This window comes from Sturnira hondurensis, unplaced genomic scaffold (genome assembly GCF_014824575.4).
Source record: "Sturnira hondurensis isolate 20B ecotype Veracruz unplaced genomic scaffold, ASM1482457v3 Scaffold0019186, whole genome shotgun sequence".
Taxonomy (NCBI): domain Eukaryota; kingdom Metazoa; phylum Chordata; class Mammalia; order Chiroptera; family Phyllostomidae; genus Sturnira; species Sturnira hondurensis.
In genome coordinates this window covers 176,657-320,835 of record NW_028091817.1, presented here as the reverse complement: position 1 = coordinate 320,835, position 144,179 = coordinate 176,657, and the positions used below count along the sequence as shown (strand labels likewise).

The following is a 144,179-nucleotide window of genomic DNA, read 5'->3' as shown; positions in this document are numbered from 1 at the left end:
TATGATTTTTTGCATACAAAAAAATAAAATAAAAGGCATCCAAATTGAAAAGGAAGAAGTAAAATTGTCATTGTTTGCAGTTGACATGATGGAGTACATAAAAAAAACCCTATAGACTCTACCAAAAACCTACTCAACCTAACAAGTGAATTTGGCAAAACAGAGAGATACAAAGTCAATATTCAGAAATTAAAGGTATTTTGTACACCAAGAGTAAAATATCAGAAATAGAGATTAGAAAAAAACCCATTTGCTACAGCAACAAGAAAAATAAAGTACCCAGGAATAAACCTGACCAAGGAAGTAAAAGACCTGTACTCAGAAAACTACAGAACATTAAATAAAGAAATGAGAGAAGACAAAAATAATGAAATCATATACCACATTCATGGACTCTATGAATTAACATAATCAAAATGTCCCAATACCCAAAGTAATTTTTAGATTCAATGCAATCCTTATTAAAATACCAATGACATATTTCACAGACATAGAACAATCATTTCACAAATTTATATGGAACGATAAATGACCCTGAATAGCCTCAGCAATTTTGAGAAAGAAAAACAGAGTAGAAGGGATCACAATACCTGATATCAAACTGTATTACAAAGCCACTGTAATCAAAAAAGCCAGGTACTGACATAAGAAAAGACACATAGATCAATAGAACAGAATAGAGATCCCAGAAATAAACCCATGTTTCTATGGTCAATTAATATTTGACAAAAAGAGCAGAAACATAAAATGGAGTAAAAATAGCCTCTTCAACAAATGGTGTTGGGAGACCTGGACAGCTACATGCAAGAAAATTAAACTTGGTCATCAACTTACACCATACACAAAATAAATTCAAGGTGGATAAAAATCTTAAATATAAGTTGTGACACCATAAAAACCCTAGAGGAGAACATAGGTAGGAAAAATTCGGATATTCCATGCAACAATATTTTCATCGATATCTCCCCTATAGCAAGGTTATATAAAGGAAAGAATAAAAAATGGACTATATCAAAGTAAAAACCTTCTGCACAGATGAAGAAAACATCAGCAAAATGAAAAAGGAACAAACAATATGGGAAAATATATTTCCAAGTGATATATTGGACAAGTGTTTGATCTCCAAAATACACAATGAACTCACATGACTCGACACTAGGAAGACAAACTATCCAATTAAAAAATGGGCAAAGGACTTGAACAGACACTTCTCCAAGGAGGGCATACAGAAGGCATATAGACATTTTAAAGAATGTTCAACATCACCAGCCATTAGAGAGATGCAAATTAAAACCAAAATGATGATACACTTCACACTGGTCAGAATGGCCATCATTAACAATTCAACAAACACAAGTGCTGTGGAGAAAAGGGAACCTTTGTGCATTGTTGGTGGGAATGCAGACTGGTACAGCCACTGTGGTAAACTATGGAATTTCCTCAAAAAATCTAAAAATGGAACTGTCTTTTGACCCTGCAATTCCACTGCTGGGATTACATTCTAAAAGTCCTGAAATACCAATTCAAACCTATGCACCCCAATGTTCATACCAGTAAATGAATGGCTTAAAAAACTGTGGTACATTTACAAAATGGAATACTACCCAGCAGGAAGAAAGAAGGAACTCCTACCCTTCACAACATCATGGATGGAACTGGTGCATATTATGTTATGTGAAATAAGCCAAGTGGTGAAAGATAAATACCTTATGATCTCACCTATAAGCGGAACCTAATGAACAAAATAAAGAAATGAGTAAAATAGAACCAGAGACATGGAAATAAAGAACAAATTGACCGTGACCAGAGGGAAGGGGGAGGGGCATAATGGAGGAAATAAGGGAAAGGTTCAAGTTAAGGAACATGTATGAAGGATCCATGGACAAAGATAACAGGGGAGAGGTTTGAAAGTGGAAGGTGGGGAGTGGGTAGGACAAGGGAGAGTAATGGTGGGGGGAATGGAGGCAACTGTAATTGAACAACAATAAAAAAAGATTATTTTACAAAAAAGTTTAAGAAAAAAATGTTAAATATACAGAAAAATTTTTGAAAAAAAGTTCAGTATTTCTAGGCAATTCCTCAGGTCATTGTGTCCCAAACCCAGGGTTATGAATTCTTTTTAATTTTCTATAATAACACTTTTTCTTTACTATCCAGTATAATGCTTATAAATTCAACAGCAGGCTGTATTCAAATCTCAAACATGATAAGTAAAATTTTCAGAAGTTCTTCATCAGGGAATTGACTAAAACAGTAATGTNGGGGGGAATGGGGGCAACTGTAATTGAACAACAATAAAAAAAGATTATTTTACAAAAAAAATGTTAAGAAAAAAATGTTAAATATACAGAAAAAATTTTGAAAAAAAGTTTAGTATTTCTAGGCAATTCCTCAGGTCATTGTGTCCCAAACCCAGGGTTATGAATTCTTTTTAATTTTCTATAATAACACTTTTTCTTTACTATCCAGTATAATGCTTATAAATTCAACAGCAGGCTGTATTCAAATCTCAAACATGATAAGTAAAATTTTCAGAAGTTCTTCATCAGGGAATTGACTAAAACAGTAATGTGTGGGTTATTGCTATATAGAAATATTTCTATAAGATTTATATAGCCCCAGCCAGGTGGCTCAGTTAGTTGGAGTGTCTTCCCATACATCAAAATGTTGAGGGTTCAATTCCTAATCAGGGCACATACCTATGTTGCAGATATAGTCCTTGGTTGGGGTGCATATAGGTGACAACCAATTGATTTTCATCTATTACATTGATCTGTGTGTGTGTGTCTCAAATTAATAAACATATCCTTGGGTAAGAATTTTTCAAAATGATTTATATAAAGGAGAAGATACATAGCATAAGATAAAAATTAGAGAAACCAGCTTGCTGGAAAGAAAAAAAGAATCAAGAACAAAAATTATCACCCACCCAGGTGGCACTATATTTTCAGGTTTATTAGTGCTCCCCACAACCAGATAGCGTGTCTGTAATACCTATAGTTTGGGGAAAGATTGGCAAAAAAAAATTGCTGATTTTTTTTTTTTACCTATTTGCCTTATGTAAAATAAGTCAAACTTGAGGCTACGTCTCTTGATCTCCCCTCTTATGCAGTGGCTGGGGTGTGGTCACAGAGTCTATAAGTGTCTAACAAATATTAATTGATTGATATTTGCAGCTTTAGTGTTATTGGACAAAAAGTGAGAATATGTCAAGATTAATTATTGCAACTTGGTGATTGGATAAACATGGGAAAGAAGACAAGATGAATGGGACAATTAACATTCCTTATGTCCTGATATTTTCCCAGTAAGGTGTTATGAGTATTTATAAGATGAAGATAGATCCACGGGCCCTTACATGGAGTTTGGGCATATCAAGTGAGGAAATGCACATGAAACCTCCTTGAAAATTATCAGTGGAGTAAATGCTATCTTTGTCTAGGTTTTCCTGAGCAGAACCTGACTCAGGAACTCAAGGTACACAGGGTAGACTGAGGTGGTTTGCTCAGGAGAGAGGGAGGGAAGTTCTATATCTTCATCTCTTTGTCTGCATTTTGGAAATAAGTATCAGAATTTATTCACTTGCTCAACAACTGTTTTTGAGCACACGCTACTAGGTACAGTTCTGGAGAGATATAACACAAACAAAAGAAACCAAGGCGCTTCCTCTTGGAGCTGACACTCTTGTGCAGTCCATTACTTTCAGTTCCCCTTAACCCCTTACACTGATTAAAGTACCTTGTTCCAAGGTAATCATCCTGGAGTAAGCAGTGGGTGGCCTGGACTGGCATCTTCTGAGAGGCCCAGGGTTCTTGGTTGACCTATGTCCTCCTCATGGATCCCCAGGGAGCTAGAGGTGGGGTGGGTATTATTTCCATGTTATGAACATGGGAATGGTGGTCCCAGAAGCACTTCACAGTCACTCTTGGAATCCACGGCAGTACAGATTAAAAGTAATGTCTACCGCTTTCTAGACTGCTTCCTTCAGTCTGTCAGCAATCAGCATTTGAAGTGAAGATGAATTTACATTTACTGTGAAGATGAGCTCATCTAATGCAGACACCAGCCCACAGTGTCCGAGTCATGCATGAAATGAGACATTCACATGAACTACCAAGTCTGGTGGAGAAAAAAGGGACAGGATGGCTTTTTTCTCCTCAGGGGAGCAAAAGCTGTGGCCTCTGCCACGACCAGCCTTTATTGGGTTTCTTGGCACATTACTTGATGGTCCTCATTTACTATGCATAGGTTGCTTAGGTGGTTACCTTTTACAGAAAACAAAGGAGCCAATGCTGCTAATCACATCACAGAAGAGGGATATTTGCAAATGAAAAGGCAAAAAGTGGTTGAAATGGCTACACTTGTCCTTGGAAGGTTTAGCATGGATTTTAGGAAGTTACTTTGCAGTAAATGTTTGCCGCAAATCTGGGTGAGGCCTAGGTACACTGCAGGCCTAATCCCTCCACCCCTTGCCATAGGGGACCGGTTTGTCTTGGCCTGGCAAATGTGACTCAGCTCTGTATGGAAAACCTGCAGATGGGAAGTAGTGGGCAGGAGCCGGATCTTCAAACTGAGTTCTATGTGATAGATAATAAATCTTTCTATGATGTAAGACCCCAGGAAAACAATAAAAGCCTATGTAGGCAAGGGTTGGGGTGCTCCCCTCTTGAGGGAGTGGCTGAGGCACCATAGACACTCCCCCCTTGAGAGAGTAGTCCTGCCTGTTCCCTTTTTCCACACAGGATTGTTGTCGCCTGTGCATTGATTCTCGTTGTCAGCCACAACAGGTGGACTCTGCTGGACAGAGTCTGCAGCACCCCTGGGAGAACCTATCCATGGGTGTGGGTCCTGTGCAACTCTGAGTGGGAGCTGGGCCCACACCATGCAGAATGGTCTCCTACACTCATCAAAATTCTTCTGTGACATTTCAGATTCCTAATGATGAATGTCTGGGGCCACAAGATTCAGGTTAGATGTGGATATTTGTGCTGCTTGCTATTGAAGACCTTGGAGCATAAAAAAGCTCCAGTCAGAAATTAAGTAATCACTAATTGAAATAAAAAACAATTTACAGGGAAACACCAGTAGAGTGGGTGAAGCCTAGAATCAAATAAATGATTTGGAGCATAAGAAAGTAAAAACCAAACAAACAAACAATAACAAAAAAACCCCAGAACGACAAGAAAAAAAGAATTAAAAAAATGAGGGTAGTGTAAGTGGCCTGTGGGATAAGTTCAAGCAATCCAACATTTATATCATAGGGTTTCCAGAAGGAGAAGAGAAAGAGCAAGAAATTGGAAATCTATCTAAAAAAATAATGAAAGAAAAATTCCCTAATTTGGTGAAGGAAATGATACAGGGTGCAGCCAGGGGGGGCCCAGAAAAGATTTGGAATGGTGTCCAGAACGCAAAGTGTACAGGAATATTGGAGGAAATATTAAGATGTCCTCACCCCCCCCCCCAGGTGTCAGTTGGGGGAAGGGATGAATGGAGCAGGGCCATTGAGAGCCCTCTGGAATGGTATTTAACATATCTATAACCTTTAACTGGTTTCATAGATATGTTAAATAGCTGTGGCCAAGTTTTGGGCGAGAGAGAAGTGAATGGCTGCAAACCAGGCTAGGATTGGGAGCTGCTTCTCTCAGAGAGGCCTGCTTGAGAGCCATGTGGCTTTAGCAGAGTGGGGGAACCAGGCTAGAATGGAGGATTGGGAGCTGCTGCTCGGAGAGAGTGCCTGCGAGAGAGCCATGTGGCTTTAGCAGAGTGAGGACCCCCTCTTGGGCAGATGAGGGGGAGAGCCACGCTATTTAGAAAGATGTAGACCCCTGTAGCCATTAGGAGGGAGAGCCATGCAGTTTCAGCAGAGTGCAGACCCCCTCTTGGCCAGGTGGAAGAGAAAACCACGCAACTTTGCCAGAATGGAGATCCCTGCGGCCAGGTGAAGAAGAAAGACGCGGCTTTGGTAGAAGAGGCCCACACGGCTTTGGCGTGCTCCCTTTGGCTGAGTAGCCTGGAAAGCAGGAGAGACTTTGACTAGAACTTGGTACAAAGAACTCTTGCCAGTGGAAGGTGCCGCATGACTTTGGATTACTTGGAGATCCTGCCTGGACAGGCAGACGACGCAGCTCACGTGCCAGCGACCTGAAAACGGACGTGTGCTCTTTTCCTGATTTACGGTACCCGGAGTTGGGACAGTGGGAGAAGGGAGCGCTGTGTGTGTGTGGCTGTGTGTGTGTGTGTAGGTGTATACCCTTAAAGACTTTAATATTTTAAGGAAGGCATTAGGCCTGAATAGCATTAAATAAACATTTTGTTTCCTTTTCACAAATCTCTGGCATTGAGAGATGTGTTTCCAATTGGCGGCGGACAGAAGGACCTTAAGATTTTAGTGTATCGTCCTTGGGAGGGGTCCCTGTTTTCTGCAGCAGTTTTTGGCATCCCTCGGTGGGCCAAGTATTGCCCCCCCCTCGGACCCTTTGTTCGGTAACAGAAATAGACTTGCAGTCCAGGAAGTACAGACAGACCAAACAAGACTGATGCAAAGAGACCTACTCCAAGACACATTATAATTAAAATGCCAAAGGTAAAAGATAAAGAGAGAATCTTAAAATCAGCAAGAGAAAATAAGTTAGTTACTTATAGGGGAATTCCCATAAAAGTATCAGGTGATTTCTCAAAAGAAACTTTGCAGTCTAGAAGGAATTGGAAAGATATATTCAAGTTAATGAAAAGCAGGGACTTACAGCCAAGATTGCTGTACCTAGCAAAGTGATCATTTAGAAGTGAAAGGCATATAAAGAGCTTCCCAGACAAGAAAAAACTAAAGAAGTTCATCATTACCAAACCATTGTTATATGAAATGTCAATGGGACTTACTTAAGAAAAAAAAGAAGATCAAAACTGTGAACAATAAAATGGCAAAAATACATCTATCAACAATTGAATTTAAAAAACAACTAAGCAAGCAAGAACAGAGACAGAATCATGGATAAAGAGAGTGTTTTCATGGTTGTCAGATAGGAGGGAGCTTTAGGGGAATGGGTGAGGGAATTAAGAAGTACAAAAATAGGTAGTTACAGAATAGCCATGGGCATGTAAAGTACAGTGTAGGAAATGGTGTAGCTAAAGAACTTATATGCATGGACCATGGACATGAACAATGGTGTGAGGATTGTCTGAGGGAGTGGGAGGTGCTGGGTGGAGGGTGGAAAAATCAGGACAACTATAATAGCTAATCAATAAAAATACAATTTAAGAAAATAATTACATCTCAATAAGACTTCAAAAAATCTTTACATTAAGAGTAGAAGTTGATAGTTTTTATAGCAAAGACAATAGGTAGAGAAATATACATGAGCCAAGAATACGAACAATTTTAGCCCATTTTGGTCTTAATAAAAGGTTTGTTTGCTTCTAATTTCCAAGTCTTGGTAAAACAAAATAATTGACTGTTGCTTTGCCTAGTTTAGCGCTTTTATAAATGATACATTTTGTTATCTCAAGTCTTTTCACTGCTGTGGAGTCCCTAAATCCATGATTCTAGGGATGTTAAGAAATGTTTTTTGGATGATCGGAACTGTTAAGATCAGTAAGAGAAGAAAGCCCCAGTGCATTCCTCCATGGAAATAAACCCTTGAAGTTAATGCAGAGAGAAAACTATACAGTTGTTCCCAGATGCTAAACCACGGGGAAGGAGACTTCACCACTTAATCTGGTGCCTTGGTTTCCCCAGGTGTGAAACATGATGGAGAGATAAGTCATATGAGATGGTTTTGTTACATACTGTCCTAGTGTCAGTCTAGTCCTGACTCATGACCTCTCCCAGCCTGTGAGTTTATTGTTCTCTTGGTTATTATATGGAAACCTAGGATGGAAAGTTCTTGAGGGTAAGACATTCGAGTTTCAGTTAATTATTTGCTTACATTCAACTGACCAACTTGTTAAAATAGAAGTCTTCTAGTGATATTGCTGGAATCTAACACTAAGGCCTCCTGAATCATTACTAAGACAGCACACTCAATGTCCCCATGAGGAGAGGGAGAAGTGGGCTGTATACTTTTTAAAAATTTTTTAAGAATATATTTTATTAATTATGCCATTACAGTTGTCCTATTTCTCCCCTTCATTCCGCTCCACCCTGCACATCCTCCCCCACCATTCCCCCCTTTAGTTTGTGTCCATGTGTCTCAAGTTCTTTAGATTCTATATTTCCCCTACTATTCTTGCCCTCCCCCTATCTATTTTTTACCTACTGTCTATGCTACTTATTCTCTGTACCTTCTACCCCTTTATCCTCCTCCCACTCCCCTGTTGCTAACCCTCCATGTGATCTTCATTTCTATAGTTTCGCTCCTGATCTAGCTGTCCTCTTGGTTTGCTTTTGTTTTAGGTGTGGTTGTTAATAACCATGTTTGCTGTTTTTTCACAGTTCATATTTTTTATCTTCTTTTTCTTAGATAAGTCCCTTTAACATTTTATATAATAAGAGCTTAGTGATGATGAACTCCTTGAATTTGACCTAATCTGAGAAGCACTTTATCTGTCCTTCCATTGTTAATGAAAGCTTTGCTGGATAGAGCAATCTTGGATATAGGTCCTTGTCTTTCATGATGTGGAATACTTCTTTCCAGCCCCTTCTTGCCTATAAGGTCTCTTTTGAGAAATCAGCTGACAGTCTGATGGGAACTCCTTTGTAGGTGACTGTACCCTTATCTCTTGCTGCTTCTAGGATTCTCTCTTTCATTTTAATCTTGGGCAATGTAATTATGATATGCCTTGGTGTGTTCCTTCTTGGGTCCAACTTCTTTGGGACTCTCTGTGCTTCCTGGATTTCCTGGAAGTCTATTCCCTTTGCCAGATTGGGGAAGTTCTTTTTTATTATTTGTTCAAATAGCTTTTGTACTTGTTGCTGTTCTTCTTCCCCTTCTGGTACCCCTATAATTTGGATGTTGGAATGTTTAAAGATGTCCTGGAGGTTCCTAAGCCTCTCCTCATTTTTTTAATTCTTGTTTTGTCCTTCTTTACTGTTTGGCCATTTTTTTCTTCCTTTTGGTCCACTCCATTGATTTGAGTCCCAATTTCCTTTCCATCACTATTGGTTTCCTGTGCATTTCCCTTCACTTTAATTAGTGTAGCCTTCATATGTTCCTCTAATTTGTGACTAAAATCAACCAGTTCTGTGAGCATCCTGATCACCAGTTTCTGAATTGTGCATCTGATAGGTTGGCTATTTCTTGGTCACTTAGAGTTAGTGGCTCTGGGGCTTTGAGTTCTTCTTGAGCCATAATGTTTTGGTCTGGCTGTGCCTGTTACGTGTGAGGAGCAGAGCCTTAGGTGTTCACCAGGGCTGGGCCACTCAGTTGCTGGGTTGTGACGCTATATGTGGGGGCGGGGTCAAAGAGAGGCAATGACAGTCCCCTCTGCTGCTTTCTGCCACCAGGGCCCACGAGGTCCGTCTTTCTGCTCGCTCCTTCACCTGGTCTACCTGCGCATGAATGTGCAACCACAGTCAGTCCACCGCCTTGCGCCCTGACTGGGTCTGCCCATTGCAATCCCACACCTGGTATCTGCCAACCGCTGCCTGCATTCCTGGGTTGGTCTGGCCAAGTTCTCCTGCGCAACCCCACTCCGCCAGCCGCTGGCTCTGCCCCTCTTACTGGTTTGGCTGAACGAGTTCATTGTTGTCAGACTTCTGTATAGTTCAATTTTCTATGTTTTAGTTGCACTTTGGTTACTAAAACTTTGTTGTCTATAAACTTGGTTGTGTGAGGAGGCACAGTGTTTCCACCTACACCTCTATCTTGGCTGGAAGTCTGTACACTTTTAGACTGTAGCTGCCCATCTTCAGTTCACTGGTAGTTTCTAACAATGGGCCTCATCAAAAATGTAACCATCAGTCAGTCTACTTCTTAGAGGTTCATCTGTGAAGATTTATTTTATTAGGTAATTCATCATATACTAGGAGGGACTGTACATTCACCATAATGATTAGTTCTGAATAGACCATCAGGGCTGTTTTGACAGGACCAGGAAATTTTTAAAGCATAAGAATATGGAAGACTATGGTGTGAGCCCAGGATAAAACCTGTTCTAGAAGGAACTATGGCAAACTCTCAGGTGGACAACTTTAGATATATCTGATGCTGGGGCACAGGGCTCTTTTGTGAAAGAATGTCCCACCTCATGGCCCTGTCACAGTTGATTGAAGTCACTGAAGGAGCATGTTGTATCTTTGGGCATTTGAGAAATGAATTGTCAAAAATGTATCTTCAGAGAAAATCAGATCAATGAGGAAATCAACAGTTGAGACTGTCAAGTGCAGAGTGGAAGCTCTGCTTAAGGAGTGGGGAGTGGAGGGAGAATAAGGGACAGTCTACTCTCAGAAGTCTGCTGAACAAGTTGGACAAATATCATGAATGCACCAACTGCAAGTGACAGAAACATTTTATTCATTGAAGACTTGAGGAACTCCAGGTAGAGTGGTGAGTGGTTAAGCCTGAGACATTAGGGAGAAAGAAGATGTGAAAGATAAGGGGGAGGACAGGGTGCCTTCTGCTCTCCAGATAAGAGAATGACACAAGAGCACCTGGGACTTGTTGTCCCTGGCCTTGGTGTGGCACCAGGCAGGCACTCAGGGCATATGCTGAAACAGATGTGCTAATAATCACAGTGACTGAGAACCAAAAAGAGGTAACCAGAAAGAGCTCACAATAAAGGTAAGAGTCATCCACAAGTGATACCTATGATTAACTATAGCCAGCAGCACTCCAGTTTGGATGGAGGAAATAAGAAGGGCATAGCTATTATTATTATTATTATTATTATTATTATTCACACTTCCAACCCAACAGTATGTTGTCCCATTACATTGTCCCATTTATTCCTGACAACAACCACAGAACTGTGTATTAATATTGCTGTTGTATGCACTGAAAACTGAAACTGGGCAAGGTTAAATAACTTTCCAGGGTCACATGTAGCTTAAAAACTAGTAAATAATAGAATCAGGTCTCAAACTCAGGTGTTTGATTCCATATGCTCCTCCTTTTCCCGCCATGCTCTTGTACAGAGGAGAGATCATTAGATAGCAGTCAGGAAGCCAAGGAGAGCCAGTTAATGGCTTTGCCAGTACTGCTTGGTTAATTTAATAAAACAGCCTCTCTATGTGTTTTTTCAACTTCTGAAATATTTCAGAATCCCTGTTCCCCACCAGCAGAAGTGGAAAGGTTATCAAGCTAAACCAAATATATTTTAATGAAGTCCAATTAATCAAATTTTCCTTTATGGTTAATGTTTTTTGTCTATCTCGAGTACCTCTGGAAGCTTTATTGTTTTGCCTTTTATATTTCTGCCTATAATCTACCTTCAATCAGTTTTTTTGCATTTCTTTGCAATTTACTGTATGTGCAGGTATCACCTGTCCCTAACTGTGTTGTTCCATGAAGACTGGAACTTGAGGAATGAGTGCAAAATCATACTCTGGCTACAGCTATCACAGCTATCACTGCAAAATCACAGCTATCACTGTGATTAATAGACTATCCTTCATCTTTGACCCAGAAGACTCATATCTCCTACCAGCCTCCATGAAACACACAGACTAATTTGTTAACTTGGAAATAAGGTAAAATCTCAAACCCTTCACAGTTCTTGACACTCATGTTCAAGAAAACTGTTTATTATTATAAATCACTGAGTTTGGAGTTAGTTGTTACACAGCATGATAGTGTAATAGTGGACTAACAAAGGCATCATTTAATTAGCATAATTTGACAGATTTCATCAAAGGCTATGACTGTTTTAAGGATCTTGATATCTACTGTCAATTTGCTTTCCATAAAGGTTGTTCCAAAATCCATTTTCACCAGCCAGTGATACTTGAGTTTATTTTTCCACAGAAATGCTAAGGTCATCTGTCCTTTTCCCCCTGCATGCCTCCCCTCAAGTAAGGCAGTGGGACCCAGGAAAGAAGGCAAAGTCATGAGTTAGTCTGTGAAGGCAGAAGACTATTATCTTGTGAACAGTGGGTGGGTCTGTTGCCAGGAATAGCATCACGGCAATTCTCTGCAAGGCTCTGAGTAAACCTGCTAAAACCAGCCCCAGATTTACAGAATCTCATCAATTTTTCTCTGGCACCTTCCTGAGTAATCTGCAACACAAGCTTGGTGGAAAGTGCTAGATAAAATGGTAGGCTTGCCAGAGCTTCACCCAGAAGCCAACATTTAATAACCTACTTCAGACAAGACCATTTTGTGACTGTGCCCCTCGTGACAAGGAGGGAGCCAGCTCTCTGTCCCTCTCTGTGTGGGCCTTTAATTCCCAGAAGGTATGTTTACTCTCTCCTCACTTGCCCCTACTCTTAGAGATTACAAGTTCAAATCCACACCACCCCCCCTAAAAAAGGACCACCAAAAGCTTGGTCCATCGAGGCTTTCAAGGACCAGGATGAAAACCAGAGATTTTTTGGAGTCAGGGGGTTTTCAGGCAGAGGATAACTGAGGCATTTAAACATGGAAATTCCACAGAAGCCACCTCTCCCACCACCCCAGGTCAAAGCAGTTTGCATTAAAATTATAGTATAACCTTGTTTATGCAAGGTTTACAAAACTCAGGGCAGGAATCAATACATTTATTCTGGAAAAGTCCAGACAATAAATGTTTTAGGCTTGTAACTGAAAGAAGCGGTAGACAACATACAAACCAACAGGTGTGGCTATGTGCTAATAAAACTTTATTTACAAAAACTGGTGACTGGCAGGCTGTAGATTATTAACCTTATCTCAGGAGGAAATAGTTAAAAAATGAGGGCTTAACCCTGCCCTCAGCTGCTGAGGTGTACATATATGGGTTTTTTTCATGTCTTCATTAAAAAAAAAACCACTTATATAGCCCCACTATGTTCCAAACATTTGGGACAACTTTTAAATATTGATGCACTTAATTATCACAATGACCCTATAAGGCAAGTATAATTATTCTTCCTGGTTTGGTACAGAGAGGTTAGGTAACTTGCCCAAGGCCACAGCACAGAAAGTTAGAGTGTAAAGGTTTGAATGTAGGTAGCTTATTCTCTTACCCATCACCCTGTGCTGTGCAGAGGCAAGCTGGCCTTCACTGAAAAAACATCCACTGTACAGCCTGCTCTATTTTAGACTGGGAGAAATGGGAATGAGCATAGAGGTGATTAAGACTTAGTCCCCCCTTCAAGAAGCTCCAGTCCTGTTGGGAAGAGAGTAGTGCAAATTAACAATGCATATAACCACAGCAAAGCATGGGATAAAGGATGATTCCATTTACATGAAGGTCAAGAGCTGGCAAAAGTCATCTATGGGGATAGAGGTCAGAAAAGTGATGACCTTGGAGAGTACTGACTGGGAGAGGCACAAGGAACCTGCTGTAGTGCTGGATGAGGCTGATGTCTTCATCAAGGCATCTGGTATAACTAGGTAAAAAAATCATCAAGTAGACTCAAAAAAGTATAAAATTTTAAATGAAAAAGAGCATGGTGGTGTTGGGAGGAAGCTGTTCAGACTGCAGCTTCCTGAGCCTCATCAGAGAGGCTATCACAATAGGTCCTCTGGGAGCTGGAGAGTCCCTTGGCCCCAATCCTGTCTCCCCAGAGTTTTATGGGAGGAAATGGGGTCCTGGATGAGAAACCACTGTATTTTGGGGCAACACTGATGGTCCCACTTGGCAGGCAGCTCCAGATAAGTACTGGCAGCTTCTAGGCTAGAGTCAAGGATTTTCCCACAAACTTCTTTGGCTGGGCTGGGGTCCTTGACCAGAAACCTGGTCACAGATGTAGTATCTACAATGTAGTCACCCAGGTGACCCCACAAAGAGGGGTGGGGAAAGCCTCTATCTGGTCATCAGTCAAGACTTGAGCCTACAGGCCAACTTCTTTAAGGTAAGAGTCGTCTTAGGAGTCCTGACACTCTACATAGAGCTAGAGACATGGTATCAGCCCAAATCTTAAGACTGAAGAATAAAATAGACTCTGGCCACTCTCTCCTTGAAAGGAAGAAAGGCTCTGCCCTCAACCTTCCCAGCTCAGAGATGCAAAGTTGGTCATGTCTCCCTGATTGGAAAGGCTGTCTCATCATGGTGGGGACCTCAGACCTCAGGCCCTCAGCCAGAAGGGCCCAAGGGAGGCAACATGGAGGCTCAGATTTCTTTATTCCATACCCCTCACCCTCAGTATAACCCAAGCATAGATGAGATTAGTGCTGCCCTCAGGCCTCTCACATCATCTGCTTGCCCACCACTCATCTCCCATCCATCCTTGTACCCAATTACTTACCCAGCATGTCCACTCAACTCCCCATTCACCTACCAAGCCATTTATCCACAAACCCACCTGCACAATACTTTGAACTTGTCATACATCTCTCCTTCAAGGAGATAAGGGTCTTTGGCAATAATTCTCAGCTTGAGGTTGACTGTATGTGCTGGGGATTTTTGGAGAGGGCAAAATTATAAGGGTTGCAATAGTCAGAAAGCCTTAACAGACACAGAAAGATAGGAGGCCTAAATACTTAGGTGTCTGCTGTCTGACATCTCAGGTTCACATGTGACACTTGGCTTTGTGAACGTAGATAATTTCAAGTAACCTCTTAGTTTATTGCTCTTCTGACCTACAAAAGCCAGTGAAGTAAATTATCAAAATGGTGACAAACCTTCACTCCTCCTTGTATCAGTGCCCTTTGTAATGTGACTGTAGCCCCTCCCATCAAGGGATAGAAGTCTATTTTCCTACCTCCTGAATCTGGGCTGGCCTTGTGACTTGCTTTGGCTAATAGAACGTGGCAAAATGATGTGCCAGCTATGAGCTAGAGTTTAACAAGCCTTGGCACCCTTTGTCTTTCTCCCTTTTCTTCTCTACCTGTCTCCCACTCTCAACCCTGCTCCCATCACATAAACAAGCCCAGGCTAGTCCTGTTGGAGGATGACATTCTACATGGATCAAAAATTCCCATTGCTCCAGTGAGTAGCCAGCCAACTATCAGAAGTGAGCTCCTTAGTTGAACTGCAGCTGACCCCAGACCCATAAGGGTGCCCAGATGAGACTAGAAGTCCTGTCCAGCTCAAATTATTCACTCACAGAATTACAAGCATATAAGTGGTGGCTGTATTAGACCACAAGTTTTGGCATGGGTTTATATAGAAATACTGTAGCAGTAGGTAAGTGATAGACCAATATTATACAACAGCACTGTGGAAGGAATTAAATGAGGTGGTCTGTGTAAAAGTGTTTAATTCAGTGCCTGACATGAAACAACATTCCATGAATGTTAACTAACTATTATTCCTGGTGTAAGGCATTGTGTCTACGTGGAGATCAAAACTATGATCTCTGCCAACTTATTTGTGCTAGAAGTTGACTCTTCCTGAGCATCCAACCGGCTGCTTTTGGACCATATGTAGCCCCACCTACAAAAGCCTGGGCTCTGCCTAAAATCTCTAGCAAAACCTTTTTAAAGTCATACAATTAGCAGGCACCCTTGAACTAGCTGAGAAAGGATGTGTGAAGTTTGGTCAATGGGTGGTAATGTCAGACTCATCTGCTATGTAAAGATGAGGCATCCGCCACAAGACAGCAGACAGGTTTCAACAGTGTCTTCATGTTGAAAGAGAAACATGGTGTGGCTAGCCTTTGAGAGGCTGCTTCCATCCTGCTCTGGAAAATGCCAGGCTTGCATGCTACAGGACATGAGGCGTGAGCAGATAGTCTCTAGAGATCAGACTTACTCCTGCTGCAGAAGATCTCTGAACATGACGGATTGGGAAGAATTGGTGGTGCTGCTTGACAGATTGAAATTCTAATGTCAAAAGTCAATCACAAAGTATTCAGCTCCAATACAATGAGTTTTATGTACAAGGATGGTTTTTGGTGCCTTGTTTTATAGTGACCCAACGTGGAAAACTATCAGAATATCCATCAATGGAGGGTGGTCGAAGAAATCGTGATACTAACACACCTATGGAATGTTTTTCAGCTCTGTTTAAAAGGAAATTAAACCTATGCTTTTTGACCTGGAGGGATCTCTTTGATTTATTAAGAGAGAAAATTAGCTGCACAATAATTAATGCACAAGAAATTATCTCATTTATATAAAACAATAAAATCCCATCTAAGTGTATAAATATTAGCATTCGTCTGTGGCTAAGGAGACAATATGGAAGTATACAGACTTGGAGGATTGGAGTGGGAGCAGTATTAGCTTTTCTTGTCCATGTTATTTGCCAATAACTTCAAACTTAAAGAAAAGTTGCAAAAACAAAAACAGTACAAAGAACACCTATATATGTTTTACCTAGACTTACCCACTGTTACCCCTTGAGTTGTAATATTTGTACATGTTCCCCCACCCTCACTCATTCACTCATTCCTTCTCTCTCTCTCACTGGCTCATAATCTCTCTCTCTTTACACACATACACACAGTTTTTTTCTGATACTTTTGAGGATAGGTTAAATACATCATGGCAAGTTACCCTTAAATCTTCAGCATGCATTTTCTAAGACCAGAGTTGTTTTGTAACATAGCCACAGTATAGTCATCCATTTCAGAAATTTAACATTGATACAAAGTATGTTCTCTGATCACAAAAGACTTAAACTAGAAATCAATAACAGAAAGGTATATATGGACATTCCTCCAAGATAGAGAAATTAAATGACTCACTTCTAAATAACCCATGGGTTAAAGAGAATGTCACAATAAAAATTAGAAAATATTTTGAACTTAACTGTGTTAAAAATAAAATACTTTACATAGCATCCTTGTTGTACAGTCTGCAGTGTTGCCCTGGGAGCCAGAAGGGACATGTGTGGACCTGAGCCTAACCTGGCTGTGGTCACAGGCCAAGTTAGAGTGGCCTAGCCAAGCCCCACTCATGTGCAGACACATGAGAGATACTTACTGCTACTGACCACTAACATTTTTGTATTTGTTTCTTCAATAGGAAAGAGCAATCAATGAAGTAGTTAATGTTTATAAAAACACTTTATTTATGTTATAGATTGTACACATAACAAACCTTTTTCACAGATGAAGAAACTGAGTTTAAGTAACTTTTCCCTCTCTGATTCTCTGCCCCAACATACAGTATCATAACCCAGCAACTTGGGTTGCCCTGCCCTGGTGAACACCTAAGGCTCTGCCCCTCATATGTAACAGGCACGAACAGACCAAAACATTATGGCTCAAGAACAGCTCAAAGCCGCAGAGCCAATACTTTTAAGCGGCCAAGAGATAGCCAAGAGATGCACAGTTCAAAACACTGGTGACCAGGATGCTCACAGAACTGGTTGATTTTAGTCACAAATTAGAGGACCATATGAAGGCTACACTTAGTGAAATGAAAAAAAAATGCCTAGGGAACCAATAGTGATGGAAAGAAAACTGGGACTCAAATCAAGGGAGTGGACCAGAAGGAAGAAATAAATGACCAAACAGAAGAGAATGAAGAAACAAGAATTCAAAAAAATGAGGAAAGGCTTAGGAACCTCCAGGACACCTTTAAATGTTTCAACATCTGAATTATAGGGGTACCAGAAGGGGAAGAGGAACAGCAACACGTGGAAAAGTTATTTGAACAAATAATAAAAAAGAACTTCCCCAATCTGGCAAAGGAAATAGACTTCCAGGAAGTCCAGGAAGCTCAGAGAGTCCCAAAGGTGGACCCAAGGAGCAACACACCAAGGCACATCATAATTACATTGCCCAAGATTAAAATGAAGGAGAGAATTCTAGAACCAGCAAGAGATAAGGGGACAGTCACCTACATAGGAGTGCCTATCAGACTGTCAGTTGATTTCTCAGAAGAGACCTTACAGGCAAGAAGGGGCTAGAAAGAAATATTCCAAGTCATGAAAGACAAGGACCTACATCCAAGATTGCTCTGTCCAGCAAAGCTTTCATTTAGAATGGAAGGGCAGATAGAACTTTTCTCAGATTAGGTCAAATTCAAGGAGTTCATCATCACCATGCCCTTATTATATGAAATGTTAAAGGGACTTATCTAAGAAAAAGGAGTTAAAAAATATGAACAGTGAAAGGACAGCAGTTTTTAACAACCACACCTAAAACAAAAGCAAACTAAGCAAACAACTAGAAGAGGAACAGAACCACAGAAATGGAGAACACATGGAGGGTTAGCAACAGGGGAGAGGGAGAAAAAGGGAGGGGGGAGAAGGTACAGAGAATAAGTAGCATAGATGGTGGGGAGAAAATAGACAGGGGGAGGGCAAGAGTAGTGTGGGAAATGTAGAAGCTAAAGAACTTATGACACATGGACATGAACTAAAGTGGGGGAATGTAGAGGGGAAAGGGTGTGCAGGGTGGAGGAGAATGAAGGGGGGAAATGGGACAGCTATAATGGCATAATCAATAAAATATATACATATTTTTAAAAGTAACTTTTCCAAGCTCACACAGTTGACCATGGATATATTGCTTCTGGACTTCTGCTGGGTGAGACAGTAATTGGTGGTGGTGGTGGTGGTGGTGGTGGTGGTGGTGGTTTGAGCCAGTTTGAGTTAGGGCTTACTTGCTTGCCTTAAGCATGCTGTGCAATCTACCTATGTAATCTTCTCCATCTCAGCCTCATCTTCCCCAACCCCAGAATCTCTGGCAAGGGGAGAAAACCTTGCTTTTCCCCCAAATCATTTTACACCCAGGATTCTCCAAGGTGCCCCAAGTGTTTAGATACAAAGGCACAAAAGCCTGTGAATCTAGTTTTCTGTCTACAGAAGTACAGGAAGTAAAGAACAACCACCAATATGATATAAGAATAAAAGTGGTTGTGAGACTAAAATGAAATTAAATACTTTCTACTTAATTAGTACTACTTAAAGAGGCTTTACTTAAAAAGTAGAAAGTAGGATCTCCCACTTCATTTGGAGCAGGTCTGTTACCAAATGCTCAGACAGGCCTTCAGGCTTAGAGGAGAAATGCATTTTGCAAAGTGAGATGAGGAACCTCATACCTAGGAGTTCTTCAAGGACCAAGATTAAGCAGAGGTCTGGAATTGTGGGGTGGGGAGGAATGTGAGAGAAAGGGCACAGATTTCCATCCTTGATTAGTCCCTCCAGGCTGTGGTCTCAACCTCAGCCATCCAGAAGAATCACCTAAGCTGGGAAGCTTTTAAAATCCCTATGCCTGGGCTACCCCCTAGACCAACTACTGTTGACTGTCGAACATCTGAAGGGCATTAGGAGCACCCAACCCTCACTCTCCCACCCCATGCAGTTGAATATTTGCATGCAGATTTTGACCCCTCAAACATTTAACTATGTTAATAACCTACTGACTGGAAGCCTTACTGATAACATAAATGTTCAATTCATACATATTGTATATTATATACTGTATACAATAAACTAGAGAAAAAAGTTAAGAAAATCATATATAAAAAATTTACAGTGTTTATTGAAAAAAGTTTGTGTATAAGTGGACCCACACAGTTTAAACACACGGAGTTCAAGTATTCAACTGTACATCAAATTCTCTGAGGATAGGATTGATACTGCAGTTTTTGCAGCCAAGGCTGAGATTTACAGAATTCCAGCCCCATTTTAACTAGGGTTTCTTCCACTCCTTTAGCCACCATTAGTGAGTGCCCACCAGCTTCCAGGCAAAATGCTAAGTACTTCACGTGCTATAACAAGTGCTATATTTTTAACAAATTAGAGAAAATGAAGCACAACCAGCAAGTGGCATATGCAGGATTCAAATCTAAATGGCCCAGAGGCTAAGTTTTTTATATATTTCTGCCACACACCTCTGACTCACATGGCCAGAGAACTAGGAGAGAAAACAACTTTTCCAAGAGGTTCAAAAAGGAGCTTGGGCTGGATAGAGAGAAAGAACAATCCACTGTCGTTGTCTGGAGCCAGCCTGGAGAAGTGGGGTTTCTGGGGTGGCCACTAGACTGAGAATAATGCAGGCGTTCTGGGGATCAAGGAGCCCAAGGGTCCACAACCCATTGTGGGTTCTTGGCTTCATGCAGGAAAGAATTCAAAGTCAAACCAGCATAGAGTTTAAAGTGAAAGTGAGTTTATTAGTGAAGCAGTGATGTAGAAAAGGCCTGCTTTTAGTGGAATTTGCTTCCTTTATTGAGGTTCATTTCATCAGTGGTGGGGGATAGGGTATTTGATAAGGGGGAGGAATATTCAGGATCTTCCAGGAAAGGGACAGAGGCTTCTCAGAGAAGTTCTGTAAGCCATTTTATGTCCTTTCTGATCATGGTGTCTGAGGGTGGGTTGTTTAACATGCTAACGTGTTACAATGAGGGTATAATGAGGCTAGGAGATACCATTAAGTGAAATTAGTCACCGTGTTGGATTAAACTGGTGCCTGCCAGTTTTAACCCATAACTCCAGTCAGTGGTGGGAGTTGCCTTACAATCTTCTTGACAGTTCCTGTCGTTTTTATTGATTGCTGCTGTTTCCTCACATACCCTATCTCAGGACCAGGCCTTCATGGACTAATAATGGAGGTGGCTGAAAGATCGAGTTAGACTAAGCAGGTAGAGCAAAAGGCCCTCTGAGGCAGAATTAGATGCCCAATTTTCCCTCACAGCCCTTTCTCCCAGGACTCAGAAACAAGTATTGCAGTTGGTTGAGGACCTGAGAGCCTGAAAAAAGTGCTGCAAAATCTGCTTTTGGATTATTTTGTTTTTGCCTTGGTTTCTCCCTTCCCTTACCCTCTGTCCCCACACCACATCCCTCTTTAATAGTCATGAAAAATACTGTTGATGGACCTTCCCCAAAAATTCCCCAGATGGAACCAGGCATTTTAGACTCAGATGAGAATCACTACTTGAAATAACTCATATAAATGTGGAGAAACATCAAGATTCCCCTATTCCCCTGAGATTAATAGACAAAGGATACAATTTTTAAAAGAAGAAATACTATTAGAAAACAAAAAATGGAAAATGTTCAACCACACTAATAGTTTTCTAAATGACAAATTATTGCCTATTTAAAATTTTGAAAAAAATACTTTAAGTGATAATACCTGTCCTAGTAGTTTTGAGGTGAGATTGGTACCTTAATGCATTAATGATTAGATTGGCAACAAAAATGTTTGAAGACTTTGAATTAAGAACTTCATTTCTGGAAATTAATCCACAAGTAAAAAAAAAAAAAACAAATCTGTAACAAAAAGCCTTAAGAACAGATGTGTTATTGACCACAACGAAAGGTGACTAGCAAAAAGGATTTCTTTAAAAACAAAACAGCCCTGGCTACTGTGGCTCAGTGGATTGAGTACCAGCCTGTGAACTAAAGGGTTGCTGGTTTGATTCCCAATCAGGGCACATGCCTGGGTTGCAGGCCAGGTCCCTGGTGAAGGGCACGCGAGTGGCAACCACACATTGGTGTTTCTTTCCCTCTCTTTCTCCCTCCCTTCCCCTTTCTCTAAATAAATAAATAAAATATTAAAAAAATAAAAACAAAACAAAAAACAAAGACTGCAATATGGATGTGCAGCCATAAGATCCTGCAAGAAGAAAGAGAAGGAGGTTTTTTTAGTGGGTTGCAGGGAGTTAAGGGGAGGGGCTGTTACAACCATAGACCTCTGTTGTAACTACAGAGTTCTTCCTGCAGGGCTTTCCCAACCAACAAAGGGTGTGAGAGCTCCTCCCATGGGACCACATGATCCATGTGCTCTTGGTCTTGGTTAAGGTCTCTATAATAAATTTTCACAAGGTTTACTGTAATGTTATTTATAAAAGCATAAATCTTAATGAGGAACAATAAAATAATAATTGAGAAAATAGTCACTAGCCCTGGCTAGTGTAGCTCATTGGATTGAGAGGGGGCCTGTGAACCAACGGGTCACCAGTTCAATTCCTAGTAAAAGCACATGCCCCGGTTGTGGGCCAGGTTCCCAATAGGGGGCATGTGAGAGGCAACCACACACCAGTGTTTCTCTCCCTCTCTTTCTCCTTCCCTTCGTCTCTGGTTAAAAAAAAAAAATCTTTTTTAAAAAAAGAAAAGAAAGTAGTCACTAAAAATTGGTCATGAGACCCATTTAGCAACTTGAAAAAAGTGATTGTGATATAACATGAAATGATAAAAGTAGAACACAAAACTCTGTATTTGCTATGATTACATAATAGTTAAAAAATAAACTTATCCCCCAAATGAAACCAAATTTAGATTGCTAAATTATGTTTTTCCTTTGTTTTAAAAATGTTTTATATTGTGTTGTATTACTTTACATACAAAACATTTGATTTATTTTAAAGAAGCACAACCACCTAGATGCAAGATGGAAGATGAATTGAAAATAAGACAATGAGAAGGCCAGCACAGTAACTAAGGCAAAATCTACCCAAAGAAGGTGACAGAAAAGTGTGAAGAGGGTGGGTCAGAGTTACACATTTAGAAAGTTGAATGGAGAAATTGGCCCTGATTGGCCAGGAAAAAGAAGGGTAGAGTAAAGCAAGGCTCAAGATTTGAATTTGGGCAATGCATTGACTATTGAGTGGTGCTTCTCCTGAGTTAGAAACACAGCAAGAAGGGAAGATTAGGAGCAAAAAGGGCCTGGGATTTCTTTTTTTTCTTTTTTTTTTTAAAAGAACACCTTTATTGTGGTATAATTTCCATACCATAAAAGTCACCCATTTTAGGTGCATGACAATGATTTTTAGCATATTTACAGAGCTGTGCAACTATCACCACAATCCCACTTTAGAACATTTCTAATTAGAAGCCTTGTATCCATTTACAGTCACTCTCCATTCTTATCTGCACACTGGATAATCCCTAACCTGTTTCCTGTCTTTGTAGACTTGCTTTTTCTGTATACTTCCTATAAAAGGAATCACACAGCATGTTCTTTTGCACCTGGATTCTTCCATTGGACATAATGTTTTGATGGATGATGTTTTGTCTGTGTTGCAGCATTTATCAGTGCTTCACTCCTTTTTATTGGGTAGTATCCCATTGTATTTATATAGTATGTTTGTTTATCCATTCATCAGTTGCTAGACACTTGGATTGTTTCAATCTAGGCAGTCTTGTGAATAATGCTGCGCTTACCATTGATGGAAAAGTCTTTCTGTGAACATGTTTTCACTTATCCTGAGAGGATTGCTGAGTCACATGGCCTTTTATATTTAACATTTTGAAAAACTGCCAACCTGTTTTCATTTTACTTTCTCACCATGTATGAGGGCTTTAATTACTGCACAGTGCCTCAACACTTACTATGTCTTCTTTTTTAAATTATATTTTATTGACTGTGCTATTATAGTTGTCCCATTTCCCCCCTTCCGTCAGCCTCAATACAGCATCCCCCAAATCCCTCACACAATCCCCACACTGTTGTTCATGTCCATGGGTAAGGTGTAGGTTCTTTGGCCACTGCATTTCCTATACTACACTTTGTATCCTCATGGCTATTCTGTAACTACTGATTTGTACTTCTTAATCCTCTCACCTCTTCACCCATTCCCCCACAGCCCCTTCCCATCAGATGACTATGAAAATACTCTCTGCATCCATGATTCTGATTCTGTCTCTGTTCTTGCTTGCTTAGTTTGTTTTTTAGATTCAACTATTGATAGATATGTATTTTTGCCATTTTATTGCTCAAAAGCATTTTATAGTTTTGATCTTCTTTTTCTTAAATAAGTCCCTTTAATGTTTTATATAATAATGGTTTGGTAATGATGAACCCCTTTAGTTTTTTTCTTGTCCAGGAAGTTCTTTATCTGCCCTTCAATTCTAAACGATTGCTTTGCTTGGTACAGCAGTCTTGGCTGTAGGACCTTGCTTTTCATGACTTTGAATATATCTTCCCAATCCCTTCTAGCCTGTAATGTTTCTATTGAGAAATCAGCTGATAATCTTATGAGAACTCCCCTATAGGTAAATAACTGCATTTCTCCTGCTGATTTCTCTTGCTGATCTCTTTCTTTATCTTTTACCTTTGGCATTTTAATTATGATGTGTCTTGGAGTGGGTCTCTTTGCATCAGTCTTGTTTGGGACTCTCTGTGCTCCTCGGACTTGCAGGTCTATTTCCTTCACCAAATTAGGGAAGTTTTCTTTCACCATTTTTTCAGATAGATTTCCAATATCTTCCTTTTTCTTTTCTCCTTCTGGCAGCCCTATAACGTGAATATAGAAACACTTGAATTTGTTCCAGAGACTGTTTATACTATCCTAATTTTTTGGATTTTTTTTTCTTCTTGTTGTTCTGATTGCTTTCTTTTTTACTTCCTTATATTCTAAATTATTGATGTGATTCTCAGCTTCATATACTCTACTGGTGTTTCCCTGTAAATTGTTCTTTATTTCAATTAGTGTATCTTTCATTTCTGACTAGATCATTTTTATGCTGTTGAGGACCTCACTACGTTCCTTGAGCATCCTTAGAAACACTGTTTTGAACTCTGTATCTGATATCTTGCTTATGTACATTTTATTTAGTTCTTTTTCTGGAGTTTTGATCTTTTCTTTCATTTGGCCCCTGTTTCTTTGTTTCCTCATTTTGGCAGCCTCCCTTGTTTGTTTCTATGTATTAGATAGAGCTGCAATGACTCCCTGTCTTGGGAGCATGGCTTGGACTGTCCTGTAGGATCCAGTGGCACAGCCTTCCCTATTACCCAAGTAGGATACTTGAGGTACACCCCTCAAGTTGACTGAGTACACCCTTCTCTTGTAGTTGAAACTTGGTTGCTATTGGCAGGTCAATGGAAGGGGTTTACCCAAGATAGTCAACTGCAAGGACTAGCTGAGACCACTGACCACCAAACTCTGCCCTCTGTAGAGGATCAGCTCTGCCCTCTGTGGAGGGTCAGGTGATGGTGCTCTGACACGGTCTGTAGCTGTCCACTGGGCATTCAGGCTCTGGGGGTTGCTGGGTAGTACAGCCAAGTTCAGCCCCCACCTATGTGTTGCCTGGAGCCACCCTGCCTGAGCTATAAAGCAACCTGAGATGGCTGCTACTTGTGCTGGGCTTGAAGATTCCTATGCAAAGCCAGGATATGAATCTAAGCTGGCTGCTGCTCATGTAGGGCCACTTAGCAAGAGGTACAGGGTTTGGGGACTCACTGAGGTTGATTGTTGCTTGTTTGGAAGTTTTGAAGCATGAGCCAAGATCAGCCATTTATGTTGAAAAGCATTTTTGATGGGCCCATATGTTGGGTGGGATGGAGTCTTTGGGATCTCCAAGGCAGGTTGGTGGAGTCACAGATGTGACATCAGCCTGCTCACTCTGTGGCTTTGTGGGGACAGGATTCAGAAAAGGGGCCATGGCCACTGCCTGCCTTTCCTTCTGGGAGAAAGCTGTCCCCCAGCTCTCATCTTGATGCCAGACACTTCACTTTCTCCCTGTATAACACTGGTGCCTTGCAAGCTGCTACCCTCAGTGCTGGAGCTAAGAGGGAGTGAGTCTGAGTAAGTCTGTGTGTAAGTTCTTTAAGAGGAGTAGCTTGGGGCTCCATAAGTCAGTTTCTTCTACTGACTCAATCATCACTGGTTTTTACAGCCAGAAGTTTTGGGGATTTATCTTTCTGGCACTGGAACCATGGGCTGAGGGCCCGATGTGGGTCTTGTACTCCTTGCTCCCAAAGTATTCCTCCCAAATTTTTACCTAGCCCATATAGATGTGGGACCAGCCCAGTCTGCTTCTGCTCCCCTCCTACCAGTCTGGATGGATGTGGTTTCTTTAATTCCATAGTTGTCAGACTTGTATTCCTCTCCATTTCTGGCAGATGTGATAGTTTTTCTATATTTTAGTTGTAATTTTGATGTGGTTGTGTGAGGTGGTGAGCCGTGTTTACCTATGTATGCCACCATCTTGACTGGAAGTTTTTAATTATTATGTCTTTTTTATTTTAGATTTCCTAGTGAGTATAATTTGCATTTCCCTAATGACTAATTATGCTGAGCATCTTTTCAGGTGCTTGGCCATTTGTGTATCTTCTTAAGAGAACTGTCTTTTTAAATCATTTGCCCATTTTTAAGTTGGGTTGTTTGTTGTTTAAATTGCTTTTTTTTAGTAGACTTTTTTTAAAAGCAGTTTCACCTTCATAGCAAAATTGAGCAGAAGGTACAGAGATTTCCCACAGATCTACCTTGCCCTCCCATATACACAGCCTCCTGCATTATCAACATTCTACACCTGATCAGAGCCTTTGTTAGAGTGCAACCTACATGGACACATCATTATCAACCAAAGTCAATAGTTTACATGAGTGTTCATTCATGGTGTTGTGCATTCCATGGATCTGAATATATAATGACATATATCAACCACAAGAGTATATTATACAGAGTTGTTTCACTGCCCTAAAAATCCTCTGTGCTCTGCCTATTAGTTCTTCCCTCCTCACCCCCAGAGACCACTGATCCTTTTACTCTTTCCACTGTTTTGCCTTTTCCATTTGTAGTACAGTATCTAGACTTTCCAGACTGGCTTATTTCATTTAGTAATATGCATTTAAGTTTCCACCACATCTCTTATGTTCAAGAGCTCATTTGTTAGCACTAAAATATATTCTGTTGTTGGATGTACCACAGTTTATTTATCTATTCATCTACCGAAGGGCATCTTGGTTGCTTCCAAATTTGGGCATTATGAATAAAGATTCACATGCAGGTTTTGAGTGGACATAAATTTTCAGCTCAAAGGAGTGTGATTGCTGGACCCTATGGTAAGAATATGTTTAGTTTTATAAGCAGCTGTGAAATGGTCTTCTAAAGTAGATGTGCCATTTTGCATTTTCAGCCAGCAATGAATGAGAGCTCTTACTGTTCCACATTCTCATCAGCATTTGGTGGTGTCAGGGTTTAGGATTTGAACCTTTCCAATAGGTGTCTAGTGGTATTTAATTGTTGTTTTAATTTTCACTTCCCTAATAACATATGATGTGGATCAACTTTTCATATGCTAGTTCTCTCTATATATACCTTCTATGGTTAATTGTCTGTTCAGTCTTTTGCTCATTTTTTATTTTTTAACATTTTATTGATTATGCTATCACAGTTGTCCCATTTCCCTCCTTTTATTCCCCTTTTCCCTACAAACCCCTGACACTGACATTCCCCCACCTTAGTTCATGTCCATGGGTCAGACATGTTAAGTTCTTTGGCTCCTACATTTCCCATACTATTCTTAACCTTTCCCTATTTTCTACCTACCATTTATACTACTTCTTCCCTGTACCTTTTTCCCCAATTCCCCCTTCCCTTCCCTGCTGATAACCCTCCATGTGATCTCCACTTCTGTGATTCTGTTCCTGTTCTAGCTGTTTGCTTAGTTCATTTTGGTTTTTTGTTTTATTTGGTTCTTCTTGATAGTTGTGTTGTCATTTTACTGTTCATTGTTTTTTTTAATTATTTTATTGTTGTTCAATTACAGTTGTCTGTGTTTACCACCCACCACTCCCCCCAACCCCAGCCAAACCCATCTCCCTCCCTTGCTTCCACAACCCCCTTTGGTTTTGTCCATGTGTCCTTTATAGTTGTTCCGGAAAACCCTTCCTCCCTTCCCCCCATTATCCCCTCCCACTTCCTCTCTGCTCACTGTCAGACTGTTCTTAATTTAAATCTCTCCCATTATACTTGCTTGCTTTTTTCTTTTATTGATTAGTTTCCAGTTAAAGGTGAGATCATATGGTATTTGTCCCCACTGTTCCTGTTATTTATCTTCTTTTTCCTAGATAAGTCCCTTTAACATTTCAAATAAGGGCTTGGTGATGATGAACTCCATTAACTTGACCTTATCTGGGAAACACCTTATCTGCCCTTCCAAATGATAGCTTTGCTGGATAGAGCAATCTTGGAGTAGGTCCTTGCCTTTCATGACTTTGAATGTTTCTTTCCAGTTCCTTCTTTCCTATAAGGTTTATTTTGAGAAATCAGCTGATAGCCTTAAGGGAACTCCTTTGTAGGTAACTGTCTCTTTTTCTCCTGCTGCTTCTAAGATTCTCTTCTTATCTTTAATATTAAGTAATGTAATTATGATGTGTCTTGGTGTGTGCTTCCATGGCTCCAACTTCTTTGGGACTCTCTGAGCTTCCTGGACTTTGTGGAGATCTATTTCTTTTGCCAGATTGGGGAAATTCTCCTTCATTGTTTTCAAGTAAGTTTTCAATTTCTTGCTGTTGTTCTTCTCTTTCTGGCACCCCTATGCTTCAGATATTGGAACATTTGAACTTGTTCCAGAGGTTCCTAAGCCTCTCATTTTTTTTTTTTTGGATTCTTGTTTCTTCATTCTGTTCTGATTGAATGTTTATTTCTTCCTTCTGGTCCACAGTTCATTTGAGTCCCACTTCCCTCCCAGTCACTGTTGGCTCCCTGTACACTTTCCTTCATTTCACATCGCATAGCCTTCACTTTTCCCTCTATTTTGCAACCATACTCAAGCAATTCTGTGAGCATCCTAATTACCAGTGTTTCAAACTGTGCATTTGATAGGCTGGCTATCTCTTCATTGCTTAGTTGTATTTTTTTTTCCAGGAGCTTTGATCTGTTCTTTCATTTGGGTCAGGTTTTTTTGTTTTGTTTTGGTGCGCCTGTTACATAGTAAGTGGCAGAGGCTTTGGTATTTTCCAGGGTGGGGCAACCCAGTCACTGTGTTGTGGAGAAGTATGTGAGGGAGGGGTATGAGAGGGAACAACCTATTCTGCTTGTTCAGTTCTCTACTTTCAGTCACTTCCTCCACTATCCACAAGCAAATTGGGCCCTTCTGGTGCTGATTCCCAGGTGGGTGGGTTTGTGTACATTCTAGGACCCTGTGGGTCTAAGAAATTCTCCTGTGAGGCTGGTTGTTTTTCCTGCCACCTCAATCCCCACAGGTTTTTTCAGTCAGAGGTTTTGAGGCTCTATTTACCAGCACAGGAACCCTAGGTTACATGGTCTGTCTTGCTCCCTAGTTGTTCCTCCTCATTTATCCACATGCAAACATGNCTGGTGCTGATTCCCAGGTGGGTGGGTTTGTGTACATTCTAGGACCCTGTGGGTCTCTCTAAGAAACTCTCCTGTGAGGCTGGTTGTTTTTCCTGCCACCTCAATCCCCACAGGTTTTTTCAGTCAGAGGTTTTGAGGCTCTATTTACCAGCACAGGAACCCTAGGTTACATGGTCTGTCTTGCTCCCTAGTTGTTCCTCCTCATTTATCCACATGCAAACATGGGACCGCCCACTCTGCCAGCCACTGCCTTGCCTCCAGTCTTCTCTGTCCAGCTGCCTGTCTCCCATCTCCTACCAATCTGGATATACGTTTCTTCTTTAAGGGCTTGGTTGTCAGACTTCCATACAGTTTGACTTTATCTTTTTTTTTAAATTTGTTGTTTTGGTAGTATGAGGAGGCAGTGTATCTATCTATGCCTCTTTTGCGCATTTCCAAATTAGGTTGTTCATTTTCTTATTGTTGAGTTTTAAGATTTCTTTGAATATTTTGGACAACAGTCCTTTATCAAATGTGTGCTTTGCAAAGACTTTGTCAGTGTTATGCTTGTCTTTTCAATCTCCTGACAGTGTCAGTTTTGCACTTTACATTTATGATCCATTTTAATTTTTGTGAAGGGTATAAGTTCTAAGTCTAAATTCTTTTTTTTTAATGTGGATATTAGCCGTTCCATCAATTTGTTGAAAAGACGTGTTCTGTCCACTATACTGCTTTTGCTCCTTGTCAGATATTGGTTGGCTATATTAATGTGGCTTCTATCTATTCCATTAATCTATTTGTCTCTTTTTTCACCAATATCATAGTGCCTTAATTATTGTAGCTTTATAATATAAGGTCAATCTTCCAACTTTGTTCTCCTTCAATATTGTGTTGGCTATTCTGGGTCTTTTGGCTCTTCATATAAAATTTAGAATCACTTTGTTGATGTCCAAAAACAAAATAAGTTGTGATTTTGAAATTCCATTGAATCTATAAATTAAGTTAGGAGGACTTAAATGACATCTTGACAATATTTTTTTCTACTTATGAACAGAATCATTTCCCATTTATTTTGTTCTTTGATTTCCTCCATCATAGTTTTGTAATTTTCCTCATAAAGATCTTGTACATGTTTTGTTAGAAGTGACACCTATACCTAAGTGTTTCATTTGGGGGTGGTGTTAATATAAGTGGTATTGCATTTTTAATTTCAAATTCCAGTAGTTCATTGCTCGCAGATAGAAAGGGAACTGACTGGCCTTGTATCCTGTAGTCTTGCTATTCACTTATCAGTTTTTTCAGGGGTGGTTCTTTCAGATTTTCTACAAAATAATGCCAACTGTAAAAAAGACAGTTTTATTACCTGTCCCAATATGTATACCTTTTATTTCATTTTCTTATTGCATTAGTTAGAACTTCTAATACAGTGTTAAAAGAATGGTGCAAAAGAGCATTCTTGTCTTATTCTTGATCTTAGCTGGAAATTTCTAGTTTCTCACCATTAAGCAAAATGTTGAGCTATAGGCTGTTTGTAGATATTCTTTACTAAGTTCAGGAAGTTCCCCTCTATTTGTTCTTTGCTGAATTATCATAAATGAGTGCTGGATTTTGTCAAATGCTTTTTTCTGCATCATGTGGTGTGATCATGTGATTTCTTTTGCCTGTTGATGTGATGAATTACATTAATTGACTTTCTGATGTTGAACCTATCAATCTAGCATAGCTGAGATAAATCCCACTTGGTCCTGATGTGTAACTTTTTAAAAATTGTTGGATGTTTGACTAATATTTTGGTGAGGATTTTTGCATCTATATTTATGAGAAATATTGTTCTATAGCAGCTGTTTTCAACTGATATGCCACAAGAATTTTTGAAACATGCAATATCTGACTAGTCAGAGATACTGACATTTTTCCCTTTGTCGAATTTTAAAAAATGACAATAGCCAATACAACAATAGTCATTCACAGTGTGAATGAATTAAAATTATACCTTTTTTTGGTCAGATTGGCAAAAAATAAATTTTCTGGAGTGCTGGAGCATTTTAGTAATTAGTTTATGTGTGCCATGAGATGAAAAATTGAAAATTAATGGTCTATACTTTTTTTTCCCTTGTAATGTCTTTGGCTGGTTTCAGGATAATGCTGGGCTCATAAAAGATCATTACCTTGATCATGGTAGCTTCATAGTAGTAATTTTTAAAATGACAAGTGTAGTTTTCCAACTCTGCTCTGAAATTTCTTCTTGAACTACATAAATTGTTTATTAAAAAGAAAGAATTGTAGATATAGTACAATGAATTGAATTATAAATTTTTAAAAAATTGTGTGGTTAAAGGTTCTAGAGCCAGACTCAGGTTCTGTCAGTTACTAGCTGTGAAGTTTTGGACAAGTTATTGTAAATTTCTCTGTGCCTCAGTTTTTTTTTTCACTGAGAAACATGAGAATTATAACAGTACCCCCCTCAGTGAACTATTGTGAGATTTTAATATATTTCTGAGTTATTCAAGGCTCTTAGAATGGTGCATGCACATGAGAAACACTCAGCAAACAACAGACATTATTATTGCTATTGACTGCACTTTGACAACATTGTATCTCCTTTAATATAGCAATTTCACTTCTTGGGATGTGTTCTAAAGAAAGAGTCATAGATATTCATCCAGATTTAGCTTCAAGAATGTTTAATACATTATTCTTTACAATAGTAAAACTGAAAACAAGGGGGATTTTTAAAATTATGATACACTCCTGTGATAAAATACAATCATACCATACATGATTTTTTTCAATGTTTGATAATTTAGAATGCTGTTTGTGACCACTTAAAAAATAAAGAAAATTATATCTAATAGAACAGGATATGAAGTATGATCACAGTTAATTTTAAAAATTAGTATGTGGAAAAAGTTGGCAATTGCAAAGGCTTATGTGCATAAAACAAAAGGACTTGGACGCTTTATACAAAAATATCTAAAGTGACTGGTTCTTTTGGGTTAGAGAAGACTCTGGTAGCTGATAACAGAAACCACAAGTTGAGGTAAAGCAAAAAAATGTCATTAGACATGTTGCCTAGAAAAGGCAAATCTACACACAGAAAACAGATTAGTGTACCTAGGGCTGGGGTAGGTGTGGGACTGGCTGCAAATGAGCAGCAGTGATCTTTTCAGCCCAATGTCTTAACACTGAACTTGGTGATGGTTATACAACTCTGTACTAATCTACTAAAAAATATCACTGAATTGTACATTTAAAATTAGTGATTTTTACAGTATGTAAATCATATTTCAATAAAACTTTAAAAGGGGGGAGGGGCCATTTACTATAGGATGGGTATAAGGGGAGATCTTTTCAGATTCTGAGGAACCACATCCACCTCAGGGAGAGGCCTCCCTCTCACCTCATCTGTCTCACTCTTCTGTCCCATTTCCATTTGAGACTGGCCCAGAAACACAAAAAGCAAAAGACCGTGCCACCCCAGGACTCCTGCACTAGGGCCACCAATAGCACTCTTACTAAAATCCCCAGCATGGGTGAGGCGTCCACTATCTATGGCCCACCCAGAGGTCTCAAAAAGGAGCTGGTCTCAGCTGGGCTGCTGCCATCTGGGTGTTAGAGCTTTAGATGGCATTTCTGTAATAGTCTTTTGTGTGGTTGACTGTACTTTGGAGGCCCCCCTCATGAACATATCCTGGTATTTGTCCCTCTTGAAGCCCTCCCATGTGGACTAGAAGCTTGGGCATGTATGTGACTGGTTCCAGCCAATGGGTGAGTAGTAAGTATATTATAAGCAAAGGCTTGGTAAGTACTTGCAATTGTTTTCCTGGAATATCAGAAGAATGCTTCTTTTTGGAACCCAGACTCCATGTCATGAGGCAGTCTAAGTAACCCCATGCAGAGGCCCACCTGGGAGAGGACTGACCAAGACCCCTGGTCAGCACTACCCTCTTAACTCCCAGGTACTAGCTACTTCCCCAGTGACCCAGGAGGCACCATGTGGAGAGAACCACTGGAAAACCTATACAACCCAAGAGGAAATATACAACTATAGTGTTAAAACACTAGATTTTGTGGTGGTTTCTTGTGTAACATTAGGTAGCTAACAAATCCTTTATTCTTTTTGTCATCAGATAGCTCTAGTAAATACTGACATGCAAAAGCTACAAAGCACCAAATAACTGGAGCCGGACTGAAGTACCTCCACTTTCCTATAACGCTGCTGCTATGTCCTGAAGCAGCAGTGGGAATGCAGGAACCCTAGCCAGCATTTTACTGAAGGGTGACAGATGTGAAAGACCTACTACTTAACCTACTTACCAGGCTGTCTCTTGAGCTTAGTGCTCAGTGTATCACCACACTAAAAAAAAGAGCAGGCATTGCTAATCCACCTTTAAAAGGGGCTTCCTCAAGGAAGCCTGGACAGCTTTCTTCTTCACAGCAGCAGGCCAAAAGAACATTGTTTGGATGCTAAAACTAGTGTTGGAATATCTGAGGAGTAACAGAACATTACACCAACTCTGTGAATCTCCCCACAAAATACTTATTTGCAAAAACTAAGAAATCAAAGTTAAATTTGCTAGAAATGGGACTAGTAGACAGTATGTGGTTCCTAAATGACGAGCTGAGGAGAACTCAGCATCTTTTTGTTTTATTTCTGCCACAGTACCTAACAGAATGCTAAACAGAAGGAAACAACAGGCACCCCCAAGTTCAGGGACATTCTGAATCAACTAGCCAGTACTTATAAAAAATGTCCATGTTAAGAAAGACCAGGGCGGTCTCTGATCATAAGAGATTAAGGAAGCATGACTACTGAACACAATGCTTGATCTTGATTTTCTTATGCTATAAAGGGCAATGTTAGAACAATTAGTGAAATGTGAATTAGGTCTGTAGATCAGATAACAGCATGGGGTCAATGTTAACTTATGTGATTTTGATAATAGTACTGTGGTGAGGTAAGAACATTTCTTACTTTAAGAAATGCACACCATAATACCAAGGGTAAAGGGACATAGTATCTGCAACTTACTTTTTAATTGTTCAGAAAAAAGTGTGTGTATATGTATGCATAATGTGTGTAAAGAGAGCAAGAAAAAGGCAAATGTGTAAAATATTAATATTTAGGGAACAGGGATAAAGGGTATCTGGGAATTCTCTGTCCTCTTGCAAATTTTCCATCAAGCCTGAAATTATGTCAGTTAAAAACAAAACATTTTAAAGGTAATATTTGCTAAGCCATTCCTTTTGTGAAACTGTCACAACCACCCAACCTACTCTAGAAACTTCTCTCCTCCAAGCTGAACAGGGTTTTTTACTGCTTTTTGGCTCACACACCCCTTTGAACATCTGTTGATGCTTCAGGCCCCTCCCCTGAAAAAAATTATACTCTTATGCTCACTTCTTTGCACACAACCACCCCAAGTTATGAACCCTTACCTGGGAGACCAGCAAAGAACTATCTACACACCAAAGGGGGGAGGTCCAAGCAGCACATATAGGAAGTGACTGGCTCAGCTCAGAATCACAGGTCCCCATTCTGGGTCCATGGACCCTTTGGCCAGACCCTTTGGCCTCGGAGAGCTCATCCTCCATTTCATACCACACTGCAGACTGGGCAGGGCCATTGCAGAGACAGCTCCAGCATAGACAGGATCAATCTCTGCGGTCTGTGTGCTATTTTACTCAACCTCTCAAGCCTATTTTCTCTTGCATAAAAGACGACATTATAGCATAACCTCATGGAATCCTTGAGAGAAGAGCTCAGTGTGAGCAGCCATTATTTTCATATTTTTAGCACCTAGAATGTATCTGGTCAATGTCTTACAAACTTTTATGTTTCCACCCTAGCTTTGGCTCTGGAAATGCCAAGTGTTTTTCTGCTTCTATATGGACACAAGACCACCACCCAAGGCTTAAGACCCAGACACTTCAGTTCCCAATAATTCTTGCTTTTCCAAGAACCTCTGAGATCAGGGTCTTTGCTTTTCATCCCACTTAAAGCTTAATGCCCTTTGTTGGACGTGACTTTTAATTTAGCCTAAAGACTATACTCAGGCCATACTCAGTTTAACTAGAATACTTGACATTTTGACTAAATGTGAACATATTGGTAATGTGTTTGCTTTTCAACTGCTACTCAATTTGACCTTGAAGTTTTCTCTCAAAATGACTTGAATTATAAGGTGTCATTTAAAGTGAAGACAGGGAGAGGCTATGAGTGCTGGACAGAGGGCATCATGTACTACAAGTTTAGGGATTTCACACAGAAATTGGTGGGAGCATGGGCTTCCTGCGCCTATAGCCCACAGGGATTAATGCCTATGGTTTCCACACGAGCACCACCTATCATATTTGCCACACCAACTAATCTGACTTCCAGTAATAGTACACGTCATGCTGGGAAAAACAAAGTTCCTGAGGTGAAGTTTTTCCAGAAATCCATGGTGTGCTCATCCACCTGAAATAAGGCCCTGCCTGAGCCACCACGGGAGGGACCATCGACTGCCTCACTGCCCTCTTTGTGGCTTTACAACCCAGAAACAAATAGGCTGCAAAGGACTGGTTTGCTTTTTGGCATAAACCCTTTGAATTTTTATTTTTCATTGTTTTTGTAAAAATTTATTTTTACTTGAATAACCTGCTTAACATTTTGTAAGAAAAAAAGAAAGATATTAAGATACCATTTCCATTTGTTTATGAAATGCGCATGGCCTATCAGAACTAATTCAACAGTTAAGACAATTGTTTAAAGAAATGCTGCTGCTCTTACTGAGCTCTTGATTTCCCTGGAGGTTCTAGGTGAAGACTGCATGCAGGCTCATTAACAGCAGTCTCTGCTGAGGTCCTTGGGGAATGAAGGTGGTATTTCTGAGCATAGATTTGATGTGACTGAGGTAGGAAGACAAACGCTAAGATCAGGTACATGAATAAAGGGGGTTTGAGTTAGTCACCGTATTTTGCCGTGTATACTGTGCACTTTTTTTGCCAAAATTTTTAGAGAAAAATAAGGATGCACATTTTACATGAGTATAATGATTATATACCATTAGTATAATAATCACATATATAATGCACACAAGATATGTGAGTGCACATTATATACAGCAAAATATGATACACTTTGGACATTTTTCCATCTTGCAGTAATATGTTAATAGAAATTATGCAGCATGCCTCTATTCATTGGGAAGTTTGTTTCAAGGGGTTATTTTCCTCATCTCAATCTTTAGGGAATTTGTATGTGTAATCGTTATGTAGTTATTCCATCATGGGAACAGCACACCTGTTCAGTGTTGCATTTTAGACTTATATCTGTTTTATTGATGCAGCTGTAATACAAAGTCTCCTTAACCTTGTAAAAATGTCATGGCTTTTAAATTATGATTTATTTTGATTATGGAATAAATACATGAATAAAAAATAAAGTGAAGACAGGTCTGTCCAGTACCACTGCTGTGGAGAGGAGTGTGCAGCTCTGTGATGCACACCTGTGTAACCTAGGAGCTCCTCTGTGGAGAGGCTCAAACTGCCCATCTTCCTAGTGTCAACACTACTTAAAGCTTTTGGGTAAAAAAAAAAAAAAAAGCATTCTTTTGACATTAAAACACATATACCCAAAGAGTAAACAAGTGAGTGTTAGTTTACAACTGATCCCACCCTCTCTGTTGGGTCCTTGCAGGGTGAGGCTGGGTTAGCTCTGTGGAAGGAGAGAAAGGTGGTAAAGAGTCCAGAAGATTCATTCTCTGGAGGCAGGCCATCACAGCTTTAGTGAACTTGGCAAATGAGTGACTCTTTGTCCAGTCCTGGGCCAAGTGCTAGGGAGCCCCGAACCTCGTTAAGAGAGACAAGTGACAGAAAAACTTCTAGACTATATTCACATGAGGGCACAACACATTCCCCTTGAACAGAAAGATTCAAGCTGGCTCTAACTACAGTCCGTAGAACAGAGGTTCTTAACCTGTGGTCCACATCTCTGATGCAAAGTTTTAAATGTGCCAGTGTTTAGATTTCTTTGGAATTTGAAAGGGATACATGTCCCAAAAAGTTAAGAGCCGCCACTCTTAATTAAAGAAAGTTTGAAAGCAAAATGATTAGATTGAAGATCTAGTTGTTACAAGGAAAGATTTTTATTTGAGAATAGCCAATACCTTCGGAAATGCTCCTTCTGGATCCCAAAAAAGCTTATTGAGAGTCTGTCTCCAACACTTCCCCCCCCACACACACACCAAAGAGCCTAGTCCTGAAGACAATATAGGTCTGTTCAAGGCCAATTCCCCTTCCACCACTGTACAGTTCCACCCAGGTGCAATCTAAATGTAGGCCACTCAGCCACTCAACACCAAGCCAACTTCACAGGCACAGGGAAACTGAGACCCTGAACTCCCAGACCAAGCCCCTGGTGGGAGATGCTAACAGAACAGGTGAAGCAATGTGTAGACACAACATTTAGTTTATTTTGACTGTGACCAAAGTCAGAGAGAGACAACAGAACCTCACTCACTTAGAAACCCTGCAGGTTTACTGACAACATATCAAAGCTGGGAAAAGGGTTGGCATCCCTTTTGTAACCATCCTATAATCCCTCATCATCCCACGACAGGACAGTGCCTCTCAGGCACTGCATGAATCTTTACAGCAATCACATTTGCTCATCCTTTAAATTAGGATGGGCAGATTCTCTCTCACTATCAGTTTGATACTCATTCTTATAAACTGTCCAGTGGAAGGACAGCAGCATCTTTCAGCGTTAGTTAACTGTGGAGTCCAGAGTCCCAAGATGTGGTTTGACAGTCTCTCTAGAAAGGACTGACTGGACCTCGATTTTGCTGATAGGGTACTCACTACTCATTCCATCGCCCACCTCTTTTCTCAGCTTAGCTGAGAATTTGAATGAATGTCTAATCGTAGAGATTAGAACTCACAGTGAAATGAATAAGGTCTATGTGAAGACCCATCTCTAACAGCATATGTGTTTCTTTGTGAAGAGCTACATTCCAGTCACATCAGCGTCGGAGCCTCAGGAAGAATGCATGTTTACACTCTGTACTCTCCAAGGGGTAATACTTATCATAAAAATCTAAAACATATTCCTCAGTCTTGAATCCAAACTTCTGGTACAGCAGCATAGCAGGGTTGCTTGCTGAGACGTGAAGGGTTACATCCTTGCCCATGCAGGTCTGCCAAAAGAGTGGGAAAATACAAGATGAATAGGAGAAAGCGTGAGGAAAAACGAGTAGGCAGAGAAACTCTTTTAAGTGTAGGTAGTTAGTTTAGGAAACTGGAGAAGTCAAGGACTCAGACTTTGCAACACCTAGCAACAGCTAGGTGTCATTGGGGAAACTGAATGACATTTTACCTCAATCAAAACATTCACTGAAGCATTCATCAACACTAAGGAAACTGATGGAATGCTGAATGTTCTTTTTTCTCTCTGAAGCAAAGGGCCAAGGGAGGTATTTCATTGTCAACTGTATTATTAGTACTTCAATTACATGTAAATGTATCAAACATATCTATACCAAACACTATGTCAATCTTGAAGAAATAGTGAACAAGGTAAGCTCTGCTTTTAAAAACTAGATGTTAAATCATGTGACCAGACATAAAATATTAAGACTTTCATTTAATTATAAAAACTGAAAAATTTACACGGACCTTCAGAATCCCAAAGTCTACCTCCCATCCCTCCCAAACTGACAGAACTCACTATTCAAACAGAGATTTCTATATTTAAGATAGGCCCAATCCTAGGAAAAAAGAATAATAATTATTCTACCAATATAAGGCAAGTCCTTGGATTCTTTAATTAGCTACACAGGCTAAAGTATCCCTAAAGTATTATAAATAAACAACTTGTTTTTAATAAAGGCATCAAAATATTGATGTTGACAGGTCCTTGAGAGTTTATACTTCATGGTTCCCCCAAGGCCTCTACTTAAGAACGCTGTCAAAAGGAGACAGCTACCTTCTATTCTTTGCTGAATTCACATTTTGTATCCAAAGGCATTTTAGGACAAGAAAGAACTACCAGTATACCAAGGACAAGAGCATATCCTATGGTAAGGCTGGTGGTATTCCTTCTAGTGCAAATATGCACAGTGTGATCATGGTCATCACCAAGTACTACTGACTGTGTCTGGGCCTGGGCTGGCTGGGGGCCAGGCACCCATATACCAAGATGAAGACTGTCCTCTCACTCAGGAAATGCTCTCTAAGGACTGACTGGACCAGGCCTTGTGTCAAGCACACACATCAAACTGTGTCATCTGTGCCCTGCCCTCAAGCCCTTGCCAGAAGGGAAAGGCAGAAATCCTGCAGGCATTCTGCTAGGTTGAAGGATGAACACAGAATAGAGGTCAATTCTCTGTGACTGGAGTAGGCAGAGAAAAAGCAGGCATAGGAGAAATAAGGACAAAGATCTCAGTTCAAGACAACACAAGGTAGCACATGTAAATTGTTGAGAGAGGTGAGAAGAAAGAAATTTCTAGAAGACAGTTCCCAAGGTTCTGGCCAACACTTGGAATTATTGAGCAAGTTTCATTAAAAACTGGAAAAACATTTTATCAACTCCACCCTCCATTTATTTATTTATTTATTTTTAAGATTTTATTTATTTATCCTTAGAGGGGAAGGGAAGGAGAGAAGGAGAGAAACATCAATGTATGGTTGCCTCTCATGAGTCCCCTGCTGGGAACTGGCCTATAACCCAGGCATGTGCCCTGACTGGGAATTGAACCACAATCGTGTGGTTCGCAGGCCCGCGCTCAATCCACTGAGCTACACCAGCTAGGGCCTCCATCCTCCATTTAATACTGTACTGTATACTTGACAGTTGCGAAGAGAATAAATCTGAAAAATTCTCATAATAAGAAAACAAAATTTTATATGTTTGGTCATGGATGTTAATGAGACTTAATGTAACAATGATCATTTTGCAGTATGTAGAAAAATTAAATCATTATGTTGTACCCTCGAAGCTAACACTTGAAGCTAATTAATATAATGTTGTTATGTCAATTATACCTCAATAATAATTTAAAAAATCCCAAACCCAAAACGAATGTAGACCAGTAACAAAATCATCCATACCAGATGGTTTCTAAACAACAGCTGCCAAAAATATGCTGGGTGAAATAAAATCCTTTCATGTTTTTATGATGTTAGTATATAAATTTATGGTATATTTTCTTCAAAGGTGATAAAGATATTAAAGGATGAATTATAATTTGATATTAGAATTAAGTCTTACAAGGTTCATACCAGGTTATACAGTGATAGTAAAATGAAAAGCAATCAAGAATTACAAAATATGTACTACTAGTGATTGATGCAGCTTAGCTACATGTTTTAAAATATTTGAAAACTAAAAATCATAGTTCTACTTCCTGTCTGAGTCGTGGTGGCACCGATTCTAAGAGCAGCAGTGTTACCAGTATGCACAGTACAACTGCTTCAAGCTTTCACTTTTGCTATTTTCTCATTTATTTACTACACATCTTCACAAACTGGCTTCTTCAAAACCTGGATCTAAACAGCAATTTTATTTTAGAGGGTTGAAGATTTTTGTCCATGTGTTTTGTTTTTTTTCTTATAAAGTTATTTTCACGAAAAGAAACACACAGACTATATATACAGTGCACACCAACAGAAGTAAAAAAAGTACATTATACATTTTCTACTGCAAATTCACAGTACAAAAGATACTGCCTTTTAAATATATACTATAAAAAACAAGAAAAAACAATATAATAAGAGAAAATGGATAACATTACGCAACACACCAGAACCCACTGGAGCTTCTGAAAACCAAAGGGGAACCCATCTTGTGGAGAAGGATGGTAACTGGCACTGTCACATGGTCTCCTATTCCACTGGGCCCTGCAGGAGGGCCCTGCTCAGATCCACTCTTCCTCCAATTCTTTCCAAAGAGCCCAAAAGCAAGTGTGTAGAAGATGAGCACATACAACATACCTGAATGAGATGATAAATCATGAAAGTTGCAATCCCTGCTCTTCTCCATTCAGGATGGACAAACAGAAATGAAATGTAAGCTTCATTGTACTTCACATCAGGAACCATGAAGCCAAAAGCAATGATGACTTTTTTATACAGGACGACAACACTGAAGTCTGGGTACTGCAAGCACTCAGACAGGTCAATGCCTAAAGAAAAGAAAACAATTGGAAATTCAAAAGCATGGGCCTTTTGGAATTAGTGAACACCAAGCTGTTCAGTCTGTACTTACAGCTGCACCTGCATGCTAAAAACAAAACAAAATAAAATGAGACAAGGATATTAACATAGACAGCACACATTCAGATCATAAAATTAAAAGTGAATTTTAGAATATACCAAAATTAACATCATCCTTTCTTAAGTACATATGTTAAATCAGGATAGGATGGACAGTAGCAGCAAACAGGTTGAGAACTGGACACACCTGATTTTTAATTTAGCCTCCTTGGCCACATGTACCCATGGGCACATCTCTAAATGGCTTGGCCTCAGTTTTACCTTGTTTAAGATGAGAGTGTACCTAGACCTCACAGAGTGGGAGTAAAGATCCTCTGAGAGTGTCCATTTCACTGTATTCTTTATCTCAGACATATTCAATTTATAAGCTCTTTTGTACAAATGCTACATTTTACAATTAAAAAATTAAATAAAAAATGAGTCCTTGCATAGGGTATGGAAGTCACCTAGTATGAAGGCAGGAAGTAGCGAATGCTCCCAGAATGTTCCTTTTTGCTCTGCCACCACACGCACTCTGACATGATTATCAGACAAAGATGACAAAGCTCTTATCCTGGTGAAATCTTATGTAACCTTCCAGATAACAGAAATCTTATCTGGAAGACATTATATTTCAAAGCACAGTAGTAAAGCAGATCCACAAAAAATGTGTTTATATTTAACAATGAAAATGTGTTAACTGATGGCTTTGGTGTTTAGATACAGAATATTATAAGGCTGATAAAATGACAAATCATATTATGTTAAAGTCTGTGATTGGCATATTTGGCTTTTTAAAAACACCTTTTGGCTGTACTAACACTCTCTATGAAACAGCTCAATACACAGAGCACACAGACTTATTATGCAAAATCAAGTCTCCAAATGCCTCAGCTGCCAGTCTGTGTATGGCTGGCAGACGTTACCTGGTATCTAAACATATACGTAAACAAACAGGATGAATCTTTTATTCTGGAAGCAGAGGAAAATAGGGAAGAGAAAAAAAACACTGTTTATTACTTTAAATGCAGGCTTATTCTTGATCTTAGGGGAAAAAAGAGGAATTTATATTTTAATATTTTTCTACTAGTAGAGATAAACTATATAAAATAATGAGTAAAGGTTTTAGGGTTACATAACATACAATAATTTTAAAAATTACTAAAGTTAACTATACAGAAAACTGATCTACCCAGTTTGAAAACGGGAGAACATACCAGGCCAGAAAAACTCCTGACACATGGAGTTTATCGTTGGGATGTGATTTGGCCGGACATAGCAGTAATCGAGAGGTGCCTCGGGCTCTGCAGTCCAGTGAGGGTCACTTCTGTGCAGATGAGAACGAATCTGTGACAGGAGTTGCAGTTTGGGTGGCTTTGTTTCATAATCACGCCTCCAGTACCACGGAAAATAAACAAATTCAAGTCAAAAAATACCCAATATTACTCCTAACCATTTAATTCATGCAAATTCTTTGATATGCTTGAAATTTTGAAGTCACTTGAATTACTTTATAAGGCAATTAGCTTGACTACAGTAAAGCACTTTTTGGTACAAATTTAAAGTTCATTCTTTAAACATTTGTTGACCAAACCCCTCTGTACCCCCCAGTAACTCTACTGGTGCTGGTGAGCCTTGTGAACAGAGCAAGGAAATAGAATTAGCATCTAATTTAACCCTCTGAGTGCTCTCACCAAGACAGAGTCTAGGGCGGAGAAGGTTCAACCCTGCCAAGGTAGGTGGGAACCATCAGAGACCAGGGGAACCAAAGCAGGCTCACACACTGCCCTTCCATGTGCCTGCCCTGGGAAGCAGTGCTATGCAAGGAGGGTCAGGTGACTGCAGACCTGCAGAGCAAGTACAGTCAACAAAGACTATGTGCTCTGTTAATCACAGCCAAGATAGCACTGGGGACCTCTCTTGTCAGCTCTGCTTCGCAGCAGAAACTGTCCCAACATCCAATCCAGCTATAGGTCCAATCTGAGACATCTCTCCCACTTTTTTTATTTCACAGACTATTAAATACATACAACTTTAAATTTAAAATAAAACAATGAGTATGGTCATCTTAATGAAATCCAACAGTTAACTTATCCTTGCTTTTTCTGTTTCTATCAAAGAATCATCCTTTCTGCAAAAAAAGCATAGTAGAAACAAGTCGGGGCTAAGGCTAGATACAAAGCACAGACTCAGTCAGTCCTTGCTGACTCCTGCTCACAGGTTTTGGTATTTCTTCACTCCAGGAGAGGGGGCGGGGGGCAGAAAGCACAAACATTACTTGTCATGACACAATCAACATCATGGCTCTTCTCTATGTACCTGATGTACGGTTTCAAGATCCGAGAAGTGTAAGGGCTCACAATGCTCTGGTCCACAGCCAAATCTTCCGATCCCACCAAACGATACAAAAACTTGGTGGTTTGATGCCGAAATCCTTTCCTGGATGGCAAGGCAGTCTATGAGAAAGAAACACTGGTTATATATAAATAGAATTATTCAAAAGATTGATTTAATTTCCACATATAATCAGTACTTACAATGTTTTAATGTATTAGAAGGGTCTTTTTTACATCATATTTTAAAAGCTCATGTCAACAAAAAAATTCATAGTCACCTTTGTATAAAATTAAACATGAAAAACTCATCCTGGTTGTAATAGTTTAAAATCAAAATAACTTAAAAGATTTTAAAGTTGAAAGTGTTTAAAGTCATTCAAGTGAGTGAAATGCAGTATTAAGCATGGGAGTTACAGCTTCTATAAGTTCCATTTTATCTATATTACACTTTCAGTCCATTCAACAAACATTAACCAGCACAAGTGTTGTGAAGGTAATGCACAGTTATCCAAACAACCACGGGGGCCAATTATTGCAGTACCTATATACTGATTGATTAAAATATGTCTCTATTCCAATGAGTAAATTTGACAAAAATAGGTATCATCCCTAAAACAAATTACAATAGTGGAGAGGCCCTACCAGAGTCAAAGAGGATGTGGACTCTGCTCCTTAGGCAGGTACCCTAACTGAACCGGTGGGTTTCACCCTGGGCGCCTGATTGAAGATGTCCGTTCTCATTGAGTGAGGCTCTAAGGGCCCTCAGTCATGCAGTAACAAAACACATGCAATTGCGGTTTTATAGCAAAGAGTTGAAATTAAAGATTGAAAGACACACTTATCAAATGGTTTGCCAAGGGTTGGATAAAGTTTAGAAACTTGAGTTGTTTTTGTAGAATCAGTTTGCTCTTAGCCTAGCAAATAACTCTGTTGGAAGAAGAGCAAGAATTCTTTCTTTTATAATTTGCTCTCATCACTTTCCCAAACTGAACACCAAACTTTCAAAACCAAACTTTTAAATTCTTCTAAGACTTTAAAATAAGTTTCAAAGTGAAATTGCAAGCTGTCTTATATAGTTTCAAAATATGACCCCAACACTCCGTCCTATACTTTTGGATATTTGTGGCTCCTCATATCAAAAGGCAGAGTCAATTTCTCCTCCCCTTGAATAAGGGTGGCCTGTAACTGACCAATCAGAAAGTGACGGAAGTATCATTCTGGGACTTTTGAACCCAGACCTTAAGACGACTGGCAGCTTCTATTTTTTTCCCTCTTTGAGTCCAGCTGCCATTGTGTTCAGGCTGGAACCGTGAATAACTAGAGGACGTAGAAACAGGCTCTGGGGAGAGAAGCACCTTGCTCATTACAGTCTTGACCCAGCTCTCAGCTGAATTCAGCCACAGAAGAATCACCCAATTGAGCCCAGTCAACCCACAGCAACAAGAAGAAATATTAAATAGTCATTGTTTAAAGCTACTAAGTTTGAGGATGGTTTGTAACGCAGCAACAGGTAACTGAAATGCCAGCCACTGGACCACCAGCCCACAAAACACTATCCAGTTAGTATCTCAAGATGAGTTCATGAAACTCTATAAATTTTATATAGTACCCCAACTTCTTTCCATCACCCCTGCTTTCTCCCAAGTCTAAACCACACTCAAGTTCTGTCTAGATCACTACCACTGCCTATCAGTCTCCCTGCTACCTATGGTCACTCTTACTCCGTATCATCTGTTCTTCACACCAGATTCTTCCTTTAAAAACTAATTAAATTCACCCCTCTTGATGGAAACTCCTACCTGCCTTCCCACTGTATGTTCATAATACAATTCAAACTCCTTGCCATGACCTATGGGATCTGGCTCCATTACTTCTGTGGCCTCATCTCCCATCATCCCCTTTCTTGGTCATCACCATGTTCTAGCCCCAGGCACCAAACTAACTCCTGCCTTAGGTCCTGTGCCGGGGTCTTCTGTCCTAAATCTTCCTCAGCCTGGTTCTTCCTTGTATATCAGAACTTGGTTCAAGTGTTACCTCCACAGAAAGGCTGTCCTTAACTACCCTGTCTGAAGTGGTGCTATTGCTTTCTGCTCCTCCACTCCACTGCAGCTTTGTAGGAAGTCATCCTGTTCATTAAGGGAGTGAGTACTGTCACCTCCCTGCTCACTGATGACAGCTCCATAGGGGTGGGAAACCTTGTCTGCCTTAATTCACTGCAGTTACTGCCCCAAAGAATAGTGCCTGGCAGTGTTCAGCTTAACGTCAGTTGAATGACAAAATGGTGTGCGGGGGGAGTCCCAAAGTCAAGTAAATTTGGAAAACGTTAAAAGAGCTTCTTCACATTTCTGATTCTAAACAAAATAGGGAGATAGGTGGACTGCTAGGTCCCTTCCCCAAACCCAATCTAGGAGAGGTCAAAAGAGAGAAAGGGAAGACAACACAAAGGATGTGGGGAACCCCAAAGGACAACAAAAGTGTCTGGGTACAGGTAAGGTGGCAGTGGGCAGTCTAGAGCACAGAAAGGCATTTCATGAAGATGGGGACAGGGATATTTCCTGACTGGACCACTTCCTCAGCTCTGGACAGATCTCTGGCAAACTACTTTGCCAGGAAGCACCAACTAGAGGGGTGATATCAGAGCAGTGCTGGTACCTTCCTGGGGTGGAGGGCAGACACCCTTGGGACAGCCCTTGAGTATTCTCTAATCCAGTGACAGCAGAGGGAGGTATAAAGGAGCACAGGGGCCAAATGTCCTGGGAATTTCTCTGAGGTGAGGTTGCATGATTGTAGAAAAAGGTGAGGATGCTAAATGATTGAGCCCAGAGCCTCCCAGTTCACAAAAGTTGCCTAGAGGGTGACAAGCTGAAACCAGACTGTTCTCCTCTCTCCTGGTGTACACTGCCAGCAAAGGTAGCTGGTAAGACTAAGGGAATAGACATTCACAGGGGAAAAAAATCAAGACATGTAAATAGGAGTACAAAACAAAACAAAAGATAAAGTAAACAAAATGCACTGGGAAAACCAGAAATGACCAGATAAGCAAGAAATTTTTTAAAGCACAATGAAGAGTCATCAGGAAAATGCAGATCAAAACTAAAAGATACCACTTTTTTTTTCTTAATTAAACTTTGTTTTAATGGGTTTCAAAATTCTGTGACAGATTTTTGGTCAGGTTGATTTCATTAAAAAGTACTGATTTAAAAAACTAGTAACTTAAAAACTCCCACAAACACAAAAAACACATGGTCTACAAAACATTCACCTCTCCTTCTGAAGGTTAATGCATTATTAAAGTCTTTCACTATTAAACTTAAATGGCCTGTTGAGACAAACACTTCTAAGACCTTTCTTCCATCACGATTAAGACTGGGGTGACAGGTATTGGACATAGTATTCATTTAGCCTTCTGAGCTTTCTGGGCAGGCTTGGTGATTTTCCCAGCTCCAGCTGCCTTCTTGTCCACTGCTTTGATGACACCAACAGCAACTCTCTGGCTCACGTCACAAACAGCAAAGCATCCCAAAGGAAGATAGTCAGAGAAGCTCTTAACACACATGGACTTGCCAGGAACCATATCAACAATGGCAGCACCACCAGATTTCAAAAGCTTTGGGCCATCTTCCAGCTTTTCCCCAGAGTAATGATCAATCTTCTCCTTCAGCTCAGCAAATCTGCAAGCAATGTGAGCCGTGCAACAATCCAGAACAGGTGCATATCCAGCACTGATGTGTCCTGGATGGTTGAGGATAACCACCTGAGCTGCGAAGTCAGCAGCTTCTATTGGTGGGTCATTTTTGCTGTCACCAGCCACATCACCATGATGAACATCTTTGACAGACATGTCCTTGACATTGAAGCCCACATTGTCCCCAGGAAGAGCTTCACTCAAAGCTTCATGGTGCATTTCAACAGACTTTACTTCAGTTGTAACGTTGACTGGAGCAAAGGTGACCACCATGCCAGGTTTGAGAACAGCATTTCTCCACTCAGCCCACAGGGACAGTACCAATGCCACCAATTTTGTAGACATCCTGGAGAGGCAGACACAGGGGCTTGTCAATTGGACAAGTTGGTGGCAGGATGCAACCAGAGCTTCAAGCAGTGTGATTCCACGGGCACTGCCATCTTTCCGGGTGACTTTCTATCCCTTGAACCAAAGCATGCCAGCACTTGGCTCCAGCATACTGTCACCACACCAACAAGAAATAGGCACAAATGCTACTGTGTCAGGGTTGTAGCCAATTTTCTTAATGTAGGTGCTGACTTCTTTAACAATTTCCTCATATCTCTTCTGGCTGTAGCGTGGCTCAGTGGAATCCATTTAGTTAACACCAACAATCACCTGTTTCACACCCACTGTATCAGCCAGAAGGACATGCTCATGGGTCTGCCCATTCTTGGAGATACACACTTAAATTCACCAACACCAGCAGCAACAATCAGGACAGCACAGTCAGCCTGGGAAGTGCCTGTAATCATGGGTTTGATAAAGCCTTTGTGTCCTGGGGCATAAATGATGGTCACATAATACTTGCAGATCTTGAATTTCCACAGGGAGATACCAATCGTGATACCACACTCGGGTTCAACTTTCAGTTTATCCAAGACCCAGGCACACCTGAAGGAGCCCTTCTCTATCTCAGTAGCCTCCTTTACAAATTTTTCAACGGTCCTTTTGTTGATCCCATCACATCCATAGATGAGATGGCCTGTAGTGGTAGACTTGCAGGAATCTGTGTCCAATGACCACAATGTTGATGTGAGTCTTTTCCTTTCCCATTTTGGCTTTGATTAGTGGTGGTTTTCACAACACCTATGTTCTGGTGGCGAACCCACTGAGAAAACGGTACCACTTGATACCCACTAAGATAACTATAATCAAAAGACAGATAATAACAAGCATTGGTAAGGATGTGTGGAGAAATCAGAATCTTCATACAACACTGGAGGGAATGTAAAATAGTATAGCCATTTTGGAAACTAGTCTTTAGTTTTTCAAAAAGTTAAACATCATGCTACCATTTGACTAGGCAATTTCACTCCTGGGTATATACCCAAAAGTGAAAACATATGTCCACACAAAAACCTGTACACAAATATTCACAGCATTATTCATAATAGCCAAAAGGTGCAAACAACCCAAATGTCTATCATCTGTTAGATGAATAAATAGAATGTGGTAGAGCCACACAATGATATATTAATTATTTAGTCATAAAAAACAGCACTAATATATACAACATGGATGAATATTGAAAACATTATGCAAAGTAAAAGAAAGCAGTCAGAAAAGACTGCTTTATGTGATTCCATTTATATGAAATCACATAAATATGAAATATAAATCCATTTATATGAAATCACACTTTATATTATTTGATTCCATTTATATGAAATTTCCAGAATAGGCAAATCTAGAGAGACAGAAAATACATTAATAGGGGCTGGGTATGGAGGTTAGGGCAACAACAGCTAAAGTTTAGGTTTCTTTTTAGGATGACAAAAATGTTCTAAAATTGACCGTGGTGATATTTATACAAGTCTGTGAATATATTATAAACCAATGAATTGTACACTTTAAATGGGTAAACTGGTATGTGAATTTTATCTCAATAAAACTTATTTTTTTTTTAAATTTTTATTTATTTATTTTTAGAGAGAGGGGAAGGGAGGGAGAAGAAGAGGGAGAGAAACATCAATGTGTGGTTGCTTCTCATGCACCCCCTACTGGGGATCTGGCCCACAACCCAGGCATGTGCCCTGGCTGGGAATCAAACCAGTGACCCTTCGGTTTGCAGGCTGATGTTCAATCCACTGAGCTACACCAGGCAGGGCTCAATAAAGCTCTTTTTAAAAAGCATAATAAATAGGCTCGAAAGTTATGAAGGAAGCTGGAAATAGTAATAGTAATCATGAAGCATCTATTATCCCCCATCAGATATTAAATACAACATCACTGAAATAAAGTACTCAGTGAATGAATGATGTTAGGGACAGGTGGAGGATTGCTTCAAAAAAGGCCAAGTAAGGGAGATTCAAGGTAATAGCAAAGTAGGTGAAAACTATACTCACCTCCTCCCAGGACCAAGCTGTAATCACGACTAAATTATAGAACAATCATCCTGAATAACCAATTGAAGACTAGATGAAGAGACATCTTATAACCAGAGATTTACAGAAGAAGCCACATGGAGACTGGTAGTAAGGGTGGAGACACAAAAAGCACTGGCCCTGCTCCCACAGCTGGCAGCTGAGGTTCCAAAGGGATATGTCAGCTGGTGGGGCAGGCGGTATTGCCCCTGAGAAGATGTGGTGTAAACACCAAGCAGGGTTCCCTAGCCCAAAGCACCAGAGCCAGGAAAAGGCACCTACATAATATCTGGTTGTGAAAAGCAGCGAGGTTTCTATACACCAGGGAGAGGTGGGAGTCCACTTAAAACACATGTATCTTTTTAAAAAACTAATGCACAAAATTTTACTCTAGTAACTCACCCTGGGCTCCAGCAGAGGAAGGGCAGGGCAGACTAGAGATGTGTGAAGAGAATCTAAGATTTGTGGCTCTGGGAAGAGAGCTGAGGGACAGCTGCCAGGATCCCTGTGCTAAGTCATTCCCCTATGCCTAAGATGCCAGTTACTGGGTGGGGCCCTCCTCAACCAGGCATCAGACTGGGGGAAAAAAATGTCCCCACCCTCTGGATTTCCTCACCCTCCACCCTGCTGAACAGTACAGCCAGAGGCTCTTTCACTGACTGAGCCTAAAAGGCAGCTGGCCGGCAGAGGTGAATCTAGGGATGCCTTGGGACTTTTGCCGATCTGCCCCCAGGCCTGGTGCTGTTAAAAGTGAGCCTTGATAAGCAGCTTGGTCCTTCTTGTCTGCATCTAGGACCAGCAGAAGCAGCCAGAAACTGGATCTCTTGTAACTCCAAACAGGTTACCAAGGGCCAGTCACAGGCAGCACTTTACATTAGTCTGCACCATAGTCCATTCCAAGAAGCCCAGAATCAATACACACAGTGGCCTGTATCAGAAAACATGAGAGCAGGATCGAATAAACTTTACAAGTGATACAGCTAAAGGTAAATCTTGGCAGGAACTAAACTTTACCGAGGCGAATTCTGTTCTATGTGGTCAGCACCTATAGAACTGCTGGCATGTCATGGCTGGGGTTGAGCCTCACAGCGAGCCCAAGGGTCAATCCCATGTACAAATGGGCCAATAGCAATCAAATCTCAATTGCAACAGGAGGGCCCACATAACTCACACAAGGGACATTCTTAGAGCACCCAGCTGAGGTGATGAATGAGAATGCACCACTGGAACCCACAGGACACCTACTACATAAGGCCACCCCACAAACACTGGGAGTCATATAGCAGATCTACACAATACACAGAAATAAACACAAAGAGGCAACACAATTGGGGAGACAAAGAAACAGGTCCCAAGTGAAAGAACTGGAGGAATCTCCACAAAAAGAGCTCAACGAAATAGAGGCAAGGAATTTATTATATAAAAAATTTTAAAAATTGTTAGAAGGATTCTCAAGAAACTTAGCAAGAACTACAACAGTATTAAAAAGGACTCAGAACCATACAAAAGGGCCACTAAGAAATGAAGAAGACATGCCCTCGCTGGTATAGCTAAGTGAATTGAGAGCAGGCCTGCAAACAAAAGGGTCACCAGTTTGATTCCCAGTCAGGACAAATGCCTGGGTTGTGGGCCAGTAGGGGGAGGCAACCACACACTGATGTTTCTCTCTCTCTCCTTCCCTTATCTTCTCTCTAAAAATAAATAAAATCTTTTAAAAAAAGAACACAATTTCTGAAATGAAGAATACACTGGAAGGAATAAACAGTAGGCTGGATGAAGAAGAGGATCAAATCAGTGATTTGGAAGATAAGACAGAGAAAAACACTCAATCAGAGCAGCAAATAAAAAAAGAACTTCAAAAAATGAGGATAGTTTAAGGGACCTCTGGGAAAACATAAAGCATAACATCCACATCATAGGTGTACAAGAAGGAAGAGAACAAGGGATCAAGAACCTATTTGAAGAAATAATGACAAAAAATTTCCCTAATCTGGTGAAGGAAAAAGACAAGTCCAGGAAGTACAGAATTTCAAACAAGATGAAGCCAAATGGGCCTATACCAAGACACATTACAATTAAAATGGCAAAAGTTAAAACACAAAAAGACAATCTTAAAAGCCACAAGAGAAAGAGAGCTAGTTACCTACAAGGGAACTCCCATTACACTGACAGCTGATTTCTCAACAGAAACATTTCAGGCCAGAAGAAATTGGCACGAAATATTCAAAATGATGAAAATCAAGGATCTACAACCAAGGCTACCTTACCCAAAAAAGCTATCATTTGAAGGAGAAATAAAGAGCTTCCTAGATAAAAACCTAAACAAGTTTGTTACCACCAAATCAGTATTACAAGAAATGTTAAAGGGCCTGTGTTAAGAAGAAAAAACAACAGAGGAACATAAATAAATACATACCTATCAATAATCACTTTAAATGTAAATGGCTAAAATGCTCCAAAGATGTACGGTGGCTGGATAAGAAAGCAAGACCTACATATATGCTGTCTACAAGAGACCGACCTCAGAACAAAAGCTACACACACAGACTAAAAGGGATAGAAGAAGATATGCAATGCAAATGGGAACAACAAAAAGCTGAGGTAGCAATACTGACAGCAGACAAAACAGACTTCAAAACAAAGGCCACAACAAGAGCCAAAGGACATTATATGATGCTAAAGGGATCAATGCAAGAGGACATAGAGGACATAACCCTTGTAAACATGTATGCACTAAGCACTGGTGCACCTAAATAGGTAAAACAAACCTTGAGGGACACAATAATAGAGACAGACAGAAATACAGTCAGAGTAGGAAATTTTAACACCCCACTGACACCAATAGATAGATCTTTTAGACAGAAAATCAGTAAGGAAACAGTGGCCTTAAATGACACACTAGATCAGACGGATTTAATTGATATCTTTGGAGCATTTCACCCAAAAGCAACAGAATGTACATTCTTTTCAAGTGTACATGGAATATTTTCTAGAATGACCGCATGTTAACACACAAAATAAGTTTCAATAAATTTAAGAACACAGAAATCAAATCAAGCCTCCTCTCTGACCATAATGGTGTGAAACTACATCAATCATACGCACACACATTAAAAAACCCTGGAGAACACACAAACACATAGAGGCAAAGTAACACGTTTCTGAACAATGAATGGGTTAACAATGAGACCAAGGAAAAAAACAAAAGATACCTTGAAACAAGTAAAAATGAGAACACAACAACCCCAAATCTATGGGACACAGTGAAAGCAGTCCTAAGAAGAAAATTCATAACATTATCTCAAGAAACAAGTAAAAGCTTCAATAAATAATCTAACTTTACACTTGAAGGAACTGAGGGGGAAAAAAAAGACAAAGCCCAAAGTGAGTAAGTGAGTAGGAGGAAATAAAGATCAGAGCAGAAGTAATCAAAATAGTATCTAAAAAAACAAAACAAAACAGCAATAAAACCAAAAGCTGGTTCTCTGAAAAGATAAGCAACATTGAGAAACCTTTAACTAGACTCATCAGGAAAAAAAAGAGGACTCAAATAAATAAAATTAGAAGAGAAGTAACAACTGACACAAAAGAAACACAAAGGGAAGATGGAGGCATAAGTAGAAACACTTCCCCTCCTTGCACAACCAAAAGAAGGATAACCACCAACTGAAAAACAAAAAACAACCAGAACTACCAGAAGTTCAAACTGCATGGAAATCCAACAACCAAGGACCTGTAGGGGGGCAGAGAAAGGCAGCTAGGGCAGGGAGGACAAATGGCAAGGAAGCAGCTAGTGGACCAGTTGGTACCACATTTGCATGCCAATAAGCCAGAAGAACAACTGGGGAGTGAGAGAGCCTGAGGAACCCAAGATTTCAGTGAGGGAATAGTTTCATATTCACTATGAATAGTTTCATAGTTTCACTAAGGACCCCTCTGACTGTAAAAATCTGTGGGGGTTGTGGCAGCAAGAGAAACTCCTAGTCTCACAGAAGAGTACGTTGAAAGAGGCCCACGAGGTCCTAGAATGTATACAAACCAACCCACCTGAGAATCAACACCTGAAAGGGCACAATCCACTTGTGGGAAACAATGGAAGTCACACAGAAAGTGGGGCTAGAATGGAGCAAAGAAGAGGCATTGTTCCCTCTCTGGCCCTCCCCCAGAGACAGCACCACAATGCAGCCACATGGGTTGCCCTGCCCTGGCGAATAACTGAGGTTCTTCACCTTACAACATAAGAGCTGCACCAAAACAAAAAAATATGGCCCAAATGAACGAAGAGATCAAAACTTCAGAAAAAGAACTAAGCAATGAAGAAACAGACAATCTATCAGATGCAGAGTTCAAAACACTGGTCATCAGGATGCTTATAGAAATGGTTGAGTGTCGTCACAAAAAAGAGGAAAAAGTGAAGGCTATGAAAAGATAAATAAAGGAAAATATACAGAGAACTAATAAAAATGGGAAGGAAACCAGGACTCAATAATTTGATACAAAAGGAAGAAAGAAACATCCAACCAGTAGAAAATGAAGAAACAAGAATTCAAAAAACTGAGAAGAGGTTTAGGAACCTCTAGGACAACTTTAAATGCTCCAACATCTGAATCATAGGAGAGCCAGGAGAAGAGGAAGATAAAGAAATTGAAAACTATTTGAACAAATAATGAAGAAAAACTTCCCCAATAAGGCAAAGGAAATAGACTTTCAGGAAGCCTAGAGAGTCCCCCCAAAAATTGGACCCAAGGAGGAACACACCACAGCACATAACAATTAAATTACCCAAGACTAAAGATAAGGAGAGAATCTTAGAAGCAATAAAAGGAGAGCAGAAAGTTACCTCCAAAGAAGTTCCCATAAGGCTATCAGCTGATTTCCCAAAAGAAATGTTGCAGGGAAGATGGAGCTGGAAAAAAGTATCCCAAGTCATGAAAGGCAAGGACCTACATCCAAGATTGCTCTATCCATCAAAGCTTTCATTTAGAATGGAAGGGCAGATAAAGCGCTTCCCAGATAAGGTCAAATTCAAGGCGTTGATCATCACCAAGCCCTTATTATATGAAATGTTAGGCCCTGGCTGGTGTAGCTCAGTGGATTGAGCGCGGGCCTGCGAACCAGAGGATCGTGGTTCGATTCCCAGTCAGGGCACATGCCTGGGTTGCAGGCCGGTTCCCTGCAGGCCAACTCCCAGCAGGGGACGCACAAAAGGCAACCATACATTGATGTTTCTCTCCCTCTCTCCTTCCCCTCTAAAGATAAATAAATAAATAAAATATTTTTAAAAAAAAGAAATGTTAAAGGGACTTATCTAAGAAAAAGAAGATAAAAAATATGAACAGCGAAAGAACAGTAAACTCACAGTTATTAACAACCACACCTAAAACAAAAGCAAACTAAGAGGACAGCTAGATCGGGTGAGGAAACACAGAAATGGAGATCACATGGAGAGTCAGCAACAGGGGAGTGGAGGAGGAGAAGCAGGGAGAAGGTACAGAGAATAAGTAGCATAGACGGTAGGTAGAAAATAGGAAGGAGGGCAGGAATACTATGGGAAATACAGAATCTAAAGAACTTTTGACACATGGACATGAATGAAAGGGGGGAAATGGTGGGGGAGGGGTGAACAGGGTGGAGGGGAGTGAAGGAGGGGAATGGGACAACTGTAATGGCATAATCAATAAAATACATTTTTAAAAAAAGAACAAAAAATATCATGCTACCTGATATCAAACTACATACAAGGTCATAGTAATCAAAACAGCATGGTACTTACAGAAAAACAGTCACATAGATCAATGAAACAGAATAAAGAGCCCAGAAATAAACCCACACTTTAATGGTTAACTAATATTTGACAAAGGAGGCAAAAAAATACAATGGAGTAAAGACAGTCTATTCAATAAATGGTGCTGGGAAAATTGGACACGTGCAAAAAAAATGAAACTAGACCCCCTTCTTGCATAACACAAAAGAATAAACTCAAAGTGGATTAAAGACTTAAATGTGAGGCTTGAAATCATAAAAATCCTAGAAGAAAACAAAGGCAGTAAAATCTCAGACATTGCAATATTTCTTGCAATATATATATATTTATTTATTTATCTTTAGAGGAGAAGGGGAGAGGGAGAGAAATATCAATGTATACTTGCCTCTCATGAGTCCCCTGCTGGGAACCAGCCCATAACCCAGGCATGTACCCTGACTGGGAATCGAACCGCGATCGTCTGGTTCACAGGCCCACGCCCAATACACTGAGCTACACCAGCCAGGGCATTTTGCAATATTTTTGTAGCAATATTTTTTCTGGTATATCTCCTTGGGCAAGGGAAACAAACAAACAAAAAAAACCAAATTGGACTATACCAAACTACAGAGCTTTCGTGAAGGAAACCATGAGGAAAATGAAAAGACAACCCAATGACTGTGAGAACATATTTTGCTAATGATATATCTGATAAGGGATTAATATCCAAAATTGATAAAGAATTTATAAAACTCAACACCAAAACACAAACAATCCACTTTAAAAACGGACTAGTTCAAGACAAGATGGATGCATAGGTAGACATGCTTTACTTCTTCATGCAACTAAAAGAAGGATAAAAACCAACCTAAAAACAATAAACAATTAGAAGTGGCAGAAAATTAAACTGCATGGATCTCTGACAACCAAGGAGTTAAAGAAACATTCACCCAGACCAGTAGGAGTGGTGGAGATGGGCAGCCGAACAGACAGGATTTGAGGGTAGACAGTGGACTGTGTGGGTGAGACAGAGCTGGTTGAGAGGACGTGCTGTAAGGCGGCAGACAATGTGGGCAAGGCAGAGCTCACTGAACAGGAAATTAAAGACTCAAAGCAAGCTGTAAACTACTACAGGGGTGGCCACAGTGGGAGAAACTCCCGGTGTCACATGAAAAAGGTCACTAGGAAGTGGAGCTAGAGCTGAGTAAGCAAGTTCCATTATTCCCTCTCTGACCCCTCCCCCACAGACAGCAACACAACACAGCAAAGAGGTTGCCAGGCCATGGTGAATACCTAAGGCCCGGCTCCCTTACAACATAACAGGTGTGCCAAAAACAGAGAAATATGGCCCAACTGAAAGAACAGATCAAAGCTCCTGAAAAGAGATAGACAACCTATCTGATGCAGAGTTCAAAACACTGGTAATCACAATGCTCACAGAACTGATTAAGTTCAGTTGCAAAATGAAGGAACAAATGAAGGCTTCCCAAAGTGAAATAAAGCAAAATATACAGGGAACCAACAGTGGAGGGAAGGAAACTGGGACTCACATCAACAATTTGGAATAAAAGGAAGAAATAAACATCCAACAGAACAGAATGAAGAAACAAGAATTCAAAAAAACAAGGAGAGGCTTAGGAAACTCTGGGACAACTTTAAACACTCTAACATAAGAATCATAGGTGTGCCAAGAGGAGAAGAGGAAGAGCAAGAAATGGAAAACTCACTTGAGCAAATAATGAAGAAAAACTTCCCCAATCTGGCAAAGGAAATAGACTTCCAGGAAATCCAGGAAGCCCAGAGAATCCCAAAGAGATTGGACCCCAGGAGGAACATACTAAGGCACATCATCATTAAGTTACCCAAGATTAAAGAGAAAGAGAGAATCGTAAAACAAGCAAGAGGAAAGGAGAGTTACCTACAAAGGAGTGCCCATAAGACTGTCAGCTGATTTCTCAAAAGAGACCTTGCAGGCAAGAAGGGTCTGGAAAGAAGTATTTGAAGTCATGAAAGGCATGGACCTACATCCAAGATTACTCTACCCAGCAAACCTATCATTTAACATGGAAGGGCAGATAAAGTTGCTTCCCAGATAAAGTCAAGTTAAAGAAGTTCATCATTACTAAGACCTTATTATATGAAATGTTAAAGGGACTTATCTAAGGAATAGAAGGTCAAAAACTATGAACCGTGAAACAACAACAAACACAACTATCAACAACTGAACTTAAAAAAACAACCCCCAAAACTAAGCAAACAGGAACAGAATCAGAGAAATTGATATCACATGGAGGATTTTCAGTGGGGAGGATGAGAAGAATGGGGAAGAATGTACAGGAAATAGCAAGCATAATTGGTAGGCATAAAATAGACAGGGAGAGGTTAAGAATAGTGTAGGAAATGGAGAAGCCAAAGAACTTACATCTACAACCCATGGACATAAACTAAGAGTGGGGAATGCTGGACAGGGGGCGTGCAGGATGGAGGGGGGATAAAGGGGAAAAAATTGGGGAAACTGTACTAGCATAATCAATAAAATGTACTTTATAAAAAATAAAAATGGGCTAAACACTTGAACATACACTTCTCCAAACAGGACATACAGATGGCCAATACACATATGCTCAGTATCACTCATCATAGAGAAATGCAAATTAAAACCACAATGAAATATCACCGCACATCTGCAGAATGGCTACCAGTAAACCAAGAAACAACAAGTGCAGGCAAGGATGTAAAGAAAAGGGAACTCTCCCTCTGGCTAATGTGGCTCAGTGGATTGAGGGCTGGCCTGCAAACCAACAGGTCACTGGTTCAATACCTAGTCAGGACACATGCCTGGGTTGCAGGCCAGGTACCCAGTGGGGGGTGCACAAGAGGTAACCACACAGTGATGTTTCTCTCCCTCTCGTCTCCCTCCTTTCCTCTCTATCTAAAAATAAATAAATAGAATCTTTGAAAAAAGAAAAGGGCACCCCCATGCTCTACTGGTAGAAATGCAGATTGGTGCAGCCACTGTGGAAAGCTGTATGGATTTACCTTCCAAAATTAAAAATTTATGACCCAGTGATTCTACTTCTGAAGATGTATCTGAAGAAACCCGAAACACTAATTCAAAAGAGTATAAGCACCCCTATGTTCATTGCAGCATTATTTATAATAGTCAATATTTGGAATCAGCCCAAGTGTCCATCAGTAGATGAGTGGGTAAAAAAGTTGTGGTAAATTTACACAATGGAATACTACTTGGCTGTGAAAAAAGAGAATTGTACCCTTTGTGACAGCACAGATGGATCTGGCGAGCATCATGTTAAATGAAATAAGCCAGCCAGAAAAAGACAAGGACCATATGATTGCACTCATGTGTGGACTGTAATGAGCAAAATGAACTCACAAGTGAAACAGAGACAGACACACAGATAGAGAGCATGCTGACTGCTGCCTGAGAAGGAGGCTGGGTAAGAGGGTGGAGGAATGGAGAAAAAACCTCATGGACATGAACAACGGTGTGGTGATTGTCAGTTCGCTGGGTGTGGAGAGCAGTGAAGGAGAATATAGGGGGGATAAATGGTGATGGACGGAGACTTGAGTTGGGGTGGTGAACATACAATACAGCATACAGATGATGTGTTACACATGAACTGTGCACCTGAAATCCGTATAATTTTCTTAACCAACATCACTCCAATACATGCAATAAAAAGAAAAAAAATGAAAGAAAAAGGCAAAACCCTGGCCAGGTGGCTCAGTTGCTTGGAGGGTCATCCCATGCATCAAAAGGTTTAATTTCCAGTAAGGGCACACAGCTGGGTTGTGAGTTTGATCCCTGCTCAGGGTGTGAATAGTAGGCAACCAATCAATGTTTCTCTCTCATATCGATGTTTCTCTCTCCCCCTACTTTCTTCTCTCTCTAAAATCAACAAACATACCCTCAGGAGAGGGAAAAAGAAAGGGAAAGAAAGAGATAAAGAAAAGAACTAGTGGTGTCAATGTCCATATTAGGAATCCAAAAGGAGAGGGAAAAAACATAAAGGAAGAATATATTAAAGAAGCAATTATGAAGAATTTCCCAGATTAAAGAAGCACAGAAGAGAACATCCAGTTTCCAGTCTGGCATATAAATAAACAACACCCTAACAAGTAAAAGTTGAACAAACTTGAAATCAAACTTCTCAGATCCATCAGAGAATTGAGGTCACAGGGTAAACTGCTGCCCCCAAACAGGAGAGAGAGACAGAAGGATATAGAGAATCACAACTTACCAAACAGAAACCCATGAATAGAAAGCTGTGGGAACAAGTGCCAGCTAGAAAAACCTAAACTACAAATGCAAAATTGCTGGAGGTTCAGTGTGAGCAAATCCTAGAGACAAACCTCTGGGGGGAGGGGGACACATTTCTGCAAGTTTTCTTGATACTTCCAGGAGCTCTACCAAGTTCGCGTGGTTAAAAAGCAAAAAACCAAAAAAAAGCAAAGAAACATTGCCTCATGCTTCTGGCAAGAGGAGGGGAAAAATAGCCATTTTGAAATACATCAGAGTACAACATACTCTGTTCTTAACAAGGCCTGTCCTCGAAAGAAACCATTTTGCCAGAGCCTATCCCAATATCTTATTTTTTTTAAGTATTTTGTTAGAAACATCCCCCCCCAAGTTTTACTGAGAAATAACTGATATATATCACTTCATAAGTTTAAAGTATACAACATGATGGTTTGATATGCATTTATTGTGAAATGATTGCCACAATAGGTTCCGTTAACAGCCATCTTCTCATACAAGTATAAAAAGAGAAAAAAGAAAAAAATGTTTTCCTTGTGATGAGAATTCTTAAGATTTACTCTGTTAACAACTTTCCTATATATCAGCAGTGTTAGCTACAGTTACCATGTTGTATGTTACATTCCTAGTATTTATTTATCTTACAATTGTACATTTGTACTTTTGACCACCTTTCTCCAATGCCCCCTCCTCCCATCCTCTGCCTCTGGTAACCACAAGTCTGATCTCTGTCTATGAGCTGTTGTTTTTAACTCCACATAGGAGATAACACAGTATCTGCCTGTCTCGGTCTGACTTATTTCCCTCAGCATAATGCCTTAACAATATGGAACACTTCACAAATTCACCTATCATCCCTGTGCAGGAGCCATACTAATCTCTGTATTGTTCCCATTTTAGTATATGTGGTGCCAAAGTGAGCACACCGAGGTTTCACCAGAGCTTAAATAACCCGTGGAAAGGGAAATATCTAATTGCAGCTCCCTCTAGCCATCCCATCCCTACTAGCTGGGGAGGAAAAACTGAGAAGCCCTCGTGAAATTCAGAGCCCAAGGACACATGCTCACCAAAAGAATGGTAAAAGTTGTATGCACAACAGTAAGATCCCTATATCCCCCCTCAGCTCCCTGCTGCCAGATCGCTGCCTTCCTCCCCACAGAAGGCTGGTGGTCTGATCTGTAGACGAAGTATGACTGGGCCTCTGGACAGTGCAGCTAACACAGCATTAAGGTGTGAATACTGTAAAGCTAAAGGCTAAGGTCCCCTTTCCCCTCTTGGCAACCAGAGTCCTGAGTCTGAAACAATCCTTTATGGCAACTCTGACAACAGAAAACACCTCAAGGAAGAAATATTGGAGGTCCTCAACAGAGAACTTTTCCACTGTCTAAATGCTTCCTGCATTGCTGTTAAACTGGCCCTCAGCTTTACCCAGTGCTGGCTTGGGATTCTGGCTTTAAGTTCAAGGCCTTTCAGGCAAGGAAGGCCTCACATTTTACTTCCCAGGCAGCTCTCCTCGGAAAGCCACTAACTATATGCTCTGCTAAACCAGAGGGCAAACATATAAAACGGTAAAGATGGAGCACAGGAACAGGAGATTCAATACAAAGAAGGAGCAAATGAATTCCCAGTGAAAAGTGATCCCAGGACCAGAGTATCACACACAAAAGGCAGCCAGTAGAGTGGTAAGCGTGACTCAAGGGGACAACATACTGAGGCTATGATCACTAAGTCCCTGCCACTACTGAACCATTTTTAGCCCTGAGAAGTAGTGGCCCAGAATCTCTCTGTGCCCTGCTTGGCTTCACCATGTATTCTGAGACTACTCCATCCATGCCTGCTCCCTGGCTCAGCGGAGGGCACTTGCCCCACACTTAACCTCCTATGACCTGGAAGAAAGCATATCAGCCCAGGCAGGAAATACAGAGGACCCCATTCCCACAGTCCAGACTTCTGTCACACTCCCTGGTATATACTGCAGCTCAGGTGGTAGTGAGCCTTAAGTTTCCCAGGACTCCCTAATGACCTGACCACTGACTTCTCCAGGACCGGCTCATGGGAGGTGTAGCCAGAACATGACTATGAGTTTCCTGGAGCTGTTGTATCAATGGGGTGACTTAAAACAACAGAAATCTATTCTCTCATAGTTGTGAAGTCAGGAAATCAGGAATCAAGATGTTAGCAGGGCCATGCTCTTTCTGAACACTCTGAGGGACAATCTGTCCCATGCCTTTCTCTTGGCTTCTGATGTCGCCAGCAATTGTTGGTATCCCTTGGCTTATGGACACGTCGCTCTGCCTCAGTCATTACACGCTATTCTCCCTACGTGCCTGTGTCTGTGTCTCTTCTCTTCTTACAAGGACGCTGGTCACACTGCATTAAGGGCCCAGCCTACTCCAGTATGATCTTACCTTAACTGATTATAAGTATAGAGGCCTATTTTCCATAAAAGGTCTCATTTTCATATACCGGGGATTAGGACTTTAATATATCCTTTTGCGGGACACAATTCAATCTACAGTAATGACCCTCAGCTTATCTTCTGCTGGAAGCCTTCATCTGGGAGTCAATTTCCTTACACACTAAGTGCTTCCCACTTCATTTTTTTAAACTGAAAAGTGTACTGTTTAAGAATACGGACATTGAAAAAGTAGAAGAATGCTTAACAAGTAGGAAAATGACTCCCTTTGGGAGGAGCAGGCAATGCACAGGATTTCACAGGTGTTTATAATGCTGTTTCTTAACCCAGGAGCTAGAGGCATAGGCAGTTATTTTATTCATCTCTATAAACTATACTCATATGTTCTATGCATTCTTCTATGGATATGACACATTTCGTAATTTAAAAAAAAAGCATAGCTGTTAAAAAAGAGAACCCATGAGAACAAAAAACAGATGATAACAACAAAAGCATATGAGTAAGTAGCAAATGACTTAGACCAGAGGCAAAACCTAAGGCGGCAGTGAGGACAGGCCAGGAGCAGCCTGATTTATAGGCCAGAGCCTCAGGAAAGGGCAGCAACTGGGGACACCAGGTCCCACTAAAGTTGAGTCTCTTTATTTAAGGGGTTAAAGCCCCCCCCTACTCATATCCAGAAATGATATTCCCCTCCATGGGAAGAAGACTACACTCTGCAGAGGCTCAAAAGAGATTCTGGACACAAGGGCACCTGACACAGCCAAGGGTGGAAGTCCTGTCCTAAAAACAGCGACATTCAGTGGAAGTTTACCAGTTGATGGGGTGGCTCCCAGCCCCTCTCACTTGCTCCTAGGATGCAGGCAGGCAGGTTTTTACTCCCCAGGAAAGATGGGAAATAGAAAAAATATTAAAGGGGTGCATCGGGAGCAAAGGTCACTGACAAACTACAGCCCATATACCAAATCCAGTCTGTTCTAGTAAATAACGTTTGGAGCAAAGGTCACTGACAAACTACAGCCCATATACCAAATCCAGTCTGTTCTAGTAAATAACGTTTAATTGGAGTACAGCCACGCCCGTGCATTATGTCTTGAGCAGCTTTCACAATACAACAGTAATGCTGGATAGTTGCCATTGAGACTGTGTGGCCTGCAAAGCAGAAGCTATTTACTATCTGACCCTTTACAGAAAAAGTTTGCTAACCCAAAAGTTTGCTCGGAAAAGACAGAACAGAGAAACCAGAAGATAGGAAATTAAGAAGACTTTCTGTAACTCAAGGAGAGTTTCAAATTGAGAGGGCCCACATATGAAACACTGAGTACAATGAAACAAAAAGCCCTAAACTACTGAATAATATCAGGACAGTGGCAACAAGGAGAAGAGCCCGCTAGTTGCCAAAGAACAAGATAGAAGAATGTGTAAAGAATACAAAGAGGCAATTCACATAGAAACAACTAGGGAACACGAAAACTGTTTAACCTTACTGATAATCAAACAAATTCACTTCACAGCTCTCAGCTAACTAGTCAAAGGCTAGTAAGAGCAAGTGCTAGCAATGATACAGGGAATATAAGACCTCTCATTCCTGCTGTGGGAAGGTGTGGTTCTGGCAGTTCAAATGGAATTCACTGCTCCAGGAGTACACCTAAACATGGGTTCCACTAAACCATCTCAAGCAACACTGACACCATACTGATTCCTTGGCTGCTATGTCTCCATGTTGTCTCCTAACNGTTTAACCTTACTGATAATCATTTCACAGCTCTCAGTTAGCTAACTAGTCAAAGGCTAGTAGGAGCAAGTGCTAGCAATGATACAGGGAATATAAGACCTCTCATTCCTGCTGTGGGAAGGTGTGGTTCTGGCAGTTCAAATGGAATTCACTGCTCCAGGAGTATACCTAAACATGGGTTCCACTAAACCATCTCAAGCAACACTGACACCATACTGATTCCTTGGCTGCTATGTCTCCATGTTGTCTCCTAACCACACAGATGTTTACATGTTTTCAGATCCTGCTAAGCGCAGGGTCTGGTACACTAATGTTCTCAATACAACTATCGATCAAAGCTATGAAACAAACCATGGACAGCTACCCTCAGGGACAATATGATACAATGAAAATGTCTAGGTTCTGCCTTGAATGCCCCAAGAGGGGAAAACCCCAGATGTATGAAGGGATATTCAGACTGAGCTATTTCAAAAAATTAAGCCCAGCAATTTTTATATTTTTCTTTTTTGCTGTTTTTGTTTCTCTCCCAAAATTACTCAGGACTTTAACAGTCACAGCGGAACTGTGTCCACTCCATCATGCCTGCCCCACCTCCACTCCCACCCTGAGTTTGAAAGTGTTTGCTAACTCACCTGGTATCTGTCGAGGATTCTGATGTCCTGACAGGTGGTTCTGTATGTGGCTTGGGCTGTTGGAAGACTGGAAACTCCTCCTTCTTTGGCTCCATAAATCCCATCAACTAACAAAAGAGCAGCATTAACTACTTGATCCAAGTCAAAAAGTGGTAAGCCCCTCTCCCTTTTCGCTTGTCTGATAATCAATTTACGCTTCAGTCTCCGAGCTTCTGGTGTCATGGCAACAGCACTGGGACAAGCTTCCAGCCTTTTCAGAAGCAGTTTTTCCTCATAGATGCTCACAGGGGTATATTTGGGCCCTTTAGGTTTCCTGTCCTTCTCCAGCTGTGGCTTCCTCTTTTCTCGAGCCCTTGTTTGCAAAGATGTATTGGAATCTGTGTCTTCGCTGTCAATGTCCATCCTATCGGGTTTTTCCTCCTCACTCTCTACCTCCTGCTTTATCTGCTCGGGAGCTCTGACCTTCTTTCTGCCTGCAACCACTGTCCCAGAAGCTGCTGACCCAGCAGGGGGTGGGACGTACTCCATCCCTGGATCTATGACTCCATCACCTTCCATCTCATCATCATCTGTGCAGAGCATAAAACAAAGCAGAAGAAATGCAAAGCACACTACATGCAAGGTGAAAGCATACACTTTTATATCATGGGCCATACATAAAATAAAAGACCCATGAAAGGTTAAGTCTTACCATGAAACAAGGCTTGTGGTGGCATCACGTCTGGAATCAGATCTGCTTCTGAAAGCAAGCTAGGCGTAGCTGAGTGAGAAGCAGGAGTCCCGGGGGCAGAGAAATCCAGAGAAGGAGAAGGAGATGGGCTTGTCAGCGGAGTGCGGTCAGAGGAGCTCAAGGATGAAAAGTCAATCACTTCTCCTTTTTCTAGAATCACGTCAGGCCGGCGGCCTCGGCTTATGAATTTTACTGGGGTTGAAGAAGTACTCCTGTCAAGAAAGCCAGCTGCTTCCTTCTGTGCTCTTCTAATGTCTTTTGCTTCCTGAGTACGAGACCTTTTCTCTTTTAATTCCATGGCCGATTCCACGGGATTGCGGCTCACACGTTTTCTAAGGCCTTCGACAGTAATGATGGGATCTAAAGTTGGTTTTGAAGCTGCTGGAAAAGAATAAATATCTAAATTTTTTGAAATTGTATTTTATTAATTATGCTATTACAGTTGTCTAGATTTTTTCCCTCCTTTACCCACCTTCACCTAGGACTCTCCACTCCCTCAGGGAATCTTCACACAAGTTCATGTCCATGGGTTATGCATATAAGTTCTTAGGCTATTCCATTTCCTGTACTATACTTTATATCACCAAAGCTATTCTGTACCTACCTATTTGTATTTCTTAATCCCTTCACCTTTTCATCATTCCCCCGCACCCTACTCCCATCTGGCAAACAACCAAATGCTCTCCACACCCATGATACTGACTCTATTCTTGTTCACTCAGTTTGTTTTTTAAATACAATTGTTGATAGACATGTATTTTTGCCATTTTATTGATCATAATTTTGATCTTCTTTTTCTTAAATAAGTCCCTTTAAAATTTCATATACTACTGGTTTGGTGATGATGAACTCCTTTACCTTTTTCTTGTCTGAGAAGTTCTTTATCCACCCTTCAATTTTATTTTATTTTATTATTTTTATTTAATTCTTATTCAAGTACAGTTTTCTGTTTTATATTCCCTGCCCTGCACCCCCCCAGTGCTCCCCACCTCCCTCCCATTTCCACCCCCACCCTTAGTTATTGTCCATGTGTCCTTTATACTTGTTCATGTGAGTCCCTCCCCTTTTCCCCTATGATTCTCTCCCCTCTGGACCCTGCCAGCCTGTTTTGTATTTGAGTGTCATTGGTCCTATTTTGCTTGCTTGTTTGTTTTGTTGTTTAGATTCCTGTTAAAGGTGAGATCACATGGTATTTGTCTTTCACCGCCTGGCTTATTTCGCCACCCTCCAATTTTAAATGATCACTTCGCTAGGTAGAGCAATCTTGCCTGTAAGGCTCTGCTTTCCATGATTTTGAATATTTCTTGCCAATCTCTTCTAGACTGCAAAGTTACTTTTGAGAAATCAACTAACAGTCTTATGAGAACTCCCCTATAGGTAATTAACTACTTTTTTCTTGCTGCTTTTTAGATTCTCTATTTACCTTTCACCTTTGGCATTTTTACAATGATGTGCCTTGGAGTGCTTTGCATACATCTTGTTTGGGACTCTGTGCTTCCTGGACTTGTATGTCTATTTCCTTCACCAAGTTAGGGACCTTTTCTCTCATTCTTTTTCACGTATATTTCCAACTTCTTGCTGTTTCTCTTCTCCTTCTGGCACACCCATAATGTGAATGTTGGACCACTTAAGCTTGTCCCAGAAGATGTTTATACTACTCATTTTTTTGAATTCTTTTTTCTTGTTGTTCCAGTGATTGTCTTTTGCTTCCTTGTGTTCCAAATTGTTGATCTGATTCTTGGCTTCCTCCATTCTACTGTTGTTTCCCTGTAAATTTTTCTTTATATCACATAGTGTATCATTCATTTCTGACTGGATCTTTTTTGTTCTGCTGAGGTCCTCACTAAGTTCCTTGAGCATCCTTATAAACAGTGTTCTGAACTCTGCATCTGATAGCTTGCTTATTTCTGTTCCCTTTAGCTCTTTTTCTGGAGTTTTAATCTTTTCTTTCATTTTGGCCATGATTCTTTGTCTCCTTTTTTTGGCAGCCTCCCCGTGTTTGTTTCTATGTATTAGGTAGAGCTGCTTTGACTCTGTCTGTGTCTTGGAGTGTGGCCTAATGTAGTAGGTATCCTGTAGGGGCCAGTGGCACAGCCTTCCCTATCACTCAAGCTGGGTACTCTAGATGCAGCCTTAGTGTGTGGCTGTATACACTCTCCTCCTCCAGTTGAGCTTTGATTGCTGTTGGCACGTCAATGAAAGGGATTTACCCAGGCCAGTCAGCTGCAAGCACTGGCTGTGACCACTAACCACCAACCTCCGCCATCCATGGAGGATCATCTTCTGTGCAGGGGCAGCGTGGTGGTGCTATGACATGGTCTGTAGCTGCCCACCAGGTACACAGGCTTTGAGATTTCCTGGGTGGTGCTGGGCAAGGTCAGCCCTCATGTGTGTTTAGCCTAGGGCCACCTTGCCTGAGCTATAGAGCAATCTTAGATAGCTACTATTTCTGCTGGGCTTGGAGCTTCCCTGGAGAAGCCATGCTGTGAATTTAGGCTACCTGCTGTCAATGGCAGGCATGACACTCGCTGAGGCCAGCAGTTCCTTTTTTGAGGATTTAGGGAGTTGTGAAACATGAGCCAGACCAGCCAGTCATGTGGAAAAACAGCTTGGGTGGGCCCATAGTTGAGTGGGGCAGTGGCAGAGGCTCTGGGGATCTCCAAGGTGGATCAACCAGTGTTAACCAAGTTGATGGAGTCTCAGACATGGCACTAGCTTGCCAGCTCTGTGTCTAAGTCAGGGAAGGGTTTAGAAAACAAACAATGGACTCTGCTCACCTTGATGCCAGATACTTCAGTTTCTCCCTCTGTGCCACTGGTGCCTTTCAATCTGTTACCCCAGTGCTGGACTTCAGAGGGATTGAGTCTGAGTAGGTGAGTCCATGTGTGGGTTCCTTAAGAGGCCCTGCTTGGGGCTCCAGCAGTTTCTTCTAACATAAACTCCACTGGTTTTTGCAGCCAGAAGTTGTGGGGACTTATCTTCTCAGCACTGGGACCCTGGGCTAGGGTTCTGGTGTGGGGCTGAGACTTCTCACTCCCAAGGTATCCCTCCTGAATTTTTATCCACCACCTGTGGTTGTAGGCCCAGACCACTCCAAGGCTCTGCATCTATGCCTCTCCTGCCAGTCTGGATGGATGTTATTTAATTCCACAGTTGTCAGACTTCCATTCAACTTGATTTCTGATGGTTCTGAGTGATGGCTGTTCTATATTTTAGTTGTAATTTTGATGTGGTTTTGAGAGGAGGCAGGTCATGTCTGCCTGTGTTGCCATCTTGACCAGAAGTCTCTCTAAATTTGTAAATAATCATTCAAGTTTCATTTCTTTTGCTAATTTATTGTTGTAAGCCTATTGCCACCTTCAAAATAGAGAAATGCTCAATGGATGCTTTATTTTTTTTCCTCTTTTTTCAGTCATTTTTACTTCTGGTCACTAGTTTAAGAACCTTTTCTGACTCCTCTTTCCTACACCCTATCACTAATCTCACATTTTCTTTTGGGTGGCTTCTCCTAATTATTCTTCCCTTTCACTTCTGTTATTTAATTAACATTCAGCACTTGATAAGTCAATGAATGCTTTAAATGAGGACTTGGATATATCTGTTAAGAAAAAAATTATAATACACATTAAAAAACTAATTACTACCTTTTACCTATTGGGATTGGTAAACATTAAAAGTTTAATAATGCTCAGCAAGCATAGGGAAAATGAACACTTTCATACTAGAATATAAATTTTACTATAATTTTTTGGAGGGTAATTTGGCAATACTGATAAAAGTTTTTAATTAGCATAGTTTTGGATAAAGCAACGTGCTTCCAAGAATTTACCACAAAAAACTTGCACAAGCACACAAATGTAATATTATAATGCTATTTAAAATAACCAAAACAAAAGGTTCTAGAAATAAGCAAAATATCCACCACAGGGGTTTAATAAATTACCATGTAGCCATTCAATGGAATGCAACAAAATAAAAGATCTGCATGTACAGGAATGGAAAAATATCCAAGGTATACTTGTAAGCAGGGGGATAACTGAAGAACAAGTATTATGGGTCCATTTACAGTTTTTCTCAAAAAAGAACAAAATGTTTAAATGTGCAGAGACTATTTCAAATGGCGTCACAAGAGTGAACAGTGGTTACTCTGGGGAATGAAACTGGAGGAAGGGGTACGTGCAGAGGGGCACCATCCATAATTTATACCCTTCAATCCTATTTGATTTTATTCACAAATATATTTTTTAAAATGTAAAAGCTGTCCTGTACAATCTTCTTAACCAGTGTCACCCCAATAAATTCAATTTTAAAAAGTAACAATAAAAAAATTAAAATGTAAAATTTGAAGCTAGGTGAATGATATGTGGGGATTCATTATATTACTCTCCATATTTGCATACATTTAAATTTTTTCATGATAAAAAGATTAAAAACAGGACTTCTGGTCAAGATGGAGGTGTAGGTAAACACACTTCACCTTCTCACACAACTACAGAAAAAATACATCTAGACTACAAAATGGCTATTACCCAGAACTGTCAGAAAATAGAGCTGTAAGGAAGGCCAACAACCATGGATTTAAAAAAGCAACATTCATGCAGATGGGCAGGAGGGGTAGAGATGTAGACAGAGGTAGAGAAGCGCAGAAAGGCACAATGCTGCAGAGGCAGTGTGGAGAGGAAGCAGAATGGTCCATCCCACACTCACATGTGGTAAATAAAAACTGGGAGGGATACTTCAGGTGCACAGGATCACTGGCCCAAACCAGACTACCCAGGAGCCCAGGGTTCCAGCGCCTCGAAGATAAATCACCATAACTTCTGGCTGTGAAAAAAGTGGGTGTTGAGGTGTGGAAGAAACTGCCAGATTATCAGAAGGCTCATCTTAAAGGTCCTACATAGACAAGGTATTTACACACACCCATGCCCTCTAGGATTCAGCACCAGGGCAACAGCTGGAAGGGCATAGTGGCATACGGGGAGAAAGCAAGGAGACTGGAAACAGGGCATGGGCTGAGAGACAGCTTCCTCCCAGGCAAACCACCAGAAGCCAGGCAGCCACAATGTCTCCTCTCTGAGTGCTGTCCCCTCACAGAGCCACAAAGTAGTAAAAGGATTGCCCCATGCTGGCAATCATCTAAGGCTCTGTCCCACACTATTAACAGGTCCTCTCTTCTAAAATAGGCCAGGCTACTGTCGCTTCTCAACCTCTTGGCTTAGATCAAGTGTAGTGTCTGTTCTTATCAGTTTAAAATAGGCCAGGCTAGTAAGACAGGGAATCAAAGTAGCTCTACATAACACACAGAAACAAACACAGGGAGGTTGCCAAAATGAGGGGACAAAGAAATATGGTCCCATTGAAAGAACAAAACAAAACTCTGGAAAAAGAATTAAACAAAATATAGATAACCAACCTATGAGATGCAGAGTTCAAAACACTGCTTATAAGGATACTTAATGAACTCACTCAGTATGGCAACAGCATGATAAAGACCCAGGCAAAAATTAAGGTTACATTATGTGAAATAAAGAAAAATCTATATGGAACCAACAGTACAGTGGATAAAACTGAGTATCAAGTCAACAAATTGGAATATAAGGAAGAAAAACAGCACACAATCAGAATACCAAGAAGAAAAAAGAATTTTAAAAAATGAGGATAGAATAATAAGCTTCTGGGACATCTTCAAACATACCAATATCCCAATCATAACAATGCAAGAAGAAGAAGAGGAAGGGCAAGAAACTGAAAATTTATTTGAAAAAAAAATGAAAGAAAATGTCCCTAACTTGGTGAAGGAAATAGACATACAGGTCCAGGAAGCAGAGAGTCCCAAACAAGTGGGACCCAAAGAGTACCACACCCAGACACATCATAATTAAAATGCCTGAGATTAAAAATAGAGAATCCTAAAAGCAACAAGAGAAAAGAAGAGAGTTACCTACAAAGGAGTTCCCATAAGACTGTCAGCTGATTTCTCAAAAGACACTTTGCTGGATAGAAAGGACTGGCAAGCAGCATTCAAAGTGATGAAAAGTAAGGCCCTACAACCTAGAGTACTCTATTTAGCAAAGCTATCATTTAAAATAAATAAAACCAAATAACACACAACTGAGAAAGAAAACTATAGGCCAATATGGCTGATGAACAGAAACGCTCAAATCCTCAACCAAATATTGGCAAACTGCATCCAGCAATACAATAAAAAGATCATACACCATGATCAAGAGGGATTCATCCTAGGAATGCAAGGATGGAATAATATTCACACATGAACAAATGTAGTATATCACATAAACAAAATCACATGATTATATTAATAGACGCAGAAAAACCATTTGATAAGGTACAGTACTGATTTACAATATAAACACTCAGCAAGGTGGGAGCAGAGGGAGCATACCTCAACATAATAAAGGTCATATATGAGAAACCTACAGCTAACAACATATTTAATGGGCAAAAATTAAAAGCTTTTCTACTAAGATCAGGAACAAGACAAGACTGTCCCCTTTCACCACTTCTGTTCAACATAGTAATGGAAGTCCTAGCCATAACAATTGGACAAGAAAAAGAAATAAAAGACAATCAAATTGGAATGGAGGAAGTAAAATTGCCATTGTTTGCAAATAACATGATAGTGTACACAGAAAATCCTGTAGACTCCACTAAAAATCTACTCAACCTAGTAAGTGAATTTGGCAAAACAGTGGGATACAAAGTCAGTAATCAGAAATCAAAGGCATTTCTGTATACCAACAATGAAATATTAGTAAGAGAAGTCAAGTAAAAAAATCCCATTTGATACAGAAACAAGAAAAATAAAGTACCTTGGAATATACCTAACCAGGGAAGTAAAGACCTGCACTCAGAAAACTACACAACACTGAAGAAAGAAATGAAGGATGATATAAACAAATGGAAGTATAAACCGTGTTCATGACTGTAAGACTTAACATCTTCAAAATGTCCATACTCCCCAAAGCAATGTATAGATTGAACACAATCCTTATTAAAGCACCAATGACATATCACAGATATAGAACAAACACTTCAAAAATTTATATGGAACCATAAATGAATCTGAGTAGCTGCAATAATTCTGAGAAAGAAGAACAAAGTAGTAGGAATCACAATATCTGACATCAAACTACATTACAAGGCCACTATAATCAAACAGTCTGGTACTGGCACAAGAACACAAACACAGGTCAATGGAACAGAATAGAGAGCCCAGAAATAAACCAAAGTCTCTACTGTCAGTTAATATTGGACAAAGGGAACAGAAGCATAAAATGGAGTAAAAACAGCCTCTTCAACAAATGGTGCTGGGAGATCTGGACAGGTACATGCAAAAAAATGAAACTTGACCACCAACTTACTATATATACAAAAATAAACTCAAGATGAATAAAATACTTAAATGTAAGTCAGAGCACTATGAAAGTCCTAGAGGAGAACATTGGCAGGAAAATCTCAGATATTTCACGCAGCAATTTTTTCAGATATGTCCCCTAGAGCAAGGGACATAAAGGGAAGAATCAGCAAATGGGACTTCATGAAAATTACAAGCTCCTGCACAGCTAGAGAAAATATCAGCAAAATGAAAAGGGAACCAACTGTATGGGAAAATATATTTGCCAATGATGTTATCAGACAGGGGTTTGATCTCCAAAATATATAAGGAACTCATACAACTCCACACCAAAAAGACAAACAATCCAATTAAAAAATGGGCAAAGGAAGACTTCCGGCCAAGAGGGAGGCATAGATAGGTAGGTACACTATACCTCATCATACAACCAAAAGGACAACAGAAAATTTAAAAAGAAACAACAACCTTAACTGCCAGAAAATCAAACTCTATGCAAGTCCAACAACCAAGGAGTTAAAGAAGAAATATTCATCCAGACCGGTAGCAATAGTGTAGAGGATATGTGGCAAGGTGGCAACAGAAGGACCGGGTGGAGGGGGTTTGGAGGTGGTGAAGGCAGTGGCTGGCAGAGCAGGTGATTCCACATTTGCATGTGGGTAAACCAGGAGGAAAACTGGGGAGTGAGACAAACCACACAACCCAGGGTTCTAATGTGGGGAAATCAAGCCTCAACACCTCTGACTGAAAAAACCTGTGGGGGTTGAGGCGGCAAGAGATACTCCCAGCCTCACAGGAGAATTCACTGGAGAGACCCAGTGTCCTAGAACGTACAAAAACCCATGCACAATTTGCTTGTGGGCAGTCATGGAAGTGACTAAAAGCCAGTGGAAAGCCCAGCAAGCAGCATTGTTCCCTTTAGGACCCACATATAGCACCATAATGCAGTGACATGGATTGTCCCACCCTGGAGAATACATAAGGCTTGGCCCCTTACTACATAACATGTGTGCTAGGGGGAAAAAATGGCCCAAATAAAAGACAAGATCAAAGCTTCAAAAAAATACAACTAAGCAATGAAAACATAGCCAACCTATCAGATGCAGATTTTAAAACACTGGTAATCAGGATGCTCACAGAAATGGTTAAGTATGGTCACAAAATAGAGGAAAGAGTGAAGACTATACAAAGTGAAATAAAGGAAACTGCACAAGGAAGCAACAGTGACAGGAAAAAAAACAAGACTCAAATCAATGATATGGAACAAAATGAAGAATAAACATTCAACCAAAACAGAATGAAGAAACAAAAATTAAAAAAAACGAGGAGAGGCTTAGGAACCTCTGGGACAACTCTGAACGTTCCAACATCTGAATCACAGGGGTGCCAGAAGGAGAAAAGGAAGAGCAAGAAATGGAAAACTTTGTTGAACAAATAATGAAGAAAAACTTCCCCAATCTGGTGAAGGAAACAGACCTCAAGGAAGCCCAGGAAGTTCAGAAAGCCCTGAAGAAGTTGGACCCAAGGAAACATACACCAAGGCACATCATAATTACATTACCCAATAGTAAAGGTAATGAGAAAATCTTAAAAGCAACAAGAGAAAAGGAGACAATTACCTACAAAGGAGTTCCCATAAGACAATCAGCTGACTTCCCAAAAGACACCTTGCAGGCAAGAAGGGGCTGGAAATAGTATTCGAAGTCATGAAAGACAAAGACCTACATCCAAGATTACTCTATCTGGCAAAGCTATCACTTAGAATGGAAGGGCAGATAAAGTGCTTCCCAGATAGGGTCAAGTTAAAGGAGTTCATCATCACCAAGCCCTTGTTACATGAAAGGTTAAAGGGACTTATCTAAGGAAAAGAAGAAGATCAAAACTGTGTATAGTAAGTAAAGTCACAATAAAATCACACCTGAACCTAAAAAACAAAAACATAAACAAACTAAACAAACAACTAGAACAGGAATAAAATCACAGAAATGGAAATCACACGGAGGGTTATCAGTGGGTAGAGGGAGGGAGGAATGAGGGCAAAGGTACAGGGAATAACAAGCATAAATAGTAGGTACAAAATAGACAGGGGGACGTTAATAGTATAGGAAATGTAGAAATGAAAGAACTTGTATGTACAACCCATGGACATGAACTAGGTGGTAATGCAGATGCGGGGGGCAGGGCAGAGAGGATTAAAGGGGATAAAATGGGACAACTATAGTAACATAATAAATAAAATACATTTTAAAATATAGGCAAAGGACCTGAACAGACACTTCTCCAAGGAGGACATTCAGAGGGTCCAGAGACATATAAAAGGATGCTCAGCATCATTGGCCATCAGAGAGATGCAATTCAAAACCACAATGAGATACCACTTCACACTGGTCAGAGTGGCCATCATAAACAAAGCAACAAACAAGAAGTGGTGGCGAGAGTGTGGAGAAAAGGGAACCCTAATGCACTGTTGTTGGGAATGCAGATTGGTGCAGTCACTGTAAAAAAATATATAAAATTTCCTCAAAAAACTAAAAGTGGAACTGCCTTTTGACCTGGCAATTCCACTGCTGGGATTATACCCTAAGAATCCTGAAACACCAATTTAAAAGAATCTATGCACCCCAATGTTCATAGCACAATTTATAATAGACAAGTGTTGCAAGCAACCTAAGTGCCCACCAGTAAATGAGTGGATCAAAACACTATGGTACAGGCCCTGGCTGGCGTAGTTCTGTGGATTGAGCACAGGCCTGTGAACCAGAGGATCGCAGTTCGATTCCCAGTCAGGGCGCATGCCTGGGTTGCAGGCCAACTCCCAGCAGGGGACACATGAAGGCAACCATACATTGATGTTTCTCCCTCTCTTCCTCCCTTCCTCTCTCTAGAAATAAATATTAAAAAAAAACAAAAAACACTATGGTACATTTACATGATGGAATACCATACAGCAGAAAGAAAGAAGGAGCTCCTACCCTTTGTGACAGCATGGATGGATCCAGAGAGCATTATGATAAGTGTAATAAGCCAGGTGGTGAAAGACAAATATCATATGTTCTCACCTATAAGTGGAAGCTAATCAACAAAACAAACAAGCAAGCAAAATACAACCAGAGACATTGAAAGAAAAAACAAACCAACCATAACCAGAGGGGAGGTAGGAGAGGATAAAGAGGGCAAAAGTGGGTAGGGTCGTCAAGGAACATGTATAAAAACACTTGGACAAAACCAAAGGATGGTGAGATGGAGGGTGGGAGGCAGATGGCTGGGGTAGGGGGAGAGTGGTGGGCATAAAATGGGATCAACTGTATTTAAACAATTTAAAAGAGAGAGAGAGAAAAAAAAGTTTAGAACAAAATCTGATTAAAATAGAGCACCTTTCAGATATCAAAGGAAATTTTACAAACGTAACTTGATTGAAATTATCAAATATTTTAATATAATTATTTATGGTATACCAAAAAAAAGGATCACAGTAAATTGCCAAGCAGAGTGTCACTCAGGAGGCAGATGAGGTGTATCTGGTAAAAATGGAATTGTTTCCTAAGCTCACACTTGCTTGGTTTTGGCCTGGTTAGCACCTTCTATACTGTGCTCACAACAGTACCTTTTACTTTCAAGGTAGAGGCAGATAACTTCTCTCCTTCAGGTTTCATTGTTGGGGGCTTGTTGTGAACAAGTTTCCACCATCCTGGTTCTCCAAATTCCTGAGCACCTGAACGGAAATACATAGGACTTCCCACACTGAGGCAACCTGCTACTGTGCTCCACCAGGTCGAAGTCTTTTTCCTAGACAGTCCAAAATATAAAAATTATTGGTATTTTAATTCAATCATTATATAAAAAATACACTCTATGTGTACTCTACAAAGCCTAGCCTATGATATGCTACAAAACATGCAATCTTTGAAGGAACATAAGTCAAGACTGAGCCGCTGAAGGCTGTCTGCCTTCAAATACTGGCTCTACAACCTTCTAACTGACTCAGTTTCTTCATATTTAAAATTAGGATCATAGAACTAGCTTTTATATGTGAATTAAACACAGCTCTCAAAAAGCAAGCAGGAGAATAAATCACCCTTGTAAATACTTCATGTTTTTATATTATATTTTGATTATGGTATTACAATTGTCTAAATTTTTTCCCATTCCCCCATTCACCTAGCACCCCCTACTGTCTCGGGTAATCACCACACCATTTTTCATGTCCATGGGTCATGCGTATAAGTTCATCAGCTACTCTATTTTCTATAGTGTACTTTACAACCCCATGTTTATTTCTGTAACTACCTATCTGTACTTCTTAATCCACTCAGCTCTTTATCCATCCCCCTACACTCCCCTCCCATCTGGCAACCAACAAAATGAACTCCATGTCCATGACTTTGTCTCTGTTCTCATTTGCTTAGTTTATTTTTAGATTCAATTGTTGATATGTATGTGTTCAGTGCCTTTTTATTTTTCAGTTTGGACCTTTCTTCCCTAAAATAAGTCCCTCTAACATTTTATACAATAATGGTTTGGTGATGATGAACTCCTTTAGTTTTTTCTTGTCTGGGAAGCTCTTTATCTCCCCTTTGATTCTAAATAATAGCTTTTCTGTGTGGAGCAATCCTGGCTGTAGGTCCCTGCTTTTCATGACTTTTCCATGAATATTTCTTGTCAATCCCTTTTAGCCTGCAGTTACTTTTGAGAAATCAGCTGATGGTCTTATGGGAACACCCCTCTAGATAAATAACTGCTTTACTCTTGCTGCTCTTTAGATTCTCTCTTTATCTTTAACCTTTAGCATTTTAATTATGATGTGTCTTAGTATAGGCATCTTTGTATTCACCTTGTATGGGTCTATCTGTACGTCTTGTACTTGCACATCTATTTTCTTCACCAAATTAGGGGAATTTTCCTTTCATCCTTTTTTCAACTAGATTTCCAATTTCCTCCTCTTTCTCTTTTCCTTCTGGTATCATGCAAATGTTGGAACACTTGAAGTTGTCCCAGAGGCTACTTACACTATCCTTGTTTTTTTGGACTACCTTTTCTTCTTTTTCTGCACAGTTGTTTTTTGCTTCCTTATGTTCTAAATCACTGATTTGATTCCTGGCTTCATCCATTCCACTGTTGTTTCCCTGTAATTGTTTTTTATTTAAATTAGTGTTTCCTTTGTTTCTGACTGATCCTTTCTATGCTGTTAACAACCTCACTAAGTTCCTTGAGAATCCTAGTAACTAGTGATTTGTGCTCTGCATCTAATAAATTACTTATCTCCATTTTATTCTTTTTCTAGAACTTGATCTTTACTTTCATTTGGGCCATGTTTCTTTATCTCCTCATTTTGGCAGCCTCTCTGTGTTTGTTTCTATGTATTAGGTAGAGCTGCTTTGACTCCATGTCTTGGTAGTGTGGCCTAACGTACAGGTGGCCAGTAGGGTCCAGTGGCCCAGCCTCCCCTATCACCCAAGCAGGGTACACAGGGTGTGCCCTTTGTGTGCCTTGGGTACACTCTCCTTTTGTAGTTGAGCCTTGATTGTTGTTGACAGGTCAACGAGAGGGATTTACCTAGGCCAGTCAGCTGCAAGGACTAACTGTGACCACTGACTGACAATTTCCACCCTCTGTGAAGGATCTGTTTTGTGGGGGCAGGGTGGTGGTACTCTGATGTGGTCTGTAGCTGTTCACTAGGTACACAGGCTCTGGGCTCCCCAGGTTGTACAGGCTAAGGTCAGCACCAACCTGTGTTCTGCTGAGGGCCAGCCTGCATGAGCTATAAAGTAACCTGACTGCAACTTGTGCTGCAAACTTCTGGCTGTAAAGGCTGTAAAGGCAGTGGGGATTGTTCAGTATAAGAAACTTCTGGAGCCCTGGCTGGTGTAGCTCAGTGGATGAGCGCGGGCCTGTGAACCATAGGATCGCGGTTCCATTCCCAGTCAGGGCACGTGCCTGGGTTGCAGGCCAGTTCCCAGCAGGGGACTCATGAAAAGCAACCATACATTGATATTTCTCTCCTTGCCTTCCCCTCTAAAGATAAATAAATAAAATCTTTTAAAAAAAAAAAGAAGGAAACTTCTGGAGACCCACGCAGTTCCCCTTAAAAAAACCTACATGAGGATTTACACAGACACACTCCCTCTGAGCTCCCACACCACTGGGCTAGCAGCTTGCAAAGCACCAGTGTCATACAAGGAAGAACTGAAGTATCTGTCATTAAGGCGGGAACTGGCAGACAGCTTACTCCCAGACAAAAAGGTGGGCAGCAGCCATTGTTACTTTTCTGAGCCTTCAGGCTGCTACTTGTGCTGGGCTGGAGATTCCCGGGGAAAGCCAAGCTTTGAATCTAGGCTGGCTGCTGCCAGTTCCTGTCACTTCCAGGCCTGGGGCCACTTAGCTCTTGCTTGTTTGATAGGATTTTGGAAGTTGTAAAGCAATAGCCAAGACCAACCATTCATATGGAAAAGTCAGTTAACAGTTTGGAGGGGCCTGTAAATTTGGTGGGACAGTTAACAGAATGGAACAGTACATCTGAAAGGATGGAGTACCAGGGATCTCCAGGGAAGGGCAAACAGTGTTAGCCAGGTTGATCAAGTCTTCACATATGGCACCTGATTGTTTGCTCTGTGGCTCTGTGTGGGGAAGGTTCAGAAAAGTGACAATCGCTACTGCCCACCTTTCTGTCTGGGAGTAAGCTGTCTGCCAGCTCCCGCCTTGATGACAGATACTTCAGTTCTTCCTTGTATGACACCGGTGCTTTGCAAGCTGCTACCCCAGTGGTGTGGGAGCTCAGAGGGAGCGTGTCTGTGTAAGTCCACATGTGTTTTTTAAGGGAACTGCTTGGAACTCTAGAATTTTCTTCTACTGAACAATTCCTGCTGGTCTTTGCAGCCAGAAGTTATGGGGACTAATCTTCCTACTGGAACCCTGGGCTGGGGTGCCTGGTGTAGGGGTGGTACTCCTTGCCCCTGAGATATCCCTCCCAAATTTTTAACCACCACACATGGACGTGGGACTAGCCTGTTTCACATCTCTGCCCTCTCTACCAGTCTAAAAGGATGTAGTCTCTTAATTCCATAGTATTCAGACTTCCATTCAAGTTGATTTCTGATGGTCCTGAGTGACGGCTGTTAAATATTAGTTATAATTTTCATGTCGTCATTCAAGGAGTTGAGCTATGTTCACCTATCTACCCTACTAAATAGTTCATTTTACCCAAGGTATCAGATGCATATCTCAGTCTGTTCTTATTGGCCTTTACACCATAGAATGGGTTAAAACTATATTGCACAATATGTTCCACAAACAAAGAATTTAACTTTGGGGATGGAGAAGCAAGTATAACTAGACAAGAGTATATATAACAAATTTTTAAACATGTTAAATGTCAAAAATTCAGGTTCCTCTCGAAAATTCTTTCAAATGCAACTGTTTTATTTCCACCTTGAAAATATAAGTCAATTACCAGAAATTCTTTCATAAGAAAGCCAATTCAACACTTCTAAAATAGTGGTAGGAAGCAAAAGAAAAAAGGTATTCTTAGCAATAACAATGTACCAAGAAAAGGAAAAAATAAACTAATAGGCACAAACACTATTAGTGATGGGGCAAATAACTTTAGCTTTTACCAGCAATATTCTGGTTGCACAGCACCTCTCCACTCTAAACTTTTTCAAACCTTTGCAGGCTCCCTCCTCTTGCCCAAATAGTGTGACCACAGGGAAAATCACTTCACTTGCTTTCTCACACAATGACTATTAGTCCAGTTGGTGGTATCCCATAGGTCCCTTAGGTTCTGGTCACTTCTCCTTGATCTTTTTTCTTTCTGTTCCTCGGACTTAATATTTCCCATTGTCCTATCCTCAAGTTCATTGAATCTACCTTCTGCCTGTTCAAATCTACCTTTGAATCTCTCCAGTGAATATTTCATTCCAGTTACTGTACTTTGCAGCTCCAGAATCTCTCTCTGATTTCTTTTTAGATTTCCTACCTCTTTGCTGATATTTCTGTTTTGTTCTTACATCATTTTCTCAACTTTTTTTAAAAGAAAGTATCTGTTGGATTATTTTTTTCCCTTGAATGGACCACACTTTATTGTTTCATTGTATTCCTTTTAATTTTTTAAATTTAAAGCAGGACATTTGAATTTAATAACATAGTAACTCTGGAAATTAGATTATCTTCCTTTCCCAAAGTTTGGTTTTAGTTTTTCGATTGATGTAGGCTGTCCATTGTGCCAAAGATAGGCATGAATTGTATAAACTTAAGATCTTCTCAGGTCATTTCTGAGCTCTGCCTTCCCCTGAGCATGTATAGTTACCTTCTAATTTCCCCTGTATATGTAGTCGTTTTTGAATGTCTTAGTCTTGAATGTTTGGCTCCAAAAGGGAAACAAAGAGACAAATGAAGTGGGGAGGGGTGGAACCAGCATATTAAATCCCTTAAAGTTGGTTCAGCTAGAGAGGAAGTGGCTTGCAACACCAGGGGAGGTAAAACAATGGCCACCCACCTCTTTGCACCTCTGTTATCAGGAACAGCAGTGATCTGAGCACAGATCACAATATTTGGAGAACAGGGTCCTTTTTCTCTACCCTCGCTCCCGTAAGCCATGTGCAAGCTGCTCTGAGGACATGCATATTGTTGCCTGCCACAGCTGAAGTATGTGAGATAGGCAGAAGCTACAGTGAGTGCTAAAAGTTGAAACTGATTGAAATTAAAAGCAATTTACTACCCAAACCTTCCCCTGGAAGTTGCAAGCCTTCAACAGACTCCAAAAACCCTATTTTTAGAGTTACATCAGACAGATTCTCCAATTGTAATTACTGTCTACGTAGGGAGACAAATTTCTGGTGCTTGCTACTCTGTCATCTCCCTAGAATCTTCATATAATTTTTTGAATTTTAAATACTATGAATGTGTTCTTCCATATTTCATCAAATGTAAGACCCACTAATTTTAAAATATATCATTTTATATATAAGAAAACTATCAAATTTAGACACATCATCACTTGTAAGATATATTCAGCTATCAGAGAAATCAAAATTTAAAGTATTGTGCACTTTAAAACAAATAAAGAATAAGCTATTCAAACTATTCTTCACTAATCAAAGATATGCCTTCTGAAAGAATTCAAGGCTGAGACTGTACAAGCAAATTAAATGATCAAACACACAATGGCAATTAAACTGTGGTACTCAATAAAGCTTCTGTATATTTTTAGATTTATTTCTACAATAGGTACATCGGTATTTAGATCATCTCTAAATAATCTTGTACACACTTACACTAATAAAAATTAAAGGCAGCTTCCAATCAAGATGGTGACATAGGCAGGCGTGGCTCACCTCTTTGCACAGCCACAACAAAATTACAATTCAAATATAGAAGAACCATCACTTAGGAACGTCAGAAATCGAGTTGAATGGCAGTCTGACAACTACAGAAATGAAGAAACCACAACCATCCAAACTGTTAGGAGGGGCACAGAAGTGGAACGGGCTAGCCCCATACCCACATAGATAAAAATTCAGAAGGGATATCTCAGGAGCAAGGAGTCCCAGACACACACCAGTCACCCCAGCCTAGGATTCCAGTGCCAGGAAGGTAAGTCCCCACAACTTTTGGCTGCGAAAACCAGCAGGTGGAGGAGGCAACCGGATCCCAGAGCAGTTCATCTTGGGGAAAACACACGCAGATTTACCTACTCAGACTCACTTCCTCTGAACTCTAGCACCAGGGTGCCAGCTTGAAGGGCACCAGTGATACACAGGGAGAGACTGAAGTGTCTGGCATCGGGGCAAGCAGAAGTCATTGTCCCTTTGCTGAGTCCTACCTCCACAAAGCTGGTAAGCTCGTGCCATATCTGAGATTCCATCAACCTGGCTAACAATGTGTGACCCACCTTGGAGATCCACAGAGGCTCTACCCAACTCAACTTACGGCACACTCAAACTACTTTTCTGTAAGAATGGCTGGTCTTGGCTCCCAAATCCTATCAAACAAGCAACAGCTGGCTTCAGTGAGCCCTAGTGGCAGTCAGATTAGAGTCACAACTTGGCTACATGTGGGAATCCAAGCCCAGCACAAGTAGAAGCCATCTCAGATTGCTTTACAGTTCAGGCAGGTTGCCCTGGACAAAACACAGGTAGAGGTTGATCTTAGGCTGCACCACCTGGGAAATCCCAGGACCAATACACCCAGTGGACAGCTACAGACCATGTCAGATCACCACCACCCTGTCCCTACACATCTGACCCTCCATGGAGGGCAGAGGTTGGTGGTCTGTGGTCACAGCCAGGCTTTGCAGCTGACTGGCCTGGGTAAATTCCTCCCATTGATCTGCCAACAGCGACCAAGGCTTAAATACAAAAGGAGGGTATACTCAGCCCACACAAAGGGCACACTTCGAGTACCCAGCCTGGATGATAGGGGAGGCTGTGCCACTGGACACTACAGAACACCTATCCATTAGGCCACGCTACCAAAACACAGAGTCAAAGCAGCTCTACCTAATATACATAGAAACACACACAGGGAGGCTGCCAAAACAAAGAAATAAAACATGGCCCAAATGAAAGAACAGATCAAAACTCCAGAAAAAGAGCTAAACAAGGTGTAGATAAGCAATCTACTAGATGAAGAGTTCAAAACACTATTTTTAAGGTGCTCAAGGAACTTAGTGAGGACCTCAGCAGCATAAAAAAAACCCAGTCAGAAACAAATGATACACTAATTGAAATAAAGAACAATTTACAGGGAAACAACAGTAGAACAAAGCCAAGAATCAAATCAATGATTTGGAACATAAGGAAGCAAAAAACAACTACTGGAACAACAAAAAGAAAAAAGAATACAAAAAAATGAGGATAGTATGAAACAGCCTCTGGTCCAACATCTGGCTCATAGTGATACCAGAAGAAAAGAGAAAGAGTAAGAAATTGGAAATCTTTCTGAAAAAACAGTGGAAGAAAACCTTAATTTGGTGAAGGAAATAGACATGCAAGTCCAAGAAGCGCAAAGTCCCAATTGTGATGAATGTAAAGAGGCCTACTCCAAGACACATCATTATTAAAAGGCCAAAGGTTAAAGATAAAGATAGACTCTTAAAAGCAAGAGAAAAGAAGTTACCACCAGGCTGCCAGATGGGAGGAACAAGGAAGAGAATGGGTGAAGAAGTGAGAGAATTAAGAAGCACAAATAGGTAGTTACAGAATAGCCATGGGGGTGTGAAGTACAGTATAGGAAATGGAGTACCCAAAGGAACTATACACACAATCCATGGCCATGAACAATGGTAGGGGGATTGCCTGATGGAGCAAGGGCCGCTTGGTAGAAGGGCACAAAGGGAGAAAAATCAAGACAACTGTTATAGCATAATCAATAAAATGTAATTAAAAAGTAAAAAAATTAAAGGCACAAAAGCAAAACCTGTAAATATCTGAAAGAAAATGTATTCAAATTTAGAACTTCATCACACAGTATGCTATTCTCCTCCTAGCTTTTATAGCAAATAAGAAATGGTGACTATTGTTAAGAATTTAAAATATGTTCTATGAACAGCAGAATTCAAATCTCTATTAGCTACCAAAAAAGTCTGACTGCAAATGTTCTTTGCAGCCTGGTTCTCTGGGGTGCAGTGATTGATTCCGTGTATGTTCATTCAGAGACATTAGAGCCCATGGTGACTCCATCAAGAAGCAGTTTCAGGGGACCTCCCAATCACTGATGTTTACAGCAGAGTTCCAGAAGAAAGGTTAGCACTGGTCAGAAAACTGAGTGACAAAAAATCAGAGTAAATTTTAATTCTCTTTCACTCCTTCTGGTTAGATCAAGGAGTGACTTTGTTGTTTGAAATTCTAACAGATGTAGTCTCCCCTTTTGATGAAGAAAGAGGGTCTCAGATCGCCTCTACAGGCCATGGGCTTCACTACAACTTAATGGCCTTTTATTTCTAGTTTCATAATATTTATGACAAATGATTGAAGGTTTTCACTTCCCAAGGTGGTGTGAAGTTTCTTCATAAAATAAATGCATTTTTAAGTGACCTGATTTAAATAAGTAAATAATAATTCAAGTGATGCATTATTATGGCCAAAACCACCAGTCTAGTGGTTAAACTATACAGCAGCCGGAAAGTAACTAATGCCTTTCAGACATGTTTAAAAAGAACAGGCTGTAGAAATGAACAAGTGAAACCGAAAAACTTCTGTTACAATAAAGGCAATATCCTTAAAAATAGGCAATTTAAATCCAATTTCTCCCAGAAAACAATCCATTAAGTAGAAGAGCACTAAGAGATTATGAAAACATTCCAAGATCTAATTTTATCAGGTTTTTTTCCTTTCTTGTCCCTTATAAATGGGACCTATTGAGTTCCACAAATAGTGCTAAATCATTAAACTAAGACAACTGATTTCCTTTCTTTGAGAAAAAGAACCAGTTATACTGTCCATTCTTTTCTTAGTACCACTAAAATACTCCAGAACAAAAATAACTCCATTTGTAAAAGTGTATTGAATCTATTCTATTTTTAACTCATAGCAAGTCTCCAGAAGGTCATCCTTCCTCATAAATGTCTTCCCTGAATTCCCAGCAATATCAGCAGAACTGTGACTTCTCAGCACTGCAGGAAATAGAGGCTGTGCTGAGTTCAGAGTGAGGACAGGCACAAACTGACAGCTCTGACATGATGTGATCAGAGTCTTTATCTCATCTACGCTGACCCAATATGCAAGATTTATGAATTTCACACAGGACTTCAGATGGCAGTTAACAATCAGAACCTCAAACAGAATTCACAAATGCAGCTGTAAACTCACTAATCCCTATATAGCAATAAAGATCTTATTAGGTCCACACAAACATTTAGTTAAAACACATGGTCTCAATGTCTGTGCACTGGCATCCCTAAGTCTGATGAACCAAAATAGCCACCAAGGAAGAGTATACTCAGCAGCAAATTGAAAGCATTATTATGAAAAGAAGAATGAATGAATAAGCCATATGTTTATTAATGTACCTAGACTTTTCTAAGCACTGTAATACCAAAATTATAAAACTGTTTCTCCCTTCCAGTTAATAAAACAAATACTAACAAGCCTCTATTAATGAAGAGCAATATTAATGGGTACAGTCAATAACTGCCATTATTTTTCTTCTTCTGATCTTCCCATAAGGACATTTTCTGACTTACAAAATTCTCTGTAACTGCCATAAGCAAACATGTATTCTAATTCTCCAGAGCAACAATTTTTAACTGGTGTGCCATAAGAATTTCTAAAACACACAGTACCTGACAATTTAGTCAGGGGTACTGATCTCTTTTCCCTCGGATTGTCAAATAAAAATAAATAAATAACAAGAGCAACACAACAACAGCCATCCAGTATGAATGAATCAAAATTATACCTATGTTTTGGGTCCGGTCAGCAAAAAATATACTTTTGTGTGTGCTGCAGAATTTAGAATTAGTTTATGTGTGCTGTAAGATGAAAAAGGTTGAAAACTGCTACTGTAGAGGGCTATATTAGGCTGTCTCAAATCTTATATTCTTTGTCCTTCACATCTTTGTACAAGTAAAATACTTTTTAAAAATCACATTACCTATTCCCTAGTAAAAAAGTCCAATGTTTCTCAATAAAAGCGCAGATATCCTCTTTCCACCTGAAATAACCTTGACGTCCACTTCCTTCCAGAGACAAGTTGTACATTGCCAACATGACAACCTGAAACACAAAGTAAACAATGGGTGGGAGAGAGGCAAGATTAAGGGTGTTAATCTACAGGGGGGGAAATATGTTTTATATTCTAGGTAATAATGCTGGAGAATGGAGGGGGGAAGGAAAGAGAATATTGGAATATTCTTAGTATAAAATTTATTTCCAGAAGTAGGATCCTGAACCTGTAAGAAGTCTACTAAAGTTTAATTCACCCCCCCCCCCAATACCTGGGACCCCAGCTCTAACTCCCAATAGTCCCATAAGAATGTCTATGACTCAGGGCAATCCTGATGCTTCCACTGAGTTTCAATTTCCCCCAACCTTAAACTTAAAAAACTTTTGGACAGCCTAACAAATAATTAACCCCATGAACAGATTTTTCAAATTCTTTCACTTATTTTTACATCAGGTCTACATCAACCAACAAGCATCTTTCTTTAAGCAGTTACTGTTCATGGGGAGTTACTGTTTAATGGATATGAAGTTTCAGTTTGGGAAGATAAGAAAGTTCTGGAAATGGATGGTGGCAATGGTTGCTGAGCAGTGTGAATACACTTTATGCCACTGAATTGTATGCTTAAAATTGTAAACTTTTATGGTACGTATATATTACCACAATTTTTATTTGTTTCGCAGGCCGGTGCTCAATGCACTGAGCCATACCAGGCAGGGTTTATTATTGCAATTTTTAAAACTTATTTTCTAAGAAGTACTTTAAGGAAAGAATAAAGTGAACTTTTGCCCACTTGCTGCTACAGTCCCTCAGAAACACAATTCACTGTTAATCTCAATGGCAGATACATAAGTGTCTGTTAATTTATTTCCGATCTATTTTTTATATTTGAAACATTTCATTACTTTAAAGTTAAAAACTCACATGTACATGAAAATAACTTTACCTATTATCACAATACTTACTGAGGAAAACTACAAGCTCAATATATAAAGGACATGGTTTTCCTCCTCTCCTGGAATTCATAATCTAAAAGAATGCATCCCAGTTTATCTTTCTGCTCTTGCATGATTAGACACACTCATCAGTAACAGGCCGGCCTTGTAAACCAGTGTATCCCCAGGGCCTAGTTGGGGTTGGCACAGACACAGCAGGCACAAGTATCTTGAAAAACAATCATGGTATCTTTCTTTACCTGTAAAGTAAGAATGACTGTCCAGGACAAGAATGTAAAAAAAAAAAAAAAAGAATGTAAAAACTACACTGTCCTTCCCAAACACAAGATAAAGTTTCTCCTGCATTTCAAACTGTTGTTCACAAGTCACCAAAGAGGAGGAGAGAAAATAAAAGGAGGGCATGGAAGAAAGAGGCCTTTTAGTTAAGAGAACAGACCTTTTTACTGTTGGTATTTAGTAATACAAGCAAGCATTTCCATTTATTACTTTGATAAAGCAACAAATACAAAGTTTAAGATTTATAAAAAACCAGAAAACCCACATTCCAATGAAATCTATTCAAGACGAACTGAGTCTCTGTCAGCTCTTTGATGAGAGACTGAGTTTTTAAGGTGCAACAAGGAACGCTGGTCAATAGCTTGCCAAGAACCAGATGCACCTGATGGAAGTTATCATTTCATCACACCAGTATTATCCACCACCAATGTGCCTTTGGAAGTAAAAGAAGTCATTTTCAAGTGTTATTAGTCTAAATAAATGTGCAAGTTGAGACAATAGCATATTCTGAGCAACACAATCAAAAACTAGTTTTCTCTTAAAAAGAACTGTCACAGAGTACTCATATTCCTGAAAAGAAGAAAATACATCTATTTGCTCTTTTGTTTTATACTTTTTGAGAAGCTACTTGCAAGCCAAGGGCAAATCTGCCTCCATGTGCACATGTCAGAATAATCTATTAGCATTAAACTGACCCTGCCTGGAGCAGGTCGCATGTGCTCTTTGAAAAAATATTGGAATCACAACATTCATGAGACTATATCATCAATACAAACTTCATTTTCTACTCATGTATTTTCAGACAAGTCAAAAAGACTCCCTCCATTCACCGCTGACAGATTTCATTAGGAGATGTCCTAATAAAGCTGATAATTAGGATAAATCTAAGGCTGCTAAAGCAACTACAATTTGCAAGGAACACCTGAAGTGGCTTAGATGGTATTATTTACCATCTTTTGTCATTACCCTGTTTTATTTCCTTCATAGCAAAAAGGTGCAATGGGTAACTAACTTATTTGTCTACTTACAATCTAAAATAAATGTCTAGAATGTCACTGCATGGGGCAGGGGTCTTAGCTGTGCAGTTCATCACAGAAGCCTCCAGGCCTAGAACAGTGCCTGGTTCATTACAGGTACTCAACATTTGTTGAATCAACAAACATAAAATTGAATATGTGTAATGTGTTCCTTTTTAGAACTTAAACACTGTATATACATTATGCTTACTATAGACATATTAATATAAAAACAAAATCAAAAAATTAATACAACCAAAGATGGAAAAAAGCTATCATTCAGGCTATATGATAAGGTTATATATCGATCAGGCTAAGCTGGATTATGGTATTGGTACTCAAGATGACTAAAAGTGGACATAAGTATTCATCAAGCAAAAAATATTTAAACATGTTTGAGTTCAAATGCAGAAAAGCTAGACTGTGTTGGTTTCTACAATCAACCACCTTATGTCTTCCTAATCTATTTCCAATAGGCCATCCTTCTATTTTTAAAAAGGTTTCATTTTTCCAAAAAAAAAAGGCTGCCAGAAAAATGTGAACTTCATTTTTAATTAAAGTCAGAGTTTGGTACTACATAAAAATGAAATTGTGCCCTGACCAGTGTGACTCAGTTGGTTGGCCGTCGTCCTGCAAAGGAAAGGTTGTTAGCTGGATTCCTAGTCAGGGCACATGCCTGGGTTGCAGGTTCAGTCCCTGGTCAGGGCGCATATGAGTGAACCAAATGTGTTTCTCACAAAGGTGTTTCTCTTCCTCTCTTTCTCCCTCTCTAAAAATAAATAAAATCTTTAAAAAAATGAAATTGTGTGTTTTCAAGAACCTCAAACCCAATTCACTAAGTTAGCACTGAGTACCAAGAACTTTCTCCACACATTCAGTATATAATTTTCATGGGTAAATAAAAAGTGATCCTCAAAACAGCTCAAAATCTCATATAAGTTCCTTTCTCCATATATTCCAATAAATTCCTTGGAGGACCAACCTCAGGAGTAACACAGGAAGAGCCTTTTACTCACTTGCTGCCACGTTAGCTTCAGCCTTTCATACTGCTCTTTGCCATCTTCTGAACAATCCGAACAAGTAAACCTAAAAAAATTATCACCCTTAAGGTAACTGAGCTGTTCCCTCAGCTGACCTAGGAGGAAAACAAAAACGTGTATCATAGAACTGCGGTAACCCAAATGTTTAATTTTTATCAACCAGATTTTCCAAGTTTTCTGTGCTGTTTTTCTTTTACTTTTTTTTACCCCCAGCCAGTCCACAATAGGAGGCAGGGGAGGGAGTAGATTTTTATTCTTCCAAAATCAAGCGTGTACCCACTTAAGATAACTGGTTCCCTTACTTTTAGGAGAAAGATACTAGGTACAGCTCACTTGTTGCTCACTGGATTTTCCAGCTATTAACATTCCTGACTCCTATAGGTCTCTACATATTCAAACAATATCTGAACACCCACTAAGTATCAGGCACTAGGACTACTATGCCCAAGGCAGGCATAGATAGTAACTTTTCTCAGTAGCTTATAAATTCTGTAAGAGAAACATGAAGAAATAGGTAATCACAACAGCACAGTAGTTCTCCATCCTCACCATATATCAGAATCACCTAGGAGGTTTTTGGTTTTTGTTTTTAACATGCATTGGCCTACCCCACATGAAATGAATCAATCTCTTAAGTGGGGCCTGGGTCTGCATTTTTTAAAGTTCTCCGGTGGCACATACTCAATTATTAAGACATGAAAATCACTGTGGTGCTAAGGGCAATGTGAGGGCACATAAAAGGGGTGCGTGACCCATATTGAAAAGATAGGAGAGCTAGAAAAAGTGAGCTCTTCGGGATGATCAGAATTGGCCAGGGGAAGAGAGATGCTTGTGTATGCGGGGATTAGAGGCTATAGTGATGTATATTCTAGAAAGGAAATTAAAATTTGCTAAGTCCTAAGGATAAAAAAGACTTATTTGTAGAGAATGATCAGGTTGGCCAAAAAGTCCATTTAGTTTTTTACATAAAATAAAAGACACACTTTTTCATTTTCACCAATAACTTTATTAATTTGGATTATTTTGAGTATGTCGGTTATCTCCCACTATTGGTTTCTAGTGAGTTGAGGCCAGTTGTGCTGCTAAACATGTTTCCATGCATAAGAGAACTCCACAACAAAGAACTGTTTGGCCAAAATGTCAATAGTACCAAGAAACTTCACAAACCACTTTTGACACATCCTCCATACACTGCACAAATCTTTTATTTTTCATTTCAGCTGTGTTCTTACCTTTCTTGAAATAATAAAGCATAACACGCCAAAAATGTTGCTTATTTTCTTCCATCTTCAGTATTAAAATGGCTACACAAATTTTCACCAATTTTAACTTTTTTAATGCACACTGATATGACAGCTGATTGTCACAATACAATCAAACAAAATTGTTTCAAATGACGTTAAAGACATCTAAGCACAACTAGAATCATCTTATAGAAAAAACTAAAAGAACTTTTTGGTCAACCCAATAAAAGCTCCCCCTAACAGAAAGTTCTCTTTATGTGTGAAGATAAGAGGAATTTAAAGAGAAGGCTAAAGAAAGCAGCAAGGGCACAATCATAGAGTGCAGTTGAAAATGTACCCTGTGAAGACAAGGGGAAAGCCACTGAGATCTTTAGGCAGGACCCTGAACTAATAAGCAGAAAGAGCTCACGAGTAAAAACTACCTAAGATGTAATAAATTCTAGGTTTGTCTTCTATGAAAAGTTATGTATTAGTAGTAACTGTTACCTAAATAGATGAGTCTTTAACAAAAACATTTCTATGCACCAGAAAATGCCCTACTTCACAATTACAAATATAAAACATTTTTTTCTCTGACCTAATTACAAATTCCATTACACAAAGAATTCCTCTAGTACCTGTCTTTACTGGTCTCCACCTAATAGAAAAATCCTTTTTTTTTTTTTTGGTAAAGACTCATGATGACTGGCAAAGTATACTCTTCCTTAAGAACTAGGAAGCTAGCAATAAAAAGATTGAGTTGAAAAACTAAAGTATTAGGGAAGCATGGGTGTATATATCTCTTGCCAGTGTATCAAAGAGGCCAACAAGTAGAAAACAAGAATAGTCCTAGGAAAAAAGGACAAAACACTTTTACTCTGCTAATTCTAGCCTTACTTCAGCATACAATAGCAGTTTTCTATTAAGGTAAATATTAAGAGTAATTGTTATGAACTTGAACTTTAATTCTACACTAGGCCTAGAATTTGGCTTCAAATTTTTAATATAGCTTTGTTGGAAAAATTTGGCTAATTCTTTAAGTAACACAGAATTTATAATTTTCTAATCTTCATTGAATTACCATCAAGAATGTTAATTTAACAACTTGATAGGTGCTGACAGTGGTTTTTGTTAGAATAAATGTGTTTTATACAAATATAGTTAATAAACTAAACTAAATATAAATATAATAATTATATTTTTATTTAGGTCTATTTTACATTCACGTTTCTTTCACAGGTTAGAAAAACAAACCACATAGAAACCAACAAATCAAAGGAATCAAGAAGCTTCTTACTGGCTGGTATCCATTTTTGGCACTTGTCACAGAAGTAGGACAGCTGCTCCTCCATCCAGGATACATCTCCTTCATCACTGTTGAGGGAATCCCCACTCTGATCATGAGACAAGTCCACTGATGCCTGGTCCTCTGATTCAACAATCAGGAGAGTCTCCCCCTCTACTTCACCCTCCTCCAGTCCTTCTGAGGTAGATGTTCTTGTGGCTTCATCATCATGGCGACTTATCAAACTACTCAGGTGAATGTTACTATCCATCCCTTTTTCTCACAGGTCAGAAGTGCTTTTTATAACAATCCTAAGCTCTGGACACCACACTTCAAGGGACTTTGATCAGGATTACAAACAGAAACTCTTCAGAAGAGCACCCACTTCTCTACTCAGATATAATGAACTTCTAAAGCAACAATTTAGACTATATAATCCATTGTCCTTGTACCTGAGTTTAAAAGAACAGTGACCAAAAAAAGGAGGAAGATCTCACTAAGCTATTCCCCATCAACACTCACACTCACACACTCAACACTACTTATCCCACCAATATTTCACATTCATTTCAAGTCATGCTTTTTGAGATCCTTTGCCAACAATGTCTTCTCTCTCTCTGCTTCAAGTTGCTCAGTCAAAATAATCTGTTCTCCCAAAAGACGAATGTTTTCTTTTTTCCGATTTTGCCTCTCAATGTCTCTGATCACTCCGTCACGAAGCCTCTAAAAACATAAGAAACAGATTTCAGTAACACCTCGAACAGGTGTCCCATCCTTGTGCCATTCAAATCCAAATAACAGCATTACCAAAATACACTTAAAACTTTCAGACTCTATTTTAACTTCTGCATAAATGTAAAATGTAACAAAGAAACCATCAAATTAATCTGGTAGTGTGCTATCATGTTATCACTTCAATGACTACTTATCAAGTATTTTAAGAAATTCCTGAATATTCATTATAGAACGTTTAATTGGAAATAACAATTAAAAAAGAAAAAACTGCTACTGTGTTGAATTTCAAAAGTTTAATTGATATGACACTTAAAAAATTTGGTAAGAATTACCACAGTAATTCTTTGAACTACCTTTTTAAAAAAAAAAAGATTTTATTTATTTATCTTTGAGGGAAGGAAAGGAGAGAGGGAGAGAAATATCAGTGTATGGTTTCCTCTCATGTGTCCCCCGCTGGGAAATGGACTACAACCCAGGCATGTGCCCTGACTGGGAATCGAACCACAGTCTTTTGATTCACAGGCCCGTGCTCAATCCACTGAGCTACACCAGCCAGGGCTTGAACTACTTTTTATTCTAGTTGAATAATAAATATCAATGAAAAAGAGACTACCAAAATATGAACAAGCAAGCTGTAAGGTGCTGTAAGAAAGTAAAAAACCTATCTTCTAATATATGAGAAAAAATTAAAATTATACGATAGTATTAGTCAATTACAAAACAGAGAGAGAAGAAAAAAATGCTACTAACAAAGGGAAAAATAGAGATCCATCAATGTAGTTACTTTGTTAAGCACTAAAGAAAGGTAGAACATTCCAGAACATGGACCTAGCACCTAAGAGACTTTTAAAAGCATCAATCCAGTCATGACCAACATGTTATCATTACAAGTCGCTAAATGCTATAATAAGTTTTTAACAGCACCTTTGTAAGGCAGAATTAATGGACATAGGTCCCGGGGTCTGAATATTTTGTAATTATTATTATGTCTATTTGAAAGACTCAATGAGTATCTACCTGCTGGATCTCCTCCAGCCCTAGAACTTCACTCGATGTTATGGGGGAATAAAGAGTCATAAAACTAAAAACTCAGCTGAAAAATAATTTTCTTGAGCCCTGAACCCTTGGCAAGACCTCCAGAGACAGAAGTGGAGGTACTCATTCCACTCTTCCCTCCCCGATTCTTCCTAACCAGTGCTCCTCACACCACTGAATACCCACACACCCACTCCACCCTCTAAAGCCCACACCTTCCACTGGCATCATTCCACACCTGCCTGAGATCATACCTTGCCTTTTCAGAGACTTTAGCATATACTTAGGATCTTGCTTTCCACACATCATTTGCTATCTTCCTCCAAGTTTCAATGTTTATGCTGACTGCCTTCAACATCTTTCCTGTGATGTGCACTTTACTACCCTACCAGCGACTAAGATCTCTTCACTATTCCAATTCTAACACCTAGAACTCTGGCTCCTTGTGTATTACTTGTTTTTCTGGGTTCCTGTGAGGATTAAAGATGATGTATATAAAGTTCTTAGTGCAGTGTGTGGTATATAGTAGACTGTGAAGAAACAACAGTCATTATGTCTTGCTTCCCTTGAATCCTCCTACATACCCACCCGACAATCATTTGGACAATTCTTTCCCACTGCTAGAGAGTAAGCCCACAATGAATAACTGAATATAATATAATATAATATAATATAAGATAAACACGGTTTATTCTGGTCAATCTTTTCTTCATTTCTAACTTCCAAATATCTTAATTTTCCTGTTCTTCCACCCTCCAACACAGTGATTCTCAACCCTGGCTGAGAATCCCCTGGGTCGCACTTAAATCATACACAAGCACGATCCCCATCCCCATGAAATTCTGATTTAACAGGACTGGAGTAGTGCCCAGCCTCAGTTACACTGTAAACTTCGCAGGAACACCAGGGGTGTAGCTAGATTTCAGAACCAATCTCTAATAACCCAGCGCTACCTGACACTCTCTGATATTCCCTGTTCACTGATCGGAGAACTTTATCACATAACCATATTTCTGCCTCTGTTACAAAAGCTACCCTCTTAGAAACCCAAATCTCTAGTCTCTTCCACGCCCTTTCATCATTAATCATCCCATTCCTCCCTCCAGAGAATTCTTGTATCTTTACAGGCTTCCTCTCTTCTGATTTCCTTGAACTGCGAACACGGAGGACCAAGACCTCATCTGCTTCACATCTGTATAGGGAGCCCGTGGCACAGTCAATGCAAGAAAATCAACGTAATAGCAAAGACTTTTTTGCTACTGATTACTTCCACCGTAGGCAAACTAAGCTCAACCAAAAATTGCACCAAGGTGATCTGTAACAGTTCACCAACGATCTAGTTCCCATTCTCACACTCAACGTCCAGCACAGTTGTGAATCAGTCTCAAGAACAGTATGCTTCCGTATCTTTGGTCCCCAAAAGTACCTGGTATGGTGCCGGGCACATAGTGATAAGCCATTAAACGTTGCTAACCTTAATAAGAAAGAAAATTTGGGCCGAGAAACACTAAACGGACTGACCGTCCACTGATTAGTAAGTCTTGTTTCTAGAAATGAGTATTTTTAAAAGATAATTTGGAGGCTGGTGTCGTTCCCAGAATCTAGTGTTCATAGCAAACTACTTAAATTCCACGGCCCCCTCCTGCAATTAAAAAAAAAAAAAAAACAACGTACAGGCATCTCACCAAATTTCCTTGGCCATAGGCACGAAGGAAAGTGCACGGTGCTTCTTTACCAGAAGATAAAGACTTACTAGTACTTAAACGCAGTAGGACCCAACCTTGGGCCTGGAGGTGGGGAGGCCGGTACCCCGCTGAATGTATCCCAAGGAAATTCCTTCCCCTACTCCACTTTTCTGCGATCTCACTAACATTCTGGAAGGTCGTAACACGACAGGGCGGCTGTGACTTGAAACCGGGACAGCTGACCATCCCACCCACAGGCGTGCATTCGAGGGAGCCACGTAAACTCAGCGCGGAGGGCCGGGCTCCCAGGCGCCCGCCTGGTCAGGGTGGCCTGGGTCTCGAGAACGCACGCAGCCTGGGGGCTGCAGCATCCACGGCCGAACCGGCTGATCGCAGTCGCCAAAACGTGAGGGTGCCGGGTTGCAGCGGAGGGAAAGAGAGAAGGAAATACCAGGACTAGCTGGAAACCACGCGGTGAGCCCAGGGCCGCCACCGCGCTGGCCCCGGAAGAGGCCGTCACGTGACACCGACCTGCTGGTCCTGCCGCTGCTTCAGATGCACGCCCGCCACAGTGGCCACCGTCAGCACCACCGAGAGGCCCAGCACCAGCTTCGAGCTCCTCGACATCCCCGCGCGGGCCACCGCGGCGGCCCTCGACCACCCCCGTGGTGCCCTAAGAGCGACAGCCCAACGCGCGTCGCAGACTGTGTGAGTCAGAACCAACAAGTAGAACGCAGAGCTCCAGTCACTTTGAGTAGTGCCGGCCGCCGCCAGGCACGAGCAATCAAGAGCCGAGCGGCTCCCCAGCTCCTTGGGAAGGCAACTTGGGTCGAAGCCTGGGAGTAGGAGGGATGTCCCTCTAACCTGCGGACTGCAGGGTTAAAACACTCCCAATTCAAATTCTGAAGAAGAGCCGGGGCCCAAAGCTGGCCCCAGCACCGTGTCGGGGATGGGGTGGAGGGGTTCCAGGCCTGAGCCACTGCATTTTATCACCCTACCACCAGCAGCGGCAGAGACCGTCGGGCTTGGGTGGAGGGAGGAATCCTACTGAGGTAGGTCGCTGACCCAGGTGCTGTTGCTCAACACCAACTTCACCAAACTCACCCCTTTGAGGGGGACGTGCCACCAGGAGATGAGTTTTGCTAGTTAAATGTCGTACACACAGTCACCTGCTTTCAACTTGCTGATTTTCTTAATCAGTCTGATTTTTCTTAAAATCGAAAAGCCTTCGTGCTAAAGAGCATGCTAACTGGGCAGAGAAACCGCCTTGCCTTCTGATATGAAAAGCACTGGTCATCTCCTTGCACTGGTCATCTCCTTGCCCATGTAATCCTTAAGAGGTCACTTTTACACCCTTAGAGGCTCAGTGCCTTTTTTTTTAAGGCAAACTTATTTAATATTTTTTTTTATTTATTTTTAGAGGGGAAGGGAAGGAGAGAGGAAGAGAAACATCAATGTATGGTTGCTTCTCATGCATCCCCTCCTGGGAACTGGCCCCTGCCGGGAACTGGCCAGCAACCCAGGCATGTGTCCTGACTGGGAATGGAACCGCGATCGTCTGGTTCGCAGGCCCGCGTTCAATCCACTGAGCTACACCAGCCAGGGCAGTTCCTGCCATTTTAAGACTGTATTCGTGAGCCCACATCACTAGGAACATAAATGATGGGAAGGGAGTGCTTCGAAGATATTGTAGCTTGAGGTACTGTCCAAGGTGTAGAAAGATGTTTGGCTTTCTAATAAAGAAATAATCTCATGAAATTATTCTTTTTTCACTAGAATTCACAGAGAACAAACTTCTTCCTGTGGAAACAACTTTAGATGATATTAATTTGGGCTTGGTCTCAGCCTCACCCTAGGGCTTCTGCCATGTTCATCTTTGTCATGCTTTGCTATTCCAGCCTGTTATGCAAGCGTAAATGGCATGAAGTGATACTGCTCTTAGGAAATGTAGTATAATGAAACTTTAAATAATAGAAAATTTTCAAATACCCTTATCAAATGTCATTTTGTCTGTAATATGTTTCTCAACCTGAGGAATGTGTCATTGAACTGGAAAATGGGGCTTCTGCCATAACAGACCTTGAAGTTAGAAGCAATTTAATTTGGGGTGTATTTGCATATTTCTGTAAGGAATAAAAACTATATTACACCACTTTTAATTGTGGTCTTCTCCAAATATTTTTTTTCCATCTAAGGCAGTAAACCTTCAACATGTCCCTAGACTGTGGCCCAGAGAGTTAGATGGTCTTTCATTCTGTGATCGCTATTTTTTTCGCCTTGTCTTCTTGAAATATTTTGTTATTCTACTTTTGAGTGATCCTTTACATGGTGTCAAATTAAAAAATGGATAATTTATTAAAGTATTTATAAACCTAGGCAGGATGTATTGTGTTATTATTGTCTTAAATTACTAGGTTGTGAAAGAATGCCTGCCATCAAATGCTGAAACCCACTTTTTTCATTAAAATAATATTGTAGCTTGAGGTACTGTCCAAGGTGTAGAAAGATGTTTGGCTTTCTAATAAAGAAATAATCTCATGAAATTATTCTTTTTTCACTAGAATTCACAGAGAACAAACTTCTTCCTGTGGAAACAACTTTAGATGATATTAATTTGGGCTTAAGTCTTAAGTATATTTTTAAGTGTGTGCATTATGTTTAAACACTAGCAGTTTTCTGAGACAACTTGAAAAGTTTATTTTTAAGTATATTTTTAAGTGTGTGCATTATGTTTAAACACTAGCAGTTTTCTGAGACAACTTGAAAAGTTTCTACCAATGAATACAAGTCCAGACTTGCTGATTGGCTTTTTCCCCCCAACAAACTTGGACTGAATGCACTAGGAGAAATGGTTCAAGGTACCGCTGCCCCCATGCCATCCCTCAAGCAGCTCAGTTCCTGAAAAGAAGACAGACTGGCATATCAAAGAGTCACAATAAAAAAAAAGAGTTTATAAGTAGCAGTGTATGGACGGCATGTTTGTGTCTCCCTCCCCCTCCACATTCTTATGTTGAAATGGTAACCTCCAATGGCAGATGGAATGGTGTTAGGAGGTAGAGCCTTTAGTAGGCGATTAGGTTTAGATGAGGCTATGAGGGTATAGATTCCCTGATGATGGGATTAGTGTTTTAATAAGAGAAAGAGATTAGAGCTTGCTCTCTCTACCATGTGAGGACACAGCAAGAAGGTGGCCATCAGCAAATGAAGAAGAGGACCCTCACTAAAACCTGACCATGCCTAGTACCAGTGGCTTGACAGGCTGGAGCAGAGAGGCAGCATGGGAGGGAACCTGCACTGAGGCAGGGGCAGTTTTACTGCCCTGGTAACCAAGCAGACACTCCCTGAAGTCCTGCAGCTGAGTATGTGGAAGCTAGCAAGAGTTATTGACAGAGGGAAAAGTGGAAAAGCCCTCCTATCTCTATCACTTTCCCTCCCTGGATGTGGTTGGGACCAGGGAGCAGCTGCAGGTGTACCATATAGGTCAATATGGTGGCAAGGGGAGATGCTGTCCTGTCAGTCTAGCCTGGGAAAAGGACAGATAGGCTGGGGAAGCTGAACCCTCCCAGAGTGCAGAGAAGCTTGGGCTGGGAAATTTAAACCAAGGGAAGGGATAAATGCACTCTCTTCCTCTGGAACCCACTATGTGGCCTGAAGTGGGCTGAACCAGTTTTAAATCAGCTGGTCCAGAAGACATGTGGCCCATAGTGGGTCTGAAAAGAAGGGAACCCGAGGCCCTGTAGTGATGAGGAAAGAGGCTGAACTGCTTGGATGATCATACTGCTGCATTCATAATTCCGGAAGAACAGTATTTTGAATGGGAGAAGGAACTTTAGGCACAGCCTTGGACTGGTCTGGCAGGGGGTGTCTGGGTTTTCCTCTGGGTGCTCTGGAGGGGAAGGGCTTTGAAGAAGGAGGCTGCCATCCTCCTAGACTGTGCAGCTTTTGAATAAAAGACCTCTTTCCTTTTCTCCCAAACCTCTGCCTCTGGAATTTGCCCATGGGTGGTGGCAAGCAACAGAACCCCAATTTCTGTTCAGTAACATGCCAGCAACTTAAGCTTAGATATCCCAGGCTCCAAAGCTATGAGAAAAAAGTTTCTGTTGTTTAATCCACCCACTCTATGGTTTTGGTGTGTTTGTTGTTGATTTTGTTGTTGTAGCAGCCACAGCTAAGACAGCAGTAGACTATTCCCCCAAAGTTAAGGGTGGGTCTAGATCTACTGACACAGAAGATTCAAGACCCAGTGCTTTGTCTGAATCTTCCAGCAACTCTCTTCCAGCAACCAGGTGCTGGGTGGTCTTAAATTTCTCACTCTCTTCCTCTCACTGGTAAAAGATCTCTAATGTTAATTAAATGGAACATTTCTCCTTAACCATTGGAGACTCTGGGTGAAAGATGCTTCTGAAATAATCACAGTAATAAGTACAGGTAGAGTTTCTATTACAAGATCTAAGACTTAAAATTGAGGCCCACCCATCCACAGGGAGGGCAAAAATAAAATTACTTCATAATATTAGCAAACAGCACAATTCAGGCACATATTTGAGAGCTGTTTATCCTTCAAGTAGCATTTCCCCATTTCCATCCCCCCTCAGCCCCTGGCAACCACCATTCCACAGTGCTTCTGCGAGATAAACGTTTTAGACTCCACATATGAAAAGCATTTGTCTTTCTGTGCCTGGCTCGTTTCACTTAGAATAACGTCCTCTAGGTTTATCCATGTTGTTGCAAATAAGAGGATTTTGTTCTTTTTATGACTGAATAATATTTCATTGTGTATATATACCATAGCTTCTTTATACATTCATCTGTCAATGAACACTTAGGTTATTTCTACATCTTGGATATTCTGAATAATGCAGCTACCTTTTTGAGATCCCAATTTCATTTCCTTTGGACGTATACCCAATAATTGCTCAATCATAAAGTAGTTCTATTTTTAATTTTTTGAGAAACTCCCATACTATTTTCCACCTTGGCTGTACCGATTATATTTACAGTGCACCATTTACAGCGCCCCAGGGTTCCCTTTTCTCCACAACCTCACCAACACTTGTTACCTCTTACCTTTTTGATAATAGCCATTCTGACAGGTGTGCAATAACATCTCATTGTGGTTGTAATTTGCATTTCCCTGATGATTAGTAATACTGAATACCTTTTCATATACCTGTTGACTATTCCAGCTATAAGATGAATAAGTCTGGGGATCTAACATACACCGTAATGACTGTAGTTAATACTATGTGTATAATTGAGATTTGCTAAGACAGTAGATCTTAAGTGTTCTCACCTCATACAAAAAAAAGTATGTGAAGTGATGGATGTGTATGATTAGCTTGATTATAGTAATCATTTCACAACATATAAGTATATCAAATGCTCACATCGTACACCTTAAATATGTACATTTTTTGTTTGTAAATTATGCTTTGGTAAAGCTGGAAACAAGAGAAATTTTAGATATTTTTTAAAGCACCAAGAAGAAAAAAATTATTTACGTATATACACACATACTCAGAAAAAAAAAGAAACAAAGTTCTGGTACATGCTACAATATAGATGAATCTTGGTATCTTGAAAACATTATGCTAAATAAAAGAAGCATAGTCATGCCCTGGCTGGTGTGGCTCAGTGGGTTAAGTGCTGGCCTGCAAACTGAAGTGTTACTGGTTTGCTTCCCAATCAGAGGAGATGCTTGGGTGACAGGCCAGGTCCCCTGTTGGAGAGGTGCAAGAGGTGGCCAGTCGATGTTTTTCTCGTACATCAATGTTTCTTTCCCTCCCTTCCCCTCTCTCTAAAAAAATAAATAAAATCTTTTTAAAAACTAGTCACAAAAGACCAGGTATTGTATGATTCTATTTGCATAAAATGTCCAGAATAGGCAATGTCATAGAGACAGAATGTATTGATTAAAGACTTGTTGCCAGGGGCTGAGAGTGTTGAGAGATACAGATTACTAATGGGTTTCATTTTGGGGTAATAAAAATGTTCTAGAATTAGATCATGGTGGTGGGTACACAAAACAGCTGATTTGTAAACTTTAAAAGGGCAAATCTTATGGTATATCATTATTTTAATAAAGATGCTAAAAGAATGTGAAAAACAAAGCGGTTTATATGTAAAAACTCATTTCATCCTCACAGTAACACTATAAAATGCATGCTACTATTACTCCTATTTTCCAGATGAGGAAACTGAGGCACATAGAGATAGGTAACATGACTGGAGGCCAAAGTTATAGAGCAACCTGATTGGCTTTTAGTCTTGTTTTCAGAAGACATAAAAGATTAAATTTGGCTGGTTGAAAAATTTGAAACAGAAAACATGTATCTTCAGTCACTAGATACAAGGAGAACATGTATATTTAGAGTTTTCCAATTCTAAATATACACATGGGAGGAGAGAGACAAGAGAGAGAGGGCAGTATGAGGAGGTACACTGGTGGGAGGGGAGAGAAAGATAAACAAAAGAGGACAGAAAAGTGGACAAGGACTCTATGTTCTGAGGTAAGCGCATTTGCCCCACAGGCTGAGCCCTTGAATGGACTTGTGGGAGACATGCCCATTCCTGTGGCTCTTTGCAATTCTGCTTTTGGGTCTTCCATTCCTGCCTTTGATAGGAGAGCCCTGCAATCCTCCCTCAGGAGAGGCCAGACTTTGGCCTCTTGGAGCCAACCTTTGCTGCAACAAAGAGGTGGGAAGCAGGATATGTATATTCACTCAGGGGACAATCCCTTAGGCTTGGGAGGCCTCAGTTTTGATTTCTGTACTATGGAGACAATGATATGTCTGCTACCTAATCAGCTTGCTGGTTGAGATGATTAATTAGTAGCATGTCAGTGTCCCAGCCTGTAAGTCTTATGAGACATAAGACTCACTATGGAGGGGCGAGGAGCACAGGGAGAGGGCTCCTGTCACTACCATTGGGGTCAGAGGCCCTGAATCCTTGTCTTCACATATCTAGGAGATGTCTGTTTGTTTGCAGCAGTTGGGCCTTTTGGTGACATCCCAGCGTGAGCACTCTCACCTCCCTAGGTGCTTGCCCAAGCTGGTGGATTAGAGTTTTGTTGTTTCCAAATACTTGGTGTGTGACTGAGTTCTTTCAGATTCAAATACAGTCACACTGTCAGAAAAAATTCAACATTACCATTGTTAATAGAAGAAAAGAACTGTTAAAGTCTTTCAATTTAATTTCTGACTGCTGTAAATTTACGAATCATTGTTTAAAAAAACAATGGCTTTAACTGACAATAGCATGTATTGGCAAAGACATGGAACAGCTGGAACGCTCTGTACTCTTGGTGGGAGTGTTACTGGAACTACTTTAGCTAAATTTGCTGAAGCTGAACGGGTTTCAAACCCTATTAACCAGTAACTTCACCCCTAGATACAGGCCCAACAGAACAGCCTACATATAAGTAGCAAAAAACATGTACAAGTATATCTGTATAAATTCCACTTACAGAAGTCAGCATGGTGGTCACCTTGTTGGGAAAGGCCAAAGGACATTCACTGGGAGAAAGCAATGGGATTTTTGGATGCTTGTATCATTCTGTTGCTTGGCCTGGTTGTTGGTACTAGGTGTGTGTAAAAATTAATCAAGTGGTACAAATATTTTGTGCTCATATCTGTGTGTATAACCAACTTCTTTGCAAAATTAGGAACTAAAAAATGTTTTAGTTCAGAATTAAAAACTAACACCAAGAAAGTTTTTTTCAATGATGACTATCAAGAATTGAAGAGGTTACCATTTAAAATATCTTGATCAGAAATTATGTACAGACATTTTAAACATAAAACTTGATATTAAAACTTAAACTCAGAGAAGTAGCTTTAGTTTTTCTTTTTCTATGCTGCCAATTTAAATAGTTTTACTTAAGACTTGTATTTTCCACTTCGCAGTACAGTGCTTATAAAGTGCATTGTTATTTCCTTTCCCTGTGTCTAGTTTTTCATTAAAAAAAATTACAGACTTGCCTTCAGAAAATTTTATATGAATTCAATATTTAAACTTGCCATAATACTTTTTTATTTTTCTTTTCATAAATATAGTATCATGGATTTTTTGTTTGTATTTTTGTGAGAATATTATATACAGGAAATGTGAATAATTATTATCCACAAAATCCATTTAAAATTATCCAAGCTCCCCCAAGTTGATTCCAGTGAGATATACAAATACCCTTTTTAATGTTTATCAGGATGGGACAAAAATCAGGAAGCATAACTAATTTACCTATTTCAATTACTAATTTATCCTATTCTAGCCTCTTGGTATTCTGAGATCATGTCAGCTCCCATCCCTCTCAGCTTTGAACTGACCCACATGTGACCAGAGTGACCACTGCTCTCCTGAAAAGGTCAATGCTGCTACATTCACAGCTCCTGTCCCCTCATTGTCAGGTCTGATAGGAGCTGGAGAAGGAACTAGTGGTGACATTAAAACAGGAAGCCTTTTTGCTCAAACTCAGGTGTGCTGGAGGTCTGAGGAGCCTCATGAAATCCTACCCTCACTGAGTTGTTTTCAAATGTTGAAGTCCTTTTGAAATGGATTGCTTGCATGATAATTCTTATGTAAAATCCCTGGGAGACATAACCACTGCCATCAGATTGAGCTTGCTCTCTAAGTCAAAAATATGAAGTCAACTTTCTTAAAAACCTCTCAGTGGCTCCCCATTTCTATAAGATAAAACCCTAAACTCTTTAGAATAGCATTCTACCCTATGCACTCCCTCCTTCCCCACCCCTTCAGCAACTTCTAAGAGGAAAGATCAAAAAGAAGACTTGGAGAAGAACCAAGAAACGAAAACTAAGTGGAGGGGAGTACCGTCATCTCCCTGTGTTTGATCAACATGGTCACATAATGCTGTTCACCTTCACTCATACAAGGGTGGGACTTGAAAAATGCCTTCACCATGGAGTGTGTAATTTGGCTTGTGTTATGTGGGCTTGAATCAGGGCCAGGTCCTCACAGCTATTATGGGAAAGCTGGTTTCCAAGTCACTTCTGTCTTAGAGAACATTAATCATCAGTACTCTAGTGGGAGGTATTAATAGGAACACATTGCTAGATTTAAAGTGTAGTAGATGATGGGCAGGGCCATAACAGGTGAGTCCAGAGGCATAAGGCAGTGAATTAGAAGGTTGTAAGAGATAGGGCTGAGAAAGTGAAAAGAGCCTTGAGGGGCAGTTTGCTTAGGAATAAGGTAGAGAGTGTCAGCTGAATTGATGCCAATGATCAACTTTTGTGTAAATGTTACATGCAGTCTCAGCACCCAATGATTGTGGGAAGAGCACACCATATGGTATGCTCCTATAATGCTCTTATGCTCTCCCTATAATGCACCATTATAACTATTTAAAAAGCAAATACAGAGCCATGCCTAGTGCATGGCTCTGTAGTGGGCTCTACAGGTGACTAATACAATGGGATCCCATCTTCTTCAAGCTTAGGTTCTAAAGTCAGCCATCAGCATGTAAGGCAAAAATCACAGTTGAAGCTATTCTTGAAAATCCCTCAGGAAGGTGATATATTGCAGACAATAGACTTTCTCTCAGTGAGTCCAACACAGTGCCAGTTTTTCCCCGGCACTGGAATTGGTGATGGAACTCAATGGAGGAGTTACATAATTGATTTGGAATTCTGCCCAGGATATCTGTTTCTTCCTCATTTATGAATTTATTCAATCATTTATTTATATCAATTTAGATTCATATAGGCAAGCAAGGTTCATTCAGTTTAGATTTAGTAGATAGAGTTTTCAACCTTTACCTAGTAATGCAATGTTACTTTATTTTGTTGCTCAAATTGCTCCAGCTTTGGCCACTGGGAGCTTTTAGTTGGCTCCTGTGCCCTTTGACCAATCAATGTCGGTTTTTCCTTTTTCAAACTCCCTTATTCTCTGGCACTACAAGATGATCCAGGCTGATCTTGTGTATTTCCTGACCCAGTCCTAGAATTAGCTGTTTCTCCAAGGATCCCTGGTTCCTTTTATTCAAAGAATGGCATTAAAAACCAACACTCAGGCCATAAGTGTGCTTGTTGGTTGCCACTAGAGTATTAATTTGTTTAGGCCCTGTCAGATGACAGACAAAATAAATATATGTGCATATGCTTAACCTGTGTACAGACACATAACTACAAATATTCCTCTATATATAACCATCTGAATTTATATTAAGTTAAACAGGATGTTTCCAATCCTAATTCCTTGCCACATGGATCATTCTAGTCTCATTTATCTGTAAATTCCCACTCCAAGAGTGAGAAACCTGGCTCCCATCACCCACCATCCATTTATTTCATTGTTCAATTTCAGTGTACTTGTAGAGCTGTTTCAAAATGTTAACCCTAACCCTCATGGGGAATCAATTTATCAACTAGAGTACCATGCCTTTTTCAGTTCCCTTGCTTTTAGTCTTAACAGAGTCAGTCCATGAATCCAAAATTACTAAGTCAGCACCTGTTCCCCAACTTTAGGCAGTGAAGTTGTTTCATACATTTACAATACAGGTAGTGGTTAGATTTTCTTGTCACAACATGCATTATTTCCTGGGATCTTCAAGAGTATTTTTTACCCACTCTATAAACATTATGAAATTGATGGAAGTCCACTTTCTCCACACCAAATTTTAATGATAATATTGTTTTCAACCTTTACCTTTTAAGTTTTAAATATAGATCATTGTGCTTCATTTATGAACTTAAATGATATTTTTGACTGCCAGCTCTAAATACAGAAGAAATCAATGTACTTCCCATATTTCCACCTTCTCTCTCTTTCTCAACTTTTGTTAGTTATATCATTTTCACTGCCAGAATTTATATTATTTATATTATATTCTATAACCATAATTCCCACATTTATTTCCAACGTAGTCCCACATTTCAATGGATCTCATGGTCACTATCAGTTTTTTCAGTGTTGTTCCTCAATCATCTATTGACAACTTCAAAAAAAGGTTATAGGCTCTCTGCTCCTCCTGTTCTACAGACAGCTGTGTCTTCCTGCACATGACCAGACTCAACCCTGAGACATGATGGTGAAGGTTGGAGTGAACAGATTTGGCCATATTGAATACCTGATCACGAGGGCTGCTTTTTACTCTGGCAAAGTAGATATTGTAACCTTCAATGATCCTTTCATTGACCTCAACTGTACAGTCTACATGTTTCAGTATGACTTTACTCACAGCAAGCTCAAAGACACAGTCAAGGCTGAGAATGGGAAGTTTGTCATCAATGGAAAGCCAATGTCCACCTTCCAGGAGTGAGATCCCAACAACATCAAATGGGGTGATGCTGATGCTGAATATGCTGTGGAGTTCACTGGTCTCTTTCCTACCATGGAGAATGCTGGGGCTCTCTTGAAGGGTGGGGCCAAGAGGTTCATTATCTTTGCCCCTTCTGTGGATATTCCCATAGTTATGATGGGTATGGACCATGACAAGTATGATAACTCCATGAAGATTATCACAAATGCCCCCTGCACCATGACTTGCTTAGCCACCCTGGCCCAGGTCATCCTGACAATTTTGGCATTATGGATGAACTCATGACCACAGTCCATGCCATCATTGCCACCCAGAATCCCGTGAATGGCCCTTCTGGGAAGCTGTGGTGTGAAGGCCAAGGGGCTGCCTAAAACATCATCCCTGATTCTGCTGGCACTGCCAAGGCTGTGGGCAAGGTCATCCCTGAGCTCAATGGAAGCTCACTAGCATGGCCTTCCATGTCCCCACCCCCATATATCAGTTGTGGATCCAACCTGCTGCCTGGAGAATGCCAAATACAATGACATCAAGAAGGTAGAGAAGCAGGCATCATAGGGCACCCTCAAAGGCATCCTGGGTTATTCCAAGAATGAGGTTGTCACCTGCAACTTTAGCAATGACACCCACTCCTCCACCTTTGATGCTGGGGCTGGCATTGCCCTCAATGACAAATTTGTCAAGCTCATTTCCTGGTATGACAATGAATTTGGCTACAGCATCAGGGTGGTGGGACTTATGGTCTACATGGCCTCCAAGGAATAAGAGCCCCCTGGACTCTTATCCCTAGTGACAGGAAGAGAGGCCCTTGGCTGCTGGGGAGTCCTTGCCCCAAATTGATCCCCCAACACATTTGAGAATCTCCTCACTTACAGTCTCCATCCTAAACTCCCTGAAGTGGGGAGGGATTAGGAAGCTCTACTTTCTCATGCATCATCAAAAAATTTTCTGTACCCCCTGAAAAAAGGGGTTATAAAAACTGCATTTCTTGATATAATTTTATTTTATTGCACTTTATTTTATTGCATTTTATTTTATTTTATCTATTTTTAGAGTGGGAAAGGGAGGGAGAAAGAGAGGGAGAGAAGCATCAATTGGTTGCTCTTGCATGTCCCCGACTGGGGACCTGTCCTGCAACCCAGGCATGTGCCCTGACCAGAGATCAAACTGGCGACATTTTGGTTTGCAGTGTGATGCCTAGCCCATGAGCCACAATAGTCAGGGCTGTATCTCCTGAATTCTTGCACACTCAAAAATATTTTGTGACTTCCAGCCAAGATAGAGATGTAGGTGGAAATACTGTGCCTCCTCACACAACCAAATTTAAGGACAAAAAAGATTTAGAAATAAAAACACAACCAGAACAGACAGAAAATCGAACTGTAAGTAAGTCCAACAACAACCCATTCATCCAGACCAGTAAGAGGGATGGAGTCAGCAGCTGGTGGAGAGGGGTTGTGGCAGGAAAAAGTGGTGGTTGGCAGACCCAGGTGCACAGGGGGCGTGGAGCTAGCAGATCCTGGGTGTGGAGCTGAAACAAGCAGATCCACTGAGGTGCGAAGGCAGTTGGCTGACCATGGACACACATTCGCATGCAGATAAACCAGGCAAAAATGGGCAGTGAGACAGACCGTGCAACCCAGGACCCCAGCAAGGGGAATTAAAGCCTAAAAGCACCAACTGGAAAAACTTGCAGGGATTGAGGTGCCAGAAGAGACTCCCAGCCTCACAGGGAGTTCATTGGAGAGACCCACAGGGTCCTAGAATGTACACAAGCCCACCCACCCAGAAATCAGCACCAGAACCGCACAATTTGCTTGTGGGAAGCAGCAGAGGGAACTGAAATTTGAGAGAGAGCAGAACAAGAACCATTGTTCCCTCTCTGACCTTGCCCCCACCTACAGGGTCACAACCCAGCCACTGGGTTCCCCTGCCCTGGTGAGCACCTAAGGCTCTGCCCCTCATATGTAATAGGCATGAACAGACCAAAACAGTATGGCTCAAACAGAAGAACAAATCAAAGCCTCAGAACCAGGAGACAGCCAACCTATCAGAAGCACAGTTCAAAATACTGGTGATCAGGATGCTTAAAGAACTGGTTGCTTTTGGTTGCAAATTAGATGAAAAATGAAGGGTACACTAAGTGAAATGAAGCAAAATGCACAGGGAACCAATATCGATGGAAAGAAAACTGGGACTCAAATCAATGGAGTGGACCAGAAGGAAGAACGAAACAACCAAACAAACAGAAAAGAATGAAGAAACAATAATTCAAAAACATGAGGAGAGGTTGAGAACCTCCAGGACATCTTTAAATGTTCCAACATCTGAATTATAGGGTTACCAGAAGGTGAAAAGGAAGAGCAACAAGTGGAAAAGTTATTTGAAGAAATAATAAAGGAGAACTTCCCCAATCCGGCAAAGGAAATAGACTTCCAGGAAGTCCAGAAAGCTCAGAGAGCCCCAAAGAAGGTGGACCCAAGAAGGAACACACTAAGGCACATCATAATGACATTACCCAAGATTAAAATGAAGGAGAGAATTCTAGAAGCAGCAAGGGATAAGGGGACAGTCACTTACAAAGGAGTTCCCATCAGACTGTCAGCTGATTTCTCAAAAGAGACCTTACAGGCAAGAAGGGGCTGGAAAGAAGTATTCCAAGTCATGAAATCCAAAGACCTACAGCCAAGATTGCTCTATCCAGAAAAGTTTTAATTTAGAATGGAAAGGCAGATAAAGTGCTTCTCAGATTAGGTCAAATTCAAGGAGTTCATGATCACCAAGCCCTTATTATATGAAATGTTAAAGGGACTTATCTAAGAAAAAGAAGATAAAAAATACAAAGAGTGAAAGGACAGAAAATTCACAGTTATTAACAACCACACCTAAAACAAAAGCAAACTAAGAGGACAGCTAGATCAGGAGCAGAGCCACAGAAATGGAGATCACATGGAAGGTTAGCAACAGGGGAGTGGGAGGAGAATTGGGGAGAAGGTACAGAGAGTATGTAGCATACACGATGGGGAAAAAATAGACAGGGAGAGGGCAAGAGTAGTGTAGAAAATATAGAAGCTAAAGAACTTAGGACACATGGACATGAACTAATGTGGGGGGAGGGGTGTGCAGGGTGGAGGGAAATGAAGGGGGAAAATAGGACAACTGTAATGGCATAATCAATAAAATATGAATAAATATATTAATTAATTAATTAATATGTGTTGGTACATATAAATTTATGTATTGGCTTTGTACCAAAAGCACAGTTGGGCTCGGTATAAAATTTTGCTCATACTTTCTTTCCATTAACGTTGTATAGAGTTTGCACTTCTATTGTGAAATATTAAATAGCTGTGGAAACTTGAGGGCAGCCTAATTTTCCCTTTCAGTTACTTAATTATTTTGCATGCTTTTATTAAGTATACTTTCTTTATCTTTTAAATTCAATAATTACTAGAATATGTTCTTGAGTCAATTTTTATTGGCCATGATTCACCCATTTATTTTCTATATTCATACTTCTTTTATTTCCAAAACACTTCTTAAATTAAATATTTAAATATATTTTTTGTTCTGTTACTTTAATTTTTTTTAGAGACACCAGTTATTTGTATACAGAATTTTTTTCTGCCTGATTTTCACATCTATTGTTTTCTTTCTAATTCTTTTAAACTCTGACTATTTCAATTATGTTTTGTCTACTTTTTAAACTCTATTCCCTAGGTCTCTAACTTTGTTATCAGCAGTGTCTATTCCACACTGAGAGTAGTACTTGGAGTGTATACTCTTACAAATTTCATTTGGTGTTATCTTCTGGGATGCTCTTTTGAAATTTTACTTCTTTTCTCAAGGCTACTACCTAATATTTTATCTTTTTTTAAAAGATTGTATTTATTTATTTATTTTAGAGAAAGGAGAAGGGAGAGAAATATCAATTGGTTGTTTCTTGCATGCCCCCAACTGGATACCTGTCCTGTAACACAGGCCTGTGCCCTGACCAGGAATTGAACTAGCAACCTTTCACTTTGTGAGCTGATGCTCAACCACCTGAGCTATACCGGTCAGGGCTTCATATTTTACCTTTATATTGTGGTAAATAATAGTGACATTGAGTACATTCACAACAGTTTGCAACCATTGTCCCTACTTATTTCTAGAAGATTTTTATTTTCTCAATCAGAATCTCTGAACCATTAAATAATAATACGCCAAACTCCACCCCCCAACCAAAGCCCTGGTAACTTGTGTTATACTTTCTCTCTATATAAATTTGCTTACTCTAGGAACCTCATGTAAGTAGAGTTATACAACATCTGACTTGTTTATTTTAATTTTAATTTTTGATTTTAGAAAGGGGAAGGGAGGAAGAAAGAGAGAGAAACATCAATGTGAAAGAGAAACCTTGATCGCTTGTCTTCCATATATGCCCTACCAGGGACTGAACCTGCAATTCAGGCATGTGTCTTGACCAGGAATCGAACTGGCAGCCTTTCAGTTTGCAGGACAATGTCCAACACTGGCTGGAAAAACATTTGACTTTTTACATCTGACTTTTTTCATGTAGCCTAATATTTTCAATGTGTATCCATAATTTCACATATATCAGAATTTGTTTCCTTTTAAGATTGAATAATATTCTATTGTATATATACATCACATTTTGTTTATTCATTAATCTGTCAATATACATTTAGATTGTTTCCACTTCTTGGCTATTGTTAATAATGCTTCTAAGAACACTGTTTACATGTATTTATTTGGCTCCCTGATTTTAATTCTTTGGGGTATATACCTAGAAATGGTGTTGCTGGATTACATGGTAATTCTATATTTCATTTTTTGAAGAACCATCACCTACCATTGTGGTGATGATAGGTGATGGTTTCCATTGTGGCTACACCATTTTACATACCTACCAGCAGTTCATGAGGGCTGTACAACAGTTCCAATTTCCACACATTCTTGTCAATGTTAATTCTTTTCTTTTCTTAGTTCAAAACAGCCATTCTAATGGGTTGAAGTGGTATCTCATTGTGATTTTGAACTAGTGATATTGGCCATTATTTTATGATGCATAAACGTTTTTAATTTGGTTGACATCTAATTTATCTACTTTTTCTTTTGTTTTCTGTCTTTTTGATGTCACATTTAAGAGATCATTGTCAAATTCAAAGTCATGAAGATTCTCCCCTGTTTTTTTCCTAAGAATCTTTACTTTTAGTTCTTACACTTAGGTCTTTAATTCATTTTGACTTCATTTTTATAAATGTATAAAATAATGTTATAACTTCAGTCTTTTGCATGTGAGTATATTTTTTAGCAGCATTTGCTGAAAAGATCTCTTTTTTCCAATTTTCTCAGTATCGTTTGTTGTCAACTTGACACTCTTGTTGGAAATCATTGACCCAAGGTGTGATCGGTTACTTCTGGGCTCTCTATTCTATTTCATTTGTCTATATGTCTGTCCTTATGCTCCAGGAAGAACCACACTACTTTGATTACTATAGGTTTATAATGGGTTTTGAAATCAGAGCATTTGACTCCTCCAACTTTGTTCTTCTTCTTCAAGATTGTTCTGGCTATTCTGGGTCCCTTGAGATTGTATATAAATGTTTAGATTGGTTTTATTATTTCTACAAAGAATGCCATTTGGATTTTTGATAGGGATTACCTAGAATCTGCAGATCACTTTGGGTATATCATCACCTTGAAAATTCATGAACATAAGATGTTCTTCCATTTATTTATGTCTTCTATAAATTTTTGGCAATGTTTTGAGTTTCCAGTCTCTACCTTTATTAAATTTATTCCTAAGTGTTTTGTTATTTTTGATACTACTCTAAGTGGATTTTTTTCTTAATTCCTTTCTTCAATTCTTCATTGTCCATATAAAGAAATTCAACTGACTTTTCACATTGATTTTGTACTCTGCAACTTCGCTGAATTTATTATTTTTGTTTTACCATATGTGGAATCTTTAGGGGTTTCCACGTATAAAATCATGTTATCTGTGAATAGAAATAATTTTACATCTTCTTTTCCAATTTGGAAGCCTAGTCTTTCTCTTGCCTAATTGCTCTGTCTTAAAACTTCAGTACTATGTTGAGTAGAAGTGGCAAAAATGAGCATTCTTGTCTTGTTCTGGATCATAGAGAAAAGTGTTTCAGACTTTCACCATTGAGTATAATGTTAGCTATGGGTTTTTCATATATGGCCTTTATTGTGATAAAGAAGTTTCCTTCTGTATGTAATTTATTATTTTTTTAAACCCAAGGATATGTTTATTGATCTTAGAGAGAGAAGAAGGGAAACAGAGAGAGGGGAGAGAGAGAGTGAGAAACATCAATATGAGAGGGAAACATCAATCAGTTGCCTCCTGTATGCACCACAACCAGGGATGGGACCAAAAAGCTAGGTATATGCCCTGACCAAGGAGCAAACCCACAACCCACTGGTGTACAGGATGTCGCTCTAATTAGCTGAGTCACCAGGCCACAGCTTATTCATTTTTTTCATCAGTAAAGGTTGTTTAAAATGTTAAATGCCTTTTCTGCATTAATTGAGGTGATCATGTAGGTTTTTTCTTTATCCAATTATTGTGGTGTTACATTGATTGATTTTCATTACATTGAACCAAGTTTGCATTCCAGAAGTAAATCCCAGTTAGTCAAAGTGCATAATCTATAAATATGCTGCTGAGTTAAATTTCCTAGTGTTTTATTGGGGATATTTACATCAATATTCACCAGGGATATTAATCTATAAATTTATTTTCTTGTCATGTCTTTGTCTGGTTTTGGTAGCCGTGTACTGCTGGCCTCACAGAATGAGTTAGAAAGTTTTTCTTCTTCTTCATATTTTTTAATTTTCACCAATAACTTTACTGATTTGGATATTTTTAAGTATATATTATTGATTATGCTATTACAATTGTCCCAAATTCCTCCCCCCTTTATCTCCCCTCCACCCCCCTTCCAGCATTTCCCCTCACCCTTAGTTCATGTCCATGGGTTGTACAAAAAAGTTCTTTGGCTTCTCTATTTCTTATACTATTCTTAACCTACCCCTATCTATTTTGTGCCTACCAATTACGTTTCTTATTCCCCATACCTCCCGCCACCATTTCCCTCCTCCTCCTCACTGCTGATAACCCTCCATATGATCTCCATTTCTGTGATTCTGTTCCTGTTATGTTTTTTTTCCGAGTCTTCCCTTTTGTTTTTTAGGTTCAGTTGTTGATGGTTATGAGTTTGTTGTCATTTTATGTTCCTAGTTTTTTATCTTCTATTTCTCAGATAAGTCCCCTTAGCATTTCATATAGTAAGGGCCTGGTGATGATGAACTCTTTTAACTTGTCCTTCTCTGGGAAGCACTTTATCTGCCCTTCCATTCTAAATGATAGCTTTGTTGGATAGAGTAATCTTGGATGTAGGTCCCTGCCTTTCAGGACTTTGAATACTCCTTTCTAGTCCCTTCTGGACTGTAAGTCTTCTTTTGAGAAATCAGCTGATAGTCTTAAGGGCACTCCTTTGTGGATAACTCTCCTTTCCTCTTGCTGCTTTTAAGATTCTTTCCTTACCTTTAATCTTAGGTAATGTAATCGTTATGTGCCTTGGTGTGTGTGTGCCTCCTTGGGTCCAATTTCTTTGGGACTCTCTGAGCTTCCTGGACTTCCTGGAAGTCTATTTCCTTTGCCAGATTGGGGAAGTTCTCCTTCATTAATTGTTCAAATATATTTTCCATTTCTCGTTTTTCCTTTTCTCTTTCTGGAACACCTATGATTCAGATGTTGGAGCACTTAAAGTTGTCCCAAATGTTCCTAAACCTCTGTTGATTTTTTTTGAATTCTTGTTTCTTCATTCTATTCCAGTTGGATGTTTATTTCTTCCTTTTATTTCAAATCATTGACTTGAGTCACAGTTTCCTACCCTTCACTGTTGGTTCCTTGTGTATTTTGCTTCATTTCACTTTGTGTAGCCTTCATTTCTTCCTCTATTTTGTAACCAAGCTCAATCAATTTTGGGAGCATCACAATTACTAGTGTTTTGAACTCTGCATCAGATAGATTGTCTATTTACTTGTCGATTAGCTCTTTTTCTGGAGTTTTGTTCTGTTCTTTCATTTGGACCATATTTCTTTATCTTGGTGCACTTATTAAGTTGTAAGGGGGCAGAGCCTTAGGTATTTGCCAGGGGGAGGCAACTCCCTTTGCTATTTTATGGCACTGCATGTGAGGGAGGGGATAGAGAGGGAACAATGCCATTTGTTCACTCTGCTCTAGTCCCCCCTTTCCCACAAAGTCTCCTATGAGACTTCGAAACCCCCACAGTATTTTACAGCTAGAGGTTTTGAGTCTTTAGTTTTCAGGTCCACCATCTTCTCCTCACCTGCATCTCCCATTGCCTCGCCATGGGTCCTCTTTGCCTGCCAGGCTGTCAATATCTGCCCCTCACACCAGAATAGATGAATGTTTCTTTACCTCCTTGGTTGTCAGAGTTCCATACAGGTTGTTATTATGATAGTTGTGGTCTTTATTGTTTTAAAATTGGTTGTTATCCTTCTTTTGGTTATGCAAGGAAGCAAAGTGCTTTTACCTATGCCTCCATTTTAGCCAGAACTTCTTCAATTTTTAGCAGTTTGGAAAGGCTTGCTGTTTGCTCCTATCTAAGTTTGGCAGAATTTACCAGTGGAGCCATCTGGTTCAGGACATTTCTTTGTTGGTAGGCTTTTGATTATTGATTCAATATCCTTAATATAGGACTATTCAGATTTCCTATTTTTTTCATAATTTAGTGTTGTTAGATTGTATGGTTCTAGGAATTTGTCTAGTTCATCTAAGTTATTCAATCTGTTGGCATATAAACATTCATAGTATTCTTATAATCATTTTCATTTCTGCACAATTAGTAGTAATATCGACTTTCATTTATGATTTTAATGATTTGAGTCTTCTATCTCTTTTTTATCTTAATTAATCTAAAGGGTTGGACTGATCTTTATGAAAAACCAAGTTTTGGTTTCGTTGATTTTTTAAATTATTTATCTCTGCATTAATCTTTATTGTTTACTTCTTTCTTCTAGGTTTACGTATAGTTTGTGCTTCTTTTCAGTGTCAGGTTAGGTTATTAATTTGAGATCGCTCTTCTTTTTTAATGTATACATTTACAACTATAATTGCATTCTTAGCACTACTTTAAACGAATCCCTTACATTTTGGAATGTTGTATTTTTGTTTTTATATGTCTCAAGGTATTTTCTAATTTCCATTGTGATTTATTTTCTTTGACTTACTGGTTGTTTGTTTAATTTACACATATTTTCATTTTCTAGTTTTCTTGTTTTGTTTCATTGTGGTCATAAAAGGTACTTTGTGTGATTTTAATATTTTAAAGTTGGTGGAGACTTGAATTGTAACATAACACATGACCTTTTTAGAGAATGTTCAGGAAGTCACTTGAGAAAAAGGTATATTCTGCGGTTGTTGGGTGAAGTGTTCTGTATACGTCTACTTGGTCTAATGGTGTATAGTGTTGTCCAAGTCCTCTATTTCCTATAACAATGAAAGTAGTATGTTGAAGTCTCCTACTATGACACGAGATACATGATTAATGAATTATTTTAGTCTTTACCTCTCCTCAACCAATATTGACGCTGCTCACAGTTGAGAGTTTCTCTTCATCCTCCCATCTTCCCCACATTCACTGACAGATCAATTCTACAAACAAAAATTCTCTAATATTTTTTATTAAGCCTTGCCTTCATTCTTAATCATTCATGCATTCATTCAACAAATATCGCTTGGTGCCTATCATGTGCCAAGTACTCTTTTAGGTACTTCGGATACATGTATATAAACAAAAACTTCGCCTTAAGGGATTCTTGTGAAGAAAACAAATGCTGCAAACAAACATAAATAAATAGCTTGTACTGTGTGTTAGAAAGTGATAAAGAAAAGCAGAGCAGGGTAGGAGGATTAGGAGTACCAGTGAGGAGAGACAGTCAGATTACAATTACAGGTAAGATGATCAGGGTAAGCACCTTGACTTGTGATATTTGAGCAAAGATGTGAAGGAGCTGAAAGAAGAGCCATGTGGGCATCTGAGAGAGGAGCATTTCAGACAGAAGGAAGAGCAGGTTTATACAAAGGTTCCAAGGAGGATTGTGCCTGATATATTTGGAACATAACAAGGAGGACCATGTGGCTAGGGTAGAGTGGTCAGGGTAAAAGAATGATGAGAGAGGACCAGAGAGGTAATGGTGGAGCCAAATTTCTTACTGCCCTGTAGAACATGTGAAGGATTTTGGCTTTTACTTTAAATAGAATAGGAGTCATTGCTGGGTTTTCAGAAGACAGCTAGCACAATATAATTTATAATTTAAGACATCACTCTGGCATCAGGGTAGAGAATAGACCATGGGGGTCAGAATTCTATTTCAGTAATCCAGACAAGGAATAGTGATGGTTTGCTCCTGGGTGGCCACCGTAGAGATGATAAGTGGGTGAATTCTAGATATGTTTAAAAAAATGGAACTAAGAATATTTGCACATGATTTTGGTGTGGGATATAAGAGGAAGAGATCATGGAGGATGACTGCAAGGTTTTTGGATCAACCAATTAGAAGAATGAGGTCATCATCCACTAAAATGAAAAGGCTGTGCATACAGGACCTTGTGAGCAAAGACAATGGTTTAATATCTCCACCGAAAATGTGAGTTGTCACCCTGGCTGGTGTGGCTCAGTGGATTCAGTGCTTCCCTGTGAACCAAAGGGTCACCAGTTCGATTCATAGTCAGGGCACATGCCTGGGTCATGGGCCAGGTCCCTGTGGGGAGCACACGAGAGGCAACCACAAATTGACTCTTGCACACATTGATGTTTCTCTCCTCTTTCTCCCTCCCTCCCCCTCTCTCTAAAAAAATGAATAAATAAAAATCTTTAAAAACATGTAAAAGAAAATGTAAGTTGTCTACTTAGACATCTAAGAGGCAATATTGAGTAAGCATTTTGATACACAAGTCTGGAATTTAAGATTGAAGTCTATTAAGATATATAGGTTTGAGAGTTTTCATATACATGGATTTTGAGGTCATTTGTTAGGGTGATGTCACCAGGAAAATAAGTATAAATAGAAAAGACCAAAGACAGAGTCTGGAATATTCCAGTGTGAAGTGGTTGAAGATGAAGAACCAGCAAAGGTTACTGAAGAGAATGGCCAGCAAGGTAGAATGAAAATCAAAAGGCCAGATGGCCCAAGATTTAAAGAAGAGAGTTGATCAACTATGTCAAGTTCTAATAAATCAAGAAAGAGAGACAGACTTCTGGCCAAGATGGAGGCATAGGTAGACACACTGTGCCTCCTCAGATAACCAAAAGAAGGACAACAACAATTTAAAAATGAAGAACAACCAGGACTGATAGAAAATCAAACTGTATGGAAGTTCGACAACCAAAAAGTTAAAGAAGAAACATTCATCCAGACTGGTAGGAGGAGTGAAGATGGGCACCTGGGTGAGGAGGACTCGCAACAAGGCAGTGGCTGGTGGAGCAGGTGGTCCCACATTTGCGTGCAGATAAACCAGGAGAAATACCTAGGGAGCAAGACAGACCTCGCAACCCTGGGTCCCAGGTTGGGGAAATAAAACCTCAAACCTCTGATTGAAAACACCTGTGGGAGTTGAGGCAGCAGCAGGAGAAACTCCAGACTCACAGGAGAGTTTGCTGGAGAGACCCACAGGGTCCTGGAATATACACAAACCCACCCACCCAGGAATCAGCACCAGAAGGGCCCACTTTGTTTGTGGGAAGTGGGGGAAGTGGCTGAAATCCAGCAGAGAGCAGAGCAAGAGCCATTGTTCCCTATCGGACCCCTCCTTCACATGCAGCGTCACAACACAGCAATGTGGGTTGCCCACCTAAGGCTCCACCCCTCAGTATGTAACAGGTGTGTCAAGACAAAAAAAATGGCCCAAATGAAAAAACAGATCAAAGCTCCAGAAAAAATGCAACTAAGTGAAGGAGAGGTAGCCAACCTATCAGATGCACAGTTCAAAATACTGGTGATCAGGGTGCTCACAAAATTGCTTGAATTTGGTTGCAAATTAGATGAAAAAATGAAGGCTATGCTAAGTGAAATAAAGGTAAATGTATAGGGAATCAATAGCGATAAGAAGGAAACTGGGACTCCAATCAATGGTGCAGACCAGAAGGAAGAAAGAAACATCCAATCAGAAAAGAATGAAGGAACAAGAATTCAAAAAACTGAGGAGAGGTTTAGGAACCTCCAGGGCGCATCCAAATTGTAGGGGTACCAGAAGGGGAAGAAGAAGGTACAATAAAAGGAAAAGTTATTTGAACAAATAATAAAGGAGAACTTCCCCAATCTGGCAAAGGAAATAGACTTCCAGGAAGTCCAGGAAGCTCAGAGAGTCCCAAAGAAGTTGGACCCAAGGAGGAACACACCAAGGCACACCATAATTATATTACTCAACATTAAAATTAAGGAGAAAATCCTAGAGGCAGCAAGAGATAAGGAGATAGTCCTCTTCCTACAGAGGAGTTCCCATCAGACTGTCAGCTGATTTCTCAAAAGAGATCTTACAGGCAAAAAGGAACTGGAAAGAAGTATTCCAGGTCATGAAAGGCAAGGACCTACATCCAAGATTGCTCTATCCAGCAAAGCTTTCATTTAGAATGGAAGGGCAGATAAAGGTCAAGTTATCTGACCTCAGATAAGGTCAAATTTAAAAAGTTTATCATTACAAAGCCTTTATTATATGAAATATTAAAGGGACTTATCTGAGAAAAAGAAGATAAAAAGCATGTACAGTATAATGACAGCAAACTCACAATTATTAACAACCACACCTAAAACAAAAACAAACTAAGCAAACAACTAAAACTGGAACAGAACCACAGAAATGGAGATCACATGGAGGGTTAGCAACAGGGGAGTGGGAGGAAGAGAGAGGGGGAAAAGATACAGAGAATAAGTACCATAGATAGTAGGTAGAAAATAGACAGGGGGAGGATAAGAATAGTATCGGAAAAGTAGAAGCCAAAGAACTTATATGTATGACACGTGGACGTGAACTAAAGATGGGAAATGTGGATGGGAGGGGGTGTGCAGAGTGGAGAGGAGTGAAGGGGGGAAGTGGGACAACTGTAATAGCATAATCAATAAAATATATTTTTAAAAAGAAAGAGGAGAAGTAAGATTTCTTCCTAAGAAATCCAGGAGCACTAGATTTCTCCACATGGAAGTTCTTGGCAATGGTGAAAAAAGCTATTTCAGGTGTTTTCTCTGTGGGTGTGGATTTTAAAGAGAGTGCAGTAAGAAACTGAAGATAATGTAGACAACCTTCAGAGGAGTTCAGCTGCAAGGTAAATACATAGCCTAGAAGATGATGGTTAAAGTGATATTAGGATACCTTTTTGTTTTACTTTGTTTTTAAGGTATGAGCAGCAACAGCCTACTTCTGTCCAGAAAGAATGACTCAGTAGAGAGGGAAACACTGGGGTGATTTCTCCCCAGTGTGAACGAGCAGGAGAAGATGGGATCTTATGTACAAGGAGAGGTGTTGGCTTCATATAAGAGCATGAATAGTAATTAGAGCATCTATTGTAACAGTATATGAGTACAGATGATAAAGGTACATTAGATGTGGCAGTGAGAGTGTATAGAAGCTACAGGCTAAGAATCTAAGATGTCTGAGGTAGGGAGCAAGGCCATCAGTTCAGAGAGAAAATGGAGAACGAGGTATCAGTATTTTGAGAAGAAAGGAGAAGGTATGAAATAGCTACCTAGGAGAACAGGGAGCAAATGGACAAGGGAAGTAAAATATGAATTCTGGACAACATAAGGATCCAACTGAAGCTCTTGACAGGTAGTTAAAGCATTTTTGTCCAGCTTGTTCAGCTCCATAAGCACAAACCCAGAACAGGTGAAAAGGTGGATTTATTCAGCTTTGAGATTTTGCCAAATGAGTATGATGAAGTGAAAGAGAAATAAGGAAGGGGAGGGTGTGATGATAATTACTGGTCATTGAAATTAAGCTGGGCAAGGGTGGGACAAAGTGAAAAAAAGGTGATGCAACAGTAACAAAATTAAGGAATTGGAGATTCAGATGGGTCAAACAACTGCTGAAGATCCAATAAAGGAAGAGAGAATTGGAATTTGTGAAACAGAGGTTATGTCACAGAAACAGTCACTGGTACTGACAAGGGCTAGGCAGGGCCTTTCAAGTCAGCTGTGGTGATGAACCAAGTCTTTTTCTTTTTCTCTCTCATCCAATCTGTTGCAAACCACAGACACATACACACATACACAACTAGAACAAATAAAAAATGTTTTAAAGACATGTAAAATACACTAATCAAAAAAAGCACTGATCACATGGTTGGATGTCACAGTGATGTCAAACGGCTATAAAAGTTTCTAAATGCTTACTTTAGATTTTCCATGCTTATCTCATGTGGATCACTAATAAGAGTGTGCCTACTAGCACTGGCCTATGGCCCACACTATGTAGCTCTGTCTCAGGTGTGACCATACAAATGAGTGGTTGAGGTGGGATAAATGCCAAACTCACTGGAAAATTTCAAGAAAGTAAAAGTCCAGAGGTTGAAAACATCACCAGCTTGTCTGTTGAAGTCACCCAACATTTAGATAGGAATAGTGTTAGAGTGATTTTGAGCCAAGAGCTAAAATTGTCAAGAAGAGTGGGGAGAAAACCCCGGGGGAGCAGATGACAGCAACAGTGGGATAGTGGGTAATACATGCTCATAGATTGTGTTCAAAGCTGAGGTTTGGGGAAGAGAGAGGGTGAATGATTTGGAAGCAGCAATGAGGAGTCAGAAGGGCACCTATCACATTCAGCCTAAGTGTGGAAGGCAAAAAAAAAAAGCCACCCTTGGGAGAGTTGCAGGGGATACAATGTCCTCAAAAGGAAGTCAGGCTTCCACTAGAGTAGGAAGGGGAGGATTGTGTAGAGAAACTTTTGCTGCACAGTAGAAGGAAGGTTTCATGAGCAGGCAGTGGTGGGAAAGGGACAGAACAACAAATGTGTAGGGCCTTTCTAGGACTGGAGTGCAGAGGTGATGACTAAGTTGGGCCTTTAGGGCTTCTTAAATGTGAGTCAAAAGTATACTGATAGAAGTCCTGGATTCAAGACAGGTCGTTAAATCAGGGCTGAGTTTTCGGTATAAACAAGATGGGAGGTGTGGGGATCTCTCCTGATCCTCATTCATGGAGATAAGGAAGTCTTAGGGAAATGGGTCCCCTCTTGATTCCAACCATGGAGATGAAAGGCCTCAGAAGGAGTATGTCTCAAAACTTCTAGCAAGAGGGTCCAGGGAAGACACCACCAACAGCTTACATAACCCTTGCCTGCTTTTGCAAACAGGAGGCTGTTGCTTTTAGTATCTCAGAATTTAACACTTATTTGGGAAAGTATTCTATGTTAGTCATTTTCCAATCTCTGCAATTGCAAGTATCCTCTATTCATACTCTTTTTTTGTAGCTGGGACTGATATCTTGCTCTTTGAATCCCATATTTTGATTTAAGGTTTCAGAGCAGTCTTAGTTTTCCTGATGATGGATTTGCATTTCTGTTCCTATGTCTCCTTGTTAACTTTGGGCATTTCGCTTCAGGAAAAAGAAATGCCAACTCCATTATTTTAGAACTAGAAGTTTTCTTTTTTGTCTATGAACAATCTTCTTTTGTAATACTTCATTCTTCATTTCATCGAAGAACCCTGAATGTTCACACATTTAGTTCTTTTCTCTTATGTTGAGAAATTCTTCACCAAAGAATCCTCTAATGTCCTGCCTTTGAGATAATAGTCTGGCAGTCAATTTTCCTGTTTCTAGTAAGGCCTAGTCTGTGCCTGGTGTCCCTGAAAAGAAAGATTCTCTGTTTCAGATTCTTCATTCCTGGGCTGTGTCCTGATGGACACAGCATGGGATAGAGAGCAGCCTCAGATTCTAACTGCTCCTTCTTTATATGGATATCCCTGTAATATGCCCCACCCCTTAACCCATGGCAAATCCCAAATAGTCATACCAATATATACCCTACCCCACAAACACTATTTACAAATTGATGTTGACATACCTTTATTGAGAGGTGTGAGTCTATGTTCCCTCCTCTTGAATACAGATGGTACTTTGTTACTGCTATGACCAACAGAAAGCAGCAAAAGTGATGCCCTGTGACTTCCAAGCTAAGTCAAAGAAAGTGACAGGACTTTATCCTGGCTCTTTCTTCTCTTTTGGGATGCTCACCAGAATCCAGTTGTGAGGAAACCCACGCCATATGTGGGTGTTCTGCCCAACAGCCCCAGCTAAGGTTCTAACCAAGAGCCAGCATTAACTACCAGAGATGTGAGTAAGTAAACCCTCAGGTGACTCTAGCCATAACCTTTGAGTCTTTTGGCTGAGCCCCAAATACTATGAAGCAGAGACTAACCATCCTCACACTGCCCTGTGTGAGGTCTGACCCACAGGAACCATGAAAAATTATTAAGTTTTTTTCATTACTGCTTCAATTTCATTTGCTGTTATTGGTCTGTTCAGGCTTTCTACTTCTTCATTGAGTTTTGGAAGATTATATTTTTTTAGAAATTTGTCCATTTCACCTAGGTTTTCAAATTTTTTGGCATACAGTTCTTCATAGTAATTTCTTACAATCCCTTCTATTTCTGTGGTATCAGTTGTAATTTATCCTCTTTCATTTCTGATTGTGTTTATTTGGGTCCTCTCTCTTCTTTTCTTGATGAGCCTACTTAAAGATTTGTCTATTTTGTTTATCTTTTCAAAAAACCAACTCTTGGATTCATTGATTCTTAGAATTGTGCTTTTAGTCCCCATGTCATGTAATTCTGCTCTGATCTTGGTTATTTCCTTCCTTGTACTTGCTCTGGGCTGTCTTTGTTGTTGTTCTTCGAGTTCTTGCAGGCGTCGGGTTAGGTTGTTTGTTTGAAATGTTTCTATTTTCTTTAGGTAAGCCTGTATTGCTATGAACTTCCCTCTCAGGACTGCCTTGGCCGTGTCCCATAAGTTTTGGGTTGTTGTGAGTTCATTTTCATTTGTTTCCAGAAACTTTTTGATTTCTTCCCTAATTTCAATCTTGACCCATTCGTTGTTTAATAGCATACCATTCAGTCTCCATGATTTTGGATGTTTGGGGTTTTTTCCTGTGGGGTTGGTTTCTAATTTCAGTCCCTTGTGGTCAGAGAAAATGCTTGGTATGATTTCAATTTTCTTGAATTTGTTGAGGTTCATTTTGTGTCCTACCATGTGGTCTATCTTTGAAAATGTTCCATGTGCATTTGAAAAGAATGTGTATTTAGCTTCTTTGGGATGAAGCGCTCTATATATATCAGTCAAGTCCATTTCTTCTAGAGTTTCATTTAATGCTGCTATATCTTTGTTGATATTTTGTTTGGAAGATCTGTCCATTTTTGACAGTGGGGTGTTAAAATCCCCTACTATAATTGTGTTGCTGTCAATATCTTTCTTGAAGTCTTCTAGGATTTTTCTTATATATTTGGGTGCTCCTATGTTGGGTGCATATATATTTATGATGTTAATGTCTTCGTGCTGGATTCTTCCCTTGAGCAATATGAAGTGACCTTCTGGGTCTCTCTTTATGGCCCTTTTTTTGAAGTCTATTTTGTCTGATATTAGAATTGCTACCCCGGCTTTTTTTTCTTGTCCATTTGCTTGGAAAATTTGTTTCCAGCCTTTCACTTTTAGTCTGTGATGGTCTTTTGTCCTGAGGTGGGTCTCCTGTAGGCAGCATATGTGTGGGTCATGCTTTCTTATCCATTCAGCTATTCTATGTCTTTTGATTGGAGCATTTAATCCATTTACATTCAAGGTTATTATTGATAGGGACTTATTCATTGCCATTTTTGTACCACAGTTCCTCTCTGTCTCTCTCTTTTCCTTCCTTTCCTTAAAGCAGCCCTTTTAGTATTTCTTGTAGAGCTGGTTTGGTGGAGGCATATTCTTTTAGACTTCTTTTGTCTTGGAAGCTCTTTATTTGGCCTTCTATCTTGATTGAGAGCCTTGCTGGGTAAAGTAGCCTTGGTTGTAGGCCTCTGGTTCTCATTACTTGAAATATTTCTTGCCATTCTCTTCTTGCTTGGAGTGTTTCCATTGAGAAGTCAGTAGCTAACCTTATTGGGGCTCCCTTGTATGTTACTTCCTTTTTCTCCCTTGCTGCCTTTAGGATTCTCTCTTTGTCTTGAAATTTTGCCATTTTAATGATGATGTGTCTTGAAGTGGGCCTCTTTGGGTTCCTCTTGAATGGGACTCTCTGTGATTCCTGGATTCGTGTAACTTTTTCTCTCATCAAATTAGGAAAATTTTCCATCATTACTCTTTCAAATAGGTTTTCTATCCCTTGTTCTTCTTCTTCTCCTTCTGGTATTCCTATTATTCGGATATTATTACGTTTCATATTATCTTGCATTTCTCTTAGTCCATCTTCATTCTTTTTGAGCCTCTTTTCCCTTTCTTGCTCTTTCTGGGAGATTCTTTCTACTGTGTCCTCCAACTCACTGATCCGATCTTCTGCCTCATCGATCCTGCTTTTCATTCCTTCTACTGTGTTCTTCAGTTCCGAAATTGTATTCTTCATTTCCTCTTGTCCTTTGGTGATAGTTTCTATTTCCTTTTTCATGTTGATATAGTTTGCGGAGAGCTCATGGTAGCTCCCCTCTAGTTTCTGGTAGCTCATTGTGAGCTCTTTGAATTTCCTGATAACTAGTGCTTTGAATTCAATATCTGATAGCTGACTTGCCTCTCTTTCATCTAACATTATTTCTGAGACTTCCACCTTTTCTTTCATTTGGGCATTGTTTCTTTGTCTTCCCATTGCTTATGAGACTCTTCTTGTTAGCTTCAGCTTCTTAAATTGATCTGTTCTGACTCCCTAGGTTTATGGTGTGAACTTCTGTGGTAGAATTCCTGTGAAATTCAGTGGTGCAGTCTCCTGCAGGTATCTTGATGTTCTCTGCTTCCACCTACTCCTTTCTTTGTGTGTGTGTGATCAGTTGGAGGGGGAGGCAAAATGGTTTATGACAGCAGTAGAGTACTTTATGATATTTACAGTCATAACTGGTAGAGAAGAGATAGAAGATCTTTAGGCTATATATAGTGTTAACTGTAATCTTCAACCCAACTTTTAAGAAAGGATAGACCAAAGATAAGTCTCTTGTTGGGGAGGGAAGGCTTATGAGTTTTATCTAGAAAGCAGTGAGGTTGTGGGTGGTCAGATTTTGACGTAAGGTGGGACTAAAGAATAGTAAATAGGTGTAGCATGTGAGCAAGTAGAGTTAATCACTACAGTAATAGAATTCAGGAACCTGTAAAGTAGGCTAAGACCTGAGAGGTGTGTTGTGAAGTATTTACAGTGGTATAGAAAGCAACAAACAAACATACAAGCACAAAAAAAAAAAAGGGCAGGAGAAGTGAGGAAAAAGCAATAAGTTTGGAATGAAAGGAAGAAGGACTAAAACAGGAAAAAAGAAAGGAGAGGAACAAAGTACTGAAAGATACAGCAACAATAAAATTAAAAATATATACGATTACTAAAAAAAAAGTAAAAAAAAAGTTTTAAAAAAGCTAAGAAAAAACAAACTCTCACTTGTTGGTTTCAAACTGTCCAATCCAGTTTTTCTGGTTTTGGCAGGACCTTTCTGTGGGCTGGGTTGTAGGCCCAGGTGAACTCCCTCGCGCCAGCCAGGCCACCAGACTGGGGTGTGGGTGCCTGCCCACCCGATAGGCTGCCTGGGTCCCACGGGATCTGGTACTGATCCTTCCCAGTCCCGTGGCTGGGTGAGAAGCAAGTCAAGCTGCCTTCACAGGAGAACACCTCAGTCCACTTTCCAATAAAAACTTCTCCAGAAATCATGCCTCTCAGCCCAGCCCAATCCCCAACCTGACTGGTTAGGACAATGCTCCTCTGAAATTTCCTGGGCTGGCGGGCTATTGGGCTGGCGACCACAGAGATCGCAACTGAACATGGCCCCCTGTCCTTGCCACCCTCCCTGCACACCTAGGCAGACAGGTCTCTGCCACCCAGCCCTGCCTAGATGGGGAGGAACGGAGCCATCTCTCTTCCAAGGACCCCGCCGCAGGCCCAAGGCTCCACTGGGTGCTGGGCACCCGCTGAGTCCTCCATGGCACTGGCTGCAGACAGAAGCCTCTACACCCCTAACGCTGTGGCTCCGAGGCATTACGGGCTGGCCAAGGGCAGCCATCCCTGCCACTGCTGCTTTTGTCCATACTCGCAGGTGCCAGGCTCCCGATGAGTCCTCTGTGGCAGACGCCCTGACGCTGGCCATAGATGGAAGCCTCTGGGCCCTGAAAGCTGCGGGAGCAGCAGCTCCAATGCTGTTAGGTGCTGGCCAAAGGCTGATGGTCCCACTGCTGCTGCTCCCGCCGCTGCTGCTTTTGACTTTACTCTGGGGTGCCGGGCTCCCTATGAGTCCTCCGTGGCAGATGCCCCTGTTGCTGGGCTCAGATGGAAGCCTCTGGGCCCCGACCACTGTGGCAGCCACGGCTCAGGGCCGTTATGCGCGGGCCGAGGGCCACCTCCATCCTTACTCACGTCCCTGAGACCCCACTGACCTGTAGCTGTCTGGTCTGTCACTATCTCTGGTCACTTATTTTCATAAATGCTGGGGAATTGTTGGTTGGGGAATTGATTACGCTGTTCCTCAGTAGATCTGCCAGGATTTTCTCCCAGGGGTATGAGAACTGGAGTTGCTCCGTCCTACTCCGCTGCCATTTTCTTCCTACATTGCTGTTTCTTTCCCTCCCTTCCCCTCTCTCTAAAAAGAATTAAATAAAATCTGTAAAAGAAAGACTTTTTTCCTCATGAGGAAAATGGTCATTTGTTCTCATGCAGCTGCATTTTTACTAAGCAGGACAAAATGTAATCTGGGATTTGGTGCATTCCAAAAATCATCATTCCCTTTGTTAGCGACAGCAATATTTTGGAAGAGCAGAGACCAAGCCTTTGCCTTTTGGGGGTCCCTAGAACCTACTACAGTGCTCTATCTATGTTTGTCGAGTGAAGACAGGAAGTGTGCTCTTCAGGAACCAACACTCTGCAGGAAAGTTCAGCACTTTCGTACAATACCACCTAGACATATACAAAGCAGGTTAAAATAATTCTGTAAAATTTGTAAGCATATTAAAATACTGGGGTATTACTTATACAAGTTAAAGTACAAATCTGAAGTATACAGCACAATGAACTTTTATAAATGAATACATTCATAGAGCACATTTCCACCATGCCATAACACACCTTTATGTCCCATCCCAGTCACGATCCTGTTTGTATCATCTTAGATTTATCATGCTTGTTTTTAAACATTATGTAAATGGATCATATAATGTGGTCTCTTTTGTGTCTGGCTGCTTTCACTTCATTTATGCATACTATTGCACATACCAGTAGTTTGTTCTTCTTCAGTGCTGGACAGTGTTTCTTAATATAAACATATCACAATTTACATACCTATCTTCTGAATGGACACTTGGGGGGTTTCCAGTTTAGGCTGTCACAAATAAAGTGCTATGAACATTTGTACACTTAGCTTTTTAAAAAATATTCTTGTTTATTTATTGACTCTTTGTTGTACCATTTATAAATTCTAATATGTGTATAGATGTATCAAGCAATCAAGATACAGTCTCATCATCTGAAAAACTCCCCACTACTCCTCATCCCTAATTCCTGACAATCATCAAACTAGTCTCTATCACTACAGCTTTGCCTTTTTAGAATCTCATGTTGATAGATGGAATTGCAGGGTGTGTAACCATTGGAAGGTGGCTTCTTCCACTCATATAACTCCATTGATATCCATCACTAGTACCATCCTTTCGTATAGCACATCTTTTTTTTTAAGATTTTTTTCTTTATTTTTAGAGAGAGGGAAAGGGAAGGAGAGAGGGAGAGAAACATCAGTGTGTGGTTGCCTCTTGTGCACCCTCTACTGGGGACCTGGCCCGCAACCCAGGCATGTGCCCTGACTGGGAATTGAACTGGTGACCCTTTGGTTCACAGCCTGTGCTCAGTCCAATGAGACACATCAGCCAGGACTAGTACCTTCCTTTTTATTGCTGACATTATTACATGTTTTTTTGTAGACAAAACCCTCACTTTTGTTGGCTATGCTTTTTTAGCTTTTAAAATTATTATTGTGTATTGGTTTTTGGTGTATAACTTAGTGATTAGGCAATCATATACTTTGCATAGTGTTTCCCTCAGTATCTCCAGTACCCAAGCTGCCACCACACATAGGTATCGCAACTATTGAGTATACTTTCAGGAGGGCAATTGCTTGGTCATAGTTTCATCATATATTTAACTTTAGTATGTGCAGCCGAATATTTTCCCTAACTGGTTGAGCCAGCAATATAAGATAGTTCTGATTGCTCCCTGTCTTCACCAGCATTTGGGAAACATCCTGGTCAGTGTGATTGTACATTTCAGTCATTCTCATAGGTGTGTATGCAAATTAGATTTTAGAGTTTGCCATAAATCATGGAAAATTTAATCATATTTTGTAACAGAAGTTGTTGGTGCCCTGCTCAGATCCCCTGGGATCTTTTTTACTGTCCCAGTGCTGCTGCAGGTGCTGTTGCTGACCCACACCTGCAACTTTATCCAGCGCTGGCTCTCGGGCCATTAGAGCTGCCACACAGTTTTTGTCACCCAGGACCCCAGACACACTGGGGTGGTCACAGGCAATGCTGACTGTAAGGGGTACAAAAGCCCAGTTCCTTTGCCTCAAGGTAGACATTCACAATGTTGCAATTTATGCTTTTGAGCTCCCCAGGGGATCAGACTGAGGGTGATTTCACCTGAAACCACATCCTCCTTTGGCTTTCCCTCCTACCCAGTCCTGCTCCCCTCACTCCCTTACAAGGTTATCCTTTGAGCACAACCCCAATAAAGTGAGGGGAAGGGTTTTCAGGAATTACTATGAAGGACATGTGGACAAAGCCAAGGGGGAAGGTGGAAACAGGGGAGGGAGGTGGGATTGGCTGGAGTGGGAGGCAGTGGTGGGGGGTAATGCAGGCAACTGTAGTTGAACAACAATAACATAATTTTTTAAAAAAGAAGCTGGGAAGAGCCCTCACTGGTATGAGTCAGTGGATTGAGTCCCCGTCTGACTCCCAGTCAGGGCACATGCCAGGGTTGCAGGCCAGGGCTCAGTTAGGGGTGTATGAGAGATAACAGATTGATGTTTCACTCCCTATCCCTCTCCCTCCCCCTCTCTCTAAAAATAAATAAATAAATAATTTAAAAAGAGAAAGTGGAGAAGAACTCCCATTTTTGGCTGTGCTTCTAAGGAAACTTGACACCACACAGCTCTGCAGCATCCATTTCTCCATCCTTGGACCCGAAGGCCTCACTTTCTGTGTATGCTGTTAGAAACACTAGATGTTTGACTGCACCCCACAGAAAACCTGATAAGCAGTGGCTTAAACAAACAAGGGTTTGTGTGTTTTCTCAAGCAACTTTTGTCTCAATGTGACAAGTGCCAGTTCAGTGGCAGGTTTCCAGGCATAACTATGAGATAAATGGGATTACCCTTGACCATCCAATAGCTGTTCAGGACCCTTCCTCCTGTGTTGGTCCCTCTTGTTGCCTTTCCCCATGTGTCCCAGTGATCTCAGAATACTCAGTAATTTTCAATTAAAAATTGAGAATTTTTAGGTTACTGTGTGCTTCAAAGACTCTGCACACATAAATTAATGTTTTATGCCAAACAATAGAACTGTTTAATTCCAGACATTTTTATCATTAGGCAAATTAGTAACTGCACACTTAATTATATTAAACTTTTCAGGGCATCCCTCTAGTTATTTCTTTCCAGAGGAGTAATCATATAAACTAATCCATGTTCAGGTTTTGATGACAGCCGTGAGTTCTTTGGTTCAAATAGTAGAGGGCCTGGCCCAAGTTCTAAGTAAGTTGCAAGAACTACAAATATGAATAATATACTGACCTCTCTTTTAAAGATTCTTCATGTACACCTATCATTGCACATTTTACTCTTTTGTGATTGTCAGTCTGCTGGTTTTCATCCATTTAGATTGTAAGCTTCTTGAGGTCGAGGATTATGTTTTATCTCTATGCTCCTATAATTAGCAGCACGGAGTGTGTAACCATTGGAAGGTGGCTTCTTCCACTCATATAACTCCTTTGATAGCCATCACTAGTACTGTCCTTTTTTATGGCTCATCTTTTTTTTTAAGATTTTTAAATTTATTTTTGGAGAGAGGGGAAGGGAAGGAGAAAGAGAGGGAGAGAAACATCAATGTGTGGTTGCCTCTCACGCTCCCCCCGCTGGGGACCTGGCCTGTTATTCTGTTCCGGTTACTACTATGTTCCTATAGTAACTGGAACATCCTATACATGTTTGTGGAAAGCAAAGTGGCAGAGAATAAAGAAAGTCAGGAAGGGAAGAAGATGGGGTAGATTAAAGATGTCACCAATTCTTTGTGTTTTCCCCACTGACAAACAGAGTCTATTTCTACTCCCCTTGAATCTAGGCTGACACAACACAATTCTAGGGCTAAGCTTTGCTCCCTGGGGAAAGCCAGCCTGATGTAAGAAATCCAACTGTCCTGAAACTACCATGCTGTGAGGAAGTCCAAGAGAACCTTGTGAAGAGGCCATGCAGAAGAGAACTAAGAACCCAACTGACAGCAAGGACTGAGGCCTAGACATATGATACCAGTTGTTCCAGCCAGACCTCAGCTATTTGAGCTATTCCAGCTAGGGCCCCAGACATCACAGAACAGAGCTGAGCTATTCCCACTGTGCTCTGATGAAGTTACTGACCCACAAAATCATACTCAAAATGTTGTTTTAAGCTGCTAATTTGGGGAGTGGTTTGCTACACAGCAAAACATATTTGAAGCATATTTTAAAGTGTCCCCCCATCATCAAGGGGACACTTTACTGTTTCATCATTGCCAATAGTTTTTATTCTACTTAAGATATGCCTGTGAAAAAAAAGCAGTTTTTAATACAAAGTAAAAGTTGTAATAGTGGAGATATCTTGGGATAGGAAATATTTCTGATATATTCCTCATATCCTAACCAGGGTAAGGCATGTCTTGATTGGTCATGTTGGATGCCTAGCCCTGTTGGTCAGGGCCAAGAGGGAAGCTGGGAATTCCCTGCATGTGTTGAAGGTTAATTATATATTGACTACAGTGAGGGAGATCAAGTAAGTTAATAAAGGGATCAGTTATGGAAGGCATAGGGAATGGTAGGAATAGTGAATTGGGAGCCACCGTTCTCCCACTCAACTCCAGCCAATTACAGCCATGAGGGAACGTTGGCCCTGTGTTGCTAGATCATCTGTTCTTTTTCAAAAGCAAAATAGCCAGATTTTTTACATAAAATCTGTAGATTTTATATCTGGGCTGCAATATGTTGTTTTGCCAATTTTAGCATTGTGGTCCACAGAATGAGAGCACTGCATTAGGTGTCATACTCAACATACCTTCCATGTGTGTCTCTCTGGACATCCTGTGGCTTTTGAAAATGTAAATTGGCCTGTGTGTATGTGTGTTCCATCAAGGTCCAACCAAGACAGGCTCAGGGCTTGACATAATAGGTGTTGGTGGAGATGTGGAGCAACCAGAGCTCTCACACACTGCCAGTAGCTGTGTAAAATGGTACAACCATTTTGAAGAACTGTTTGCCAATTAGACTATCCCTCTGACCCAGCAGTACCATTCCAAGGTAAATACCCAAGACAAATGCAATATATGTTCATCAGGAGAAATATATTATAATGTGCATAAATCACTATTAGTAATAGTCAAACACTAGAAACAAATAGTGTCCATCAACAGTAGAATTGATAAACAATGTATTCATCAGTAGCGCATTACGCAGCAATACAAACCAATCTATGGTTTTGGTACAATAGTGGTTATTCTTGGTAGGAGGATGGTAACTCGATGGGGTATGAGACGACTTTCAAGGCACCGGTTGTACTGGTTTTTTTTTGTCTCTGAGCTGGTTATTTAGGTGTATTCACTTTGTGAAAAAATTCACTGAGCATATGTTCTTGGTTTGTGCACTTCTGTACCTGTTGTATTTTATTTTATTTTATTTTAAATATATTTTATTGATTATACCATTACAGTTGTTCTATTCCCCCCCTTCATTCCCCTCCACCCGCACACTCCCTCCCCCACCATTCTCCCCCCCCTTAGTTTATAACCACGTGTATCAAATTCTTTAGATTCTATATTTCCCCCACTATTCTCGCCCTCCCCCCCATCTATTTTCTACCTACCATCTATGCTATTTTCTGTGCCTTCTCCCCCCTTCTCCCCCTCCCACTCCCCTGTTGCTAACCCTCCATGTGTTCTTCATTTCTATGGTTCCACTCCTGATCTAGCTGTCCTCTTGGTTTGCTTTTGTTTTAGGTGTGGTTGTTAATAACTGTGTGTTTGCTGTCCTTTCACTGTTCATATTTTTCATCTTCTTTTTCTTATATAAGTCCCTTTAGCATTTCATATAATAAGGGCTTGGTGATGATGAACTCCTTGAACTTGACCTTATCTGAGAAGCACTTTATCTGTCCTTCCATTCTAAATGAAAGTTTTGCTGGATAAAGCAATCTTGGCTGTAGGTCTTTGGATTTCATGACTTGGAATACTTCTTTCCAGCCCCTTCTTGCCTGTAAGGTCTCTTTTGAGAAATCCGCTGACAGTCTGATGGGTACTCCTTTGTAGGTGACTGTCCCCTTATCCCTTGCTGCTTCTAGGATTCTCTCCTTCATTTTAGTCTTGGCTAATGTAATTATGATGTGCCTTGGTGTGTTCCTTCTTGGGTCCAACTTCTTTGGGACTCTCTGAGCTTCCTGGATTTCCTGGAAGTCTATTTCCTTTGCCAGACTGGGGAAGTTCTCCTTTATTATTTGTTCAAATACGTTTTCCACTCGTGGCTGTTTCTTTCCCCCTTCTGGTACCCCTATAATCCGGATGTTGGAACGTTTAAAGATGTCCTGGAGGTTCCTAATCCTCTCCTCAATTTTTTGAATTCTCATTTCTTCATTCCTTTCTGGTGGGATGTTTTGTTCTTCCTTCTGGTCCATTCCATTGATTTGAGTCCCAGTTTCCTTTCCATCACTATTGGTTTCCTGTGCATCTCCCTTCATTTCAATTAGTTTAGCTTTCATATGTTCCTCTAATTTGGACTGTACTCTACCAATTCTGTGAGCATCCTGATAAATAGTTTCTTAAATTGGGCTTCTGAGAGGCTGGCAGTCTGTTGGTCGCTTAGAGTTATTGGCTCTGGGACTTTGAGTTCTTCTTGCACCATCTTTTGGGCTGTTCGTGCCTGTTCTGTAGCAGGATGGGGGCCCTAAAGTGTTCACTAGAACAGGGCAACTAAGTCGCTGGGTTGTGACGTTGTATGTCGGGGCGGGGTCAAAGAGGGACAATGGCTTCCCGTCTGCCGCCTGCCGCCGCGGCCCCCACCGGCACCGCAGCCACCACCATCACCAGGCCCACGAGTTTTGTTCCACTGCACGCGAGTGTGCCACCGCTGTCAGCCCTCCACCAATGGGTTCGCCCCCTGGGGCCTGCGTGGTCCATCTCACTGTGTGAGAATGTGTGACCAAGGTCAGTCTGCCCCACACCCCGACTGGTTCCGGGCTGCCTGTGCGCCTAGGTCGGGGGATCTGTCCTGCCGACAGATCCCCCGACCTAGCTCCGCTGCTGGCTCCACCCCTCTTACCGTCCCCGTTGAACGGTTCGTAGTTGTCGGACTTCCGTATAATTCCGTTTTCTGGTCTTTGGGTGTGTCCTAGTTCTCCAAACCTTTGTTGTGTTCAAACTTGGTTGTGGGAGAAGGCACAGTATTTCCACCTATGCCTCCATCTTGGCGGAAGTCCCTGTACCTGATGTATTTTAATGCAAATGTTTTTAAAAAGCAAAATTTGAAATATGTAGCAGTTTGCTTTCAATGTAGGTGCAAAGATGAGGACAACAAGCTGGAGCAAGCTTCTAGTTACTTAGCATGAACATATAGGATGATAGAGAATGAAGCCTTTATTTTCTTAAGCCACCAGAAAACAGTGAAATAACTAGGGTAGCTGGCTAATTGTCCTCTCTTCTCCATATTCCTGGATTCAGGCTGCCTAACAAGAGGCTGAATTTCCCGGCCTTTCATATTTAGGCAATGGGAAGATGTGAAAGAGATGAGACTTTCTGTTTATCTCCATCATATGATGAGCCACTTGCCATGGACTTTGGCTTTTACTCTTTCTCAGGTGCCTGAATATGGAGATGGCAAGGACCCATCACTGACTGTGCAGACCAGAATCACATCTTGGGGGATGGCAGAGCCACAGTGACCATGTGATTCAGAATCCCATTGTCATCCTAGATGATCTAGAATGTTGATGTGAGAGAAAAAACGTCTTTTTAAATTAAGCTGTTATATTTTGGGGTTTCTTTCTTGCAACAGAGAAGTCTCTGCCCTTTCCCACATGTCTCTGAGTGCAGCTGTCATCTTACAACAACAAGTGGCAGAGACTTGGGGCTCATGGGCTGCAGCTGTGGAAGTTCCTAATAGGTTAAAGTCAGTCAGAATCACCATGTACTTTCGTCTGAATTGCTCCTTGGTGAGAGTACCTCCTGTAGTGTGCTTGGTGGCTGCTGCACTACCTGCCTCCCAAGGAGAGGATGGTGGCCATCTCCAGAGCCATGGGCACCCTTACACAGCTGTCTGCTGACCCTGATTCTCATGGGCGGGTCTACAGCGCAACAAGGGGCTTTAAGATGTAGACCAGTGTGTTATCCTTGAGAAAAGCATGAGCTCTGGAAGCCCAGCCAGTGGCGATGCCCCTTCCAAGATTCACCACTAAACCGGTGACTGAAAGCCTAAGGTTACTACTGTTGAAAAAGTGCTGTTGTGATGGCTGGGATGCCTAGGTAATAGTTCCTGCCACTTCAGGCTGTGTTTGACAAGAGCCACTGTCCTTCTCTTGTCTTACTCTGGATTTTAATGACAAAAAGTACGCTGTCTGTCTGGTTTTGGGCAAATCCTAGGAACTTCCTGCATTAGCCAGTGTGAGCAGCTGTCAACTTACTGGAGAGAAAAACTACCTTGAAATTTGGGGGAGCTTAAATATCATTTATCTTTTACTTTACTTTGTCTGAAATAAGTACTTGGTTTTATTCAAAGGATTGCAATAAAATACATTGAAGAAAAAAAGAATTATCATGTAGTCTGGGGCCATTTCAGCCATAGCTGTCAAAGAGAGCATTGAAAAAAATGGCTTTATGTTAAATATTGATTGAGTGAGGTTAGAGAAGTGGTTCTCAAAGTGTGGCCCAGAGGAGCAACATTAGCATCTCTGGGGATTTGTTAGAAATGCAAAGTCTTGGGTTCCACCCCAATGGAGTGAATAGATAATCTGGGAATGGGACTCAGCAATATGTGTACTCACAAGCCCTCCAGGGATTCTAATGCACAGTCCAGTTTGACACCCCTAAGCCAAACCACAGGCTTGGGGGAGGGGAGCAGTCAGCAAACCTTTTCTGTAAAATGCCAGATAACATTATATTTAGTCATTATATCTCCTGACTGTGATAGTTTCTCAGACTTACCTTATTTTTCATGACATCGTCAGTTTTGATGAGTACAAGTAGGTATTTTGTAGAACATCTCTCACTTGGAATTTATCTGAAGTTTTTATTTTTCTTTTACATTACTTTATTGTTATTTAATTACAGTTGTCACCCCTACCACTCCCCCCTACCCCAGCCAATCCCACCTTCCTCACTTGCTTCCACCCTCCCCCTCGGTTTTGTCCATGTGTTCATTTTTTCCCTTCTTCTCCGCCCCCTTTTTTTTCATTCGTGTCCATGTGTTCTTTATAGTAGTTCCTGAAAACCCTTCTCCGTACTGCCCCTCCCCCCTCCCCTCTGGCTATTGTTAGATTGTTCCTAATTCCAATGACTTTGGTTATATTTTGTTTGCTTTTTTCTTTTGTTGATTATGTTCCAGTTAAAGGTGAGATCATATAGTATTTGTCCCTCACCACCTGGCTCATTTCACTTAGCATAATGCTCGCCAGTGGCATCCATGTTATCCCAAAGGGTAGAAGTTCCTTCTTCCTCTCTGCTGAGAGGAATTCCATTGTGTAAATGTACCATAGTTTTTTGATCTGTTCACTTACTGACGGGTACTTAGGTGGCTTCTAGCACTTGGCTATTATAAATTGTGCTGCTATGAACATTGGGGTGCATAGGTTCTTTTGGATTGATGTTTCAGGACTCTTAGGGTATAATCCTGGCAGTGAAATTGCTGGGTCAAAAGGCAGCTCCATTTTCAGTTTTCTGAGGAAATTCCATATTGTTTTCCACAGTGGCTGCATGTCTGTATTCCCACCAACAGTGCACTAGGGTTCCCTTTTCTCTGCATCCTCTCCAACACTTGTTTGTTGCTTTGTATATGACAGCCATTCTGATGGGTGTGAAGTGGTATCTCATTGTGGTTTTATTTGCATCTCTTTGATGACTAGTGATGCTGAACATCCTTTTGTATGTCTCTGGGCCCTCTGTATGTCCTCTTTGGAGAAGTGTCTGTTCAAGTCTTTTGTCCATTTTTTAATTGGCTTTTTGTCTTCCTGGAGTGGAGTCATGAGAGTTCTTTGTATATTTTGGAGATCAAACCCCTGTCTGAGGTATCATTGGCAAATATGGTTTTCCATATAGTTGGCTCTCTTTTCATTTTAGTGCTTTTTTATTTAGCCATGAAGAAAATTTTTAATTTGATGAGGGATACCAGAAGGAGAAGAAAAAAAGCAAGGGATAGAAAAAGTAATGATGGGAAAGTAATGATGGAAAACTTTCCTAATATGATGAGACAAAAAGTCACACAAATCCAGGAAACACGGAGAGTCCCAATCAAGAGGAACCCCAAAAGGCCCACTTCAAGACACATCATAATTAAAATGGCATATTTCAAAGACAAAGATAGAATCTTAAAGGCAGCAAGGGAAAAACAGGAAGTAACATACCAAGAAGCCCCAGTAAGACTAGCAGCTGTCTTCTCAATGGGAACGTTTCAAGCCAGAAGGGAATGGCAAGAAATATTTCAAGTAATGAGAACCAGAGGCCTGCAACCAAGACTACTTTACCCAGAAAGACTCTCAATTAAAGTGGAAGGCCAAATAAGGAGCTTCCCAGACAAAAGAAGTCTCAAAGAATATACCTCCTCCAAACCAGCTCTGCAAGAGATGCTAAAGGGTCTGCTTTACAAACAGGAAGAAAAACAGTGAAAGAGAGAGGAACACAGGTATAGGAAAAATGGCAATGAATAAGTACCTTCAATAATAACCTTAAACATAAGTGTATTAAATGCCCCAAAAGACACAGAATAACCGAATGGATAAGAAGACATGATACACACATATGCTACCTACAAGAGACCCACCTCAGTACAAAAGACCTACACAGACTGAAAGTAAAGAGCTGGAAACAAATTTTCCAAGCAAATGGACAGGAAATAAAAGCTGAAGTAGCAATACTCATATCAGACAAAATAGACTTCAAAAAAAAAGGGCCATAAAGAGAGACCCACAAGGTCACTTCATAATACTCAAGGGAAGATTCCACCATGAAGACATAAATGTTGTAAATATATATGCATCCAACATAGGAGCACCCAAATACATTAAGAAAATCTTGGAGGATTTTAAGAAAGATATTGAGCAGCACAAAAATATTGACAGCAAGAGTAGGGGATTTTAAGACCTCACTGCCAAAAATGGACAGATCTTCCAAACAAAATATCAACAAAGATATTGTGGCATTGAACAAGGCCCTAGATGAAGTGGACTTAACTGATATATTTAGAGCCTTTCATCCCAAAGCAGCAAAATACACATTCTTTTCGAATGCACATGGAACATTTTCAAAGATAGACCACATGATAGGACATAAAACAAGCCTCAACAAATTCAAGAAAATGGAAATTATATCAAGCATTTTCTCCAACTACAAAGGACTGAAACTAGAAACCAACCTCAAGGAAAAAAACCCAAAATACACAAACCTCTGGAGATTAAATAGCATGCTATTAAACAATGAATGGGTCAAGAATGAGATTAGGGAAGAAATCAAAAAGTTCCTGGAAACAAATGAAAATGAACTCACAACAATCCAAAACTTATGAGACACAGCAAAGGCAATACTCAGAGGGAAGTTCATATCAATATGGGCCCACCTAAAAAAGACAGAAATATTTCAAATAAACAACTTAACCCTATACCTAGAAGAACTCAAGGAAAAACAAAGACAGCCCAAAGTAAGTAGAAGGAAGGAAATAACCAATAAGACTAGTAGAAGGAAACAACCAATAAGATCAGAGCAGATTTAAATGACAAAGAGACTAAAAGCACAAGTCTAAGGATCAATAAATCTAGGACCTAGTTCTTTGAAAAGATAAACAAAATTGACAAGACTTTAAGCAGGTTCATCAAGAAAAAAAGAGATAGGACCCAAATAAACACAATCAGAATGAAAGAGGAGAGATTACAACTGATACCACAGAGATACAAAGAATTGTAAGAAGTTACTATGAAGAACTATATGCCAAGAAATTTGAGAACCTAGGTGAAATGGACAAATTTCTAGAAAAATATAATCTTCCAAAACTTAATGAAGAAGAAGCAGAAAGCCCGAATAGACCAATAATACCTGATGAAATTGAAACAGCAATTAAAAAGCTTCTGACACACAAAGTCCCGAACCAGATAGTTTCACAGGAGAATTTTACAAAGCATTTAAGGGAGAGCTAACCCTCATCCTCCACAAAGTATTTCAAAAAATTCAAGAAGATGGAAGACTCCCAAACTCTTTTATGAAGCCAGCATCATCCTAATCCCAAAACCAGATATAGGCATAACAAAGAAAGAAAACTTCAAGCCAATATCGCTGATGAACATAGATGCTTAAATCCTCAACAAAATATTGGCAAACTGCATCCAGCAATATGTTAAAAAGATTATACACCATGATCAAGTGGGATTCATCCCAGGAATGTAAGGATGGTACAATATTTGCAAATTAATAAACGTAATACATCACATAAACAAAATGAAAGACAAAAATCACATGATCAAATTAATAGATGCAGAAAAAGCATTTGATATGGTACAGTACCCATTTATGATAAAAAAACACTCAGGAAAGTGGAAATTGAGGGAGGATTCCTCAACCTAATAAAGGCCATATATGAGAGACCTACATCCAACAACATACTCAATGGACAAAAACCTAGAGCTTTCTCACTAAGAACAAGAACAAGACAAGGATGCCAGCTTTCACCACTCCTATTCAACATAGTATTAGAAGTCCTAGCCACAGCAATCAAACAAGAAAAAGAAATAAAAGGCATCCAAAAAGGAGGAAGTAAAACCATCATTGTTTGCAGATGACATGATAGTGTACATAGAAAATCCTATTGACTGCACCAAAAACTACTTGACCTAATAAATAAATTTGGCAAAACAGTGGGATACAAAGTCAATATTCAGAAAACAAAGGCATTTTTGTACACCAACAATGAAATATTAGAAATAGAAATCAGGAAAAAATCCCATTTGATATAGCAACAAGAAAAATAAAGTACCTAGGAATAAACTTAACCAAGGAAGTAAAAGACCTGTACTCAAAAAATTATACAACACTGAAGAAAGAAATGAAGGAAGACACAAACAAATGGAAGCATGTGCCATGCTCATGGATTGGAAGACTTAATATCATCAAAATAACCATACTACCCAAAGTGATTTATAGATTCAATGCAATCCCTATTAAAGTACTAATGACATCTCAGATATTTCACAAATACAGAACAAACATTTCAGGAATTTATATGGAACCATAAAAGACCCCAAATAGCTGAAGCAATTTTGAGAAAGAAGAACAAAGCAGGAAGGATCACAATACCTGATATCAAACTGTATTACAAGGCCACTGTGACCAAAACAGCCTGGTACTGGCACAAAAACAGGCACATAGACCAATGGAACAGAACAGAGAGCCCATAAATAAGCCCAAGTCTCTATGGTCAATTAACATTTGACAAAAGGGAAAGAAGCATAAAATGGAGTAAAAATAGCCTCTTCAACAAATGGTGTTGGGAGATCTGGACAATTATGTGCAAAAAAAAAATGAAACTCAATCACCAACTTACAAAATACACAAAAATAAATTCAAGGTGGATAAAAGATTAAATTTAAGTTGTGACACCATAAAAGCCCTAGAGGAGAACATAGGCAGGAAAATTTCAGACATTCCATGCAGCAACATCTTCACTGATATGTCCCCTTAAGGCAAGGAACATAAAAGAAAGAATAAACAAATGGGACCTCATCAAATATCTGAGGTTTATTTCCTACTGATCAGATTGGGGTTATTGTTTTGGAGAAAAACATCACAGATGTAAAGTGCCATTCTCATCATATCTTACCAACAATGTATCTTAACCATGTGATTTATCACTCTTTTTGTTAAAGATTTTATTTATTTATCTTTAGAGAGGAAAGGAAGGAGAGAAGGAGAGAAACATCAATGTATGGTTGCCTCTCGTGAGTCCCCTGCTGGGAACTGACTCGCAACCCAGGCATGCACCCTAACTGGGAATCAAACCGCAATCGTGTGGTTCGCAGGCCCACACTCAATCCACTGAGCTACACCAGCCAGGGCTGACTTATCACTCTTGATGTTGATCTTGAGATGTTTGTCTCGTTTCTCCACTGAAGTTACTCTTGTGTTTCCACTTTTCACATGGTCCTCTTTGGAAATAAGTCACTGCAGGAGTGGAGAGTTATACTGCACTCCTGGAGAATGGTGCAATAGGTAGAATAATACTCTGCCCAAAGATGCCCATGTCCTAATCCCCAAACCTGTCAATATATTACACAGCAAAGAGGAATTAGGGATGTGAAGGGGTGGCGAGGAAAAGGAAGAATCAAAGATAACTTTTAGGTTTCTTTCTGGGGCTGCTAAATAAGTGCTATTTATTGAAATCAGGAAGCCTGGGGCAGCGATATGGAGAAGGAGAGAATTAGAAGAGAATATCAAGGCTTTTTTCAGACTTACTGGATGTTTAGGAGACATTTAGATGGAGATACCATGTAAATAACTGGATCCAGGGGAATCTGGAATCTTAAGGAAGGCATAAATTGTACGTCTGACTTTGAAGGTCATAAAATTTAACACTAAGGAATGAGTAAGACCTCTGTGAGAAAGAATGGAGATATGGAAGATGATAAAAGCCAGGCTCTAGGGTTTTCAATGAAAGGAAGAGTGAACAGAAAGTTAAGTGTAGGTACATACAGTAAAGTACATATTGTAGTCTCAAACTCACATAATTATCAGAATCACCTGCTGGTCTTGTAAAACCTTGATTTCTGGGTCCAGAGTTTCTGAATCAGTGGGTAGCTCTAGGATGGTGCCTAGGATTTTGCACTTCTAAAAAATGTCTGGGTGATGCTGATGCCTCTAGCCTGAGGACCAATCACACTTTGAGAAACACTGCCAGAATAAACAGTTTTGATATGGTTAGCTATAAATAAGCATCAAAAAACTGGAAGAGGGTGAGGATAAGGGAGGATTTCTAAGGATGAAAGGTAACAGTATATTTCCTTCCTGGTGGAAATGATCTGATAGAGGGGAAGATGAATGATGCAGAAGGAAGGGAGAAAAATAAAAAGACAAATCCTTGACAATTCAAAAGGGGCTGAATTTGGAGCATCATGGGTGCTTTGACCTCTGATGGAAGAATGGACATTTACCTGATGGTTACAAGTGTTCTTAGGTTTAGAGGATTAGAGGTAGGAGATTGCACAAGCTTCTATATTCTGTATTCTGGAAGCTTCTATATTCTATATTCTATATTCTCAAGGAAGAATGAGGAAAGTAGAAAAAATGAAGGAGGATATTTGAGGCAGAGGAAGAAGGTATGAACTACTTGACTTAAAGAACAAGAAGTCAGCTTTACTAGATCAGCCTAATAGTACTCTCTGTAATTGGAAAAATGTTCTATAATTTGTGCGGTCTAATATGGTGGCCACTAGCCACACAAGACAATTATACTTAAATGAATTATTAAAGCAAAATAAAAATACAAATTTAGTTTCTTAGACTCACTTGTCACATGTCAAGTGTCAATGGTACTCTCTTAGGGTAACCGAGTTGGGCTCTGGGGCTATGTTGAGAGTGTGCTCAAGGTTTATGAAACAAGCCAGACCTGGTTTGTAATTTTTCTCCAGCAACAGTTGCCAGCTCAGCAACAGGCCCAGAGGCGGTCAATGATGCAGCCCTTTCAGGGTTGGATTTTTCGGAGATAAGTAAGAAAAAGAAGAGAGGGCCAAAGAGTCAAAGGTACTGGGGATACTGTGATATAATACAGGACTATGGGATGTCTAGTCCATGACGTGAGACAAAAAGAGTAATGCAGCCTAGAGGACTCACAAATTGTTCTCAATGTTAAATGACAGTTCTGGAATAAAGCATTATCTACTTCTTGTATCTCAAAAATAAACCATTGATAAGGGGAAGTTTCTCTTTATACAGTACTTCTGATGATAAAGGAGTGACAGAATTGGAGTATTAACCATCTGTAAGTCCCTAATGAAATAATGGGTGTAGGCAATGCTCATCAATGGTTGCTAGAACCACTAAAAAAGGGAGAAGATATTTTGTGCCTTTTGATAGAACTCAACATGACCTGATGTATCCTTGCCAAAAAAACAAACAAACAAACAAAAACCTCCCCCCAAACAACCCTTAGTCTGATCAAGCTCCTAGATCCAACAACAAATTTACAGAACACGTTAGCATTGGGGAGATAGAATCAGTAAAACCTAGACTGTAGAAAATTGTACCAGATAAACAACTTGGTTTCTTCAACAAATTAATTGCAAGGAGGAAAAAGAGCCGAACAGGGAACCGAAAAAAGGTTTATGAGACACATGAACACTAATAATATTGTGGTTATGTATTTTAGGTGTCCTTGTATTTCAGTGATATACACTGAAATATTAACAAGTGAAATTATGTATCTGGGATGTATTTCAAAATACTCTCAGTGGTGGGGGCACAGAAGAAAGGGCTATCTGATGATCAATGTAGCTGGTGAGGCACATCTGAATCTTCATTCTGCTAACCTTTCTTCTTTATGTATATTTAATTTTTTTCATAATAACAAGGTTAAATAAAAATAATCTTGCCCTGACCAGTGTGGCTCAGTTGGTTGAGAGTTGTCCTGCAAAGTGAAAGGTTGCAGGTTTAATTCTGAGTCAGGGCACATGCCTGGTTGTGGGTTCGTTTCCTGGTTGAGGTGTGTCCAAGAGGGAACTGATTGATGTTTCTCTTTTACATCTATGTCTCTCTTCTCTTTCTCCCTCCTTTCCCTACTCTCTAAAAATAAATAAATAAAA

The 144,179-nt window shown here is 40.2% G+C and overlaps 3 protein-coding genes, 1 non-coding gene and 3 pseudogenes across 5 annotated transcripts; 3 read left to right on the top strand and 4 right to left on the bottom strand.

Moving 5' to 3' along the window:
* The first annotated feature begins 35,152 nt into the window (after positions 1-35,152).
* Positions 35,153-35,377, top strand: LOC119004209 (cytochrome c oxidase subunit 7A-related protein, mitochondrial-like). The gene has a single exon (XM_037070953.1). The coding sequence runs from the start codon at positions 35,153-35,155 to the stop codon at positions 35,375-35,377; it is 225 nt and encodes a 74-aa protein (XP_036926848.1).
* Positions 35,378-37,026: 1,649 nt separating this feature from the next.
* Positions 37,027-92,223, bottom strand: KAT14 (lysine acetyltransferase 14). Of its 2 annotated transcripts, none has more exons than XM_037070950.1 (10): positions 91,942-92,223; positions 89,398-89,516; positions 86,065-86,186; positions 76,082-76,263; positions 65,067-65,486; positions 64,376-64,944; positions 43,467-43,603; positions 42,365-42,540; positions 40,887-41,077; positions 37,027-38,092 (listed from the first exon to the last, which is right to left on the bottom strand). In XM_037070950.1, the coding sequence occupies exons 1-10, from the start codon at positions 92,198-92,200 to the stop codon at positions 37,919-37,921; spliced, it is 2,349 nt and encodes a 782-aa protein (XP_036926845.1). In that variant the 5' UTR covers positions 92,201-92,223; the 3' UTR covers positions 37,027-37,918. The 2 variants fall into 2 exon arrangements, with proteins under 2 accessions (XP_036926845.1, XP_036926846.1); XM_037070951.1 differs by lacking the exon at positions 91,942-92,223 and adding an exon at positions 87,631-87,798 and having other exon boundaries at positions 89,398-89,486.
* LOC119004207 (elongation factor 1-alpha 1-like) lies at positions 46,863-48,278 on the bottom strand (annotated as a pseudogene).
* LOC119004220 (U6 spliceosomal RNA) lies at positions 60,416-60,519 on the bottom strand. The gene has a single exon (XR_005070149.1). It is a non-coding gene; the product is annotated as a U6 spliceosomal RNA (small nuclear RNA).
* Positions 70,300-70,417, top strand: LOC119004219 (uncharacterized; annotated as a pseudogene).
* An 81-nt stretch (positions 92,224-92,304) lies between the features above and the next one.
* Positions 92,305-96,093, bottom strand: PET117 (PET117 cytochrome c oxidase chaperone). The gene is made up of 2 exons (XM_037070952.1): positions 95,916-96,093; positions 92,305-92,652 (listed from the first exon to the last, which is right to left on the bottom strand). The coding sequence occupies exons 1-2, from the start codon at positions 96,009-96,011 to the stop codon at positions 92,494-92,496; spliced, it is 255 nt and encodes an 84-aa protein (XP_036926847.1). The 5' UTR covers positions 96,012-96,093; the 3' UTR covers positions 92,305-92,493.
* A 10,332-nt stretch (positions 96,094-106,425) lies between these two features.
* LOC119004197 (glyceraldehyde-3-phosphate dehydrogenase-like) lies at positions 106,426-107,422 on the top strand (annotated as a pseudogene).
* Positions 107,423-144,179: the final 36,757 nt, after the last annotated feature.

Coding starts and splice junctions, on each gene's coding strand:
- LOC119004209 (XM_037070953.1), top strand. CDS start 35,153: ATGTACTACAAGTTTAGGGATTTCACACAGAAATTGGTGGGAGCATGG.
- KAT14 (XM_037070950.1), bottom strand. CDS start 92,200: ATGGATAGTAACATTCACCTGAGTAGTTTGATAAGTCGCCATGATGAT. Junction 43,604..64,375: donor GAATCCTCGACAGATACCAG/GTGAGTTAGCAA, acceptor TCTTTCTCATAG/ACTGCCTTGCCATCCAGGAA. Junction 41,078..42,364: donor TCAGGAGTTTTTCTGGCCTG/GTATGTTCTCCC, acceptor TCTTTTCTTTAG/GCATTGACCTGTCTGAGTGC.
- PET117 (XM_037070952.1), bottom strand. CDS start 96,011: ATGTCGAGGAGCTCGAAGCTGGTGCTGGGCCTCTCGGTGGTGCTGACG. Junction 92,653..95,915: donor AGCAGCGGCAGGACCAGCAG/GTCGGTGTCACG, acceptor TTATGTTTTTAG/AGGCTTCGTGACGGAGTGAT.